This window comes from Oncorhynchus mykiss, chromosome 20 (assembly GCF_013265735.2).
Source record: "Oncorhynchus mykiss isolate Arlee chromosome 20, USDA_OmykA_1.1, whole genome shotgun sequence".
NCBI lineage: Eukaryota > Metazoa > Chordata > Actinopteri > Salmoniformes > Salmonidae > Oncorhynchus > Oncorhynchus mykiss.
In genome coordinates, this window is record NC_048584.1 from 33055501 (window position 1) to 33199679 (window position 144179).

Consider the following 144179-nt stretch of genomic DNA (forward strand, 5'->3'; position numbering starts at 1 on the left):
ATTAACCTGCTGTAGAAGAGAGAGAGAGAGACATTAACCTGCTGTAGTAGAGAGAGAGAGAGACATTAACCTGCTGTAGTAGAGAGAGAGAGACATTAACCTGCTGTAGTAGAGAGAGAGACATTCACCTGCTGTAGTAGAGAGAGAGACATTAACCTGCAGTAGTAGAGAGAGAGAGAGACATTAACCTGCTGTAGTAGAGAGAGAGACATTAACCTGCTGTAGTAGAGAGAGAGAGAGACATTAACCTGCTGTAGTAGAGAGAGAGACATTAACCTGCTGTAGTAGAGAGAGAGAGAGACATTAACCTGCTGTAGTAGAGAGAGAGAGACATTAACCTGCTGTAGTAGAGAGAGAGACATTAACCTGCTGTAGTAGAGAGAGAGACATTAACCTGCTGTAGTAGAGAGAGAGACATTAACCTGCTGTAGTAGAGAGAGAGACATTAACCTGCTGTAGTAGAGAGAGAGAGAGACATTAACCTGCTCTAGTAGAGAGAGAGACATTAACCTGCTGTAGTAGAGAGAGAGACATTAACCTCCTGTAGTAGAGAGAGAGTCATTAACCTGCTGTAGTAGAGAGAGAGACATTAACCTGCTGTAGTAGAGAGAGAGACATTAACCTGCTGTAGTAGAGAGAGAGAGACATTAACCTGCTGTTGTAGAGAGAGAGACATTAACCTGCTGTAGTAGAGAGAGACACATTAACCTGCTGTAGTAGAGAGAGAGAGACATTAACCTGCTGTAGTAGAGAGAGAGACATTAACCTGCTGTAGTAGAGAGAGAGACATTAACCTGATGTAGTAGAGAGAGAGACATTAACCTGCTGTAGTAGAGAGAGAGAGACATTAACCTGCTGTAGTAGAGAGAGAGAGAGAGACATTAACCTGCTGTAGTAGAGAGAGAGAGACATTAACCTGCTGTAGTAGAGAGAGAGAGAGACATTAACCTGCTGTAGTAGAGAGAGAGACATTAACCTGCTGTAGTAGAGAGAGAGAGACATTAACCTGCTGTAGTAGAGAGAGAGAGAGACATTAACCTGCTGTAGTAGAGAGAGAGAGACATTAACCTGCTGTAGTAGAGAGAGAGAGAGACATGAACCTGCTGTAGTAGAGAGAGAGACATTAACCTTCTGTTGTAGAGAGAGAGAGAGAGAGAGAGAGAGACATTAACCTGCTGTAGTAGAGAGAGAGAGAGACATTAACCTGCTGTAGTAGAGAGAGAGAGAGAGACATTAACCTGCTGTTGTAGAGAGAGAGACATTAATCTGCTGGTGTGGAGAGAGAGAGACATTAACCTGCTGGTGTGGAGAGAGAGAGACATTAACCTGCTGTAGTAGAGAGAGAGAGACATTAACCTGCTGTTGTGGAGAGAGAGAGACATTAACCTGCTGTAGTAGAGAGAGAGAGACATTAACCTGCTGTAGTAGAGAGAGAGAGAGACATTAACCTGCTGTAGTAGAGAGAGAGAGACATTAACCTGCTGTAGTAGAGAGAGAGAGAGACATTAACCTGCTGTAGTAGAGAGAGAGAGACATTAACCTGCTGTAGTAGAGAGAGAGAGAGACATTAACCTGCTGTAGTAGAGAGAGAGACATTAACCTGCTGTAGTAGAGAGAGAGAGACATTAACCTGCTGTAGTAGAGAGAGAGACATTAACCTGCTGTAGTAGAGAGAGAGAGACATTAACCTGCTGTAGTAGAGAGAGAGAGACATTAACCTGCTGTAGTAGAGAGAGAGAGACATTAACCTGCTGTAGTAGAGAGAGAGACATTAACCTGCTGTAGTAGAGAGAGAGAGACATTAACCTGCTGTAGTAGAGAGAGAGAGACATTAACCTGCTGTAGTAGAGAGAGAGAGAGAGACATTAACCTTCTGTTGTAGAGAGAGAGAGAGAGAGAGAGAGACATTAACCTGCTGTAGTAGAGAGAGAGAGAGAGACATTAACCTGCTGTAGTAGAGAGAGAGAGACATTAACCTGCTGTAGTAGAGAGAGAGAGACATTAACCTGCTGTAGTAGAGAGAGAGACATCAACCTGCTGTAGTAGAGAGAGAGACATTAACCTGCTGTTGTAGAGAGAGAGACATTAATCTGCTGTTGTGGAGAGAGAGAGACATTAACCTGCTGTAGTAGAGAGAGAGACATTAACCTGCTGTTGTGGAGAGAGAGAGACATTAACCTGCTGTTGTGGAGAGAGAGAGACATTAACCTGCTGTAGTAGAGAGAGAGAGACATTAACCTGCTGTTGTGGAGAGAGAGAGACATTAACCTGCTGTAGTAGAGAGAGAGAGACATTAACCTGCTGTTGTGGAGAGAGAGAGACATTAACCTGCTGTAGTAGAGAGAGAGAGACATTAACCTGCTGTAGTAGAGAGAGAGAGACATTAACCTGCTGTTGTGGAGAGAGAGACATTAACCTGCTGTAGTAGAGAGAGAGAGAGACATTAATCTGCTGTTGTAGAGAGATAAAGTATTTGTCTAATTTATTGTGCTTCTGCTCCTCTTGCTTTGCACTATCCTGGAGCGTGTTGCGTGTAGCTTGTTATTTGCCATAAGTCATAAGTCTTCAAAGCGGCATTAGGCTATAGAGCCTCAGTGTGTTGTAAAAGTTAGGAGACATCTAATCAGTATAAAATGAAATTAAATTCAGGGAATTATAATTTAAAGGAGAAGGATAGGCTTCAACAACCAATAGCCTACAGGTAAGCTGCTACTTAATATTCTGAATGGAGTTGTTGTTTGTAACTGTAGGATCAGAAAGCGCATGCACTGAAGTCTCAGTTAGCCTAGCTAGCTAATATTAGCTAGCTTAGCTAGCTTCTCTTCACAGTATGATGCATGCAGTCCAAGACAGGTTCTTCCTAATTAGATTTGATGATAAATAACCTACCTAAGGCAGCTATTAGTCTACTATAGCTTGAGTCTCTCACTCCTCCCTGCTCCCCATGTCACTGGCACACAGTACTGCCCCGCCTCTCTCCCTCCTCTCTCCCTCCTCTCTCCCTCCTCTCTCCCTCCTCTCCCGTTTTATCTGCTCCGGTTAATAAAATATCTTTAAAAAGTAATTTTCTGCTGCTTCCCTTACTCGGATCTGATTGGACCGGGTCTGGATCCGACCAGGTGTATACGGAACGGGTCTAGTTGTCTCTATATTTAAAATATATATTTATTAATTTCGGGTCCTGGTGGGAGAGTCGCAGGTCCATTTCGGAAAAGGGTGCAACTTTTTGGCGAGGGCATTCCTTCACCATGTGTGGACAGAGCAATGCAATTTTACAAATATAAAACACAGCCTTTTGGACAACATCAAGTTCATAACTATGTTTAGAGATTGGTTGGTTTTTCTGGACGCTTCAGTCCAGATCTTCTTTATAGCCATATCTGCTCAGCAGGCTGTCATTCAACTATGCCCCTCACCTGCTCTTCATCAGCAGGCTGGGATGTCCATCAGTACACGTCACCACACACACGCACACACACACGCACGCGCACACACACACGCACGCGCGCACACACACACACACACACACACACACACACACACACACACACACACACACACACACACACAAACGCACGCACGCACGCACGCACACACACACACACACGCGCATGCACGCACCCACGCACACACGCACACACGCACACACACACACACACACACACACACACACACACACACACACACTCCCATGGGCGTTTTACAGGCCTGATCAGAAGTATGCTTGGATTTATCAGCCAGTTAAATGTCAAACGTTCAATTAGTCTAGAGAAGAGAAAAGATACTGGTGAGGTGGACTGTAGTATTGTAGTAACATAGTATTGTAGTATTGTAGTACCATAGCACCGTAGTATTGCAGTAACATAGCACTGTAGTATTGTAGTAACATATTACTGTAGTATCGCAGTAACATAGCACTGTAGTATTGTAGTAACATAGTATTGTAGTATTGTAGTACCATAGCACTGTAGTATTGCAGTAACATAGCACTGTAGTATTGTAGTAACATATTACTGTAGTATCGCAGTAACATAGCACTGTAGTATTGTAGTAACATAGTACTGCAGTATTGCAGTAACATAGTACTGTAGTATTGTAGTAGCATAGTACTGTAGTATTGAAGCAACATAGTACTGTAGTATTGCAGTAACATAGCACCGTAGTATTGTAGTAACATAGTACTGTAGTATTGTAGTACCATAGCACCGTAGTATTGCAGTAACATAGCACTGTAGTATTGTAGTAACATATTGTTGTGGTATTGCAGTAACATAGTACTGTAGTATTGTAGTAACATATTATTGTGGTATTGCAGTAACATAGTACTGTAGTATTGTAGTAACATAGTACTGTAGCATTGCAGTAACACAGTACCGTAGTATTGTAGTAGCATAGTACTGTAGCATTGTAGTAATGTAGTACTGTGGTATTGTTGTAACATAGTACTGTAGTATTGCAGTAACACAGCACTGTAGTATTGCAGTAACACAGTACTGTAGTATTGCAGTAACATAGTACCATAGTATTGTAGTAACATACTATTGTAGTATTGCAGTAACATAGTACTGTGGTATTGTAGTAACATAGCACCGTAGTATTGTAGTAGCATAGTACTGTAATATCGCAGTAACATGGTACTGTAGTTTTGCAGTAACATAGTAACGTAGTATTGTAGTAACATATTAGCATAGTACTGTAGTACCATAGTACTGTAGAATTGTAGTAACATAGTACTGTAGTAGCATAGTACTGTTATAGTGTAGTAACATAGTACTGTAGTATTGTAGTAACATAGCATTGTAGTATTGCCGCACCATAGTACCGTAGAATTGCAGTAACATAGTATTGAAATATTGAAGTACCATATTACTGCAGTACCATATTGTAGTATTGTAGTAATATAGCACTGTAATAATGTAGTAACATTGTACTGCAGTATTGTAGTACCATAGTACTCTAGTATTGTAGCACCATAGTACGGTGGTATTGTAGTACCATATTACTGTAGTATTATAGTGCCATATTAATGTAGTATTGTAGCAACGTATTCCCATTTTACTGTAGTATTGTTGCACCATAGTACTGTAGTATTGTAGTACCATAGTAATGTAGTATTGTAGTAACACAGTACTGTAGTGACATAGTACTGTTGTATTGCAGTAACATAGTACTGTAGTATTGTAGCACCATAGTACCGTGGTATTGTAGTAACATAGTACTGTAGTATTGTAGTAACATTGTACTGTAGTAACATAGTACTGTAGTATTGTAGTAACATAGTCCCATTGTACTGTGGTACTGCGGTACCATAGTACTGTAGTAACATAATACCATTGTACTGTAGTATTGTAGTAACATAGTTCTGTAGTAACGTGGTACTGTAGTATTGTAGTAGCATTGTCCCATTGTACTGTAGTACTGTAGTACCATATGACTGTAGTAACATAGTGCCTTAGTACTGTAGTATTGTAGTAACATAGTCCCATTGTACTGTGGTACTGCGGTACCATAGTACTGTAGTAACATAATACCATTGTACTGTAGTATTGTAGTAACATAGTTCTGTAGTAACGTGGTACTGTAGTATTGTAGTAGCATTGTCCCATTGTACTGTAGTACTGTAGTACCATAGGACTGTAGTAACATAGTGCCTTAGTACTGTAGTATTGTAGTAATATAGTCCCATAGTACTGTAGTACTGTTGTACCATACTACCGTAGTAACATAATACCATAGTACTGTAGTATTGTAGTAATATAGTACTGTAGCAACATAGTCCCATTGTACTGTAGTGATGCATTACCATATCACTGTAGTAACATAGTACCATAGTGCTGTAGTATTGTAGTAGCAGTACCATAGTACTGTAGTATTGTAGTAACGTCGTGCTGTAGTAGAGTTGAATCGTAGTGCTGTTGTATTGCAGTACTATAGTACTTTAGTAACATAGTACCATAGTACTGTAGTATTATAGTACCTTGGTACTGTAGTAACATAGTACAGTAGTACTGTAGTATTGTATTACAATAGTAATGTAGTAAGATAGTACCATAGTACTGTAGTATTGTGGTACCATAGTACTGTAGTGATATAGTGCCGTTGTACTGTAGTATTGCAGTACTATAGTACAGTAGTAGCATGTTACTGTAGTATTTTAGTACCATAGTACTGTAGTACCATAGTACCATAGTACTGTAGTTTTGTAGTACCATAGTACTGTATTACCATAGTACTTTAGTACCATAGTACTGTAGTACTGTAGTATTGTAGTACCATAGTGCAGTATGTTTTGTAGTACTATAGTAATGTAGTAACATATTACTGTAGTACGTTAGTATTGTAGTACCATTTTACTGTAGTAAAACAGTAACATGGTACTGTTGTACTGTAGTAATGGTATTGTATTACCATAGTAAGACAGTACTGTAGTACTGTAGTAACACAATACTGTGGCATTGTAGTACCATAGTAACATAGTACTGTGGTACTGTAGTACCATAGTAACATAGTACTGTAATATTGTAGTACCCCAGTCGCATAGTACTGTAGTACCATAGTAACATAGTACTGTAGTATTGTAATACCATAGTAACATAGTGTTGTTGTACTGTAGTAAATAGTAACATAGTAATGTAGTGCCATAGTAACTTAGTACTGTGGTATCATATTACCAAAGTACTGTAGTATTGTAGGACTGTAGTATTGTAGTAGTTTAGTTCCATATTACTGTAGTATTGTAGGACCATACTATTGTAGTATTGTAGCATCACAGTAACATAGTACTGTAGTATAATATAAACTAAGTACTGTAGTATGGAGTGTGCAAAGCTGTCATCAAGGCAAAGGTGGCTATGAAACATCTCAAATATAAAATTGTTATTGATTTGTTAAACACTTTTTTGGTTACTACATGATTCCATATGCGCTATTTCATAGTTTTGATGTCTTCACTATTATTCTACAATGTAGAAAATAGTACAAATGAAGAAAAACCCTTGAATGAGTAGGTGTGTCCAGACTTTAGACATGTACTGTAGCTATGTTATCCTTACTCATCGTGTTATTATTTCAAAATATTTTTTATATTTTCTCTCTGCATTGTAAGTAAGCGTTTCACTTTTAGTCTACACTTGTTGTTTACGAAGCTTGTGACGAATAGAATTTGATTTGATTGATTTGAGACAATGAGTGAGGCTTAGATTGACAAGGTTAGAGGTTAGAACTAGGAACAGGAATTTTTCTGGACGGGTCACTTAGTTTTGATAAATAATTAAATCTGTGATAGGTTTGTACCTACATGTATTTCCATAGTCCAAAATCTATCTAGCCATCTAATGTGGAGTTCCCACCACGTTGGTTAATATCCTATAATATTAGGGGTTAAGTGTAGATTTTAGAAAGGGCACAGTTGTTTTAGACAGGCCTCAGACATACTTAGCATACTGGAATATAAATGTCCCAAATGTGTTTTCAATGTTTAGAAATCATTATTTGTTGTATAGTTATCCCGGCCACAGTATGACTGAATGCTACCTTGAATATTTTGAGAAGAAACAAAGTTACAACTGCGTCTGGTTTGCTCCCAGCCAGGTCTCTAGACAAACTGTACAACTTTGCCGAGTGTGCTGGTCTGCATCTGGTCCTGGGGTTCAACGCCCTGCAGAGAAATCCTGACTCCTCCTGGAACTCCTCCTCAGCCTTCAGCTTACTCAAATACAGCGCCGGGAAGAAATACAACATCTCCTGGGAACTGGGCAACGGTCAGTATCTACTACACCACACTATATACTGCATTTAAAATATTGTACAATGTATGGTATTTAATACAGCAGAATTCTTGGACAACACTGTACCTACAGGGGTCTACAGGGGTATACGGGGGTATAAAGGGGTATACAGGGGTATACAGGGGTATAAAGGGGTATACAGGGGTATAAAGGGGTATAAAGGGGTATACAGGGGTATAAAGGGGTATAAAGGGGTATACAGGGGTATAAAGGGGTATGCATCTTCTGCGGCGTCGTTGTTTTGGGTCGGCTTCTGGGATTAGATCCATTGTTCTGGGTGGTGGTCCGAACAGAGGATCCGCTTCGGGAAAGTTGTATTCCTGTTCGTATTGTTGGTAAGTTAACGTCGCTCTTACATCCAATAGTTCTTCCCAGCTGTATGTAATAAGACTTAAGATTTCCTGGGGTAACAATGTAAGAAATAATATATAAAATAGTAAATACTGCAAAGTTTCCTAAGAACTCGAAGTGAGGCAAAGATCTCTGTCGGCGCCATATTATTATTATTATATATAGATATTTTTCCAAATCCAAGTGTAACCCTAAGAGCACATGTTTTTGGCCTGTAAACAAGCGGTAGGCCAACCCTGTTTTTGGAGAGCTAAAACCTACAAGAAGGTAGCTCTCCAGGAACAGGGTTGGGCAGCCCTGCTGTAGGCCATTTGAATGGTGCTCCTGGCCAGAGCTCCCTCGAGTTCAGGTATTCTGTTAACTTCAGATCCGCCTTCTCTTGGATGTTGTCACAGAAAAAAATCCTAATTGAAGAAGATAACACTGATTATTCTCAGCGGCATCCTGCAAAATTGAAAGTTCAAGGCTACGAAACACTCAGTACACAAAGTCCCCAACCGCTGACTCTGTGCTGCTGCCAGCCTGTTATGTGAATAGTGAAGTGGCAGTAATAATACACATTTCCATTGTACAATAGATTCCTAAAGATCTGTTTGAGGGTACTTTTATTTGGAAAAATCCTTATAAATGATGTTGAATACATGTGTTATGAAGAATAGAACTACAATAAAATTATATTTCTATATTATGAAGCTATATTGTGATGAATGATACTGCAACACTGATAAAGGTGTTATGACTGGTTTCATAAAGGTGTTATGACTGGTTTCATAAAGGTGTTATGACTGGTTTCATAAAGGTGTAATGACTGGTTTCATAAAGGTGTTATGACTGCTTTCATAAAGGTGTTATGACTGGTTTCATAAAGGTGTTATGAATGCCTTATGTATAACTCCTAGTGGCTATACACTATACAATATGATAGTAGCAATTATATGATATATACAGCACATAAATTACAGTATAATAGACTTCCCAGTACATTGCTTACTTCTAGCTGCTCTGGTAAAGAAGTTGATATCATTGGCAGTGCTCATGATAACAAAACAAAATAAGTACTGGTGCTGGCCAAAGCCTTGAGAGGGCATGCAAATGTGTACGTTTTGACTCTGAGTCATGATTGAAAGGAAGCCTTTCAAAGAGTGAAGAGAGAGAGAGGTGAATATTTAGGCATGATGAAGGATGGAGTGGTTTTTAAAAGGAGAAGTTGACAGCTGATGACTTTCTATGTGGTGCAGTCGACCCCTGCCAAAATGACAGATACAAGCACTCTCGCCAGAAGGTAGAAGCTGTGAGGTCAATGTGGGATTCTCTCCAACACTCTTGTGTTGGACAGTGTTAGAATGACACGCTGTGTCTCGCTGTAATACCATCATGAGTTTAGTTCTGGAGGTAGACCTGAGAGATTTCCTTAGATAGACCAGCTGCAACATCAAAAAAAAAAGAGCTTTTTGGTTTTAATTTAAGGTTAGGGTTGGGAATTAAGGATAGCAGTGTGGTTAAGGTTAGGGTTGGGAATGAAGGATAGCAGTGTGGTTAAGGTTTGGGTTAGGCATTAGGGATAGCAGTGTGGTTAAGGTTAGGGTTGGGAATTAAGGATAGCAGTGTGGTTAAGGTTTGGGTTAGGCATTAAGGATAGCAGTGTGGTTAAGGTTAGGGTTAGGCATTAGGGATAGCAGTGTGGTTAAGGTTAGGGTTAGGCATTAGGGATAGCAGTGTGGTTAAGGTTAGGGTTGGGAATTAAGGATAGCAGTGTGGTTAAGGTTTGGGTTAGGCATTAGGGATAGCAGTGTGGTTAAGGTTAGGGTTGGGAATTAAGGATAGCAGTGTGGTGAAGGTTAGGGTTAGGCATTAGGGATAGCAGTGTGGTTAAGGTTAGGGTTGGGAATTAAGGATAGCAGTGTGGTTAAGGTTTGGGTTAGGCATTAAGGATAGCAGTGTGGTTAAGGTTCGGGTTAGGCATTAGGGATAGCAGTGTGGTTAAGGTTAGGGTTAGGCATTAGGGATAGCAGTGTGGTTAAGGTTAGGGTTGGGAATTAAGGATAGCAGTGTGGTTAAGGTTTGGGTTAGGCATTAAGGATAGCAGTGTGGTTAAGGTTAGGGTTAGGCATTAGGGATAGCAGTGTGGTTAAGGTTAGGGTTAGGCATTAGGGATAGCAGTGTGGTTAAGGTTAGGGTTGGGAATTAAGAATAGCAGTGTGGTTAAGGTTTGGGTTAGGCATTAGGGATAGCAGTGTGGTTAAGGTTAGGGTTAGGCATTAGGGATAGCAGTGTGGTTAAGGTTAGGGTTAGGCATTAGGGATAGCAGTGTGGTTAAGGTTAGGGTTAGGCATTAGGGATAGCAGTGTGGTTAAGGTTAGGGTTAGGCATTAGGGATAGCAGTGTGGTTAAGGTTAGGGTTAGGCATTAGGCATTAGGGAAAGCAGTGTGGTTAAGGTTAGGGTTAGGCATTAGGCATTAGGGATAGCAGTGTGGTTAAGGTTAGGGTTAGGCATTAGGGATAGCAGTGTGGTTAAGGTTAGGGTTAGGCATTAGGGATAGCAGTGTGGTTAAGGTTAGGGTTAGGCATTAGGTTAGGGTTAAGGCCAGGGTTAGTTTAACATCAGATTTTATGACTTTTTCTATTGCTTTAATTTCCTTCCTCTCTCCATCTCTCTCCAGAGCCTAATGGCTACCGAAGCATGGTGGGTCAGACCGTTAACAGTACCCAGCTAGCCAAGGACTACACCATGCTGAGAACACTACTGCAATCTGTACGCTACTACAGCCGAGCACACCTCTACGGCCCTAACACTGGGCCACCACGCAAGAACGCCATTCTGCTGCTCGACGGGTGAGTCGCCTCACTGACGCCGTTTCAATTATAGATGCATTATGGATTGTCAATATAGTCAACAAAGTCCTAAACTATAGTATAGAACCATCTTTTGGAAATATGGTTTAAACAGTACACACACACAGACACACACAGGCACACACACACACACACACACACACACACACACACACACACACACACACACACACACACACAGACACACACACACACACACACACACACACACACACACACAGGCACACACACAGGCACACACAGACACACACAGACACACAAACACACAGACACACACACACAGGCCCAGTGTTTATGTAGAGGTCTCCAGTCTGGTGGTCCCAGGTCCTGGTCAAGTTAAATAGGCTGTCAGCTGAATAGAGTGTCAGTGGATTGATAAGGTGGCCGAGTGATTTCCCACCTGTCCTCTCCTCTCTCTTCTCTCCTCTTTCTCCTCTCTTCTCTCCTCTCTCTTCTCTCCTCTTTCTCCTCTCTTCTCTCCTCTCTCTTCTCTCCTCTTTTTCCTCTCTTCTCTCCTCTCTCTTCTCTCCTCTTTTTCCTCTCTTCTCTCCTCTCTCTTCTCTCCTCGTTTTCCTCTCTTCTCTCCTCTCTGTTCTCTCCTCTCTCTTCTCTCCTCTTTTTCCTCTCTTCTCTCCTCTCTCTTCTCTCCTCTTTCTCCTCTCTTCTCTCCTCTCTCTCTCAGACCAGAGGATCTTTGTCTAGATCTCTATCTTAGATCCACTATTGGGACTTGCTATAAACAGGGGATTTGTTATATATTACATGGGGAATTTTTTCCACTGCTCAAAGATTGGATTTGTTAGACCAGCATTCTAGAGCAGAGGTCCCCCCCCAAACTGTTCACACCCCTCTTGTTTGTGGAGGGAATGTTGCAGGTTTAAAGTTTATTTCCTGCAATTATTCTAATTTTATCATTGGGTGCAAAGAAAATGTTGCATTTAAAAAATATAAATTCTTGCAATTTTATATATTTTATATGTCTCAATGTAATCAAGGTATGAAAATGATTGTTATTTTGAAATATAGTCTATTTTGGGAGTTTGATGAGTTTGATTTTCAGAAAGATTTAGCCAAAACATTGTGCTCTGGAACAGTGGTTCCCAGACTGTGGGACACACAGGGTTGGCAAAGGGTTTTTTGTGACCCCCGTGCCCTTCCTGCCAACCCTGCGTGCCCCACAGTTTGGAGGGCAGCTAAAATAGATCTGTTTGATGTAAATGTTTTGGCCAAATCTTTATCTGTATAAACACATCAACAGAGTATATAACAGTAATGTTAGCAATCCTCTCACTATAGCATGTAACAGCTGAGAGGATGGTTTAGAGAACGTCTTCATAGGAATTAGTAGGAAGATACTGTAGGACAAAACATCCTGTGTGAAATGGTCTTCCAAGACTTTCTGAAAATCAAACTCATCAACTAAACCCCAAAATAGACTGTATTTCAAAATAACAATCATTTCATACCTTGATTACATTGAGACACGATCATCAAAATGTTTTAATTTGTGGGAAAACTTGGGAACAGAATTCCTAAATTAAACTATTTGTTTGCTGAATTCCTGAATGTCTTTTGACAAAACATTGTTTAGTTTTTGCAGGAGGTCCAGGCAGGTCCTCCTTTATGGGCTCCTCTCCCTCCTCCTCCTCTCCCTCCTCCTCCTCTCCCTTCTCCTCCTCTCCCTTGTCCTCCTCTCCCTCCTCCTCTCCCTCCACCTCCTCTCCCTCCTCCTCTCCCTCCTCCTCCTCTCCCTTCTCCTCCTCTCCCTTGTCCTCCTCTCCCTTGTCCTCCTCTCCCTCCTCCTCTCCCTCCACCTCCTCTCCCTCCTCCTCTCCCTCCTCCTCCTCTCCCTTCTCCTCCTCTCCCTTGTCCTCCTCTCCCTCCTCCTCTCCCTCCACCTCCTCTCCCTCCTCCTCTCCCTCCTCCTCCTCTCCCTTCTCCTCCTCTCCCTTCTCCTCCTCTCCCTTGTCCTCCTCTCCCTCCTCCTCTCCCTCCTCCTCCTCTCCCTCCTCCTCTCCCTCTTCCTCCTCTCCCTTCTCCTCCTCTCCCTTCTCCTCCTCTCCCTTGTCCTCCTCTCCCTTCTCCTCCTCTCCCTTGTCCTCCTCTCCCTCCTCCTCTCCCTCCTCCTCTCCCTCCTCCTCTCCCTCCTCCTCCTCTCCCTTCTCCTCCTCTCCCTCCTCCTCCTCTCCCTCCTCTCCTTCCTCCTCTCCCTCCTCCTCCTCTCCCTTCTCCTTTCCCCCGTTTTTTCCTCTAGTCTGTCTCTGTCTCATGGTCAGGTGTGTGTGTGTCTCTCTCTCTCTCTCTGTGTGTGTGTGTGTGTGTTTGTGTGTGTGTGTCTGCCACACATGTTTGTTTAGAAACAGAGGCTAAGTGAACGGAGATAACATTAGTGTCAGATAAAAGATGTAACCAAGACTAAATATCTTTAACTGGTGAGAGTCGTCCTTTCTGACAAGCTGTTTAGATAGAAGGATCTAGACATGCCAGAAAGACTCTCAGACCCAAATAAGGAGAGTTTCAGGTTGAGATTAACCGGTCCACATGTCTTGTTTATGTTGTGACTCCTTGGCTCAAACCGTTAGAAATACACACACACACACACACACACACACACACACACACACACACACACACACACACACACACACACACACACACACACACAGCCTGGTTAGGAGGCACACATATGAGACTGAGACTTGTCAAAAGTAATTTTGTGTGTCATTCCAAAATGTTGTGCTGCTATTTCAGTGGTGTTTAAAACTGAATTAGCTGATCTCTCTTGTGTTTTCATTACCAGGTTCATGAAGAACGCTGGTTCTGTTGTGGACGCTGTAACGTGGCAACAGTAGGTATTTTACCCCCTTTTCTATCCTATATCTGCATACCTATATCACTTAGCTTCAAACACACATTCCCTATTTATTAATAACAACAACAACAATAATAATAACAACAATAATAGCGACAATAATAACAATAATAACATCAACAATACCAACAACAATAATAACAATAATAATAATAACAGCAATACTAATTATAATAATAATAACAATAATAACAACAACAATAATAACAACAATAACAATATTAACACGAATAATAATAATAATATTAACAGCAACAACAACAATAATAATAATAATAATAATAATAATACTAACAACAATAACAACAACACCATCAACAATAATAACAATAACAATAATAATAATAATAGTAATATGAACAACAGTAATATTTCTAATAATAATAACAATAACTATAACAATATTAATAATAATAATAATAATAATATAAAAAATTGTGATAACAATGATAATAAGAATAACAATAATAAAAATAATATTAATAATAACAACAACATCAACAATAATAATACTAATGACAACAACAACAACAATAAATCTAAGAATAACAATAATAACAACAACATTAATAATAATAATAATAATATTAATAGAAAAGTTGTCATTAGAATGGGTTCCAGTCAAGCTATTTTCAAGGTAGAATGTTTCAATGACTTTTACAAAATACAAGCAATAGTGAGAACCAACTGCTGAACGAATGATATGGGGACATCTCCCTATCCTCGACTCCTCCGTCCTCTCTCCTCCGTGACCCAGAAACTGATAAGTGGTCGAGTGGTCGAGGAGAGTGTCAATTAGTTAGTAGGCGAACGGAGGAATGTCCTCGCCTCCTTGATAGCCTCCTCGATAGCCTCCTCGATAGCCTCCTCCCGCTGATGAAACACAGAAGTATCCTAGCTGAGTACTTGCACAGAAGAGTTTCGAGATCTCCCACAGCATGACTAGCTAAATGTATTTTTTACTACATTACAGATTTCATTTGGGATTCCACCCCTTTAAACATCATTTGCATGATGACTCACAATGGAAGAGAGTCTCGTTAAACACAAGCGCATTTGTTTCCACATTGCCTCTCCTCCCCTTCTCTCCTTGGTTATCTTTGAAAGTGAAGAGAGGATGGAGGACAGAGGAGTTGAGCAAACCAATCTCCCATGGTTTTGGATTGGTATTTCTCTCTCTCTCTCTCTCTCTCTCTCTCTCTCTCTCTCTCTCTCTCTCTCTCTCTCTCTCTCTCTCTCTCTCTCTCTCTTTCTCTCTTTCTCTCTCTCTCTCTCTCTCTCTCTCTGTCTCTCTCTCTCTCTCTCTCTCTCTCTCTCTCTCTCTCTCTGTCAGAATTAAATAGTATGTGCTGTAGTTTCAAAATAAGGGAATACCGCTGTTTCGTGCAAGGTATTCACATATTTCTCTCATTATCACACACACACACACACACACACACACACACACACACACACACACACACACACACACACACACACACACACACACACACACACACACACCACACTGCAAGAGCAGGGCCTTGTTAAGGCCAAGGTCAGGCTAGTTAAGGGAAGGGGAAGGGGAAGGTTTAGTACAACACCACCCACACTGGTAAAGGCAAACCATATGCTTTCACACGCACACACACACACACACACACACAGCCTGGTCAAACCATATGCTTTCACACGCACACACACACACACACACACACACACACACACACACACACACACACACACACACACACACACACACACACTGCCAATTATCCTCTTTACACCACATGACTAGGTTTCTTCCACTGAGCTAAAGACTTAATTTGTTCCTGCCAGACAGACTGCTTGACAGGCTGACCTCTGTAAACCAACTTTAACCAATACAAGCCCTGAAAAGATGCCACCCTGAACAACAGTGCAATAGGCTTGCTTGATGGCTAAGACTTGAAGACTTGTTTTAGATGCTGAAGGGACACACACACACACACACACACACACACACACCTATACAGACCTACCTTCCCAAATTTATGCTAAATTACTCCTCTCTACAGTACATGTTCAATATTCTCTTTCTCCTGTTCCTCCACTACTGTTTTGTCTTCATCCTCATAGTGTGGTTGTGTTTTGTCTTCATCCTCACAGTGTGGTTGTGTTTTGTCTTCATCCTCACAGTGTGGTTGTGTTTTGTCTTCATCCTCACAGTGTGGTTGTGTTTTGTCTTCATCCTCATAGTGTGGTTGTGTTTTGTCTTCATCCTCATAGTGTGGTTGTGTTTTGTCTTCATCCTCAAATTGTGGTTGTGTTTTGTCTTCATCCTCATAGTGTGGTTATGTTCTGTCTTCATCCTCACAGTGTGGTTATGTTCTGTCTGAGTGGGAGTATTGCTCTATTAATAGGAGCATAAAGATTGTATAGAAGACTGGACACTCAGCGGGGGGACTGAGGTTATTTACAGCTAAATGGAGATAACAGAGAGCTGCGAGAGGAAAGAAAGAGCAGGAGGGTGATGGAGATTAGCGTTGCTCTCCACACTTTATTCACTGTCTCGCTGGACTCCTAAATCACAGGGGCCCATTTCCCTGAAGGGACACGTTTTATTCAGTGGTAGAGCTAAGATCCTCACAAGCACATGCCCGGCATGATCATACACACACACACACACACACACACACACACACACACACACACACACACACACACACACACACACACGAGCGCACTCTTTGTATCTTGTCTCCCTTTCTCTCTCCTTCTTTATCTCTCTCACTTGCCTCATTTTCTGTCTCTTTGTTCTCCCTCCCTTCTTATCTTGTAACTTTCTTTCTCTTCTCCCTGACATCTTAAAACCTCAAATCTGGTATTTATCTACATCTCAACTATTCCTCTACATAAATCCTACTCTGCTCTACTGCTATGAGACTGGCACGTCAGAGAGAGAACCAGTGTTCAGGGGAGACAGAGAGGGGGGGGGGGGGGAGAGGGGGGTGGAGAAAAAGTGAGAGAGATGGGGGAGAGCAAGGGGGGAGAAAGAGAGATAGAGGGGGAGAGAGAGAGGGGAAGAGATAGAGGGGAAGAGAGAGAGGGGAAGAGAGAGAGAGAGAGAGAGAGAGAGAGAGGGGAGAGATAGAGAGAGAGCCAGGGGAGAGAAAGAGGGGGAGAGAGAGAGAGGGGAGAGAGAGAGGGGGGGGGAGAAAGAGAGAGAGAGGGGGAGAGAGAGAGGGGAAGAGAGAGAGGGGAAGAGAGAGAGAGAGAGAGAGAGAGAGAGAGAGAGAGAGAGAGAGAGAGGGGAGAGATAGAGAGAGAGCCAGGGGAGAGAACGAGGGGGAGAGAGAGAGAGAGGGGAGAGAGAGAGAGGGGGGGAGAAAGAGAGAGAGAGGGGGGAGACAGATAAGGGGGGAGAAAGAGAGAGAGAGAGAGGGAGAGAGAGAGAGGGAGGAGAGAGAGGGAGGGAGAGGGAGAGAGAGAGAGAGAGAGAGAGAGAGAGAGAGAGAGAGAGAAAGAGAGAGAGAGAGAGAGAGAGAGAGAGATAGAGAGAGAGGGAGGGAGGGAGAGGGAGAGAGAGAGAGAGAGGGAGAGGGAGGAAACATGGATATGCCGTTAGGAGACATCCCAGAAGTAACCAGAATTGTTTAACTATTTTTTAGAATACAATAATGGTAAAATAATAAGCACACACAGGATGTTTAAGGAAATGTATTGATTGTATTCTAAAACAATTCAACTGTACATCAACAAGACATGGTACATCTGAGGCCAGGAAGCCCATTGTTGGGCCAGCAGAGAGAGGGGTTCGGCTGTAAAGGGTATTTAGTGAGGATGAAACATGGCTGAGGAAACAACCGAGACAGCTCGGTCTCAGGAAAGGCCCAAAATCTGTATCTTTAAACTCTGATGTAAGTTCAAAAAGGGGGAGGCTTGCAAGCCGAAGAACACCATCCCAACCGTGAAGCACGGCGGTGGCAGCATCATCTTGTGGGGGTACTTTGCTGCAGGAGGGACTGGTGCACTTCACAAAATAGATGGCATCATGAGGACGGAAAATTATGAGGTTATATTGAAGCAACATCTCAAGAAATCAGTCAGGAAGTTAAAGCTTGTTCGCAAATGGGTCTTCCAAATGGACAATGACACCAAGCATACTTCCAAAGTTGTGTCAAAATGGCTTAAGGACAACAAAGTCAAGGTATTGGAGTGTCCAGCACAAAGCTCTGACCTCAATCCTATTGAAAATGTGTGGGCAGAACCGAAGAAGTGTGTGCGAGTGCGAGCAAGGAGGCCTACAAACCGGACTCAGTTACACCAGCTCTGTCAGGAAGAATGGGCCAAAATTCACCCAACTTATTGTGGAAAGCTTGTGGAAGGCTACCTGAAATGTTTGACCCAAGTTAAACAATTTAAAGGCAATGCTAGCAAATACTAATTGAGTGTATGTAAACTTCTGACCCACTGGAAATGTGATGAAAGAAATAAAAGCTGAAAGAAATAATTATGTCTACTATTATTCCCACAATTCACATTCTTAAAATAAAGTGGTGATCCTAACTGACCTAAGACAGGGCATTTTTATTGGATTAAATGTCAGGAATTGTGAAAAACTAAGTTTAAATGTATTTGTCTAAGGTGTATGTAAACTTCAGACTTCAACTGTATATATTAATGTATTGAAACTGCACAGCAATATATTCATGCATTATCTAAACTGCACAGCTATATATTAATACAGTATCTAAACTGCACAGCTATATATTAATACAGTATCTAAACTGCACAGCTATACATTAATGCATTATCTAAACTGCACAGCTATATATTAATGCATTATCTAAACTGCACAGCTATATATGAATGCATTATCTAAACTGCACAGCTATATATTAATGCATTATCTAAACTGCACAGCTATATATTAATGCATTATCTAAACTGCACAGCTATATATTAATACATTATCTAAACTGCACAGCTATACATTAATGCATTATCTAAACTGCACAGCTATACATTAATGCATTATCTAAACTGCACAGCTATATATTAATGCATTATCTAAACTGCACAGCTATATATGAATGCATTATCTAAACTGCACAGCTATACATGAATGCATTATCTAAACTGCACAGCTATATATTAATGCATTATCTAAACTGCACAGCTATACATTAATGCATTATCTAAACGGCACAGCTATATATTAATGCATTATCTAAACTGCGTCCGTGAATCCACCATAGAAATAGAAAGAATATAAGCTCCAGTAATATGGCTCCTACATATTAAAGCAATGGGCCAGTTTGTGTTGCATGGCCCGGTGCCCCGGGTGGGTGGAGATTTTTCTTTAGGTCAATGGAATGGTCAAAAATAAGCAAACCCTGCACACCCGGGGAACCGGGCAATGCAATTTGCATAAAAGTTTAGTGGTCTAAACCATTCATCTTGTGGTGACAGTGGGAGTGGGTTTCTAAAATGCAATCACATCACGCAATTTGAACATTTATAAAATGGCCATATATAATTATAATGCAGACGAGCTAAAAAAAACATCCAAATTTGACAAATTATCCGAAGGATTATAATCATTTGCTGGTAAAATAAAAGAGCCAGTGCAAAAACATTAGTTTACACACCCTATTTTAATTGCTCCATGGTTCAGGCAGCCATGTGTAGGCAGCCATGTGTAGGCAGCCAAGTGTGTAGGCAGCCGTGTGTAGGCAGCCAAGTGTAGGCAGCCGTGTGTAGGCAGCCGTGTGTAGGCAGCCGTGTGTAGGCAGCCGTGTGTAGGCAGCCGTGTGTAGGCAGCCGTGTGTAGGCAGCCAAGTGTAGGCAGCCGTGTGTAGGCAGCCGTGTGTAGGCAGCCAAGTGTAGGCAGCCGTGTGTAGGCAGCCAAGTGTAGGCAGCCAAGTGTAGGCAGCCGTGTGTAGGCAGCCGTGTGTAGGCAGCCGTGTGTAGGCAGCCAAGTGTAGGCAGCCGTGTGTAGGCAGCCGTGTGTAGGCAGCCGTGTGTAGGCAGCCGTGTGTAGGCAGCCGTGTGTAGGCAGCCAAGTGTAGGCAGCCGCGTGTAGGCAGCCGCGTGTAGGCAGCCGCGTGTAGGCAGCCAAGTGTAGGCAGCCGTGTGTAGGCAGCCAAGTGTAGGCAGCCAAGTGTAGGCAGCCGTGTGTAGGCAGCCGTGTGTAGGCAGCCGTGCGTAGGCAGCCGTGTGTAGGCTTTGGCAAAAAACTGAAGCCAGAGACGGAAGAGGTAGAGCGACACCCCAGTCGCTGCTTTTTTTCTGGTTTCATCTAAGTCATTGAACTAACTGGAACAGACCCAGCTGCTATTACATTGGTGTCCAATTTGTTTCCTTCCTCTTCTGCTTCTGTCATTCGTTTCCTGCCTGAGTGAGCTGTCTTCCTTTATCCACCATCTTTGCTGTAAGCAAAGATTATCTATTATGTTGCTCAGCTCAGTAACGACTTGTGAACTTTGCAGGTGTTGCTGATTAATGCCATTCAAATCAAACCCTGAAATGAAACAAGGGGGAAATAATATACACATCATTTCATACGAAAAGACAAGTCATTGGCATGAATTTGCACAAAGCGGGCAGTTTGGTTTTGTCAAGCCCAAATATATCATACTTGACAAAAATGTTGACTTATTATAAACTGGGTGGATCGAGCCCTGAATGCTGATTGGCTGTCAGCTGTGGTATATTAGACTGAATAGCATGGGTATGACAAAACATTCATTTTTACTGCTCTAATTACATTGGTAACCAGTTTATAATAGCAATAGGGTACCTCGGGGGGTTTTGGTATATGGCCAATATACCATGGCTAAAGGCTGTGACCAGGAACTCCGCATTGCGTCGTGCTTATTAAAACAGCCCTTAGCTGTGGTATTGGCCATATACCACACCTCCTCTGGCCGTATTGCTTAATTGACTTACACCGTTGTGCTGAATCATGGGTAAGCTCTGGCCATTGTTTTTCAGCTCAAAGAAGTGGATTTCTACTGGTGTAGGCATTTAAATGTTATGCTGCACAAATATTTGTTTGTGGTGTTTGATGTATTGCTGGGTTATTGTCTTGCTGGAAGAGATCGACTTGCAGCCAAGTTTCAGCCTCCTGACAGAGGCAGCCAGGTTTTGGGCTAAAAGGTTGTGGTACTGACTGAAGTTCATTATGCCTTTAACCTTAATAAGGGCCCCAGGACCAGTGGAAGCAAAATAGCCCAATAATAGCCCAATAATAGCCCAATAATAGCCCAATAGCCCAATCAAAGATCCACCACCATATTTTACAGTAGGTATGGGGTTCTTTATTTTATTGTATTTTAAAAAAAAAACTTTTGTTTATTCAGGGGAGCCCAATTGAGACCAGGGTCTCATTCTCAATGTTGACCTGAGAACAAACAATTCACAAATCAACATGATAATTCAATATAACAGCAAGAAATATAGATGCAAAATACAACAGACTAATGTACATTTCAACATCACAAAATAATATTTCAATCCACCAAAACACCAGTGAATTCATTCATCATCAGCGTTCTAAACTGCTCTATTGATACCAAGAACTCAACATGTAAAATTAGATCAAATGTTATTTGTAACATTCGCCGAATACAACAGGTAGACCTTACAGTGAAATGCTTACCTACAAGCCCTTAACCAATAATGCAGTTTTAAGAAAAATACCGAAAGAAAAATAAGAAATAAAAGTAAATATTAATTAAAGAGCAGCAGTAAAATAACAGTTGCGAGGCTATATACGGGGAAATCGGTACAGAGTCAATGTGCGGGGGCACCGGTTAGTCGAGGTAATTGAGGTAATATAGTAGGTAGAGTTATTAAAGTGACTTATACATAGATAATAACAGAGGGTAGCAGCAGCGTAAAAGAGTAGGGGGGCAAATAGTCTGGGTAGTCTTTTGATTAGCTGTTCAGCAGTCTTATGGCTTGGGGGTAGAAACTGTTTAGAAGCCTTTGGGCCTAGACTTAGTGCTCCGGTACTGCATGCCGTGCGGTAGCAGAGAGAACAGTCTATGACTGGGGTGGCTGGAGTCTTTGACAATTTTTTGGGCTTTCCTCTAACACCACCTGGTATAGAGGTCCTGGATGGTAGGAAGCTTGGCCTCAGTGATGTACTGGGCCATACGCACCACCCTCTGTAGTTGCCATACCAGGCAGTGACGCAATCAGTCAGGATGCTCTCGATGGTGCAGCTGTAGAACCTTTTGAGGATCTGAGGACCCATGCCAAATCTTTTCAGTCTCCCGAGGGGGAATAGGTTTTGTCGTGCCCTCTTCACAACTGTCATGGTGTGCTTGGACCATGTTAGTTTGTTGGTGATGTGGACACCAAGGAACTTGAAGCTCTCAACCTGCTCCACTACAGCCCCGTCGAAGAGAATGGGGGCATCCTCGGTCCTCCTCGGTCCTCCAATCATCTCCTTAGTCTTGATCACGTTGAGCGAGAGGTTGTTGTCCTGGCACCACACTGCCAGGTCTCTGACCTCCTCCCTATATGCTGTCTCATCGTTGTTGGTGATCAGGCCTACCACTGTTGTGTCATCGGCAAACTTAATGATGGTGTTGGAGTCGTGCCTGACCATGCTGTCATGAGTGAACAGTGAATACAGGAGGGGACTGAGCACGCACCCCAGAGGGGCCCTCTTGTTCAGGATCAGCATGGCGTAAGGAGGATTGTAAATTATTCCAAACATGGGGGGGGCATTAAAACTAAAGGCTGGTTTACCTAGGTTGGTAGAGACACGAGGGACCTTAAGAGTTAACCCCGTGAGGTGGTTTGGTGCGTCGTATTTTTATACTTTAACAGAAAAGTGAAATATGTTGGAAGCTTGTGCAGCGGAGATTTGTAAACAAAAATTGAGAAATGAAGTGATCTACAGGAATTAAGAGAGTTCCAGTCAACCTTCTGATAAAGGATCCAGGGATGAGTATTAAACCTGTCACCTGTGATAAAGCAAATCGCTCTATGGTACACAGTATCCAAGGGTTTTAGAGTAGTGGCTGCTGCATTCTGATAAATGGTTTCACCATAATCAAGAGATGGCAGGACAGTTGCCTGTACAACCTGCTTCCTGCTGTTAATAGAGATCTATTTCTATAAAATAACCCTACTTTACATCTCAGCTTCTTAGCTAGCTCATCCGTATGCTTTTCAAACATACATTTCTTGTCAATCCATAAGCCCAGATATTTATAGGCTAGAACCTGCACAATCAGATAACTCATCCAATGCATAAATATGTAAACCCCCTGAAATATTTGTACAAGAATTAGATAACAACATACGTTTAGTTTTTCTAGCGTTAAGTACCAATTTTAAATCAACAAGGGCTTTCTGCAAGGCAGCACAATCAGATTTCAGCTCCAACATAGCCTGGTCAGCTGTAGGGGTATTAGCATACATAAAAGTGTCCTCTGCATACAAATGAACTTTACAGGTTTTTGCAGATAGACCAATATTATTTATATAAGTAGTAAAAAGGACAGGTCCCAAAATCGACCCCTGCGAGACACCTTTAGTAATATTGAAATAACTTGACTTGACACCATTAGAACGCACACATTGTGTCCTGTTTGACAGATACAGTAGTTCCCAAACCACATGCAACACGCCTGGTCGATGCCCATTTCAGACAACCTTTGAAGGAATAAGGGATGGTCGAAAGCATCAAAGGCCTTGGATCTATAAATATGTCAGCACAGTGATTCTTATGATCTAAGTCATAAAGTTATATAAGTCAGTTCTAGGTCAGTTTATCTAGGTCAGAAGGATCCCCGCCTTTGTGAAGGGGGAGGACATCCATCGCCTTCCAGATCTTAGAGATAGCACCAGAAGCAATTGTTTAGAAAATGAAAAATGTGTGTGAAAGGTTCTACAATCAAGAGGGCAGGAAGCTGCAGTAAAAAGGGATCAACGAAATAAGCGCCTGTGGATTTTTTTAGTAGATCAGGTACTTAGTACATCATTAACATAAGTCTCTAAGCCCTGTCTCAGGAGGAGGGGAGGGTTCTACTAAGCTACATGGAATTGTCTGAAGTATTTACAGTACCAGTCAAAAGTTTGGACACACCAACTCATTCAAGGGTATGTCTTTATTTTTACTATTTTCTACACTGTAGAATAATAGTGAAGACATCAAAACTATGAAATAACACACATGGAATCATGTACTGTAGTAACCAAAAAAGTCCAAATATCAAAATGTATATTTAGATTATAAATTCTTCATAGTAGCCACCCTGACAGCTTTGCACACTCTTGGCATTCTCTCAACCAGCTTCACGAGGAATGCTTTTCCAACAGTCTTGAAGGAGTTCCCACATATGCTGAGCACTTCATGGCTGCTTTTCTTTCACTCTGTGGTCCAACTCATCCCAAACCATCTCAATTGGGTTGAGGTCGAGTGATTGTGGAGGCCAGGTCAGCTGATGCACCACAATCACTCTCCTTCTTGCACAGCCTTGAGGTGTGTTTTTGGTCATTTTCCTATTGAAAAACAAATTATAGTCCCACTAAGAGCAAATCAGATGGGATGGCGTGTTGCTGCAGAATGCTGTGGTGGCCATGCTGGTTAAGTGTGCCTTGAATTCTAAATAAATCACTGACAGTGTCACCAGCAAAGCACCCCCACACCATCACACCTCCTCCTCCATGCTTCACGGTGGGAACAATACACGCGGAGATAATCCGTTCACTTACTCCGCGTCTCACAAAGACACGGCCTTCTCAAATAGCCAAGGATCCGTTAGCTATTTGATTTAGAATTTTAGGACCCGTTTAGGTATCCAAGAAATATATTACAAATATATTTGATGAAACATTGTATTTTGTCTTTATTGCTATTAGCCCATAGAAACACACTGAATAACAGACATACATCATACATCAAACATACATCAAAAGGAAGTGTCTGTCCTCTATCTGAGAGATAGAAGAAAGATCAGGACATTATGATGTTATTTATTTACCAAATGTAACCCTTTTTTTATTCCCACTAAACTACTTCCATATACTTCCATTTGTTTTTTAAACTGGCACAGAGCTACCTTCAGATGAGTCTTGTAAGGCTTCAGACATTTTGTGAGGAGACTGATTTTCAGGATGTCTAATGTTCTGACAAACACAGTCTGGCCACATCTGAAGGCTGATGTGGTGGATTGAGACGCAAATCAGGCAAAACGTTGTTAATTCAGCTGGGGGACATTATAAATGATCTTAGGAATCATTAAAAAAGTCTATATAATTTGTGGGAATAACTATCTACATAGCTTACTAACATAGTAAATGTTAAATGTTAATATTAAATAATTGTGAGAATTGTGAGAATGAGGAGAATATACTTTCTGATAAGTGTAAACTCTGTTTAATGTGCAAAGTGTAGTAATGTAGTGAGGGCGTTTAGCATCAGATGAAAAAAAGTATAATGTATACAACCTAACCATGATGTCACAAAAGACGCCCTGCGCATTTATCAGAAGTCACCTGTATTCTGTGTTTGTTTTTGTTGTGTCTGTAGTTACTACACGGATAGCAGAGTGACCAAAGTAGAGGACTTTCTGAAGACTCGCCTGCTGGACACCCTGACCGAACAGATCACTAAAGTACTCAAGGTGAGAGAAAGGCAAGGGTTGAAACAAGGTCTCAGGCAATGTCACTCATCATGTAGGAGTGGTTCAACAAATCACCTCTGTTACACGTGCCTCCGCCAATCACCCGCCCTGCTTCTCCCCTGCTCCCCTGTTGTCTGCTACCTCCCTCCATAGGCCTTACCTCTGTAAGGACACAGTTCTATGGGTCTCAACTGTCAGCTCTAGAGCAGTAACTTCCCTCAGAGAGAAAAAAAAGTCCATAAGAACCTGTCTGTCTGTCTGTCTGTCTGTCTGTCTGTCTGTCTGTCTGTCTGTCTGTCTTTGTAGGATGGGACAGTCTGCCTGTCTGTCTGTCTCTGTAGGGTGGGACGGTCTGTCTGTCTGTCTCTGTAGGGTGGGATGGTCTGTCTGTCTATCTGTCTGTCTGTCTCTGTAGGGTAGGACGGTCGTGTTGTCTGTCTGTCTGTCTGTCTCTGTAGGGTGGGACGGTCGTGCTGTCTGTCTGTCTGTCTCTGTAGGGTGGGACGGTCGTGCTGTCTGTCTGTCTGTCTGTCTGTCTCTGTAGGGTGGGACGGTCTGTCTGTCTGTCTCTGTAGGGTGGGACGGTCTGTCTGTCTGTCTGTCTCTGTAGGGTGGGTCGGTCTGTCTGTCTGTCTCTGTAGGGTGGGACGGTCTGTCTGTCTGTCTGTCTCTGTAGGGTGGGACGGTCTGTCTGTCTGTCTCTGTAGGGTGGGACGGTCTGTCTGTCTGTCTCTGTAGGGTGGGACGGTCTGTCTGTCTGTCTCTGTAGGGTGGGACGGTCTGTCTGTCTGTCTCTGTAGGGTGGGACGGTCTGTCTGTCTGTCTCTGTAGGGTGGGACGGTCTGTCTGTCTGTCTCTGTAGGGTGGGACGGTCTGTCTGTCTGTCTCTGTAGGGTGGGACGGTCTGTCTGTCTGTCTCTGTAGGGTGGGTCGGTCTGTCTGTCTGTCTCTGTAGGGTGGGACGGTCTGTCTGTCTGTCTGTCTCTGTAGGGTGGGACGGTCTGTCTGTCTGTCTCTGTAGCGTGGGACGGTCTGTCTGTCTGTCTGTCTGTCTGTCTCTGTAGGGTGGGACGGTCTGTCTGTCTGTCTCTGTAGGGTGGGACGGTCGTGCTCACAATTAATTAAAACTTCTTAGGGCCAGGTGTCCAACGGCACAGGTTTCATACATTCACGTATAACGATTAAATATTCACGTACTTTTTGAAAATCTTCCTCTGATTTCTCATCCAAACAACCCCAGCTATAACATGTAGTGTTGATTTGTTAGATAAAATCCTTCTTTATATCCCAAAAAGTCTGTTTAGTGGGCACCATCGATTTGAGTAATCCACTCGTTCAACATGCAGGGAAAGGAAACCCGAAAATCTACCCCTAAACTTTGTTTCAACAAGTCAAAATACATTTCTATTTACTCCTCAGATACCCTAAAATGTAATCAGACTATAATATTTATTTCTGAAAGAAGTATGTTCATTTGGAAACCGATTTTAGCAGGTGCGCAATGTCTTCATGGCGCGCGCAAACACACATTTTCAAGACATTGCCCCTCTACTAAAACTGATATTTCTTATTCGTTTTTGAAGTTTCAAGCGTGAAACCTTGAACATAGACTGCTGACACTCTGTGGAAGCCATAGGAATTACATCCAGGGAGCTAATTGTCAATATGACATTTCTCTTGCATTTCTAAGAGGATGGTCTCTCAACAACAACAAAAAATCTGGTTGGTTTTTCTTTGGATTTTCTCCTACCATATCTATTGTGTTATATTATCTGACATTATTTTAACGTTTCTACAAACTTAAAATGTTTTCTTTCCAATGGTACCAATTATATGCATATCCTGGCTTCAGGGCCTGAGCAACAGGCAGTTTACTTTGGGCACGTCATTCAGACGGGACGTGGAGAAAAAAGGGGCCTAGCCCTGAGAAGATCTAGTCACAGTCTCTGAGCTGGTAGAAAATACCCAACTCTTCTCCATTGTAAAAGAGAGGGAAGGACCCCCTAAAGCCCATTAAATCAATCAAAGAATGATGTGTGCCCCCTATTGTGTGTGAGTGTGTGCGTACGTGCATCAAAGGTTAATGAAATAGATCATCCAGAATAGAATAAGGAAGAGGACTGAATAAATACTAGGTCAGATCAAATAAAAAAACACGAAAAATAGAAACAAACTAGAATGTATGTTATAGTATATGTTATGTAGAGTATGTATATGTTATAGAGAGTATGGATATGTATATGTTATATAGAGTATGTATATATGTATATGTTATATAGAGTATGTATATGTTATATAAAGTATGTATATATGTATATGTTATATAGAGTATGTATATGTTATAGAGAGTATGTATATATGTATATGTTATATAGAGTATGTATATATGTATATGTTATATAGAGTATGTATATATGTATATGTTATATAGAGTATGTATATGTTATATAGAGTATGTATATGTTATATAGAGTATGTATATATGTATATGTTATATAGAGTATGTATATGTTATATAAAGTATGTATATATGTATATGTTATATAGAGTATGTATATATGTATATGTTATATAGAGTATGTATATGTTATATAGAGTATGTATATGTTATATAAAGTATGTATATATGTATATGTTATATAGAGTATGTATATGTTATATAGAGTATGTATATGTTATATAGAGTATGTATATGTTATATGGAGTATGTATATGTTATATAGAGTATGTATATATGTATATGTTATATAGAGTATGTATATATGTATATGTTATATAGAGTATGTATATGTTATATAGAGTATGTATATATGTATATGTTATATAGAGTATGTATATGTTATATAGAGTATGTATATATGTATATGTTATATAGAGTATGTATATGTTATATAAAGTATGTATATATGTATATGTTATATAGAGTATGTATATGTTATATAAAGTATGTATATATGTATATGTTATATAGAGTATGTATATGTTATATAGAGTATGTATATGTTATATAGAGTATGTATATGTTATATAGAGTATGTATATATGTATATGTTATATAGAGTATGTATATGTTATATAAAGTATGTATATATGTATATGTTATATAGAGTATGTATATGTTATATAAAGTATGTATATATGTATATGTTATATAGAGTATGTATATGTTATATAAAGTATGTATATATGTATATGTTATATAGAGTATGTATATGTTATATAGAGTATGTATATGTTATATAGAGTATGTATATGTTATATAGAGTATGTATATATGTATATGTTATATAGAGTATGTATATGTTATATAAAGTATGTATATATGTATATGTTATATAGAGTATGTATATGCTATATAGAGTATGTCTATGTTATATAGAGTATGTATATGTTATATAAAGTATGTATATATGTATATGTTATATAGAGTATGTATATGGTATATAGAGTATGTATATGTTATATAAAGTATGTATATATGTATATGTTATATAGAGTATGTATATATGTATATGTTATATAGAGTATGTATATATGTATATGTTATATAGAGTATGTATATGGTATATAGAGTATGTATATGTTATATAAAGTATGTATATATGTATATGTTATATAGAGTATGTATATATGTATATGTTATATAGAGTATGTATATATGTATATGTTATATAGAGTATGTATATGTTATATAAAGTATGTATATATGTATATGTTATATAGAGTATGTATATATGTATATGCTATATAGAGTATGTCTATGTGTATATGTTATATAGAGTATGTATATGTTATATAAAGTATGTATATATGTATATGTTATATAGAGTATGTATATGCTATATAGAGTATTTATATGTTATATAGAGTATGTATATGTTATATAGAGTATGTATATATGTATATGTTATATAGAGTATGTATATATGTATATGTTACATAGAGTATGTATATGTTATATGGAGTATGTATATGTTATAGAGAGTATGTATATATGTATATGTTATATAGAGTATGTATATATGTATATGTTATATAGAGTATGTATATATGTATATGTTATATAGAGTATGTATATGTTATATAGAGTATGTATATATGTATATGTTATATAGAGTATGTATATGTTATATAAAGTATGTATATATGTATATGTTATATAGAGTATGTATATGCTATATAGAGTATGTATATATGTATATGCTATATAGAGTATGTATATATGTATATGTTATATAGAGTATGTATATGCTATATAGAGTATGTATATGTTATATAGAGTATGTATATGTTATATAAAGTATGTCTATGTGTATATGTTATATAGAGTATGTATATGTTATATAGAGTATGTATATATGTATATGGTATATAGAGTATGTATATGTTATATAAAGTATGTATATATGTATATGTTATATAGAGTATGTATATGGTATATAGAGTATGTATATGTTATATAGAGTATGTATATGTTATATAGAGTATGTATATGTTATATAGAGTATGTATATATGTATATGTTATATAGAGTATGTATATGGTATATAGAGTATGTATATGTTATATAGAGTATGTATATATGTATATGTTATATAGAGTATGTATATGTTATACAGAGTATGTATATGTTATATAGAGTATGTATATGTTATATAGAGTATGTATATGTTATAGAGAGTATGTATATGTTATAGAGAGTATGTATATGTTATAGAGAGTATGTATATGTTATAGAGAGTATGTATATGTTATATAGAGTATGTATATGTTATATAGAGTATGTATATATGTATATGTTATATAGAGTATGTATATGTTATATAGAGTATGTATATGTTATAGAGAGTATGTATATGTTATAGAGAGTATGTATATGTTATATAGAGTATGTATATGCTATATGTGTGTGAGCATGTATGTAAACGTGTGTGAGCAGGCTTGTGGTGTACGTGCTTGTGTGTGTGTGTGCGTGTGTGTCCATTTGCTGCCAGTAGTAATGGTTTGCAGACATGCTAGAGCAGAGAGAACAGGTCCTCGGGACAGATATCCATTTACCAGGGTTAGCTGCTGTATCTGGCTCCGGGCCAGCAGGATGGGACTAGTTGGATGAGATCGACTGTCCAGTTCAGCTCAGTTCAGAGGTTCTATTCGTTTTCTTTTTTTTTACTAAATGAAATGTTCTGACCTCATGTTGCTGTCATTGAACAAAGGAGATTCTCATTCCAAATTTTTTTCTCTCTCTTTCTTTGATCTCATCCCTGTTTTTCTGTTGTTTCTCCCCATCACTCTCTCTCTCTTTTCTCCATCTCCCCCTCTCTCGCTCTCTTTCCTCTCTCGCTCTCTTTCCTCTCTCTCTCTTTCCTCTCTCTCTCTCTTCTCTCTCTCTCTCTCTCTCTCTCTCTCTCTCTCTCTCTCTCTCTCTCTCTCTCTCCCCCTCTCTCACACACTCTCTCTTTCTCACTATCTCTGTGTCTCTCAGGTAGTGAATAGCCATGCTCCTGGTAAGAAGGTGTGGTTGGGTGGAGTGGGTCCGGCGTGGGCTGGAGGAACCAACAACCTCTCTGATACCTACGCTGCTGGCTTTCTGTAAGTACAATCAATCTATCTATAAATGAATCAATCAAAAACTCTATACATCAATCAAAGTATCATCTCACTCTGGCATTATTCTCACTTTTGTGTGTTTGTATGTTTGTGTGTTTGTGTGTGTGTCAGTGGAGGCATCTTCAGAGGAGGAAGGGGAGAACCAGTGAATTTCATAAAAATAAACATTGTAAAATATTGAAAAAGTAATTATTTTTAGATAAAACTATTCTAAATATATTCACATGTCACCAAATAATTGATTAAAACACACTGTTTTGGTGTAGCTGGAGGACAGCTAGTGTCTGTCCTCCTCTTGGTACATTGACTTCAATACAAAACCTAGGAGGCTCTTGATTCTCACCCCCTTCCATAGACTTACATAGTAATTATGACATTTTCCAGAGGCTGTCCTCCAACATATCAGACCTCCTTGCAGCATGAACTGACATGTTGTCCACCCAATCAAAGGATCAGAGAATGAATCAAGTACTGAAAGCATTTTTGCCTGGTCACGTACAGCTGATGTGTTGTTCATTGAAGTTCAAAAGGTGTGAGGAAGAGAGTGCATATATGCAAGAAGGAATACAACGTGGCTGCTATTAAAGTGAACTGTGTTTATGCGTGATCAGAGGTGTATTCATTCCGCTGATTCTGTTGAAAAAGTTTCTTAATTAAACGTGAACAAACAAAACCGGTATAAAAATACCTGAATTTGTCCAATAGGAACTCTTATTTGCAACTGTTGGACTATTGATTACACCCTAAATAAGCTAGATGCAGGCAAGAGTGTGCAAGGCGATATTGAAAATGTCACTGTCTGTCCATGTGTTACTGTCTGTCCATGTGTTACTGTCTGTCATCTCAAATGTTTCTCTCGACCTGTGTGCACGTAAGGTTACATTGTAAACTTTCATTCATAGGCTAGGTTGTAGCAACCTCATGATGGGTATAGGGAACATTAGAGTATCATGTAGCAGCCTAAACCTATCACTGTTACATTGAACTGGTGAATGGAATAAGAATGACAGTCATCCAACATGCTGTAATAGAAATAAGACAAAGCTCATGAAAAATAAAAATGGTACTCCCTCATCATAAACACCACTGACCGCCACTGGGGTGTGTGTGTGTGTGTGTGTGTGTGTGTGTGTGTGTGTGTGTGTGCGTGTGTGTGTGTGTGTGTGTGTGTGTGTGTGTGTGTGTGTGTGTGTGTGTGTGTGTGTGTGTGTGTGTGTGTGTGTGTGTGTGTGTGTGTGTGTTTCAGGTGGCTGAACACTCTGGGTATGGCAGCGATGCATGGGATTGACGTGGTCCTGAGATACTCGTTCTTCGACTATGGATACACACACCTCGTAGACCAGCACTTCAACCCACTGCCGGTTAGTCTCACACTCTGCTCTCCTTATCATCGTCAAGCAGCGCAGGACAAATCCTTCCTTTATATTCTCAATGTATAGCAAGGGAAAGTCCATTGGAGGTATTGCCACTCTGGTTAGTTACTCTTAGTCCGGTCTTCAGTGTGGCTTTGGGTAGCTACTGTAGGCTCATCTCAGTCCTCTGTGACACCTCGCGTTCTTTCTCCAGCGTTCTTTCTCCAGCGTTCTTTCTCCAGCGTTCTTTCTCCAGCGTTCTTTCTCCAGCGTTTTTTCTCCAGCGTTTCTCCACCCCCCCCCCCCATCACACAATGTGTCACACAATGTGTGCAGTGCTGGGCTGGTGACAGATCTGCACAACCTGAGCTGTAGATACACAAAAGGCTGCTACCCCCGTCCCCCCTCTGGCACGGTCTGCAATGGCATAGTCCAGTCCTGGCTCTCATCACTGCCTTCTGCGGTTGGGATTGTACCACGCAGGATCAGGGGTACAGGACTATGCTCAGGGCAAGCTTTATGCACAACTAATCATTGGCTAGATGACAAGTTGATTCGTTGAATAAGGGGTTTTAGTGCTGGGATGGGAAAAAAAGCCTGCACACCCTGTGGGTCACCAGAACCAGGACTGAAGGAGTGGTTACTTTTTGAAGGGGTTTGCCAGAGATTATGACATCCAAGACTCTTTGATCCAAACAGAGTCAGCGATACAATGCTACTGCGGCGCCAAGTTCATAAAAATGATTTATCAACAACTGGTGGATGCCTAAAGAAGATGTGGAGAACATCTTACTACATTTATCTGCTGCAGGGATGGGTGGTGTTCATTAGGGAGATGTCTCTATTCAATGCTCCAAAGCTAGAGGATATAAATAATACATCATTAAGAATAATTCAGATTTTTTCAACCTGGGACCATTACTGGTGTCTGTACCTGGTGCAAAGCATGAAACATTTACTGTGTAGACCTGCCATTGGGAGGTCTTGGCAGTGGCTTTCAACACAATTTTACAATGAATTATACACTTTAAAAAATCTTTTTTAAACACTTATTCTGCTTCTACCTCACCTCAAAGTTAATTCTAAAGCTAGACAACAGTACCAACCACACTAACGATTCAATGCTCAGATACTCAGACACCAACCCATCCTACAAAAGTCAATGACACCGTTCCATTAATTTATCTCCCTTCAGCTCCTTCTGGATCTAGTCTTCATGTATCCTCCAGCTGCAATATCACAGAGCTACCTGCTTGATGGACATTAGAAAATAATCAGGAAGCAGACAATTATTTTCCACACCGCTCTGGTCTCTGTACATTTTCTGGGAAGGATGCTCCCCCCACAATCACAATGGAACATATTTTTGGTAGCTCAGATTGTTCTGGCAATTGTCACATACAAACTTAAATGGGAAGCAAGACGATCAACATACTTTTTACATTTGTATCACAAACCATTTTTTTTTTAAATCATGATGAAAGTGTCAATTTTAGCCCCTTTTTAGATATTTACATGCCTCCTGTAAGACCCTATGAACTATGACCTATGAACTGTACATGATACAGACAACATCTTGGTGTCATTATACTACTTATATTGTGTATGTCTTCATCCTGAATTTTTTTTCTTCACATTAATTTATTCAACATTAAAACATAGAAATATGAATATCTGAAAATGATACTTTCTGATTTTGCTCATTTTAAAACATATTGTTTGGAATGATATACTCCACATACAGAGCCTTCGGAAAGTATTCAGACCCCTTTGACTTTTCCACGTGTTGTTACATTACAGGCGTATTAATAAATATATAATAATCTTCAGCAATCTACACACAATAACACATAATAACAAAGACAAAAAAGGTTTTTAGATTTGTTTTTTTGCAAATTTATACACATTTTGAAATACTTTATTTACATTGGTATTCAGAACCTTTGCTATGAGACTCGAAATTGAGCTCAGGTGCATCCTGTTTCCATTGATCATCCTTGAGATGTTTCTACAACTTGATTGGAGTCCATCTGTTGTAAATTAAATTGATTGGATATGATTTAAAAAGGCACAGACCTGTCTATATAAGGTCCCACAGTTGACAGTGCATGTCAGAGCAAAAATCAAGCCACGAGGTCAAAGGAATTGTCTGTAGAGCTCCGAGACAATATTGTGTCGATGCAAAGATCTTGGGAAGGGTACAAAAACATTTCTGCAGCATTGAAGGTCCCCAAGAACACAGTGGCCTCCATCATAAATGGAAGGTTTTGGAAGACTTTTCCTAGATCTGGCCACCCGGCCAAACTGAGCAATCGGGGGAGAAGGCCCTTGGTCTGGGAGGTGACTGATGGTAACTCTGACAGAGCTCTAGAGTTCCTCTGTGGAGATGGGAGAACCTTCCAGAAGGACAACCATCTCTGCAGCATTCCACCAATCAGGCCTTTATGGCCAGAAGGAAGCCACTCCTCAGTAAAAGGCACATGACAGCCTGCTTGGACTTTGCCAAAAGGCACCTTAAAAACAATATTCTCTGGTCTGATGAAACCAAGATTGAACTCTTTGGCCTGAATGGCAATCGTCACATCTTTCGGAAACCTGGCACCATCCCTATGGTGAAGCATGATGAACGGAGCAGAGATCCTTGATGAAAACCTGCTCCAGAGTGCTCAGTTTGTCAGACTGGTTTACCTTCCAACAAGACATAGACCCTAAACACACAGCCAAGACAACGCAGGAGTGACTTCGGGACAAGTCTTTGAATGTCCTTAAGTGGCCCAGCCAGAGCCTGGACTTGAACCCATCTCTGGGGAGACCTAAAATTAGCTGTGCAGCAACACTCCCCATCCAACCTGACAGAGCTTGAGAGGATCTGCAGAGAAGAATGGGAGAAACCCTCCAAATACAGGTGTGCCAAGTTTGTAGCATCATACCCAAGAAGAATCAAGGCTGTAATTGCTGCCAAAGGTGCTTCAACAAAGTACTGAGTATGTAAATGTAATATTTTCCGTTTTTATTTCTAATAAATTTGCTAAAAGTTTTAGCTTTGTCATTATGGGTAATGAATAAGGCTGTAACGTAACAACATGTGTAAAAAGTCAAGGTGTATGAATACTTTCCGAATGCACTGTTAATAACATTTACAGAGTGTGCTCCCATTGCTGCAGGTGTCCTTGGGAAGTCTATTTCCTGCTGTGAAGGCGAGAACAGACAGTTTTTGTGACTGCTCAGGGTAGACAGCATGAACAGTGAGGCGGCAGATAGCCTAGTGGTTAGAGCGTTGGACTAGTAACTGAAAGGTTGCAAGATCGAATTCCCGAGCCGACAAGGTAAAGAAAGATATGTTGTTCTGAACAAGGCAGATAACCCTAGGCTGTCATTGAAAATAAGAATTTGTTCCTAACTGACTTAGCTAGTAAAATAATTTAACAGTCTGTTGTTTCTGATATATATTACAGAGATGAGCATTTCTAAATGGTCCAGGCACTAGACAGAAAATAATAATTTCCAGAACTCTGATATACACTGATCAAAAAAATTATGCAACATGTAAAGTGTTGGTCCCAAGTTTCATGAGCTGAAATAAAATATCCCGGAAATGTTCTGTACTCACAAAAAGCTTATTTCTCTCAGATTTTGGGCACAATTTTGTTTACATCCCTGTTAGTGAGCATGTCTCCTTCGCCAAGATAATTCATCCACCAGACAGGTGTGGCAAGAAGCTGATTAAACAGAATGATCATTACACAGGTGCACCTTGTGCTGGGGACAATAAAAAGCCACTTTAAAATGTGTAGTTTTGTCACACAACACAATGCCACAGATGTCTTAAGTTTTGAGGGAGCATGCGATTTGCATGCTGACAGCAGGAATGCCTCCAGAGTTGTTGCCAGAGAATTGAATGTTCATTTCTCTACCATAAGCTGCCTCCAACGTTGATTTAGAGAATTTGGCAGTACGTCCAACTGGCCTCACAACCACAGACACGTTTAACCACGCCAGCCCAGGACCTCCACATCTGGCTTCTCCACCTGCGGGATCGTCTGAGACCAGCCAGCTGGACAGCTGATGAAACTGAGGAGAATTTCTGTCTGTAAAAAAGCCCTTTTGTGGGCAAAACCTAATTCTGATTGGCTGGGCCTGGCTCCCCAGTGGGTGGGCCTGGCTGCCAAGTAGGTGGGCCTATGCCCTCCAACTCCCATCCATGGCTGCACCCCTGCCCAGTCAATTGAAATCTATAGATTAGGGCCTAACGAATTTATTGAAATTGACTGATTTCCTTAAATGAACTGTACCTTGAAATTGTTGCATGCGTTTATATCTTTGTAGGATATAGGATCTTAATTTGATCACCCTGTTCACCCTGCAGGAAATGTAAAATGTGTTTTTGGCCCAGCACATGTGAAGATGTTTGGGATGTGACCTCAGCTTAGTATATTAACCTGCTTCCTGGGTGGTTTGTCTGTTAAACTGATATGGGCCTCCCTCGGCTCTCCTCCTCTTTTCTCCCTGTTTATAGCACCTGGTATGCCTCTCTTTTCATTATTTTATTGCTCTCACCCTCCCTTTTCATCTCTCTCTCTCTCTCTATCTCTATCGCGCTCTCTCTCTCCAGCATTTAAAGACACAGAGGGCTGTTGAAAAGATCTTGCTCATGTTTTCTGGTTGATTAAATGGTTATGTTGCTGTGTGTTACTATTTACTGCAGGTTTAAGTTTTTTTTATTTTTTATTACAGGGACAGTGCACATTTACACTTTTGCCATGTTTTTTGTGAAGGTGCAGTGTGTCTGATAGCAGACCCGCCCCTAATTAAAACGGACTGCACATTGTTAACCCCTCTCCTAATTAGAAACATTCCAACTAGGGGTGAAACGGTATGTGTATTCAGGTGTTAGAATGGCCAAGTCAAAGTCCAGACCTGAATCCAATCGAGAATCTGTGGAAAGAACTGAAAACTGCTGTTCACAAATGCTCTCCATCCAACCTCACTGAGCTCGAGCTGTTTTGCAAGGAGGAATGGGAAAAAATGTCTCTCGATGTGCAAAACTGATAGAGACATACCCCAAGCGACTTACAGCTGTAACCGCAGCAAAAGGTGGCGCTACAAAGTATTAACTTAAGGGGGCTGAATAATTTTGCACGCCCAATTTTTCAGTTTTTGATTTGTTAAAAAAGTTTGAAATATCCAATAAATGTCGTTCCACTTCATGATTGTGTCCCACTTGTTGTTGATTCTTCACAAAAAAATACAGTTTTATATCTTTATGTTTGAAGCCTGAAATGTGGCAAAAGGTCGCAAAGTTCAAGGGGGCCGAATACTTTCGCAAGGCACTGTATTATAGCTAGGGGGAAAAAAAAAAAAAAATATATATATATATATATATATATAAAGTCAACTTACTGAATGGAAACTTCTGACCCACTGGAATTGTGATACAGTGAATTGTAAGTAAAAGAATCTGTATGTAAACAATTGTTGGAAAAATGTATTATATCATGCACAAAGTAGATGTCCTAACCGACTTGCCAAAACTATAGTTTGTTAACAAGAAATTTGTGGAGTGGTTGAAAAACGAGTTTTAATGACTCCAACCTAAGTGTATGTAAACTTCCGACTTCAACTGTATATTGTAAAAATAATATTATTGCATAATCCAATGGCGTATAAATTAACGTGGGAAAAATACGTTGTTTATCCTTTCTAGGGCAGGTGTTCCACTAGCGGAACCCCTTCCACTAGCGGAACCCCTTGACAACATTCCTCTGAAAAGGCAGCGCACGAAATTCAAAAATATTTTTTAGAAATATGTAACTTTCACACATGAACAAGTCCAATACAGCAAATGAAAGATCAACGTCTTGTTAATCTACCCATCATGTCCAATTTCAAACATTCTTTACAGTGAAAGCACAACATATGATTATGTTAGATCACCGCCAAGTAAAAAAAACACAGCCATTTTTCCAGCCAAAGATAGGAGTCACGATCGTCGTATTGAGGAGACCAAAGCGCAGGGTGGTGTGAATGCATGCTTTAATGAAAGACGGAAAAAACACTAAAACAAACTAACCAGACGACCGTGACCGCTATAGCAACAGAGCGCTAACATGCAACATCACATAGACAATAACCCACGAAATACCCAAAGAAGATGGCTGCCTAAATATGGTTCCCAATCAGAGACAACGATAAACAGCTGCCTCTAATTGAAAACCAATCTAGGCAACCATAGACATACACAAACACCTAGATGGTAAACTACCCCATGAACCTACAAAACCCCTAGACAGTACAAAAACACATACATCACCCATGTCACACCCTGACCTAACCAAAATATATAAAGAAAACAAAGAATACTCAGGTCAGGGCGTGACAATAGGAGTCACAAAAAGCAGAAATATAGATAAAATGAATCACTAACCTTTGATGATCTTCATCAGATGACACTCATAGGACATGATGTTACACAATACATGTATGTTTTGTTCGATAATATGCATATTTATATCCAAACATCTCAGTTTACATTGGCACGTTACGTGCAGTAATGTTTTGATTCCAAAACATCCGGTGATTTTGCAGAAATACTCATAATAAACATTGATAAAAGATACAAGTGTTATTCACAGAATTAAAGATAGACTTCTCCTTAATGCAACCGCTGAGTCAGATTTCAAAAAAACTTTACGGAAAAAGCATAATCTGAAAACGGCGCTCAGAGCCCAAAACAGCCAGAGAAATATCTGCCATTTTGGAGTCAACAGAAGTTAGAAATAACACCTTAAATATTCACTTACCTTTGATGATCTTCATTTGTTCCATAAAGTTCCATAATGTCCATCATTTATGTCCAAATAGCCACTTGTTGTTAGCGTGTTCAGCCCAGAAATCCATCTTCATGAAGTGCGAGCACTTCGTCCAGACAAAAACTCAAAGTTCTGTTTGTTACAGGTCGTAGAAACAAGTCAAACAATGTATGGAATCTTTAGCATGTTTTTAACATAAATCATCAATAAGGTTCCAACCGGAGAATTCCTGTCTGAAGAAAAGCACTGGAACGAGAGCTAACTCTCTTGTGACCGCGTGTCATGAGACCAAGGCAGTCTGCCAGACCACTGACTCAAACAGGTCTCATGAGCCCCTCTTTTATAGTAGAATTCTCAAACAAGTTTCTAAAGACGGTTTGACATCTAGTGGAAGCCGTAGGAAGTGCAACTTTACTCCATAGACACTGTGAATTCGGTAGGCCATGCTTTGAAAAACTACAAACCTCAGATTTCCCACTTCCTGGTTGGATTTTTCTCTGATTTTTGCCTGCCATATGAGTTCTGTTATACTCAGACATCATTCAAACAGTTTTAGAAACTGAGTGTTTTCTATCCAATACTAATAATAATATGCATATATTAGCATCTGGGACAGAGTAGGAGGCAGTTCACTCTGGGCACGCTATTCATCCAAAAGTGAAAATGCTGCCCCCTATCTCAAAAATGATTTATAGTTGTCTGCAGTTCCACTCATTAGTTATTTTACTCCAGCGAGAACAGAGCGCAGATACCGTCGTACCAGTAAAATTCATAGCGGCAGATGTTTAAAGTGGTCGAGCCGCGCCTCACTATTCTTTCCCGTACACATTTTGCCCAGACGTTAATTCCTGCCTTATACAAAAAAAACAAAATAACAACTTGAGAGCGAGTTGTCAGAAATGCGGTCTGTTGCTCTAACAACAGACAGTTGGACGTCTAGAGCTACTACCTACAGAGCTACTACCTACAGAGCTACTACCTACAGAGCTACTACCTTACTGTAACGGCTCATTCCATTACGGCAGAGTGGGAGATTAAAAGCCATGTCCTTCAAACACGTCCATTTGACAGGAGTCACACCAGTGTAAACTTGGGGGAGGAGCTAAGGGAAGTAGTTGCAGTGTGGAAGTTGGAGAGGGATAATGTAACGATTACTGTGACCACTGATAACGCTGGATATATTGTAAATGCAGTTGCACTAGCTGGATTGGGGCCACAGATAGGATGCTTTGCTCACGTTACCAATCTAGCATCTCAAAAAGCAATGTCAGTGAATCCAATCTCTCGCCTCCTAGCAAAGATCAGGAAGGTGGTATCCTTCTTTTATAAAAGCACAACTGCTGCACATGTTTCCAAGACAAAACAGGAGATGCTGGAGCTGCCAAACCACAAACTAATTCAAGATGTCCCTACTAGATGGAATTCAAGCCATGAAATAGTTGAGAGATACCTTGAGCAGAATGTTGTGGTGTATTCTACACTGACTGATCTAGCTGTGAGGAAGAATGTTAAAGATATTGTGAGTTTGTCTGAAAATGACACTAGCAGAGGAAGTTATCAAAGTGTGGAAACCTCTCAAAACAGTCACAACACTGATCTGCACTGAGAGCATTTCATCAGTTTCCATGGTCCTGCCTATGAAAACAATGATCCTGAAATCAATGGTGGCATCTGATGAAGATGAATCCGTAGTAAGGGATGTCAAGACTGCTATCAGAGTTAACCTGGAGCCTAGATATGCTAACCCTGGTGTCCAAGACTTCTTATACTAGAGCACCGCTTCGGACCCCCGGTTCAAGTCCCTGCTGCACCTGGATGCTGCTGCTCGTCTGAGAGTCTACACTGAACTCACAGCAGAGATGGTGACCAATATACAACAGGTATTGCTTTTATTTTGTTCGTGTGACATGTATTATTTTATTAATTTGTGATTTAACAATTAATTATACAGTAATAATTGTAATTGTCATAATAGTGTCTGATATATATTTCTAACAATAAATCATATTTTCAAAGACACTTTAAAGCCACTTCATTTTCATCTTATTTAATTGTGCAGGGTCAAGCCACAGACAACACAGGAGCTAACCCCTCTCCAGAGACGGCAGAGGACAGACGTTCTCTTCCAGAAAATAAGTCTGCCATGGCTGAGCTTTTTGGGGAGTTGTTCACGACCCAGGAGCAGGGAACCAAGTCAAAGGTCAAGGAGGAGGTGACCTCATACAGGGAAGTGGACTGTATTCCCCTGGATACTGATCCACTTCCATGGTGGAAGACCAACGAGTTAATATACCCTCATGACCCCTGTCCCTAGCGAGAGGGTATTCTCCACAGCGGCTCACATTGTCACAGCTACCTGGTTGTGCTTGGGAGCTCTGTTCCTAGTGAGAGGGTATTCTCCACAGCGGCTCACATTGTCACAGCTACCTGGCTGTGCTTGGGACCTCTGTCCCCAGCGAGAGGGTATTCTCCACAGCGGCTCACATTGTCACAGCTACCTGGTTGTGCTTGGGACCTCTGTCCCCAGCGAGAGGGTATTCTCCACAGCGGCTCACATTGTCACAGCTACCTGGCTGTGCTTGGGACCTCTGTTCCTAGTGAGAGGGTATTCTCCACAGCGGCTCACATTGTCACAGCTACCTGGCTGTGCTTGGGACCTCTGTCCCTAGCGAGAGGTTATTCTCCACAGCGGCTCACATTGTCACAGTAAGCCGATCTGTGCTCACTGCAGATAATGTGGATAGACAGCATCAGTGCGATTTGAACCTATCATTTTCTATTCACTATACGTGGAATTAGTCCATTGCGCCCCCAGGATCGAGTTAGCATGGTATGTGTTTTTACGCATACAAAGCTGTTCTTTTTATTTTATTCAAACAGACCCCATTTCAAATGAAAGAAGTACTCATTCAGATCAGGTGTGGCCAATTAGTGGGAACGCTAACACACCTGAACACACTTAACAAGATAGAGGATATAGAGAATTTTGTTGATGCTGAGAATGGAATGTATATGTTTTTAAATAATATTCTTAGAATGTTCTCTGAATGTTACAAAAGTTTTCCTCTGCTTTTTTAAAGGAAAGTTTTCTTACTTTCTCTGAACAATTTGAGAACATGACTTTAAATAGAACCAGGACGAAACCTGTAGGAAACGTTATGCTGAAGTATTGAAATTCCCACAGCAGAATGTTGTTTCTAATGTTCTTGGAACAATTTGAGAACATGACTTTAAATAGAACCAGGACGAAACCTGTAGGAAACGTTATGCTGAAGTATTTAAATTCCCACAGCAGAATGTTGTTTCTAATGTTCTTGGAACAATTTGAGAACATGACTTTAAATAGAACCATGATGAAACCGGTAGAAAACGTTATGCTGAAGTATTGAAATTCCCACAGCAGAATGTTGTTTCTAATGTTCTTGGAACAATTTGAGAACATGACTTTAAATAGAACCAGGACGAAACCGGTAGAAAACGTTATGCTGAAGTATTGAAATTCCCACAGCAGAATGTTGTTTCTAATGTTCTTGGAACAATTTGAGAACATGACTTTAAATAGAACCATGACGAAACCGGTAGAAAACGTTATGCTGAAGTATTGAAATTCCCACAGCAGAATGTTGTTTCTAATGTTCTTGGAACAATTTGAGAACATGACTTTAAATAGAACCATGACGAAACCTGTAGGAAAAGTTACTCTGAAGTACATTGTTTCTTGGTGTTTTCTGAGAACGTTCCCAATGTCAAACCAGTTGGAGAACATTCCTCGAACATGACCAAATTAGTATTTTAATAACATTTAACCACGTCTGAACTTTAAGGAAACGTTCTGTTAAAGTAATGAAATACGAAGAAAATAATGTTTTTTCCGTCAAGTTCCTTAAATAAGCTGAAAATGTTCCAAAGCCAAGCGACTGTACTGCACCATTCCCAGGAAGTTGTGGGAAGGTAGTATGAAAAATAACCACAGGACAACCATGCTCTCACCAGGCTCTAAGAAACATGGGTCTCAGAACGCTATGTTCTAGCTAGGAACTTATAAACTGATCTCTTCAGACTATACCACATTCTCAGGGTGGACTATACACTCTTCATCCCTGGGTGTATTCTCTCCCTGCTCTCCAGATGTATAACTGGGCCCGTAGATTTCTCATTCACATCTCCATCTCTCTCTGTTAGTAAATCAGATACACAGAATTGCCTGGTTGAACCTGCTCGTTAATCATAGTTCTGACTGATCACACCTCTGTGGAGGTCAGGAAGTTTAACTGACCCCATGGGTTATGTCTCTTGGAAACCAGGTTAGGCCAATCTATACAGACTGATAGACTTATAGAACACGAGGCTCTAACGTAGACAGACACAGTGTAAAAGGATAATAAAGTAGTTTCCCCGGTGTTTGATATTATCTCTCTTTCCAGCTGGCTAGAGAGAGGCACTTGTAATTACAGTCTATTCTCCAAGGCTCTCACTCCAAGAACCACAGTCTACTCTCCAAGGCTCTCACGCCAAGAACCACAGTCCACTCTCCAAGGCTCTCACTCCAAGAACCACAGTCTACTCTCCAAGGCTCTCACGCCAAGAACCACAGTCTACTCTCCAAGGCTCTTACCTGAAGAACCACAGTCTACACTCCAAGGCTCTTACCTGAAGAACCACAGTCTACTCTCCAAGGCTCTCACTCCAAGAACCACAGTCTACTCTCCAAGGCTCTCACACCAAGAACCACAGTCTACACTCCAAGGCTCTTACCTGAAGAACCACAGTCTATAGGCCTGTCTATAGGCCTGTCTATAGCCCTGTCTGTAGGCCTGTCTATAGGTCTGTCTATAGGCCTGTGTATAGCCCTGTCAGTAGGCCTGTCTGTGGGCCTGTCTATATGCCTGTCTATAGCCCAAATTGTACACTTCTGTTCTGTACTCTTACAGTACTCTGGGCTCTCCCAATAGCGGAGCAGCAAATTAAGTTAAAACCTGGCCTGGAAAAAAAAAGCGCTTAAATGTTGCCATATGCAGGATTGCATGGGAACTTCCTGACACACACATGTTGTTCAGAACCTCTGGTGAGGTGTTGAGTCTAGGGAAAGAGGAGAGGGGCATGACAGGGGAGAGAGCAGAGAAGACAGGGGCATAACAGAGAAGAGGAGAGAAGACAGGGGCATAACAGAGGAGAGGAGAGAAGACAGGGGCATAACAGAGGAGAGGAGAGAAGACAGGGGCATAACAGAGGAGAGGAGAGAAGACAGGGGCATAACAGAGGAGAGGAGAGAAGACAGGGGGCATAACAGAGGAGAGCAGAGAAGACAGGAGCATAACAGAGGAGAGCAGAGAAGACAGGAGCATAACAGAGGAGAGCAGAGAAGACAGGGGCATAACAGAGGAGAGGAGAGAAGACAGGGGCATAACAGAGGAGAGCAGAGAAGACAGGGGCATAACAGAGGAGAGCAGAGAAGACAGGGGCATAACAGAGGAGAGCAGAGAATACAGGGGGCATAACAGAGGAGAGGAGAGAAGACAGGGGGCATAACAGAGGAGAGCAGAGAAGACAGGGGCATAACAGAGGAGAGGAGAGAAGACAGGGGCATAACAGAGGAGAGGAGAGAAGACAGGGGCATAACAGAGGAGAGGAGAGAAGACAGGGGGCATAACAGAGGAGAGCAGAGAAGACAGGAGCATAACAGAGGAGAGCAGAGAAGACAGGAGCATAACAGAGGAGAGCAGAGAAGACAGGGGCATAACAGAGGAGAGGAGAGAAGACAGGGGCATAACAGAGGAGAGCAGAGAAGACAGGGGCATAACAGAGGAGAGCAGAGAAGACAGGGGCATAACAGAGGAGAGCAGAGAATACAGGGGGCATAACAGAGGAGAGGAGAGAAGACAGGGGGCATAACAGAGGAGAGCAGAGAAGACAGGGGCATAACAGAGGAGAGGAGAGAAGACAGGGGCATAACAGAGGAGAGCAGAGAAGACAGGGGCATAACAGAGGAGAGCAGAGAAGACAGGGGCATAACAGAGGAGAGGAGAGGAGAGATGACAGGGGCATAACAGAGGAGAGGAGAGGAGAGAAGACAGGGGCATAACAGAGGAGAGGAGAGAAGACAGGGGCATAACAGAGGAGAGGAGAGATGACAGGGGCATAACAGAGGAGAGGAGAGATGACAGGGGCATAACAGAGGAGAGGAGAGAAGACAGGGGCATAACAGAGGACAGGAGAGAAGACAGGAGCATAACAGAGGAGAGCAGAGAAGACAGGGGCATAACAGAGGAGAGCAGAGAAGACAGGGGCATAACAGAGGAGAGGAGAGATGACAGGGGCATAACAGAGGAGAGGAGAGAAGACAGGGGCATAACAGAGGACAGGAGAGAAGACATGGGCATAACAGAGGAGAGGAGAGAAGACAGGGGCATAACAGAGGAGAGAAGACAGGGGCATAACAGAGGAGAGCAGAGAAGACAGGGGCATAACAGAGGAGAGGAGAGAAGACAGGGGCATAACAGAGGACAGGAGAGAAGACATGGGCATAACAGAGGAGAGGAGAGAAGACAGGGGCATAACAGAGGAGAGAAGACAGGGGCATAACAGAGGAGAGCAGAGAAGACAGGGGCATAACAGAGGAGAGGAGAGAAGACAGGGGCATAACAGAGGAGAGCAGAGAAGACAGGGGCATAACAGAGGAGAGGAGACAAGACAGGGGCATAACAGAGGACAGGAGAGAAGACAGGGGCATGACAGAGGAGAGGAGAGAAGACAGGGGCATAACAGAGGAGAGAAGACAGGGGCATAACAGAGGAGAGAAGACAGGGGCATAACAGAGGAGAGGAGGGTAGAAAAAAAGAGGAGAGGTGCTGAGACCACTGTAAAGTTGTGTGCTTTGCTCTGCCAGGGGGTTGACATGTGAATAAATGGCCAAGGCTCCCATGTCTTTGCTGAGAGGGCAGTGTGGTATTCTATTGTATTTTTCATTTCAGTATTTCAACCAGGTTTTTTCCCAGGCATATTTCCCACAACAGTTACATTTTTGACTTTCATTTTATTTGACGTTCACATTGATCCTGCAGCTAAATAAACATAACAAAGACTAGTAATAGCTCCTCACTGTGGGATCCAATAGTATATATTATATTGTCTCTTTCAATAAAGACTGAAGCATCGGTATCCAACTTCTAACCCTGGTCTGGACATCATTGTAACTAGGCACCAGTACAGCCTCTCTGGTCTGGACATCATTGTAACTAGGCACCAGTACAGCCTCTCTGGTCTGGACATCATTGTAACTAGGCACCAGTACAGCCTCTCTGGTCTGGACATCATTGTAACTAGGCACCAGTACAGCCTCTCTGGTCTGGACATCATTGTAACTAGGCACCAGTACAGCCTCTCTGGTCTGGACATCATTGTAACTAGGCACCAGTACAGCCTCTCTGGTCTGGACATCATTGTAACTAGGCACCAGTACAGCCTCTCTGGTCTGGACATCATCGTAACTAGGCACCAGTACAGCCTCTCTGGTCTGGACATCATCGTAACTAGGCACCAGTACAGCCTCTCTGCTTTTCCCACGTGTTCTTTTACTGCTTTTAATTGAGGTGAATACTGTTATAATTTTGGATTTGCATTGAACTGTTATCTTATATTCTGTTTCTGTTCTGTACAACTGTTAGATGTAGGGGAGTGTTTTGCCACCTCTGCATCTCTACAAACCCCTGTTCTGACATACACATCTCCAGGATGTGATCATTTAGCCTCTTATAGTCTAAGACCTGTCTAAGTCCGTTCTACTAAGCTGTATAGAATGGTTTAAGAATGTCATACCAAGGACGGTTTAGCTATTTTATTTTGAATTTTAAAACCCCTGGAAGTATCCACCCAAAATTTTTGGAGGCCTTATTGCTATTAGGCCATACAAACACATCGAATAACAGATTCACTACATGGAAAAACATTCCCAAAATATCAAAAAGAAGTTTGTTCTGAAGTGTCTGTCCTAGAGATAAAAGAAAGATCAGGAAACACACATTTTTTTTTGGCACTAAACAGTCTCCATATATACATGAATTAAAATGGTACCAGGAGACCTTCAGATGACCTCTTGTGAGGCCTGTGGGTGTCCTAGAGCAACTCAACTGACATGTTCGAGTATAGGGTCATAATAGTTTGTAGGCCAAACCATTCAGGTGCTACAGACGATTTTGTGAGAAGGTCTGACAATCACTGCTCTAGCTCTGTCACCTTTCACCCCAGATGTCTTCTGGTCTGACAAACACTGCTCTAGCTCTGTCACCATTCACCCCAGATGTGTGTGTGTGTGTGTGTGTGTGTGTGTGTGTGTGTGTGTGTGTGTGTGTGTGTGTGTGTGTGTTCCAGGACTATTGGTTCTCACTGGTGTTCAAGCGTCTGGTGGGCCCCAGGGTGTTGGCGGTGCGGGTAGCAGGCTTACAGAGGAAACCACAGCCAGGGAGGGTCATCCGAGACAAACTACGCATTTACGCCCATTGTACCAGCTTCCACAAGTAAGTGCTGCAGCCCTGTACCAGCTTCCACAACTAAAAACCAGAGCCATATACTGTACCAGCTTCCACAACTAAAAACCAGAGCCATATACTGTACCAGCTTTCACAACTAAAAACCAGAGCCATACCCTGTACCAGCTTTCACAAGTAAAAACCAGAGCCATATACTGTACCAGCTTCCACAACTAAAAACTAGAGCCATACACTGTACCAGCTTCCACAACTAAAAACCAGAGCCATACCCTGTACCAGCTTTCACAAGTAAAAACCAGAGCCATATACTGTACCAGCTTTCACAACTAAAAACCAGAGCCATACCCTGTACCAGCTTTCACAAGTAAAAACCAGAGCCATATACTGTACCAGCTTCCACAACTAAAAACCAGAGCCATATACTGTACCAGCTTCCACAACTAAAAACCAGAGCCATATACTGTACCAGCTTCCACAACTAAAAACCAGAGCCATACCCTGTACCAGCTTCCACAACTAAAAACCAGAGCCATACCCTGTACCAGCTTCCACAACTAAAAACCAGAGCCATATACTGTACCAGCTTCCACAAGTAAAAACCAGAGCCATACCCTGTACCAGCTTCCACAACTAAAAACCAGAGCCATATACTGTACCAGCTTCCACAAGTAAAAACCAGAGCCATACCCTGTACCAGCTTCCACAACTAAAAACCAGAGCCATATACTGTACCAGCTTCCACAACTAAAAACCAGAGCCATATACTGTACCAGCTTTCACAACTAAAACCAGAGCCATATAGTGTACCAGCTTCCACAAGTAAAAACCAGAGCCATACCCTGTACCAGCTTTCACAACTAAAAACCAGAGCCATATACTGTACCAGCTTTCACAACTAAAAACCAGAGCCATATACTGTACCAGCTTCCACAACTAAAAGCCAGAGCCATACCCTGTACCAGCTTCCACAAGTAAAAACCAGAGCCAAATACTGTACCAGCTTCCACAAGTAAAAACCAGAGCCATATACTGTACCAGCTTTCACAACTAAAAACCAGAGCCATACCCTGTACCAGCTTCCACAAGTAAAAACCAGAGCCATATACTGTACCAGCTTCCACAAGTAAAAACCAGAGCCATACCCTGTACCAGCTTCCACAAGTAAAAACCAGAGCCATATACTGTACCAGCTTCCACAAGTAAAAACCAGAGCCATATACTGTACCAGCTTCCACAACTAAAAACCAGAGCCATACCCTGTACCAGCTTTCACAAGTAAAAACCAGAGCCATATACTGTACCAGCTTCCACAACTAAAAACCAGAGCCATATACTGTACCAGCTTCCACAACTAAAAACCAGAGCCATACCCTGTACCAGCTTCCACAACTAAAAACCAGAGCCATACCCTGTACCAGCTTCCACAACTAAAAACCAGAGCCATATACTGTACCAGCTTCCACAAGTAAAAACCAGAGCCATACCCTGTACCAGCTTCCACAACTAAAAACCAGAGCCATATACTGTACCAGCTTCCACAAGTAAAAACCAGAGCCATACCCTGTACCAGCTTCCACAACTAAAAACCAGAGCCATATACTGTACCAGCTTCCACAACTAAAAACCAGAGCCATATACTGTACCAGCTTTCACAACTAAAACCAGAGCCATATACTGTACCAGCTTCCACAAGTAAAAACCAGAGCCATACCCTGTACCAGCTTTCACAACTAAAAACCAGAGCCATATACTGTACCAGCTTTCACAACTAAAAACCAGAGCCATATACTGTACCAGCTTCCACAACTAAAAGCCAGAGCCATACCCTGTACCAGCTTCCACAAGTAAAAACCAGAGCCAAATACTGTACCAGCTTCCACAAGTAAAAACCAGAGCCATATACTGTACCAGCTTTCACAACTAAAAACCAGAGCCATACCCTGTACCAGCTTCCACAAGTAAAAACCAGAGCCATATACTGTACCAGCTTCCACAAGTAAAAACCAGAGCCATACCCTGTACCAGCTTCCACAAGTAAAAACCAGAGCCATATACTGTACCAGCTTCCACAAGTAAAAACCAGAGCCATATACTGTACCAGCTTCCACAACTAAAAACCAGAGCCATACCTGTACCAGCTTTCACAAGTAAAAACCAGAGCCATATACTGTACCAGCTTCCACAACTAAAAACCAGAGCCATGTACTGTACCAGCTTTCACAACTAAAACCAGAGCCATATACTGTACCAGCTTCCACAAGTAAAAACCAGAGCCATACCCTGTACCAGCTTTCACAACTAAAAACCAGAGCCATATACTGTACCAGCTTTCACAACTAAAAACCAGAGCCATATACTGTACCAGCTTCCACAACTAAAAGCCAGAGCCATACCCTGTACCAGCTTCCACAAGTAAAAACCAGAGCCAAATACTGTACCAGCTTCCACAAGTAAAAACCAGAGCCATATACTGTACCAGCTTTCACAACTAAAAACCAGAGCCATACCCTGTACCAGCTTCCACAAGTAAAAACCAGAGCCATATACTGTACCAGCTTCCACAAGTAAAAACCAGAGCCATATACTGTACCAGCTTCCACAAGTAAAAACCAGAGCCATATACTGTACCAGCTTCCACAACTAAAAACCAGAGCCATACCCTGTACCAGCTTTCACAAGTAAAAACCAGAGCCATATACTGTACCAGCTTCCACAAGTAAAAACCAGAGCCATATACTGTACCAGCTTCCACAAGTAAAAACCAGAGCCATATACTGTACCAGCTTCCACAACTAAAAACCAGAGCCATATACTGTACCAGCTTCCACAACTAAAAACCAGAGCCATATACTGTACCAGCTTCCACAACTAAAAACCAGAGCCGTATACTGTACCAGCTTTCACAACTAAAAACCAGAGCCATACCCTGTACCAGCTTCCACAACTAAAAACCAGAGCCATATACTGTACCAGCTTCCACAACTAAAAACCAGAGCCATACCCTGTACCAGCTTCCACAACTAAAAACCAGAGCCATATACTGTACCAGCTTCCACAAGTAAAAACCAGAGCCATACCCTGTACCAGCTTCCACAACTAAAAACCAGAGCCATATACTGTACCAGCTTCCACAAGTAAAAACCAGAGCCATATACTGTACCAGCTTCCACAACTAAAAACCAGAGCCATACCCTGTACCAGCTTTCACAAGTAAAAACCAGAGCCATATACTGTACCAGCTTCCACAAGTAAAAACCAGAGCCATATACTGTACCAGCTTCCACAACTAAAAACCAGAGCCATATACTGTACCAGCTTCCACAACTAAAAACCAGAGCCATATACTGTACCAGCTTCCACAAGTAAAAACCAGAGCCATATACTGTACCAGCTTCCACAAGTAAAAACCAGAGCCATATACTGTACCAGCTTCCACAACTAAAAACCAGAGCCATATACTGTACCAGCTTCCACAACTAAAAACCAGAGCCATATACTGTACCAGCTTCCACAACTAAAAACCAGAGCCGTATACTGTACCAGCTTTCACAACTAAAAACCAGAGCCATACCCTGTACCAGCTTCCACAACTAAAAACCAGAGCCATATACTGTACCAGCTTCCACAACTAAAAACCAGAGCCATACCCTGTACCAGCTTCCACAACTAAAAACCAGAGCCATATACTGTACCAGCTTCCACAACTAAAAACCAGAGCCATACCCTGTACCAGCTTCCACAACTAAAAACCAGAGCCATACCCTGTACCAGATTCCACAACTAAAAACCAGAGCCATATACTGTACCAGCTTTCACAAGTAAAAACCAGAGCCGTATACTGTACCAGCTTCCACAAGTAAAAACCAGAGCCATATACTGTACCAGCTTCCACAACTAAAAACCAGAGCCGTATACTGTACCAGCTTTCACAACTAAAAACCAGAGCCATATACTGTACCAGCTTCCACAACTAAAAACCAGAGCCATATACTGTACCAGCTTCCACAACTAAAAACCAGAGCCATATACTGTACCAGCTTCCACAAGTAAAAACCAGAGCCATACCCTGTACCAGCTTCCACAAGTAAAGATTACAGCCATACACTCTATCAGATTCCACATGTAAAGATTACAGCCATTCACTGTACCAGATTCCACAAGTAAAGATTACAGCCATACACTGTAAGTACAATTTTGGCCTAAGGACAAAGATTAGTTTGGTGGCTAAAAAGCACTCAAAACTCAGACTTCTATGGCTTGTCCCATTTTCCCTACCTTGGTGTTACATTCTTAATAGATTCACAGACACCTGAGGCACGGTGTCTAGTCACTGTGTCTAGTCTCTCCTGCACTATAGCCCATTAATAAGCCACTCTAGCCATGATAAATCACATTAATTACCCAGCCTGCCACAATTCTGCCTGGTCAGCTCATAAATAACCCTCATCCAGACTACTCAGTCTTTCAGAGCGGCCAGGCCATAAAACATAACAGGTATCACTTATCAGGTGTGTGAGGGACTCTTCTCTTTGTCAAAGAGGCGGCAACAGGCCTTTATCTCAGCTCGGATTGGTTGGAGGGGGTTTTGGGGGAGTGTGAGGGGAGATGGAGGTACAAAGGGTACGTCTGTCCCAGAATAGATAAAGAGCAGCACCATCCCCCTGTTCCCCCTGTTCAAGGTTATCATTTAACCCAGCCGTATGTGATGTGTAACAGGTCAGCAGCAGAGATTTCAGCACCAGGCTAGACTTACTGCCCTCCGTCCCATCTATACACACACGGCTCAGTTACATCTGTTCACCTGGCTCCGCACACCACATTATCTATATGTAATAACTATGTTCTATATTTTTTATTGAATATACAATAAACACCTATAAGTGTTTATCAGTCTTCCATCTTTGCTGGTGAACATTTTCTTTGATCTTTCTCCTCAGGTCCAGGCCGTTGGATGTGTCCCTGTTCTATTCCATCTCAGTTGCAGGTGTGGTGTAGAGAGCAGTAGCGTAATGATACACTCTAGGGACTCGGGATCTACTGATACAGACGACACACCTCACATCTGATCTGTTACCCACGGTGTGGCCTGTTGACAGATCTGCAGAGATTTGAAATAGTTGTCATCCAATGCTTTCCATCTGGCATCTGGAAGGATAGGACGCCTTTTATGATGGGAGCCTTTTGCCCCTGGCATGGCACTTATATCTGGATCTCAACAGTCATCCTCCTTTAACCAGTTAGCAGTTTCAGTACGCTTTTGCTATCAAGGGTATTGTATTCTTCTCGCCAGTTAGCAGGTTAAGTACTCTGTTGCTACCAAGGGTATTGTATTATTCTAGCCAGTTAGCCAGTTAACCAGTTAGCCCGTTATTGGTTTCAGTACTCTTTTGCTATCAAGGGTATTGTATTATTCTAGCCAGTTAGCCAGTTAACCAGTTAGCCCGTTATTGGTTTCAGTACTCTGTTGCTACCAAGGGTATTGTATTATTCTAGCCAGTTAGCCAGTTAACCAGTTAGCCCGTTATTGGTTTCAGTACTCTTTTGCTATCAAGGGTATTGTATTATTCTAGCCAGTTAGCCAGTTCGCCAGTTAGCGGTTTCAGTACTCTTTTGCTATCAAGGGTATTGTATTCTTCTAGCCAGTTAGCCAGTTAGCCCATTATTGGTTTCAGTACTCTTTTGCTATCAAGGGTATTGTATTCTTTAGCCAGTTAGCCAGTTAACGGTTTCAGTTCTATTTTGGGTATTGTATTCTTCTAGCCAGTTAGCCAGTTAACGGTTTCAGTTCTATTTTGGGTATTGTATTCTTCTAGCCAGTCAGCAGTTTCTAGCTTTCCAGACATTTAGTGGTTAGCGTGGTCTGTTTCACTCTAAACCAATTCTTCAGCATCAAACAACGTGAAAGGTTGTTTACTTTCCTGCTTCTAATGCCTCAGAACCTCATCTTTTTGAACTCCTGGGCTGTCTTTATCCCTCTCTCCATCTCTTCCTCTAATCTATGGGTATCTAACACTCCATCTCTTTCTGACTGATACATCCCAGCCCTAAGCAATGTTTGGCATAAGGCTTCAATAGTTGAGCAGAAGAAATACTCTAGGGCTGACTGATTACACTGTCTGACACAAAGACAGACAGACGTTGCTTTCTGTTTACAGACGTGACCAACCCTGATTCTAATCTGTTCTCTTTCCATGTGTCTATGTTTGCATTTTTCAAGTCACTTGAATCGTCTCTCTGTGGGTCTGCTCAGCATTTCCTTGTTGTACGATGAGGTGTAGAAACAGAGAGTGAACAAAAACCTGAAGCCGTGAGAGCTGGAGAATGAGAGAGATGGAGAGATTGCTAATCAGAGGAGGATCGCTAATCGACCGATCTGACAAAGCCCAACGCTGACCCTTAACAATGTGGTCCTCTGAAACCTATGGTGCACACACACACACACACACACACACACACACACACACACACACACACACCCTGAAACATATGGGACCACTCCAGTTGTGTTGATCTAGCCTTCACATTATGCATTTTATTATGTTTTTCTTATCTTTGGCCAATATTCCCTAAATCCTCTCCCCAGCACTCTGAACACATGCAGTGTTGTCTGTTTAATTCTAGGAGGTCAGTCCCACACTTTCACACCCTCCAATTGATCCCTAATGTGATGTGAGTAGAGACTACAGGTCTTAGGTCTTGAGCATATCAAAACATATTAGATCCCTTCAATCTGGGCATATACCACAGTATTATGAAATGTAATGTAAATATCTAGAAAAAGGGCTAAGAGGGCAATGGAAGAATAACACAAAATACAGTTTTATCTGGACTTATAAACTAAACATAAATAATAGGTTCAGGATTGTTATAAAGATAATATATTACAGTGAGTTTATGGAATGCTTGGAACACATTTGATTTTGATTTCACGAGAGTTTTGATCCTGTTATTAAATTGTCTGGTAGAGCCTTTACTCTGTTTTTAACGTGTTTGTCCTGTTCAGTTACTGAAGTTTCTATTGTACTTAGCAGATGAAGACACTATAGAGCACCTTACAGATCTAGATAGACATAGTGAGACAAGGGGAGTGAGAAAGCAACAAAAGGTAGTCTCTGCAGTGGGGGGGGGGGGGGGGGGGGGTGTGCTTAGTGTTTTGGGACTGATTCATGCGATTAGAAGAAGAACAAGAAGACCATTAAAACGAATATTTGTGTTTACCATTCATTTAGAATGCTTCTCTTCCTTCCAGTCATAACTACGTGAAAGGGTCCATAACGATCTATATCATCAACCTGCATCGGTCCAGGAAGAAAATCAAGCTGGCGGGAACCTTACGTAACAAGACTGTCCATCAGTACCTGCTGCAGCCCTACGGGGCAGACGGACTACACGCCAGGTCAGTAGTGCATAGCAGGGGTCTGATACACACTCACACATACGCACTTGCTCTCTCTTTCTCTCTCTCACTCCTTTCTCCTTACTCTCTCTCTCCCTTTCTCTCCTCCTCTCTCCTTCCATTTATATTTATTTATCTCTATATCTCTCGCTGTCTCAGGGATCATGTGTAGCTACGGCCAATATTTAGGTGTTTCCCCCAAGAAATGTTTCTATAGAAAAGAAGCTCATTTACTGCATTTCTATACAATACAAAACTATTTCAAATGCTATTTGGAGAACAGCAAAAACAAGCTAAAAAGACCCCAGCCATTATCACCTTGGCTTCATTCACCTCAGTCCATCTACAAAGAACACACAGCCTGTTAGCTATACAATTGTAATGTTATGCCCCGCCACAAGTTTGGGAACCACAGTACTGACCTCTGTCTCCTCTGCTTCCTCCTGCATGCATTGCAGCCTGCCCCAGCCTCACCACTGAGTGCCACATCACTGTCTGTTTCAGTAGCCTACTCTGTGTAAAGTTATTTTGAGTATTTTTTGCTAATGCATTTTTTAAAAAAAAGAAGATTTTATTTAACCTTTATTTAACTAGGCAAGTCAATCTTTTGTCTGGCATCTCGCCAACACACTACCAGCAGCATCTCCAGACTAATTGCCTATTGAGCCGACTGTGAGATGGGGTAGTTCGTTTCATATCTCAGGTGCTCAGCCTGTGCCGTGAGAGTGCGGAGTTAGCTGTTCGAGAGTTTGTTGAATGTTCTGTGCATCGGCCGGACAGAACAGCTATGTCCGGTAAGACGAGAGGTGGTGGTGTGTGTCTAATTGTCAATAACAACTGGTGAGCAATGTCTTATATTAAGGAAGTCTCTAGGTATTGCTCGCTTGAGGTAGAGCACCTCATGAAAAACAATAGACAACATTTTCTACCAAAACATTTTTCATCTATATTTGTTCAAAGCCAACTATTTACCACCACAAACCAATGCTGGCACTACGACCACATTTAACGAGCTGTATAATTTGAACAAGGCTAATCTGAAAACAAGGCTCCCTAAATTTTTATCAGCATATCGAAAGCACGACCCGGGCTGGCAAAATTCTGGATCAATTGTTACACTAACTTCCGCGATGCATACAAAGCCCTCCCTCGCCCTCCTTTCGGCAAATCTGACCACGAATCCATTTTGTTGCTTCCAGCCTATAAACAGAAACTAAAACAGGAAACGCCTGTGCTCAGGTCTGTTCAATGCTGGTCCGACCAATCTGATTCCAGACTTCTAGATTGCTTCGATCACGTGGACTGGGATACGTTCCGGATAGCGTCGAACAACAACATTGATGTATACGCTGATTCGGTGAGTGAGTTCATTAGCAAGTGCATCGGTGATGTTGTACCCATGGCGACTATTTAACCTTCCCCAACCAGAAACCGTGGATTGATGGCAGCATTCACGCAAAACTGAAAGCCGAACCACTGCTTTTAATTAGGGCAAGGTGACCGGAAACATGACAGAATACAAACAGTGTAGCTATTCCCTCCGTAAGGCAATCAAACAAGCTAAGCGTCAGTATAGAGACAAAGTAGATTCGCAATTCAATGGCTCAGACACAAGACGTATGTCGCAGGGTCTACAGTCAATAACAGACTACAAAAAGAGCACCAGTCCCGTCGCAGACCCCGATGTCTTGCTCCCAGACAAACTAAACAACTTCTTTGCTCTCTTTGAGGACAATACAGTGCCACCGATGCGGCCTGTCACCAAAACCTGCGGGCTCTCCTTCACCGCAGCCAACGTGAGTAAAACATTTAACCCTCGCAAGGCTGCCGGCCCAGACGGCATCCATAGCAGTGTCCTCAGAGCATGCGCAGACCAGCTGGCTGGTGTGTTTACGGACATATTCAATCAATCCCTATCCCAGTCTGCTGTTCCCTCATGCTTCAAGAGGACCACCATTGTTCCTGTTCCCAAGTAAGCTAAGGTAACTGAGCTAAACGACTATCGCCCCGTAGCACTCACTTCTGTCATCATGAAGTGCTTTGAGAGACTCTACTCTAATTTGCTTACTGCCCCAATAGGTCCACAGACGACGCAATCACACTGCACACTGCCCTATCCCATCTGGACAAGAGGAATACAAATGTAAGAATGCTGTTCATCGACTACAGCTCAGCATTTAACACCATAGTACCCTCCAAACTCACCATTAAGTTCGAAACCCTGGGTCTCGACCCCGCCCTTTGCAACTGGGTCCTGGACTTTCTGATGGGACGCCCCCAGGTGGTGAGGGTAGGAAACAACATCTCCACCCTGATGATCCTCAACACTGGGGCCCCACAAGGGTGCGTTCTGAGCCCTCTCCTGTACTCCCTGTTCACCTATGACTGCGTGGCCACGCACGCCTCCAACTCAATCATCAAGTTAGCCGACAACACAACAGTGGAATGGATTGATTACCAAAAGCGACGAGATGGCCTAGAGGGAGGAGGTGAGGGCCCTCGGAGTGTGGTGTCAGGAAAATAACCTCACACTTGACGTCAACAAAACTAAGGAGATGATTGTGGACTTCAGGAAACAGCAGAGGGAACACCCCCATATCCACATCAATGGAACAGTAGTGGAGAGGGTAGCAAGTTTTAAGTTCCTCGGCGTACACATCCCAGACAAACTGAATTGGTCCACCCACACAGACAGCATCGTGAAGAAGGCGCAGCAGCGCCTCTTTAACCTCAGGAGGTTGAAGAAATTCAGCTTGTCACCAAAAGCACTCACAAACTTCTACAGATGCACAATCGAGAGCATCCTGTCGGGCTGTATCACCGCCTGATACGGCAACTGCTCCGCCCACAACCGTAAGGCTCTCCAGAGGGTAGTGAGGTCTGCACAACGCATCACCGGGGGCAAACTACCTGCCCTCCAGGACACCTACACCACCCGATGTCACAGGAAGGCCATAAAATCATCAAGGACAACAACCACCCGAGCCACTGCCTGTTCACCCCGCTATCATCCAGAAGGCGAGGTCAGTACAGGTGCATCAAAGCTGGGACCGAGAGACTGAAAAACAGCTTCTATCTCAAGGCCATCAGACTGTTAAAACCTGATGACGGGTTCGGGTTCCCCTTTGGGAATGACCCCTCCCACGTTCAGCTGGAACGTGGCGCATGGAACGCAAAAATATTCTTAGAAATATTTAACCTCCACACATTAACAAGTCCAATACCTCAAATGAAAGATAAACACCTTGTTCATCTACCCAGCATGTCAGATTTTTTAAATGTTTTACGGCGAAAACACACCACATATTTATATTAGACCACCACCGAAACGAAGACAAGAGGCAGCCATTTTATCCCAGAAAATATAAAATTATAAAAGCAGGATTAAAAAATAAATCATTCACTAACCTTTTGAAAATCTTCATCAGATGACAGTAATAGGACATGTTACACAGTACATTTTTTTTTTCAATAATATGCCATTTATATCCATAAATGTCCATTTACATTGAATTCATGTTCAGAAAATACTCAAAAATGTCCGCAGAAAATATAGGTAGCGCCGCAAGATAACGTAAATAGACATCATAAACTTTGACTAAATATACATGTTCTACATATAGTTAGAAAGATACACTGCTTCTTAATGCAATCGCTTTGTTACATTTCTTTTTAACGTTACAGAAATCGCTCACTATTCAATATTCTGAGACAGCGCTCAGATATAAGCTATATTTCTCCGCTATGTTGGAGTCAACAGAAACACAGATTTCAGCATAAATATTCCCTTACCTTTGATGGTCTTCGTTCAGAATGTACTGGAAGGGTTCATACTTACCCAAAACATTGCTTGGTTTCAAGTCTTGTGTCTTTGTATTAGCTACTGCTAACAATATCAGCTGAAATGCACCCAAAATGTCCTCTGGTCCGGAAAAGTTGCGCATCAAAACTTCAAAATTACATATTATATGTCGACTAAACAGGTCAAACTAAGTGCAGAATCAAGCTTTAGGATGTTGTAAACATACAAAACAATTTTCTATTCAACCGGTCATTGTTAGCTCTCCCCCGGAGTGCTGGAACAAAGGAATGGCTGGGACCAATTCGCGCCCCAACGCACAGGTATTTTCTCGCGGCACTCACTCAATTCACTCCCATAGCGGGATTTGAACGATTAAACGCTCTACTGAATGAGGACATCTAGTGGAAGACATAGAAAGTGTCCCCAGATCCATAGCTGGTTGGGAAGGGTGGGGGCGATGACGTCAAAGTTGCCCCAACTTTCATGACCACAAAACTAGTTTGGAAGAATGCCTGCCCTGTGAGTTCTGCTATACTTACAGACATAATTCCAACGGTTTTAGAAGCTTTAGAGTGTTTTCTATCCAATAATAATTATTATATGCATATATTAGCATATAATTTTTGACAGATTTGTTTTCAGTTTACTATGGGCACGCAATTCCTCCAAAGGGGGCAGTATTCTGCCTAGCCACAGCCACCACTAACATTGAGTGGCTGCTGCCAACACACTGACTCAACTCCAGCCACTTTAATAATGGGAATTGATGGGAATTTATGTAAAATATATCACTAGCCACTTTAAACAATGCTACTTAATATAATGTTTACATTATTTATCTCATATGTATACGTATATACTGTACTCTATATCATATACTGCATCTTTATGTATTTATGTAATACATGTATCACTAGCCACTTTAAACTATGCCACTTTGTTTACATACTCATCTCATATGTATATACTGTATCATCTAATGCATCTTGCCTATGCCGCTCTGTACCATCACTCATTCATATATCTTTATGTACATATTCTTTATCCCTTTACACTTGTGTGTATAAGGTAGTAGTTTTGGAATTGTTAGCTAGATTACTCGTTGGTTATTACTGCATTGTCGGAACTAGAAGCACAAGCATTTCGCTACACTCGCATTAACATCTGCTAACCATGTGTATGTGACAAAGAAAATTTGATTTGATTTGATTTAAATCATTGGGGCCAAGCTTCGTGCCATCCAGGACCTACAGTGGGGAGAACAAGTATTTGATACACTACCGATTTGGCAGGTTTTCCTACTTACAAAGCATGTAGAGGTCTGTAATTTGTATCATAGGTACAATTCAACTGTGAGAGATGGAATCTAAAACAAAAATCCAGAAAATCACATTGTATAATTTTTAAGTAATTAATTTGCATTTTATTGCATGACATAAGCATTTGATCACCTACCAACTAGTACGAACTCTGTCTCTCACAGACCTGTTAGTTTTTCTTTAAGAAGCCCTCCTGTTCTCCACTGATTACCTGTATTAACTGCACCTGTTTGAACTTGTTACCTGTATAAAAGACACCTGTCCACACACTCAATCAAACAGACTCCAACCTCTCCACAATGGCCAAGACGAAAGAGCTGTGTAAGGACATCAGGGGTAAAATTGTAGACCTGCACAAGGCTGGGATGGGCTACAGGACAATAGGCAAGCAGCTTGGTGAGAAGGCAACAACTGTTGGCGCAATTATTAGAAAATGGAAGAAGTTCAAGATGATGGTCAATCACCCTCGGTCTGGGGCTCCATGCAAGATCTCACCACGTGGGGCATCAATGATCATGAGGAAGGTGAGAGATCAGCCCAGAACTACACCTGGTCAATGACCTGAAGAGAGCTGGGACCACAGTCTCAAAGAAAACCATTAGTAACTCACTACGCCGTCATGGATTAAAATCCTGCAGCGCACGCAAGGTCCCCCTGCTCAAGCCAGCGCATGTCCAGGCCCGTCTGAAGTTTGCCAATGACCATATGGATGATCCAGAGGAGGAATGGGAGAAGGTCATGTGGTCTGATGAGACAAAAATAGAGCTTTTTGGTATAAACTCCACTCGCCGTGTTTGGAGGAAGAAGAAGGATGAGTACAACCCCAAGAACACCATATATATACTACGCGGTGTCAGAGGAAGACCCAAATAATTGTCAGACTCCAGTCACCCAAGTCGTAGACTGCTTCTCTCTGCTACCGCACGCCAATCATTATCGGAGCACGAAGTCTAGGTCCAAATGGCTCCTTAACAGCTTCTACCCCAAGTCATAAGACTGCTGAACAATTAATCAAATGGCCACTGGACTGTTTACATTGTCCCCCCCCCCCCCCCCCCCCCCATTGGTTTTGTATACTGCTGCTACTCGCTGTTTATTATCTATGCATCGTCACTTTACACCTACCTACATGTACATATTACCTTGACTAACATGTCCCCCTGTACATTGACTCAGTAACGGAACCCCCTGTATATAGCGTCATTATTGTTATTTTATTGTGTTACTTATTTTGCGTTTTTTTTTACATTCGTTTATATATTAAATATAACTATATTTCTTGAACTGCATTGTTGGTTAAGGGCTTGTAAGTAAGCATTTCAAGGTAAGGTCTGCACTTGATTGTGACAAATACAATTAGATTTTATTTGGTTTAAAAAATATAGAGGTTCTGAGCTTTGATCAAAGCTGGGAGCAATATTTAGATGTTGACCCGTCATTTATAGTTTTTTCTTTGTACAATAGGCCCTATACTGTATATATTGTTCTTTGTACAATAGGCCCTATACGGTATATATTGTTCTTTGTACAATAGGCCCTATACTGTATATATTTTTATTATAAACTTTTTTTTCAAATTAGAAAACATTATCGAGGTCCAGACCTCGGCGTCTTAATACGTAGTTGCACACACATGCACGCACGCATACACACCGTGACCCACTGACCTGGCAATTCCAACATACAGGAGAGAGCCAGAGAGACCTAGGTTACCATAACACAGCTGTCCCTCTAGCTAACCTCTCTGTGGGAAACAGGGTGGGGGGGTTGTCCTTTAATAGGGAAGATTGGAAGATAGGATTGGGGATCTCTGTCAGGGAAACGTACATCTCTACTGAAGCATTTTTGGTTCCACTGTAAATAAACCACATCTTTAAAGGCTCAAGCCTTCATAAACCCTTTATAAGGTCTCCATACTATAGATACTTAGTGCTGGAATGAAGCAAAAACCTGCATAACCCTACAGCCCTCCAGGACCATAGTTGTCTAGATACTACACAGCAAAGTTGCCCATATAATTATTATTATAAACATTTTAGAATTGTCATTGTTGGACATAAAAGACTATAAAAACATAGTCAGCTACAAGGGATTTTCATTTTGGAAAACTGGTCCCAGGTATTCCCACGCATAATAGATTGTATACAAATGTAAGCAAGATTTGAAATTAATGTGTTTTAGTCAAATATTATATCTGTTTGGGTTACTTGCAGTCAATTTGCGGTCTACAAATGATTTGTAATTATGTCTCTGCTCAAGAAACAAGTCGTCCCGCTGCTGAATCTAGTTGATGATCCCTGCTCTACAGTATAGTGGATGGTAAGAAGACTTGAGGGTCTTTTTAGCCAGGTTATAAAGATTAATATTTGATTATTTCCAAGAAAAATATTAAAAGGTCTCAAAAGGTAGAATTTTTCTCCAAATGGTGAGATTTTTGACAGGCTATAGTATTTCTACAGAGGGAATATGATGTTTACCGTTGGATGTATTTATAGTAGGAGAAAATGTTCATGAGAGGGAAGCAGTCAGTCATGACGCACACACACACACACAGCAAAGAGATATCAAACATCAAACATCCAAACCTCCATGGTTGAGAATTGGCAATAGAATCCGATTAGCACAATAAGTTCATTGAAATTGAAAAGTGAACTGTGTGGGCCGTGATAAGAAACATATGCTGGTACCAAAGGCCTTCCTAGAGGGGATGGTTCTGGTCTGGATCTGGTTCTGGTTTGATCTGGTCTGCACCCCCAGAGCCCTCTGGGAAGATTAGCTGTTCTATCAGTACCAGTAGCCCAGCACAGCCCTACACTCCATCCACCCCGTTCCTCTGTCTTCTACCTCACTGTTACAATATCATACCAGTAGCCCTGCACAGCCCTACACTCCATCCACCCCGTTCCTCTGTCTTCTACCTCACTGTTACCATTCCATACCAGTAGCCCTGCACAGCCCTACAATCCATCCACCCCGTTCCTCTATCTTCTACCTCACTGTTAACATTCCATACCAGTAGCCCTGCACAGCCCTACACTCCATCCACCCCGTTCCTCTGTCTTCTACCTCACTGTTACCATTCCATACCAGTAGCCCTGCACAGCCCTACAATCCATCCACCCCGTTCCTCTGTCTTCTACCTCACTGTTACCATTCCATACCAGTAGCCCTGCACAGCCCTACAATCCATCCACCCCGTTCCTCTATCTTCTACCTCACTGTTAACATTCCATACCAGTAGCCCTGCTGCCTTCCCCCTTTTTCTCTTGCTCCTTTCTCTCTCTCCGTTCCTGACATCTCTACACATCCATCCTTCCTTTCTTCTCTCTTCTCCTTGTCTCCCCCTGTTTTCCAGGCAGTAAAACCCCCAGTCCTTTTCACTAACTCTGCTGCAATCGTTTCCCCACATTGCTCTCTCCTTCCCCTCCTCTCTGTCTGTCTGTCTGGCAGTAATCCATCCCTCTCTTGACCTCTCCAGCCTAAACTCAGCCTGTTATTCAGACACAAGGCTGATCCTGCAATAACGGCCTAATGAGTGTGTGTGTGTGTGTGCACGTTCACATGGGTGTACGGACCTGTGTGTGTGCATGTGTTTCCGTGTGCGCTGTAATAACAGGTTAATGATGAGGATGTGTTAGTGGTGTTACAAGGGATTATAGTGGTTGTTAATATAACTGTAAGCAGCGTAGGGGAACGGCGGCTCTGTTCTAGACTCCAACTGGTGGTCTTACTGCTTTCACTCAGCATAGGTAGAGCACTGGGGACTTTTATCGTTTGAGCAACTCCAGATGTCTATAAATGTGACTACAATGCAACAGCCAGCACTGTACATGTATACACAGGTCTGGCCACAGGAAATGGATGTAGGTCTTAGTTTGTTTAACGGCTTTGCATTCTATAGATTTAACATGTTGGTCATTTAGCAGACACTCTCAGTCTCAATAAATCTGCGAAATCAGCAAATGAGGTGCTCTCTAATTCTTCTTTCCACTTTGGGGCCTATGGTCTCAATCAGGTCATTATCACAGTATAATTCCATCCTCCTTTCTTATCTTGTATTACTTTATTTAGACAGTATGAAACAGGAAAGGTGGCCACAGGGTTGAAAACCCTGACGTATCGGGGTCTGGTGTGTGCTCATTGCCAGGAGTGATACCACTCAACTATACATGTGCATGAACAATTAAATGTTAGGTAAGGTTATACTAACTCCCGGGGCTAATCGAGAAGTGTAATGGAATGTCATACTGTTCCTGGTAGGACTGTATCTACAGGGTTTAATGCATCCTGGTAAATATAGCTGTTTCGCAAAACAACTCACATTTTGTATGGAATATGAAAGAATTGTTGTCAAGTTATATTGCAGTGAATTCACAGGGGAGCCCGAACTGGACTTGAATAAGGGTCTCTGGGATTGTTACTATAGTCCAGGGGTCTTCAACCTTTATTGCCCAGGGACCCCCTCCCAGGCAAACCGGCGACCTCCATCCTCCTTCATGTTAAGTCATGTCTTATTATCATGTGAATGGTAATGGCAAGGAGAAGTAATCAACATTTTAAAATGTATAGATTTGGTAGATAGTTTTTCATTATTTTGTCCTTCCCACATTATAATTGGAAGAAGAAGTGTAAACTCTAATGTAGCCTATTAGCTAGAAAAGGTAACTCCAAACACATTTTTGCTAAGCACCGAGCAGTTAAACAAAGGTTAACCATGTGTATGCAAAAATGTATGTCCATGTCAAGAAAGCTTACCAGCAGCCTGTAGCACATGCCGCACTGATAGCCTATTCGAGGATTATTCTGGCGTGGTTACACTTGGTCTGCGGTTGTGAGGCCGGTTGGACTTACTGACAAATTCTTTATAATGAAGTTGGAGGCGGCTTATGGTAGATAAATGAACATTAAATTCTCTGGCAACAGCTCTGGTGAACATTCCTGCAGTCAGTTGCCAGTTGCACGCCCCCTCCAAACGTAAGACATCTGTGGCATTGTGTTGTGTGACAAAACTGCACATTTTAGAGTGGCCTTTTATTGTCCCAAGCACAAGGTGCACCTGTGTAATGATCATACAGTTGAATCACCTTTTTGATATGCCACAACTGTCAGGTGTATGGATTATCTTGGCAAAAGATAAGTGTTCACTAACAGGGATGTAAACCAATTTGTGCACGACATTTGAGAGAAATAAGCTTTTTGTGCTATGGAACATTTCTGGGATCTTTTATTTCAGCTCATTAAAAATGGGAACAACACTTTACATGTTGTGCTTATTTTTTATTCCGTATACATTTCTGCGGCCCCTCTGCAACCGTTGAATACCATGATGTAATCTAACAGTGTTGGAGTGAAAGTTAGGTGAAACTTGTTGACTTGAAGGGTCACACACACACACACACACACACACACACACACACACACACACACACACACACACACACACACACACACACACACACACACACACACACACACACACACACACACACACACAGAGAGAGAGAGAGAGATACATCTGTAGCCAGGAGCTGCTGAAGGAACAGCAGATGGAAGTGTAATTTAATTGACATTATATAAAAAGGATATTTAGACTTTTCCCCTGTTTTCTTTCTTCCTGTCTCCTTCTACTCCCCCTTCCTGTCTCTCTCTTGCTCTCTGTTTTTCTCTCTTCATCTCTGTTTCTCTCTCATTCCACTTCCCTGCTCCCCAGTGCTTTGAACTGGCTAACATAAATCCTGTGAGAGGCGTTAGTGAAGCTCAACATTAGGGTTCTGAAGCCTGCTGTTTTACACACATTAGCACCCCAAGCCGAGACAGAGAGAGAGAGTTCACCCTTCAGCTCCTTGTATTTTCAAAAGAAAGCCAAGTTGGAGGTGTGGGTTGATAGTTAGGTGTTGCCTGAACCATATATACAGTACAAGTCAAAAGTTTGGACACACCTACACATTCAATCATTTTTCTTTATGTTTAATATATTCTACTTTGTAGAATAATAGTGAAGACATCAAAACTATGAAATAACACGTATGGAAACATGTAATAACCAAAAAAGTGTTAAACAAATCATTCAAGCAGCTTCGTGAGGAATGATTTTCCCACAGTCTTGAAGGAGTTCACACATACAGTTGAAGTCGGAAGTTTACATACACCTTAGCCAAATACATTTAAACTCAGTATTTCACAATTCCTGACATTTAATCCTAGTAAAAATTCCCTGTCTTAGGTTAGTTAGGATCAGCACTTTATTTTAAGAATGTGAAATGTCAGAATAATAGTAGAGAGAATTATTTATTTCAGCTTTTATTTATTTCACCATATTCCTAGTGGGTCAGAAGTTTTACATACACTCAATTAGTATTTGGTAGCATTGCCTTTAAATTGTTTAACTTGGGTCAAACAAATCAAATCAAATGTATTTATATAGCCCTTCGTACATCAACTGATATCTCAAAGTGCTGTACAGAAACCCAGCCTTAAAACCCCAAACAGCAAGCAATGCAGGTGTAGAAGCACTGTGGCTAGGAAAAACTCCCTAGAAAGGCCAAAACCTAGGAAGAAACCTAGAGAGGAACCAGGCTATGAGGGGTGGCCAGTCCTCTTCTGGCTGTGCCGGGTGGAGATTATTTATTTATTTTTCCATTATTTTACCAGGTAAGTTGACTGAGAACAAGTTCTCATTTGCAGCAACTACCTGGGGAATAGTTACAGGGGAGAGGAGGGGGATGAATGAGCCAATTGTAAACTGGGGATTATTAGGTGACCGTGATGGTTTGAGGGCCAGATTGTGAATTTAGCCAGGACACCGGGGTTAACACCCCTACTCTTACAATAAGTGCCATGGGATCTTTAATGACCTCAGAGAGTCAGGACACCCGTTTAACGTCCCATCCGAAAGACGGCAAAGAGGAAAGAGTGCCTCCTACTGGCCCTCCAACACCACTTCCAGCAGCATCTGGTCTCCCATCCAGGAACTGACCAGGACCCATCCAGGAACTGACCAGAAAGCCAGCAAGCCAGCAGTGGTATGCAGGGTGGTATGCTGCTGGCATTATAACAGAACATGGCCAAGATGTTCAAATGTTCATAAATGACCAGCATGGTCAAATAATAATAATCACAGGCAGAACAGTTGAAACTGGAGCAGTAGCACGGCCATGTGTACTGGGGACAGCAAGGAGTCATCATGCCAGGTAGTCCTGAGGCATGGTCCTAGGGCTCAGGTCCTCCGAGAGAGAGAAAGAAAGAGAGAAAGAGAGAATTAGAGAGAGCATACTTAAATTCACACAGGACACCGGATAAGACAGGAGAAGTACTCCAGATATAACAAACTGACCCTAGCCCCCCGACACATAAACTACTGCAGCATAAATACTGGAGGCTGAGACAGGAGGGGTCAGGAGACACTGTGACCCCATCCGATGATACACAGGGCCAAACAGGAAGGATATAACCCCACCCACTTTGCCAAAGCACAGCCCCCACACCACTAGAGGGATATCTTCAACCGCCAACTTACCATTCTGAGACAAGACAGAGTATAGCCCACAAAGATCTCTGCCACGGCACAACCCAAGGGGGGGCGCCAACCCAGACAGGAAGATCACATCAGTGACTCAACCCACTCAAGTGACGCACCCCTCCTAGGGACAGCATGAAAGAGCACCAGTAAGCCAGTGACTCGGCCCCTGTAGTAGGGTTAGAGGCAGAGAATCCCAGTGGAAAGAGGGGAACCGGCCAGGCAGAGACAGCAAGAGCGCTTCGCGTAGCCTTCCACAAGCTTCCCACAATAAGTTGGGTGAATTTTGGCCCGTTCCTCCTGAGAGCTGGTGTAACTGAGTCAGGTTTGTAGGCCTCCGTGCTCGCACACGCTTTTTCAGTTCTGCCAACAAATTGTCTATGGGATTCAGGTCAAGGCTTTGTGATGGCCACTCCAATACCTTGACTTTGTTGCCTATATGCCATTGTGCCACAACTTTGGAAGTATGCTTGGAGTCATTGTCCATTTGGAAGACACATTTGCAACCAAGCTTTAACTTCCTGACTGATGTCTGGAGATGTTGCTTCAATATTTCCACATACTTTTCTGTCTTCATGATGCCATCTATTTTGAGAAGTACAACAGTCCCTCCTGCCGCAAAGCACCCCCACAACATGATGCTGCCACCGCCGTGCTTCACGGTTGGGAAGGTGCTCTTCGGCTTGCAAGCCTCCTCCTTTTTCCTCCAAGCACAACGATGGTCATTATGGCCAAACAGTTATATTATTGTTTCATCAGACCAGAGGACATTTCCCCAAAAAGTATGATCTTTGTCCCCATGTGCAGTTGCAAACCATAGTCTAGCTTTTTTATGGAGGTTTTGGAGCAGTGGCTTCTTCCTTGCTGAGCGGCCTTTCAGGTTATGTCGATATCGGACTCGTTTTACTGTGGATATACATAGATACTTTTGAACCTGTTTCCTCCAGCATCTTCACAATTTCCATTGCTGTTGTTCTGTGATTGATTTGTATGTAAACTTCTGACCTACTGGAATTGTGATACAGTGAATTATAAGTGAAATAATAATATTGTTGGAAAAGTACTTCTGCCATGCACAAAGTAGATGTCCTAACCGACTTGCCAAAACTATAGTTTGTTAACAAGAAAATTGTAAGTGGTTGAAAAACGAGTTATACTGACTCCAACCTAAGTGTATGTAAACTTCCGAATTCAACTGTATGCTGAGCACTTGTTTGCTGCTTTTTCTTCACTCTGCGGCCCTACTCATCCCAAACCATCTCAATTAGGTTGAGGTTTAGGGGATTGGGGAGGCCAGGTCATCTGATGCAGCACTCCATCACTCTCCTTCTGGGTCAAATAACCCTTACACAGCCTGGAGGTGTGTTTTGGGTCATTGTCCTTGTTGAAAGACAAATGATAGTCCCGCTAAGCGCAAACCAGATGGAATGACATATCTCTGCAGAATGATGTTGTAGCCATGCTGGTTAAGTGTGCCTTGAATTCTAAATAAATCACAGACAGTGTCACCAGCAAAGCACCTCCACACCATCACACCTCCTCCTCCATGCTTCATGGTGGGAACCACACGTACAGAGATCATCCGTTCACCTGCTCTGCGTCTCACAAAGACATGGCGGTTAGAACCAAAAATCTCACATTTGTACTCTTCAGACTAAAGGAGAGATTTCCACCGGTATAATGTCCATTGCTTGTATTTCTTGGCCCAAGCAAGTCTCTTGTGTCCTTTAGTAGTGGTTTCTTTGCAGCAATTTGATCATGAAGGACTGATTCACACAGTCTCCTCTGAACAGTTGATGTTGAGATGTGTCTGTTACTTGAACTCTGTGAAGGGAACTCTGGGTCTTCCTTTCCTGTGGCGTTCCTCATGAGAGCCAGTTTCATCATAGCGCTTGATAGTTTTTACAACTGCACTTGAAGAAACTTCCAAAGGACTTGACATTTTCAGGATTGACTGACCTTCGTGTCTTAAAGTAATGATGGACTGTCATTTCTCTTTGCTTATTTGAGCTGTTCTTGCCAAAATATGAACTCAAACTATTACTGAACAGGGCTATCTTCTGTATACCACCCCTACCTTGTCACAACACAATTGACTGGTTCAAACGCATTAAGAAGGAAAGAAATTCTACAAATTAACTTTTAAAATCAAATAAAATGTTATTAGTCACCTACGCCGATTACAAAGGGTGTAGACCTTACAGTGAAATGCTTACTTACAAGCCCCTCAACAAAAATACAGTTTAAAAAAAATATGGATAAGAATAAGAAATAAAAGTAACAAGTAATTAAAGAGCAGCAGTACAATAACAATAGCGAGACTATATACAGAGGGGTACCATTACAGAGTCATTGTGCACCGGTTAGTTGAGGTAAAACGTATATGCAGGTAGAGTTGTTAAAGTGACTATGCATATATGATAAACAGAGAGTAGCAGCGGTGTAAAAGAGGGGGGGGGGGTAATGCAAATAGTCTGGGTAGCCATTTGGTTAGATGTTCAGAAGTCTTATGGCTTGGGGGTAGAAGCTGTTTAGAAGCGTTTTGGACCTAGACTCCGGTACCGCTTGCAGTGCGATATCAGAGAGAACAGTCTATGACTAAGGTGGCTGGAGTCGTTGACCATTTTTAGGGCCTTCCTCTGCCACCGCCTGGTATAGAGGTCCTGAATGGCAGGAAACTTGGCCCCAGTGATGTACTGGGCCGTTCGCACCACCCTCTGTACTGCCTTGAGGTCGGAGGCCGAGCAGTTGCCATACCAGGCAGTGATGCTCTCGATGGTGCAGCTGTAGAACCTTTTGAGGATCTGAGGACCCATGCCAAGTCTTTTCAGTCTCCTGATAGGGAGTAGGTTTTGTTATGCCCTCATCATGACTGTCTTGGTGTGCTTGAACCATGTTAGTTTTTTGGTGATGTGGACACCAAGGAACTTGAAGCTCTCAACCTGCTCCACTGCAGCCCCGTCGATGAGAATGGGGGCGTGCTCGGTCCTCTTTTTCATGTAGTCCACAATCATCTCCTTTGTCTTGATCACGTTGAGGGAGAGGTTGTTATCCTGGCATCACACTGCCAGGTCTCTGACCTCCTCCCTATAGGCTGTCTTGTCATTGTCGGTGATCAGGCCTACCACTGTTGTGTCATCGGCAAACTTAATGATGGTTTTGGAGTCGTGCCTGGCCGTGCAGTCATGAGTGAACAGGGAATACAGGAGGGGACTGACCTCGCTCCCCTGAGGGGCCCGTGTTGAAGATCAGCGTGGCGGATGTGTTGTTATCTACCCTTACCACCTGGGGGCGGCCCGTCAGGAAGTCCAGGATCCAGTTGCAGAGGGAGGAGTTTAGTCCCAGGGTCCTTAGCTTATTGATGAGCTTTGATGGCACTATGGTGTTGAACCCTGAGCTGTAGTCAATGAATATCATTCTCACATAGGTATTCCTTTTGTCCATTTGGGAAAAGGGCAGTGTGGAGTGCAATAGAGATTGCATCATCTGTGGATCTGTTGGGTGGTTGCAGTTTGGAGTGGGTCTAGGGCTTCTGGGAAAATGGTGTTGATGTGAGCCATGACCAGCCTTTCATATCACTTCATGGCTACAAACGTGAGTGCTTCGAGTTGGTAGTCATTTAGTGTTTTTGGGCACAGGCACTGTGGTGGTCTGCTTAAAACATGTTGTTATTACAGACGCGGACAGGGAGAGGATGGAAATGTCAGTGAAGACACTTGCCAGTTGGTTAGCGCATGCTCGCAGTACACGTCCTGGTAATCTGTCTGGCCGTGCATTCTTGTGAATGTTAACCTGTTTAAAGTTCTTACTCACATCGACTGCGGAGAGCGTGATCACACTGTCGTCCAGAATAGCTGGTGCTCTCTTGCATGTTTCAGTGTTATTTGCCTCGAAGCGAGCACATAAGTCATTTAGCTCGTCTGGAGGCTAGTGTCACTCGGCAGCTCTTGGCTGCACTTCCCTTTGTAGTCTGTAATGGTTTGCAAGCCTTGCCACATCTGACGACGTCAGAGCCGGTGTAGTGCGATTTGATCTTAGTCCTGTATTGATGCTTTGCCTGTTTGATGGTCCCTTGGAGGGCATAGTGGGATTTCTTCTAAGCTTCCGGGTTAGAGTCCCGCTCCTTGAAAGTGGAAGCTTTAGACTTTAGCTCAGTGCGGATGTTGGATAAAATCCATTGCTTCTTGATGGGGTATGTATATATGGTCACTGTGGGGATGACGTCATCAATGCACTTACACTGTATTGATGAAGCCAATGACTGATGTGGTGTACTCCTCAATGCCATCAGAGAAATCCGTAACATATTCCCGTCTGTGCTAGCAAAACAGTCCTGGAGCTTAGCATCTTAGCCCCTTGTCTTACCATGGAGAATAAGAACACCTCCTCCCAGCTGCCCACTGCACTGAAGATAGGAAAAACTGTCACCACCGATAAATCCACTATAATTGCGAATTTCAATAAGCATTTTTCTACGAATGGCCATGCTTTCCACCTGCCTACCCCTACCCCTGTCAACAGCACTGCACCCCCCACAGCAACTCGCCCAAGCCTTCCCCATTCCTCCTTCTCCCAAATCCAGTCAGCTGATGTTCTGAAAGAGCTGCAAAATCTGGACCCCTACAAATCAGCCGGGCTACACAATCTGGAACCTTTCTTTCTAAAATTATCTGCTGAAATTGTTGCCACCCATATTACTAGCCTGTTCAACCTCTCTTTTGTGTTGTCTGAGATTCCCAAAGATTGGAGATCAGCTGCGGTCACCCCACTCTTCATAGGGGGAGACACTCTTCACCGAAACTGCTACAGACCTATATCTATCCTACCCTGCCTTTCTAAGGTCTTCGAAAGCCAAGTCAACAAACAGATTACTGACCATTTCGAATCCCACCATACCTTCTCCGCTATGCAATCTGGTTTCAGAGCTGGTCATGGATGCACCTCAGCCACGCTCAACGTCCTAAACGATATCTTAACCGCCATCGATAAGAAACAATACTGTGCAGCCGTATTCATTGACCTGGCCAAGGCTTTCGACTTTGTCAATCACCACATCCTCATCGGCAGACTTGATATCCTTGGTTTCTCAAATGATTGCCTCGCCTGGTTCACCAACTACTGTGTGTGTCAAATCGGAGGGCCTGTTGTCCGGGCCTCTGGCAGTCTCTATGGGGGTGCCACAGGGTTCAATTCTTGGACCGACTCTCTTCTCTGTATACATCAATGATGTCGCTCTTGCTGCTGGTGAGTCTCTGATCCACCTCTACGCAGACGACACCATTCTGTATATTTCTGGCCCGTCTTTGGACACTGTGTTAACAACCCTCCAGGCGAGGTTCAATGCCATACAACTCTCCTTCCGTGGCCTCCAATTGCTCTTGAATACAAGTAAAACTAAATGCATGCTTTTCAACCGATCGCTGCCTGCACCTGCCCGCCCGTCCAGCATCACGGTTCTGACTTAGAATATGTGGACAACTACAAATACCTAGATGTCTGGTTAGACTGTAAACTCTCCTTCCAGACTCAAATCAAACATCTCCAATCCAAAGTTAAATCTAGAATTGGCTTCCTATTTCGCAACAAAGCATCCTTCACTCATGCTGCCAAACATACCCTTGTAAAACTGACCATCCTACCGATCCTCGACTTCGGCGATTTACAAAATAGCCTCCAATACCCTACTCAATAAATTGGATGCAGTCTATCACAGTGCCATCCTTTTTGTCACCAAAGCCTCATATACTACCCACCACTGCGACCTGTACGCTTTTGTTGGCTGGCCCTCGCTTCATACTCATCGCCAAACCCACTGGCTCCAGGTCATCTACAAGACCCTGCTAGGTAAAGTCCCCCCTTATCTCAGCTCGCTGGTCACCATAGCAGCACATGCCTGTAGCAAGCGCTCCAGCAGGTGTATCTCTCTGGTCACCCCCAAAACCAATTCTTCCTTTTGCCACCTCTCCTTCAAGTTCTCTGCTGCCAATGACTGTAACGAACTACAAAAATCTCTGAAACTGGAAACACTTATCTCCCTCACTAGCTTTAAGCACCAGCTGTCAGAACAGCTCACAGATTACTGCACCTGTACATAGCCCATCTATAATTTAGCCCAAACAACTACCTCTTTCCCTACTGTATTTATTTATTTTGCTCATTTGCACCCCATTATTTATATCTCTACTTTGCACATTCTTCCACTGCAAATCAACCATTCCAGTGTTTTACTTGCTATATTGTATTTACTTCGCCACCATGGCCTTTTTTTGCCTTTACCTCCCTTATCTCACCTCACTTGCGCATATTGTATATAGACTTTTTTCTACTGTATTATTGACTGTATGTTAGTTTTACTCCATGTGTAACTCTGTGTTGTTGTATGTGTTGAACTGCTTTGCTTTATCTTGGCCAGGTCGCAATTGTAAATGAGAACTTGTTCTTAACTTGCCTACCTGGTTAAATAAAGGTGAAATATATATATATTTTTTTAATGACCAGACGCCGATGTTCTATCCCGCCAGTACATCGTATAACCGGCCAGCTGTATGTTGATAGTGTCTTCGTTCAGCCACGACTCCGTGGAGCATAAGATATTACAGTTTATAATGTAATTTTCTGCGTAGGTCATCGATTTTATTCTCCAAAGATTGCACGTTTGCTGGAGTGAAGTGGGGGTTTATTCAATGGCCTACAAATTCTCAGAAGGCAGCCCACCCTTTGGCCCCTTTTTCTCCGCCTCCTCTTCACACCAATCATGGGGATCTTGGCCTGTTCCCGAGATAGTAGTATATCATTCGCGTCGGGCTCGTCAGACTCGTTAAAGGAAAACAAGGATTCTGGCAGTCCGTGGTGAGTAATCGCAGTCCTGATGACCAGAAGTTATTTTCGGTCATAAGAGACGTCAACATTATGTACAAAATAAGTTAAAAAACAAGTTACAAACAACGCAAGTAAACAAACAAACAAACAGAATCGGTTGGAGACACGTAAAACATCAGCCTTCTTCTCCGGCACACCTGTTAATTGACATGCATTCCAGGCGACTACTACCTCATGAAGCTGGTTGAGAGAATGTCAAGAGTGTGCAAAGCTGTCATCAAGTCAAAGGGTGGCTACTTTGAAGAAATAATTTGATTCCATATGTGTATCTCATAGTTTTTTGGCTACAACATGATTCTATAATTATATCATAGTTTTGATGTTTTCACTACTATTCTACTATGTTGAAAATAGTACAAATAAAGAAAAACCCTTTGTCAGGCCTGTGCGTACTCATGGTGAAGTCAGGTGCAGGAGAGCAGAGAATTGTGAACAGGAGCACACTTTATTACGACAGGAGAAAGATTACAGACGAACGTGTCAAAAACCTCCAGCCAACAAGGCAACATGTATAGCGGGCACAAATGTCACACAACATAAATGTATAGCAATACAAATAACAAACACATAGCCTAGTGCGTACAACACGTAACACACAAACAATTTCACACAAAGACATGAGGGGGAACAGAGGAATAAATACATGTAGTGTGATTGGGGAATGTAAACCAGGTGTGAATGGAACAAGACAAAACAAATGGATAATCGAAGAATGGAGCGGCGATGGCTAGAAAGCCGGTGACGTCAGAACAAGGAGAGGGGCCGACTTCGGCGGAAGTCGTGACACCCTTGAACGAATAGGTGTGTCCAAGTATTTGACTGGTCCTGTATATACGTCTCTGAGTCTTGCTTTTTTCCCCTGAGAAATTGTTACAAAATTGCCCTTTAATCTTTATAACCGTGTTAAACATTTGTGTTATTTCGTAGGGCTATTTATTTTATCCAGTGTAATCCCCACTTCCAAAGGGTTGAAACTACTCAGTGCACTCTGAGGCAGACTTTAATGAGTTTGTGATCAGTTCCTTGTCAGTTAGTTGTATTAGACTAGGAATCCACCCATGATAGTGCAGATCAATTCATGATTTGCCTGGAATTGAGAGAAAATAAACCACAACCTAGCCACTCTTCCATCTAGTTAAGAGGGATCACATCTGTCACAAAACCACCTGTCAGGACGGTGCCATTATGTAACTTTACCTCCCCCTAGTGTTCAGATGACTGTACATGTAGCCTCAGAAGGACTGCTGCTCCACCACTCCAGCTTTTCTCCCACACTTCCCTCTCTCGCCCTCTCTCAACTATCCTTCTCCTCTCTTCTATCTTTCATTCCACTCTCTTCATCTCTCCAACTCCACTCTCTCCTGTCTCCCCCAGGTCAGTCCAGTTGAACGGAGAAAGGTTGTTGATGGTGGACAACGAGACGTTCCCGGAATTGAAGCCTCAGACGCTGCGGGCAGGGAGGACGATAGCCATGCCCCCTATGACCATCGGCTTCTATGTCATCAAGAACATCAACGCTTATGCCTGCCGCAGATAATCCTCAGCATACTCCTCCTCACCCTTTACCCCTTACCCTTCACCTCCACACTCCTTACCCCTCACCCTCACCCTTCACCCCCACACTCCTTACCACTCACCACTCACCCCTCACCCACACACTCCTTACCCCTCACCCTCACCCTTCACCCCCATACTCCTCACCACTCACCCTTCAGCCTTCACCCCAACTCCTTACCACTCACCCCTCACCCCCACACTCCTTACCCCTCACCCTCACCCTTCACCCTCATACTCCTCACCACTCACCCTTCAGCCCTCACCCCAACTCCTTACCACTCATCCCTCATCCCCACACTCCTTACCACTCACCACTCACCCCTCACCCCCACACTCCTTACCACTCACCCCTCACCCTTCAGCCCTCACTCCAACTCCTTACCAATCACCCCTCACCCTTCACCCCCAACTCCTTACCACTCACCCCTCACCCCCACACTCCTTACCCTCACCCTTCACCATTTACCTCCACACTCCTCACCTTTTCCCCCCTACACTCCTCACCTCACACCCTAGCCATCACCCCTTACCCCCTCCTTCTCACCCCTCATTCTTTTGGTTCTTTATCACTAGTCCCTAGTCCCTGGTCTGACTCAGAAAGGCTTGCCCTTTGTCCCAGACAAGGGTTGCACTGAATACCTTTCAATAGCTCTTTACACCGTCTCCCCATGTGCTACAAGACGGACAGGGATGATTCTACTATTGGGATTTTGTATCGTTTTGTAAAAAGGTTATTGAGTTTTGTTATGACAGAACTGCTATTTCAGAAGGTTGTATCATCCTCCATTTCCAACTAGAATTGTTTTCCATGTCTTTGATCATCAGATCCACTAACAGACACTCCGATTTCTATCTGCCAACAACTCTTATTGTTTCCCCTGCAAACTCCTCTCAACTCTTTGTTGTTGATACTCTGAAGCTCCTGGCAGACGGAGAGACAGAAAGAAGAGAAAACCTGAAGAAAACAAAACCAGTCAACCCCAGGACGTGTGTCAGCCCCAGCAGCCATGTCTGCTGTCTGACTGAATCATCACTGGGTGTGGTGTGGTGTGATATGGTGTGGTGTGGTGAGGTATGGTGTGGTATGGTGTGGTAGGGTGAGGTATGGTGTGGTATGGTGTGGTGTGGTATGGTGTGGAGTGGTATAGTATGGTGTGGTGTGGTATGGTGTGGTATGGTGAGGTATGGTGTGGTATGGTGTGGTTTGGTGTGGTATGGTGTGGTGTGGTATGGTGTTGTATGGTGAGGTATGGTGTGGTAGGGTGAGGTATGGTGTGGTGTGGTATGGTATGGTGTGATATGGTCTGGTATGGTGTGGTATGGTATGGTGAGGTATGTGGGGTATGGTATGGTGTGGTATGGTGAGGTATGGTATGGTGTGGTGTGGTATGGTATGGTGTGGTGTGATATGGTATGGTGTGGTAGGGTGAGGTATGGTGTGGTGTGGTGTGGTATGGTATGGTATGGTGTGATATGGTAGGGTGTGGTAGGGTGAGGTATGGTGTGGTGTGATGTGTGCTGTGCTGTGGTATGGTGAGGTGTGGTGTGGTAGGGTGAGTTATGGTGGGGTATGGTATGGTATGGTGTGTGTGTGTGTGTGTGTGTGTGTGTGTGTGTGTGTGTGTGTGTGTGTGTGTGTGTGTGTGTGTGTGTGTGTGTGTGTGTGTGTGTGTGTGAATACCCCTGCTGATGAGCCTGTCCTTGTGTACCATGTCCCTCTGAGATTTGTTTTTTAAATCAGCTTGGCTTACAGCTATACATAAACTGTTCATTGGGAATCGCTTTGTGGTATTGTGGTGGGTTTGTTGTCTGAAGGACAGTTGAAGGCAGAGATGCACAGCAGAGTGTTCAGCTTCAGACAGAAATGAAAGGGAGAGTCGGTTACTGGTTCAATGTTTTTCTGTAACAGGAAAACAACAAATATTGCATTTACAGTATTTTGCTCTAGGTGCACAGAGCTGGGTCGCTATGAACACATGTTACTAAAACACTATTCTAGTCAATCAACCTCTCATTCAGATTCATCACTGCATATCCAGTCCCATGTACAGGTATATTATGCTGCTAGCCTTTATGATAAATATGAAGTATTACTATTAATAATATTAAATATGACTTATTAAGTTTGGATTGTTTTATTCCATTAGTCGGTGTATCATCATTCTATTTCAACATGTTAATGTACATAAAAGTGTGTTAATTACAGGAGATGCATGTTTTAAGTGTTTATTTACATATAATTGTATTTTAAATGTTAAAAAATGTATATTTGTATGTCATTTTTTTTTTTATATTGAGGGAAGCAAAATTGAACTGGTACCTTTTTGGGTGAGACTGAAACAGAACCCTAAGTCAATGGAAAATGTCAGTACAATGCATGGCATTGTGTGCTGTAGCTATTCTTCAGTGGAACCTGATGGTTATCATCTGACAAGAGATACTGCACCGTGTACGTACGGAGTTGGGAGACAGAGAACATTTTGTTTTTCACAACATTTCGACTGAATGTGTTAAATAATAATACGTATATTATTTCCTCGTGTGGAGTTGTTCATATTTCCTTTTTTTAAATAGCATTATTTTATTGTGTAAAGTGTGCGGTTGAGCATTATGTTTTGGTAAGGAAAATATATACAGCGATAATAAAATGATCACAATAACGTTGATTGTAATAGGTGTTTCTATTGTGATACTGCTTTACTTTTGTTGGGAGGTTTTGTTGCTATAACAAAGCACATACTGTGCACAGTAGAAGATTTGCAAAATCCTATTGGTTAAATCCTACCGCAGGTATAGGCTAAGTAAACCTACTTTGTCCTAGATTCAATTAGATCTAGCATTAACCGGCGATAGCCAACAGCTGCAAAGCTGGTGTTTTGCCGGTGTTGGAGGTGTAACAGAGTTGGAGCTGTCAAATCGGTGAGCAGCTGCTCTTGTGATCGTTGTCACAAAGCCACACCCGTCCCACTCGCGTTAGAAGAACAGAGTGAGTGAGTTTAGGCTATATAGAAATGATGGCGCTGAAATTGAAAATTATTAAACAAAATAATAAGGATTTATATCACCCTAATGGAGGTGTAGATGACATCTATCAGCCTAATGGAGGTGTAGATTACATCTATCAGCCTAATGGAGGTGTAGATGACATCTATCAGCCTAATGGAGGTGTAGATTACATCTATCAGCCTAATGGAGGTGTAGATGACATCTATCAGCCTAATGGAGGTGTAGATGACATATATCAGCGTAATGGAGGTGTAGATGACATCTATCATCCTAATGGAGGTGTAGATCACATCTATCAGCCTAATGGAGGTGTAGATTACATCTATCAGCCTAATGGAGGTGTAGATGACATCTATCAGCCTAATGGAGGTGTAGATGACATCTATCAGCCTAATGGAGGTATAGATCACATCTATCAGCCTAATGGAGGTGTGGATTACATCTATCAGCCTAATGGAGGTGTAGATGACATCTATCAGCCTAATGGAGGTGTAGATGACATCTATCAGCCTAATGGAGGTGTAGATTACATCTATCAGCCTAATGGAGGTGTAGATGACATCTATCAGCCTAATGGAGGTGTAGATGACATCTATCAGCCTAATGGAGGTGTAGATTACATCTATCAGCCAAATGGAGGTGTAGATGACATCTATCAGCCTAATGGAGGTGTAGATCAAATCTCACGTTCCAGTGTTCCAACTTGCAAGGCTGCATGGGATTTCTCTTAATACGACTCAGGGCAGCCAATGGTGATGTCCGATTTAGGTGCTTGTGGATTTGACAACCCTAACACACTTCCACCTCCGACACCATCACATTATCAGCTATGCGGATGTCAGCTAAAGCTGATCTGATTGAATCGGGACATTAACACGAATTGTATTGGCACACAACTGTACTTGTCTCACATACTGCTACTGTATGGCTTAAACTATGTGAAAGCAGATTGTGTAGTACTACTGAATAAATAAATAAAATGCCATAGAATAAATAAATATTCCGTGATCTCAGCAAGGAGACGTAGTGTAAATGATTGTGGAGAGAAGGGAGGAGAAGAGGAGAGGAGAGGAAAAAGGAGCACACAGGACCACATGTTGGTGAGGCAAAAGAGAGAGGATGAAAGGATCTATACGAGTTAGAATTAAAGCAGAGAGAGTACTCACAGTGACAGTAGGAAGCAATCAGAATGCACTGACACACACACACACACAAAGAGAGAGCTCACGAAGAGAGCCAGGGGTCACACACAGACACAGACACACACACAAATGCACACACTTACAAACAAACACACACACACACACACACACACACACACACACACACACACACACACACACACACACACACACACACACACACACACACACACACAGCCTCCAGCAGATGTAAAGGCAGCTGGAATCGGGCTTTGTTGTGGGGAAGGAGGGCCCTGCCTTGCTCTGTCCTGTCAGAGAGAGGTGGAGAGCGAGTGGTTGATGGGAAACATTTGCCATGCTAGGCTCGGCCCTGCCAGGCTCGGCCAGGCTCGGCCAGGCTAGGCTCGGTCCTGCCAGGCTGGGTCAGTCCCCAATGCTTCAGAACCAGGTTAGGTTAGTGTTTCGCTACTTTGGTCCTTGCACGTTTTTTGTTCCAGTCTTGTACCAGCACACCTGATACAACCACTCAACTAATTACCAAGCCCTTTATTAATGCAATCAGTTGTACTATTTGGCTGTGAGGGGGGGAGGAGGAGAATAGAGGAGGACAGGAGACGAGAAAGTTAGTATGGGCTGTGGTGGGCTAGCAGTGGACCATAAACCAGACACAGTAATGTTGAGAGTTTACGCTGCTGTGAAAATAATGTATATATTTTCTTCTAGGTGACTGGATTTCCACCAAGTCAAGATTGTCAGAGTTGGGTTTAAGTACAACAGCATGTGGCATTCATGTGATAGTACTGTCATTTTTCATTGAACATTTTAAGATATGTGTTGGCAGTCTTTCAAGAGTCATGAACCTGATCACTGAACTGCGGCATGCACAGAATTGTGAACCTCATTCAGGAAATTCAGATTCAATTCATTCAGATGTGGCATGTGTCCTGAGATCCTCAAAAGGTTCCACAGCTGCAACATTGAGAGCACTGGTTGCATCACTGCCTGGTACAGCAATTGCTCGGCCTCCGAACACAAGGCACTACAGAGGGTAGTACATCACTGTGGCAAAGCTGCTTGCCATCCAGGACCTCTACACCAGGCGGTGTCAGAGGAAGGCCCTAAAAATGTGTCATAGACTGTGCTCCCTACTACTGCATGGCAAGCGGTACCGGAGTGCCCAAGTCTAGGACAGAAAAGGCTTCTCAACAGTTTTTACCCCTAAGCCATAAGACTCCTGAACATCTAATCAAATGGCTACCCGGATTATTTGCATTGCTACTGCTACTCTCTGTTCATCATATATGCATAATCACTTTAACCATATCTACATGTACATACTACCTCATCAGCCTGACTAACCGATGTCTGTATGTAGCCTTGCTACTTTTATAGCCTCGCTACTGTATATAGCCTCGCTACTGTTTTTCACTGAGAGAGAGAGAGTTCTGTATTACTATCTAAGTCTGTACCCAAACAATTTGAGCTTCTACTTCTAAAAAGTCTCTCACTGTTGCCGCTTGCTATAGACCTCCCTCTGCCCCCAGCTGTGCCCTCGATATCATATGTGAACTGATTGGCCCCCATCTATCTTCTGTTTTTGTGCTACTAGGTGACCTAAACTGGGACATGCTTAACACCCCGGCCATCCTACAAACTAAGCTTGATGCCCTCAATCTCACACAAATGATCAATGAACATACCAGGTACAACCCCAAATCAGTAAACACGGGGACCCTCATAGATCTCATCCTAACTAATTCGCCCTCCAAATACAGCTGTTTTCAATCAAGATCTCAGCGATCACTGCTTCATTGCCTGCCTCCATAATGGGTCTGCGACCAAACGACCATCCCTCATCACTGTCAAACGCTCCCTGAAACACTTCTGCGAGCAGGCCTTTCTAATCAACCTGGCCGGGGTATCCTGGAATGACATTGACCTCATCCCATCAGTAGATGATGCCTGGCTATTCTTTAAAAGTGCCTTCCTCACCATCTTAAATAAGCATGCCCCTCTCATGCTTATATCTAGGAATAGATATAGTCCTTGGTTCATGCCAGACCTGTCTTCCCTTCACCAGCACAAAAACATCCTGTGGCGTTCTGCATTAGCATCGAATAGCCCCCGTGATATGCAACTTTTCAGGGAAGTTAGGAACAAATATACACAGGCAGTTAGAAAAGCTAAGGCAAGCTTTGCATCCTGTAGTACTAACTCAAAAAAGTTCTGGGACACTGTAAAGTCCATGGAGAATAAGAGCACCTCCTCCCAGCTGCCCACTGCTCTGAGGCTAGGAAACACTGTCACCACCGATAAATCCACTATAATTGAGAATTTCAATAAGCATTTCTCTACGGCTGGCCATGCTTTCCACATGGCACCCCTACCCCGGTCAACTGCCCGGCACCCTCCATAGCAACCCGCCAAAGCCCACACCATTTCTCCTTTACCCAAATCCAGATAGCTGATGTTCTGAAAGAGCTGCAAAATCTGGACCCCTACAAATCAGCCGGGCTAGATAATCTGGACCCTCTCTTTCTAAAATTATCTGCCGAAATTGTTGCAACCTCTATTACTAGCCTGTTCAACCTCTCTTTCATATCGTCTGAGATTCCCAAAGATTGGAAAGCTGCCGCGGTCATCCCCCTCTTCAATGGGGGTGACACTCTAGACCCAAACTGCTACAGACCTATATATATCCTACCCTGTCTTTCTAAGGTCTTCGAAAGCCTAGTTAACAAACAGATTACTGACCATTTCGAATCCCACCATACCTTCTCCGCTATGCAATCTGGTTTCAGAGCTGGTCATGGGTGCACCTCAGCCACGCTCAAGGTTCTAAACGACATCATAACCGCCATCGATAAGAGACATTACTGTGCAGCTGTATTCATTGACCTGGCCAAGGCTTTCGACTCTGTCAATCACAACATTCTTATTGGCAGACTCGACAGCCTTGGTTTCTCAAATGATTGCCTCGCCTGGTTTACCAACTACTTCTCTGATAGAGTTCAGTGTGTCAAATCGGAGGGACTGTTGTCCGTACCTCTGACAGTCTCTATGGGTGTGCCACAGGGTTAAATTCTCGGGCCGACTCTCTTTTTTGTATACATCAATGATGTTGCTCTTGCTGCTGGTGATTCTCTGATCCACCTCAACGCAGACGACACCATTCTGTATACTTCTGGCCCCTCCTTGGACACTGTGTTAACTAACCTTCAGACGAGCTTCAATGCCATACAACTCTCCTTCTGTGGCCTCCAACTGCTCTTAAACGCAAGTAAAACTAAATGCATGCTTTTCAATCGATCACTGCCCGCACCTGCTCCCCTGTCCAGCATCACTACTCTGGACGGCTCTGACTTAGAATACGTGGACAACTACAAATACCTGGGTGTCTGGTTAGACTGTAAACTCTCCTTCCAGACTCATATTAAACATCTCCAATCAAAAATTACATCTAGAATCGGCTTCCTATTTCGCAACAAAGCATCCTTCACTCATGCTGCCAAGCATACCCTCGTAAAACTGACCATCCTACCGATCCTCGACTTTGGCGATGTCATCTATAAAATAGCCTCCAACACTCTACTCAACAAACTGGATGCAGTCCATCACAGTGCCATCCGTTTTGTCACCCCCCATACACTACCCACCATTGCGACCTGTATGATCTCGTTGGTTGGTCCTCGCTTCATACTCGTCGCCAAACCCACTGGCTACAGGTTATCTACAAGTCTCTGCTAGGTAAAGCCCCGCCTTATCTCAGCTCACTGGTCACCATAGCGGCACCCACTCGTAGCACGCGCTCCAGCAGGTACAGTATATCTCACTGGTCACCCCCAAAGCCAATTCCTCCTTTGGTCGTCATTCCTTCCAGTTCTCTGCTGCCCATGACTGGAACTAATTCCAAAAATCTCTGAAGCTGGAGACTCACATCTCCCTCACTAGCTTTAAGCACCAGCTGTCAGAGCAGTTTACAGATCACTGCACCTGTACATAGCCTATCTGTAAACAGCCCATCTATCTACCTACCTCATCCCCATACTGGTATTCATTTATTTTGCTCCTTTGCAGTATCTCTACCTGCACATTCATATTCTACCGATCTACCATTCCAGTGTTTAATTTCTATATTGTAATTACTTCGTCACCATGGCATATTTATTGCCTTAACTCCCTTAACTTACCTCATTTGCACTCACTGTATATAGACTTTTTGTTTTCTTTTGTTCTACTGTATTATTGAATGTATGTTTTGCTTATTCCATGTGTAACTCTGTGTTGTTGTGTGTCGAATTGCTACGCTTTATCTTGGCCAGGTCGCAGTTGCAAATGAGAACTTGTTCTCAACTAGTCTACCTGGTTAAATAAAGGTGCAATTTAAAAATATATATATTTTTTAAACAGAGAGAGAGAGAGAGAGAGAGAGAGAGAGAGAGAGAGAGACATGCAAACACACACAAACAAGAGAAAAATAGCCAAGGTACACTGATCTCAGGACACATGTTCAAAGTGTAAACTGGACTGGCATTTGTCAGGAAACCAACATCAGAGGGATGCCACGGTTCATTTGATTACAACTCCCAAGACGTACATACACAGATGAACTGACACAAACTATTTCTGACGAGAACAGGACTTTTCAAAGTACTACAACTTGTATGTGTCATGGCTGAATTAGTTGGATAAATAAGGAAACAGAGTATTTCACAGAGTCAGATTACCTGTATTATGCTGAAGTGAACACTCAACCTATAGCTCATTGTGTTTCCACTATCCAGAGATGGTCCCTCTAACCCGCTCTTATCGGGCCATTGTGGGAAACTCTGTTTGGAAATCTCAACTTCTTCTAAACCAGTACGTTGTGATCATAACCTTTGCGCCCTTTGACCCAATCTAATGGTGACATGGTTTAGTACACTGCACCGGAGTCCTGAATACTTTTGCGTGACAGAGGCTCTTTAGCAGAGGTAGCTGTAACCAAACCCTGGCTAACTCTGTTTATACTCTGTGATCCATTTGGAAACATGCGAGGCTGTCTTTCTTCTGCAAGCCAACATGCAGGACTTTGCTGTGTTTACTCTGTCTAAACAGTTGTCAGCTTAAATAATACTTCCATGAATGTCCAGCCGCTGGAAATTGATGGTACAGATTAGGCTGTGCACTAACAACGTTGGAACCCCTGGCTGGCGTGGACAGTGTGACCAATGCAAGGCAGATAAAGCATAAATATTCATGTTAAAATGCAGCTAGAATCACTAAATGCTTTCCTTCTCTCTGGTTGGTAGACCCAGAGATATGAATGGTGTGCCAGATTCCAAACTCTGATTATTATAGAATGTCCCCAGCGATTTGTTCTAAGAAACAAGGAACATTCTGATATTCTACACAGCCTTAATTTGCATTTCTTTTGACTTTGCTCAAGGATAGTTGCATAATCAAGGTTACATTTGTATAACTCTGAACATCCTTTCATTGTCTCTTGACAATGAAACTAATGATTCTGCTCCATGTGTTGGCTAGGCTGCATCTCATGTGATTTAGTACCGTAGGCCTAATACTTGCACAAGGAAGTAAATTAATAACACATGGAATCTCTCCACACACACACACACACTAACACACACTAACACACACTAACACACACACACACACACACACACACACACACACACACACACACACACACACACACACACACACACACACACACACACACACACACACACACACACACACACACACACTAGCATAATGTATTCCAGGAATAGCAGATCATTGTAAAACTGTCAGAATCTTGTCCGTCTAGTCTTCAGCACATGACTTTAACTCGCCTCAATTACTACCCTAATGAAAGGATGACCCTTCAGCGTCTGGCAAACTACATCAACACAGTTTTATTTATTTCATTTTAGGTACTTTAACCTTTGAAACTCAATGTGTAGTGATTTTGTTATTTTATGCTTCATCAGAGAAATATATATGTGTAGTGATGTCCTACTGTATGTATTTTATGAATAGTAAAACATGTACCACAAACCCATGAGGTGCCTTATTGCAACTATAAACTGGTTACCAACATAATTAGAAGAGTGAAAATACATGATTTGTCATGCCCATGGTATGCAGTCTGATATAGCATGGTTTTCAGACAAGGAGCCAAAATACTAGCCTCCTACTCCAGGTAAACTACACGTTACTATATTAACACCAAACTATTAGCTTTCTACTCCAGGTAAACTACACATTACTATATTAACACCAAACTATTAGCTTTCTACTCCAGGTAAACTACACATTACTATATTAACACCAAACTACTAGCTTTCTACTCCAGGTAAACTACACGTTACTATATTAACACCAAACTATTAGCTTTCTACTCCAGGTAAACTACACATTACTATATTAACACCAAACTACTAGCTTTCTACTCCAGGTAAACTACACGTTACTATATTAACACCAAACTACTAGCTTTCTACTCCAGGTAAACTACACATTACTATATTAACACCAAACTACTAGCTTTCTACTCCAGGTAAACTACACGTTACTATATTAACACCAAACTAATAGCTTTCTACTCCAGGTAAACTACACGTTACTATATTAACACCAAACTACTAGCTTTCTACTCCAGGTAAACTACACGTTACTATATTAACACCAAACGAATAGCTTTCTACTCCAGGTAAACTACACGTTACTATATTAACACCAAACTACTAGCTTTCTACTCCAGGTAAACTACACGTTACTATATTAACACCAAACTAATAGATTTCTACTCCAGGTAAACTACACGTTACTATATTAACACCAAACTACTAGCTTTCTACTCCAGGTAAACTACACGTTACTATATTAACACCAAACTAATAGCTTTCTACTCCAGATACACTGGCCCCTGTATCTTCCCTTTTTCACACAATAAGGGACAGTTTGACACAATACAGTACGCCGTTGCACATACAGCAAATCACATATAGAGGAAGGTTACTCTGAATCAGGGTTGGTATCAATTGAAATTTAATTTGGTCAATTCAGGAAATAAACCGAACCCAATTAATTTTCAGAAAAAAATACATACATTTTCAACCCTTTCTGAATGAACTGATAAGGAGAAGCTATTTATTTCAACTGTTTTTACATGTTTCTATTTACATTTAAAATCACTTCCTGAAATTAGTAACTTCAATTCTAATTGACCTCAACCCTGCTCTGAATACCTTTCTATCCACCTCTCCTCTCCCCCACAGTCGTAATGCCAGTACCCTCACCTCGTCTGACCTGCTATCCACATCTCCTCTCCCCCACAGTCGTAATGCCAGTACCCTCACCTCGTCTGACCTGCTATCCACCTCTCCTCTCCCCCACAGTCGTAATGCCAGTACCCTCACCTCGTCTGACCTGCTATCCACCTCTCCTCTCCCCCACAGTCGTAATGCCAGTACCCTCACCTCGTCTGACCGTCATGGTGCAGAACAGGTATCTTAGCAACATCAACCTGTAGGATACAGTTTCCACGGTAGGAACACTGAGTGAAAGAAGAAGATCATTCTACTCTGTCTGAATGCTTCTGAACTTGAATAGCAACGTTGTGTGCGTTTAGGATGTGGAGAAAGTCTCAGCCTCTAATGTTTTTAAACTCCAGAGCCTTCCCTTGCTAATAGGGACTCAGGGAGTGACAGAGACGTTGTTAGTACAGGTGCAGTAGCAGTCTGTGTCATGCTCTGTCATCGATGTCTATGTTTGCATTTATTTTGATCTTTAGCACCTGCTCAAAGCTAAAGGATCTGCATGTTATTTGGATTCTGTATAACTTCTCATGAGATTAAATGCATATAAATGCCATTCTGTCTTCAGATGGCAGAGGACAGTGTCCGAACCCTGGAAGCTCCTCCCCCTGACCTCTCAACCCCTAGCAGAGGGCGGCAGTTAGCCTAGTGATTAGAGCTTTGGGCCAATAACCGGAAGGTTGCTAGATCGAATCCCCGAGCTGACTCAAATCAAATCAAGGCAGTTAACCTACTGTTCCCTGGGTGCCGAATACGTAGATGTTGATTATGTCAGCCCCCTTCACCTCTCTGATTCAGGGTTAAATGTGGAAGACACATTTCAGTTAAATATATTCAGTTGGACAACTGACTAGGTATCTAGCTTTTTTCCTATAGGTCACACTGAATATTGGCTGCCATCCCATGATGCCTCACTCTATTTAAAATGTCTGCCACTCTGGCCTGGAATCACTCTGGTGCTGCTCACTAAGGACTGTATAAACACACACACACATGGGTTAGAAAGTGGTGTGGTCTCCCGAGTGGTGCAGCAATCTAAGGCACTGCATCTCCATACAAGAGGTGCCACTACAGTCCCTGGTTTGAATCCAGGCTGTGATTGGGAGTCCCATAGGACGGCGCACAATTGGCCAAGCGTTGTCCGGGTATGGCCGGAGTAGGCCGTCATTGCAAAAAACTATTTGTTCTTAACTGACTTGCCTAGTTAAATAAAGGTTCAATTTAAATAAATAAAAATTACAAACAGTGCATTGATCTCACAACATGGGATGTTTTTTTTAGATCAAGCCAGAAGAGGGCAGTGATGTGTCACTATGAGAACTTCTCTCTCACTCTCTCCTCTCTCTCTCTCTCTCTCTAACAGTAAACTGGCCATTGGTCTATGTGTTCCTGGAGGCATTTGTTATGTTAGAGAAGCATCTGAGTGAAGGTCTGGTGGGCTCAGCAGCCCGAGGCCAGACCCCCATGCAGGACCTCTGCAACAAACTGGAGAAGTTCATACAGGTGTAGTGTATAAAGTCCTAGCTGTATAGAGAAGCTTCATGCCATTTACTTAAAAAAAAAAACATATCCTCCGAGTACCAGGTTTAAAATATTCAAAACATTGATAAAGTATTTATAAAGCATTTCTGTCTCCTCACCCTCAGTCATCCCATCTACAGAGTGTGTGGACAGAGTTTAAGGGCCAGGCGTTCACCAGAGGAGGACCTGGCTTCAGCAGGGAGTGAGTGTCTTGTCTAATGGTGCTTTTCCATCTAGACCCGCCCCTACACCAGTGTTTTATGTTCATGTATGATATGAGGCCTCTAACCCCTGCTCCCTATGTTCTACAGTAGATATGAGGCCTCTAACCCCTGCTCCCTATGTTCTACAGTAGATATGAGGCCCCTAGCCCCTGCTCCCTATGTTCTACAGTAGATATGAGGCCCCTAGTCCCTGCTCCCTATGTTCTACAGTAAATATGAGGCCCCTAGTCCCTGCTCCCTATGTTCTACAGTAGATATGAGGCCCCTAGTCCCTGCTCCCTATGTTCTACAGTAGATATGAGGCCCCTAGTCCCTGCTCCCTATGTTCTGCAGTAAATATGAGGCCCCTAGTCCCTGCTCCCTATGTTCTACAGTAGATATGAGGCCTCTAACCCCTGCTCCCTATGTTCTACAGTAGATATGAGGCCCCTAGTCCCTGCTCCCTATGTTCTACAGTAGATATGAGGCCCCTAGTCCCTGCTCCCTATGTTCTACAGTACATATGAGGCCCCTAGTCCCTGCTCCCTATGTTCTACAGTAGATATGAGGCCCCTAGCCCCTGCTCCCTATGTTCTACAGTAGATATGAGGCCCCTATACCCTGCTCCCAATGTTCTACAGTAGATATGAGGCCCCTAGCCCCTGCTCCCTATGTTCTACAGTAGATATGAGGCCCCTAGCCCCTGCCCCCTATGTTCTACAGTAGATATGAGGCCCCTAGCCCCTGCTCCCTATGTTCTACAGTAAATATGAGACCCCTAGCCCCTGCTCCCTATGTTCTACAGTAGATGTGAGGCCCCGAGCCCCTGCTCCCTATGTTCTACAGTAGATATGAGGCCCCTGGCCCCTGCTCCCTATGTTCTACAGTAGATATGAGGCCCCTAGCCCCTGCTCCCTATGTTCTACAGTAGATATGAGGCCCCTAGCCCCTGCTCCCTATGTTCTACAGTAGATATGAGGCCCCTAGCCCCTGCCCCCTATGTTCTACAGTAGATATGAGGCCCCTAGCCCCTGCTCCCTATGTTCTACAGTAGATATGAGGCCCCTAGCCCCTGCCCCCTATGTTCTACAGTAGATATGAGGCCCCTGGCCCCTGCTCCCTATGTTTTACAGTAGATATGAGGCCCCTAGCCCCTGCTCCCTATGTTCTACAGTAGATGTGAGGCCCCGAGCCCCTGCTCCCTATGTTCTACAGTAGATATGAGGCCCCTGGCCCCTGCTCCCTATGTTTTACAGTAGATATGAGGCCCCTAGCCCCTGCTCCCTATGTTCTATAGTAGATATGAGGCCCCTAGCCCCTGCTCCCTATGTTCTACAGTAGATATGAGGCCCCTAGTCCCTGCTCCCCATGTTCTAGTGTATACCTGAAAGGATTAGATAGGCTTAAGCTATACGGGGCTCCAGACAAACATTTTTCAGTTGGTGGCACCAGCCCATGATCCGTTTTGTTACCAAATCACCTTATACCACCCACCACTGCGACCTATACGCTCTAGTCGGCTGGCCCTCGCTACATATTCGTCGCCAGACCCACTGGCTCCAGGTCATCCATAAGTCTATACTAGGCAAAGCTCCGCTTTATCTCAGTTCACTGGTCACGATAACAACACCCACCCGTAGCACACGTTCCAGCAGGTATATCTCACTGATCATCCCCAAAGCCAACACCACATTTGGCCGCCTTTCCTTCCAGTTCTCTGCTGCCAGTGACTGGAACGAATTGCAAAAATCGCTGAAGTTGGACACTTTTATTTCCCTCACCAACTCTAAACATCAACTATCTGAGCAGCTAACCGATCGCTGCAGCTGTACATAGTCCATCTGTAAATAGCCCATCCAATCTACCTACCTCATTCCCATACTGTTTTTATTTTATTTATTTTTCTGCTCTTTTGCACACCAGTATCTCTACTTGCACATCATCATCTGCTCATTTATCACTCCAGTGTTAATCTGCTCAATTGTAACTATTCGCTCCTATGGCCTATTTATTGCCTACCTCCTCATGCCTTTAGACTTTATTTTTTCTACTGTGTCATTGATTTGTTTATTGTGTTATTGGCTTGTTTATTGTTTACTCCATGTGTAACTTTGTGTTGTCTGTGTCACACTGCTTTGCTTTATCTTGGCCAGGTCACAGTTGTAAATGAGAGCTTGTTCTCAACTAGCCTACCTGGTTAAATAAAGGTGTTCTCAACTAGCCTACCTGGTTAAATAAAGGTGTTCTCAACTAGCCTACCTGGTTAAATAAAGGTGAAATAAATACATAAAAACGGGCACTGGTTACAGTAAGAAGCTTCCTCTTGAGCTGACAGCTTGATGAAAACCTGTCAATATTCAGGTCCCCAAGAAAGTATACCTCTGTTTACATCACATACACTATCAAGCATTTCACACATATTATTTAGATAGACTGTTAGCACTTAGTGGCCTATAGCAACACCCCAAAATAAAATAATTTAGATGTGCCAAGTGAACCTGCAACCACAACACTTCAATAACACTTCAATAACACTTGACATAAGATCTTCTCTAAGCATTACAGGGATACGGCTCTGAATATATAAAGCAACACCTCCCCCATAAGCATGTATGTCTCTTCTATAGATGTTATATCCTTGTATTGCTACTGCTGTATCATCAAATTAATTATCTAAGTGAGTCTCAGAAATGGCTAATATATTAATGTTATCTGATGTTGCAAGTTATTGATTTCATGAACCTTATTTCTAAGTCTACATATAATAATATGGGTTATTTTCAGCCCTTTCCTGGGTAGCTTATCAGAGAAAGACATAATACTGAAAAGAGCAAACAAAGCAAGATAAAAATATATAGATTCAACAGTCCATTAATCAATTGGTGTGTGTGTGTGTGTGTGTGTGTGTGTGCTGTGGGGTTGAAGCTACGAACCCATAGGCTTGGCTCTCTCATCCCTTCCAGGCTTCTGGGAGGGAGGGTGGACAATGAGCCTGTCATAGCGGATGTAAGCAATGCCCCCATGCGCTCTGGCAGCTTTCATGGCTGGGATCAGTTCTTTCCTCTTCTGGCGCACAGCTTCAAGATAGTCCTCGTTGAGGAAGATATATGTTCCTCTCAAGCTACCTTGTCCTTGAACATCAGGAACTTGACCACTATCGGCCTGGGCCTGTCACCCGGGCCGGTGGTGGGTTTTCCAGTCCTGTGGGAGCGCTCCACCTCTAACTTCCTGTGGTCCATCTTCAATTTCTCAGAGATAATTTCCCTCACTTTGTCCTCAGACTCCGTCTACGTCTCATGTGGAGATTCTGCAATTCCGTCCACAACCATGTTGTTCCACCTTGATTGTCCCTGATTTAGCTGTCATTGTTATCTGTCATTGTTTGGGGAATTTCTTTTCACTTTTCTGTAGATCAGTGACAAAAGAACTCACTAAATTAAATACATTTCAATGCCACTTTGTAACGCAGAAAAATCATAGGCACTGTAGAGTACATAACCTTGTAATATGTAGGCAGGTTAAATGTAACTTGTGTAGAGGAGTGGGAAAATGTCAGCATGTATGTGTCAGTAGGGGTATATGTGTTGATATAGGGGCAGGTTGTGTAATGTACTACATGTTGAGGTAGGGGCAGGTTGTGTAAGGTACTACAATGTACTATAATGTGTTGAGGTAGGGGCAGGTTGTGTAAGGTACTATAATGTGTTGAGGTAGGGGCAGGTTGTGTAAGGTACTACAACGTGTTGTGGTAGGGGCAGGTTGTGTAATGTACTACAATGTATTATAATGTGTTGAGATAGGGGCATGTTGTGGAAGGTACTACAATGTACTATAATGTGTTGAGGTAGGGGCAGGTTGTGTAATGTACTACAATGTACTATAATGTGTTGAGGTAGGGGCAGGTTGTGGAAGGTACTACAATGTACTACAACATGTTGAGGTAGGGGCAGGTTGTGTAAGGTACTACAATGTACTACAACATGTTGAGGTAGGGGCAGGTTGTGTAATGTACTACAATGTACTACAACATGTTGAGGTAGGGGCAGGTTGTGTAAGGTACTACAACGTGTTGAGGTAGGGGCAGGTTGTGTAAGGTACTACAACGTGTTGAGGTAGGGGCAGGTTGTGTAATGTACTACAATGTACTATAATGTGTTGAGGTAGGGGCAGGTTGTGTAATGTACTACAATGTACTATAATGTGTTGAGGTAGGGGCAGGTTGTGTAAGGTACTACAACATGTTGAGGTAGGGGCAGGTTGTGTAAGGTACTACAACGTGTTGAGGTAGGGGCAGGTTGTGTAAGGTACTACAATGTGTTGAGGTAGGGGCAGGTTGTGGAAGGTACTGTACTACAACGTGTTGAGGTAGGGGCAGGTTGTGGAAGGTACTACAACGTGTTGAGGTAGGGGCAGGTTGTGTAAGGTACTACAACGTGTTGAGGTAGGGGCAGGTTGTGTAAGGTACTACAATGTACTACAACATGTTGAGGTAGGGGCAGGTTGTGTAAGGTACTACAATGTACTACAACATGTTGAGGTAGGGGCAGGTTGTGTAATGTACTACAATGTACTACAACATGTTGAGGTAGGGGCAGGTTGTGTAAGGTACTACAATGTACTATAATGTGTTGAGGTAGGGGCAGGTTGTGTAAGGTACTACAATGTACTACAACATGTTGAGGTAGGGGCAGGTTGTGGAAGGTACTACAATGTACTACAACATGTTGAGGTAGGGGCAGGTTGTGTAAGGTACTACAATGTACTACAACATGTTGAGGTAGGGGCAGGTTGTGTAATGTACTACAATGTACTACAACATGTTGAGGTAGGGGCAGGTTGTGTAAGGTACTACAACGTGTTGAGGTAGGGGCAGGTTGTGTAAGGTACTACAACATGTTGAGGTAGGGGCAGGTTGTGGAAGGTACTACAACGTGTTGAGGTTGGGGCAGGTTGTGTAAGGTACTACAACGTGTTGAGGTAGGGGCAGGTTGTGGAAGGTACTACAACGTGTTGAGGTTGGGGCAGGTTGTGGAAGGTACTACAACGTGTTGAGGTAGGGGCAGGTTGTGGAAGGTACTACAACGTGTTGAGGTAGGGGCAGGTTGTGGAAGGTACTGTACTACAACGTGTTGAGGTTGGGGCAGGTTGTGTAAGGTACTACAACGTGTTGAGGTAGGGGCAGGTTGTGGAAGGTACTACAACGTGTTGAGGATGGGGCAGGTTGTGGAAGGTAGAACAACGTGTTGAGGTAGGGGCAGGTTGTGTAAGGTACTACAACGTGTTGAGGTTGGGGCAGGTTGTGGAAGGTACTACAACATGTTGAGGTAGGGGCAGGTTGTGGAAGGTACTACAACGTGTTGAGGTTGGGGCAGGTTGTGTAAGGTACTACAACGTGTTGAGGTAGGGGCAGGTTGTGTAAGGTACTACAACATGTTGAGGTAGGGGCAGGTTGTGGAAGGTACTACAACGTGTTGAGGTTGGGGCAGGTTGTGGAAGGTACTACAACGTGTTGAGGTAGGGGCAGGTTGTGGAAGGTACTACAACGTGTTGAGGTTGGGGCAGGTTGTGTAAGGTACTACAACGTGTTGAGGTAGGGGCAGGTTGTGGAAGGTACTACAACGTGTTGAGGTTGGGGCAGGTTGTGTAAGGTACTACAACGTGTTGAGGTAGGGGCAGGTTGTGGAAGGTACTACAACGTGTTGAGGATGGGGCAGGTTGTGGAAGGTACTACAACGTGTTGAGGTAGGGGCAGGTTGTGTAAGGTACTACAACGTGTTGAGGTTGGGGCAGGTTGTGGAAGGTACTACAACATGTTGAGGTAGGGGCAGGTTGTGGAAGGTACTACAACGTGTTGAGGTTGGGGCAGGTTGTGTAAGGTACTACAACGTGTTGAGGTAGGGGCAGGTTGTGTAAGGTACTACAACATGTTGAGGTAGGGGCAGGTTGTGGAAGGTACTACAACGTGTTGAGGTTGGGGCAGGTTGTGGAAGGTACTACAACGTGTTGAGGTAGGGGCAGGTTGTGGAAGGTACTACAACGTGTTGAGGTTGGGGCAGGTTGTGTAAGGTACTACAACGTGTTGAGGTAGGGGCAGGTTGTGGAAGGTACTACAACGTGTTGAGGTTGGGGCAGGTTGTGTAAGGTACTACCACGTGTTGAGGTTGGGGCAGGTTGTGTAAGGTACTACAACGTGTTGAGGTAGGGGCAGGTTGTGTAAGGTACTACAACGTGTTGAGGTTGGGGCAGGTTGTGGAAGGTACTACAACGTGTTGAGGTTGGGGCATGTTGTGTAAGGTACTACAACGTGTTGAGGTAGGGGCAGGTTGTGTAAGGTACTACAACGTGTTGAGGTAGGGGCAGGTTGTGTAAAGTACTACAACGTGTTGAGGTAGGGGCAGGTTGTGTAAGGTACTACAACGTGTTGAGGTAGGGGCAGGTTGTGTAAGGTACTACAACGTGTTGAGGTAGGGGCAGGTTGTGTAAGGTACTACAACGTGTTGTGGTAGGGGCAGGTTGTGTAAGGTACTACAACGTGTTGAGGTAGGGGCAGGTTGTGTAAGGTACTACAACGTGTTGAGGTAGGGGCAGGTTGTGTAAGGTACTACAACGTGTTGAGGTAGGGGCAGGTTGTGTAAGGTACTACAACGTGTTGAGGTTGGGGCAGGTTGTGTAAGGTACTACAACGTGTTGAGGTAGGGGCAGGTTGTGGAAGGTACTACAACGTGTTGAGGTTGGGGCAGGTTGTGTAAGGTACTACAACATGTTGAGGTAGGGGCAGGTTGTGTAAGGTACTGTACTACAACGTGTTGAGGTTGGGGCAGGTTGTGTAAGGTACTACAACATGTTGAGGTAGGGGCAGGTTGTGGAAGGTACTACAACGTGTTGAGGTTGGGGCAGGTTGTGTAAGGTACTACAACGTGTTGAGGTAGGGGCAGGTTGTGGAAGGTACTACAACGTGTTGAGGTTGGGGCAGGTTGTGGAAGGTACTACAACGTGTTGAGGTAGGGGCAGGTTGTGGAAGGTACTACAACGTGTTGAGGTAGGGGCAGGTTGTGGAAGGTACTGTACTACAACGTGTTGAGGTTGGGGCAGGTTGTGTAAGGTACTACAACGTGTTGAGGTAGGGGCAGGTTGTGGAAGGTACTACAACGTGTTGAGGATGGGGCAGGTTGTGGAAGGTACTACAACGTGTTGAGGTAGGGGCAGGTTGTGTAAGGTACTACAACGTGTTGAGGTTGGGGCAGGTTGTGGAAGGTACTACAACATGTTGAGGTAGGGGCAGGTTGTGGAAGGTACTACAACGTGTTGAGGTTGGGGCAGGTTGTGTAAGGTACTACAACGTGTTGAGGTAGGGGCAGGTTGTGTAAGGTACTACAACATGTTGAGGTAGGGGCAGGTTGTGGAAGGTACTACAACGTGTTGAGGTTGGGGCAGGTTGTGGAAGGTACTACAACGTGTTGAGGTAGGGGCAGGTTGTGGAAGGTACTACAACGTGTTGAGGTTGGGGCAGGTTGTGTAAGGTACTACAACGTGTTGAGGTAGGGGCAGGTTGTGGAAGGTACTACAACGTGTTGAGGTTGGGGCAGGTTGTGTAAGGTACTACAACGTGTTGAGGTAGGGGCAGGTTGTGGAAGGTACTACAACGTGTTGAGGATGGGGCAGGTTGTGGAAGGTACTACAACGTGTTGAGGTAGGGGCAGGTTGTGTAAGGTACTACAACGTGTTGAGGTTGGGGCAGGTTGTGGAAGGTACTACAACATGTTGAGGTAGGGGCAGGTTGTGGAAGGTACTACAACGTGTTGAGGTTGGGGCAGGTTGTGTAAGGTACTACAACGTGTTGAGGTAGGGGCAGGTTGTGTAAGGTACTACAACATGTTGAGGTAGGGGCAGGTTGTGGAAGGTACTACAACGTGTTGAGGTTGGGGCAGGTTGTGGAAGGTACTACAACGTGTTGAGGTAGGGGCAGGTTGTGGAAGGTACTACAACGTGTTGAGGTTGGGGCAGGTTGTGTAAGGTACTACAACGTGTTGAGGTAGGGGCAGGTTGTGGAAGGTACTACAACGTGTTGAGGTTGGGGCAGGTTGTGTAAGGTACTACCACGTGTTGAGGTTGGGGCAGGTTGTGTAAGGTACTACAACGTGTTGAGGTAGGGGCAGGTTGTGTAAGGTACTACAACGTGTTGAGGTTGGGGCAGGTTGTGGAAGGTACTACAACGTGTTGAGGTTGGGGCATGTTGTGTAAGGTACTACAACGTGTTGAGGTAGGGGCAGGTTGTGTAAGGTACTACAACGTGTTGAGGTAGGGGCAGGTTGTGTAAAGTACTACAACGTGTTGAGGTAGGGGCAGGTTGTGTAAGGTACTACAACGTGTTGAGGTAGGGGCAGGTTGTGTAAGGTACTACAACGTGTTGAGGTAGGGGCAGGTTGTGTAAGGTACTACAACGTGTTGTGGTAGGGGCAGGTTGTGTAAGGTACTACAACGTGTTGAGGTAGGGGCAGGTTGTGTAAGGTACTACAACGTGTTGAGGTAGGGGCAGGTTGTGTAAGGTACTACAACGTGTTGAGGTAGGGGCAGGTTGTGTAAGGTACTACAACGTGTTGAGGTTGGGGCAGGTTGTGTAAGGTACTACAACGTGTTGAGGTAGGGGCAGGTTGTGGAAGGTACTACAACGTGTTGAGGTTGGGGCAGGTTGTGTAAGGTACTACAACATGTTGAGGTAGGGGCAGGTTGTGTAAGGTACTGTACTACAACGTGTTGAGGTTGGGGCAGGTTGTGTAAGGTACTACAACGTGTTGAGGTAGGTGCAGGTTGTGCAAGGTACTACAACGTGTTGAGGTTGGGGCAGGTTGTGTAAGGTACTACAACATGTTGAGGTAGGGGCAGGTTGTGGAAGGTACTGTACTACAACGTGTTGAGGTTGGGGCAGGTTGTGGAAGGTACTACAACGTGTTGAGGTTGGGGCAGGTTGTGTAAGGTACTACAACGTGTTGAGGTAGGGGCAGGTTGTGTAAGGTACTACAACGTGTTGAGGTAGGGGCAGGTTGTGGAAGGTACTACAACGTGTTGAGGTAGGGGCAGGTTGTGTAAGGTACTACAACGTGTTGAGGTTGGGGCAGGTTGTGGAATGTACTACAACGTGTTGAGGTTGGGGCAGGTTGTGTAAGGTACTACAATGTGTTGAGGTTGGGGCAGGTTGTGGAAGGTACTACAACGTGTTGAGGTAGGGGCAGGTTGTGTAAGGTACTACAACGTGTTGAGGTTGGGGCAGGTTGTGTAAGGTACTACAACGTGTTGAGGTTGGGGCAGGTTGTGGAAGGTACTACAACGTGTTGAGGTAGGGGCAGGTTGTGGAAGGTACTACAACGTGTTGAGGTAGGGGCAGGTTGTGGAAGGTACTACAACGTGTTGAGGTAGGGGCAGGTTGTGGAAGGTACTACAACGTGTTGAGGTAGGGGCAGGTTGTGTAAGGTACTACAACGTGTTGAGGTTGGGGCAGGTTGTGTAAGGTACTACAACGTGTTGAGGTAGGGGCAGGTTGTGGAAGGTACTACAACGTGTTGAGGTTGGGGCAGGTTGTGTAAGGTACTGTACTACAACGTGTTGAGGTAGGGGCAGGTTGTGTAAGGTACTGTACTACAACGTGTTGAGGTTGGGGCAGGTTGTGGAAGGTACTACAATGTGTTGAGGTTGGGGCAGGTTGTGTAAGGTACTACAACGTGTTGAGGTAGGGGCAGGTTGTGGAAGGTACTACAACGTGTTGAGGTTGGGGCAGGTTGTGTAAGGTACTACAACGTGTTGAGGTTGGGGCAGGTTGTGGAAGGTACTACAACGTGTTGAGGTAGGGGCAGGTTGTGGAAGGTACTACAACGTGTTGAGGTTGGGGCAGGTTGTGTAATGTACTACAACGTGTTGAGGTAGGGGCAGGTTGTGGAAGGTACTGTACTACAACGTGTTGAGGTAGGGGCAGGTTGTGGAAGGTACTACAACGTGTTGAGGTAGGGGCAGGTTGTGGAAGGTACTACAACGTGTTGAGGTAGGGGCAGGTTGTGGAAGGTACTGTACTACAACGTGTTGAGGTTGGGGCAGGTTGTGGAAGGTACTACAACGTGTTGAGGTAGGGGCAGGTTGTGGAAGGTACTGTACTACAACGTGTTGAGGTTGGGGCAGGTTGTGGAAGGTACTACAACGTGTTGAGGTAGGGGCAGGTTGTGTAAGGTACTACAACGTGTTGTGGTAGGGGCAGGTTGTGTAAGGTACTACAACGTGTTGAGGTAGGGGCAGGTTGTGTAAGGTACTACAACGTGTTGAGGTAGGGGCAGGTTGTGTAAGGTACTACAACGTGTTGAGGTAGGGGCAGGTTGTGTAAGGTACTACAACGTGTTGAGATTGGGGCAGGTTGTGTAAGGTACTACAACATGTTGAGGTAGGGGCAGGTTGTGGAAGGTACTACAACGTGTTGAGGTTGGGGCAGGTTGTGTAAGGTACTACAACATGTTGAGGTAGGGGCAGGTTGTGTAAGGTACTGTACTACAACGTGTTGAGGTTGGGGCAGGTTGTGTAAGGTACTACAACGTGTTGAGGTAGGTGCAGGTTGTGCAAGGTACTACAACGTGTTGAGGTTGGGGCAGGTTGTGTAAGGTACTACAACATGTTGAGGTAGGGGCAGGTTGTGGAAGGTACTGTACTACAACGTGTTGAGGTTGGGGCAGGTTGTGGAAGGTACTACAACGTGTTGAGGTTGGGGCAGGTTGTGTAAGGTACTACAACGTGTTGAGGTAGGGGCAGGTTGTGGAAGGTACTACAACGTGTTGAGGTAGGGGCAGGTTGTGGAAGGTACTACAACGTGTTGAGGTAGGGGCAGGTTGTGTAAGGTACTACAACGTGTTGAGGTTGGGGCAGGTTGTGGAAGGTACTACAACGTGTTGAGGTTGGGGCAGGTTGTGTAAGGTACTACAATGTGTTGAGGTTGGGGCAGGTTGTGGAAGGTACTACAACGTGTTGAGGTAGGGGCAGGTTGTGTAAGGTACTACAACGTGTTGAGGTTGGGGCAGGTTGTGTAAGGTACTACAACGTGTTGAGGTTGGGGCAGGTTGTGGAAGGTACTACAACGTGTTGAGGTTGGGGCAGGTTGTGGAAGGTACTACAACGTGTTGAGGTAGGGGCAGGTTGTGGAAGGTACTACAACGTGTTGAGGTAGGGGCAGGTTGTGGAAGGTACTACAACGTGTTGAGGTAGGGGCAGGTTGTGTAAGGTACTACAACGTGTTGAGGTTGGGGCAGGTTGTGTAAGGTACTACAACGTGTTGAGGTAGGGGCAGGTTGTGTAAGGTACTGTACTACAACGTGTTGAGGTTGGGGCAGGTTGTGGAAGGTACTACAACGTGTTGAGGTTGGGGCAGGTTGTGTAAGGTACTACAACGTGTTGAGGTAGGGGCAGGTTGTGGAAGGTACTACAACGTGTTGAGGTTGGGGCAGGTTGTGTAAGGTACTACAACGTGTTGAGGTTGGGGCAGGTTGTGTAAGGTACTACAACGTGTTGAGGTAGGGGCAGGTTGTGGAAGGTACTACAACGTGTTGAGGTTGGGGCAGGTTGTGTAATGTACTACAACGTGTTGAGGTAGGGGCAGGTTGTGGAAGGTACTGTACTACAACGTGTTGAGGTAGGGGCAGGTTGTGGAAGGTACTACAACGTGTTGAGGTAGGGGCAGGTTGTGGAAGGTACTACAACGTGTTGAGGTAGGGGCAGGTTGTGGAAGGTACTGTACTACAACGTGTTGAGGTTGGGGCAGGTTGTGGAAGGTACTACAACGTGTTGAGGTAGGGGCAGGTTGTGGAAGGTACTGTACTACAACGTGTTGAGGTTGGGGCAGGTTGTGGAAGGTACTACAACGTGTTGAGGTAGGGGCAGGTTGTGTAAGGTACTACAACGTGTTGAGGTTGGGGCAGGTTGTGTAAGGTACTACAACGTGTTGAGGTAGGGGCAGGTTGTGTAAGGTACTGTACTACAACGTGTTGAGGTTGGGGCAGGTTGTGGAAGGTACTACAACGTGTTGAGGTTGGGGCAGGTTGTGTAAGGTACTACAACGTGTTGAGGTAGGGGCAGGTTGTGGAAGGTACTACAACGTGTTGATGTTGGGGCAGGTTGTGTAAGGTACTACAACGTGTTGAGGTTGGGGCAGGTTGTGTAAGGTACTACAACGTGTTGAGGTAGGGGCAGGTTGTGGAAGGTACTACAACGTGTTGAGGTTGGGGCAGGTTGTGTAATGTACTACAACGTGTTGAGGTAGGGGCAGGTTGTGGAAGGTACTGTACTACAACGTGTTGAGGTAGGGGCAGGTTGTGGAAGGTACTACAACGTGTTGAGGTAGGGGCAGGTTGTGGAAGGTACTACAACGTGTTGAGGTAGGGGCAGGTTGTGGAAGGTACTGTACTACAACGTGTTGAGGTTGGGGCAGGTTGTGGAAGGTACTACAACGTGTTGAGGTAGGGGCAGGTTGTGGAAGGTACTGTACTACAACGTGTTGAGGTTGGGGCAGGTTGTGGAAGGTACTACAACGTGTTGAGGTAGGGGCAGGTTGTGTAAGGTACTACAACGTGTTGAGGTTGGGGCAGGTTGTGGAAGGTACTACAACATGTTGAGGTAGGGGCAGGTTGTGGAAGGTACTACAACGTGTTGAGGTTGGGGCAGGTTGTGTAAGGTACTACAACGTGTTGAGGTAGGGGCAGGTTGTGTAAGGTACTACAACATGTTGAGGTAGGGGCAGGTTGTGGAAGGTACTACAACGTGTTGAGGTTGGGGCAGGTTGTGGAAGGTACTACAACGTGTTGAGGTAGGGGCAGGTTGTGGAAGGTACTACAACGTGTTGAGGTTGGGGCAGGTTGTGTAAGGTACTACAACGTGTTGAGGTAGGGGCAGGTTGTGGAAGGTACTACAACGTGTTGAGGTTGGGGCAGGTTGTGTAAGGTACTACAACGTGTTGAGGTAGGGGCAGGTTGTGTAAGGTACTGTACTACAACGTGTTGAGGTTGGGGCAGGTTGTGGAAGGTACTACAACGTGTTGAGGTTGGGGCAGGTTGTGTAAGGTACTACAACGTGTTGAGGTAGGGGCAGGTTGTGGAAGGTACTACAACGTGTTGAGGTTGGGGCAGGTTGTGTAAGGTACTACAACGTGTTGAGGTTGGGGCAGGTTGTGTAAGGTACTACAACGTGTTGAGGTAGGGGCAGGTTGTGGAAGGTACTACAACGTGTTGAGGTTGGGGCAGGTTGTGTAATGTACTACAACGTGTTGAGGTAGGGGCAGGTTGTGGAAGGTACTGTACTACAACGTGTTGAGGTAGGGGCAGGTTGTGGAAGGTACTACAACGTGTTGAGGTAGGGGCAGGTTGTGGAAGGTACTACAACGTGTTGAGGTAGGGGCAGGTTGTGGAAGGTACTGTACTACAACGTGTTGAGGTTGGGGCAGGTTGTGGAAGGTACTACAACGTGTTGAGGTAGGGGCAGGTTGTGGAAGGTACTGTACTACAACGTGTTGAGGTTGGGGCAGGTTGTGGAAGGTACTACAACGTGTTGAGGTAGGGGCAGGTTGTGTAAGGTACTACAACGTGTTGAGGTTGGGGCAGGTTGTGGAAGGTACTACAACATGTTGAGGTAGGGGCAGGTTGTGGAAGGTACTACAACGTGTTGAGGTTGGGGCAGGTTGTGTAAGGTACTACAACGTGTTGAGGTAGGGGCAGGTTGTGTAAGGTACTACAACATGTTGAGGTAGGGGCAGGTTGTGGAAGGTACTACAACGTGTTGAGGTTGGGGCAGGTTGTGGAAGGTACTACAACGTGTTGAGGTAGGGGCAGGTTGTGGAAGGTACTACAACGTGTTGAGGTTGGGGCAGGTTGTGTAAGGTACTACAACGTGTTGAGGTAGGGGCAGGTTGTGGAAGGTACTACAACGTGTTGAGGTTGGGGCAGGTTGTGTAAGGTACTACAACGTGTTGAGGTAGGGGCAGGTTGTGGAAGGTACTACAACGTGTTGAGGATGGGGCAGGTTGTGGAAGGTACTACAACGTGTTGAGGTAGGGGCAGGTTGTGTAAGGTACTACAACGTGTTGAGGTTGGGGCAGGTTGTGGAAGGTACTACAACATGTTGAGGTAGGGGCAGGTTGTGGAAGGTACTACAACGTGTTGAGGTTGGGGCAGGTTGTGTAAGGTACTACAACGTGTTGAGGTAGGGGCAGGTTGTGTAAGGTACTACAACATGTTGAGGTAGGGGCAGGTTGTGGAAGGTACTACAACGTGTTGAGGTTGGGGCAGGTTGTGGAAGGTACTACAACGTGTTGAGGTAGGGGCAGGTTGTGGAAGGTACTACAACGTGTTGAGGTTGGGGCAGGTTGTGTAAGGTACTACAACGTGTTGAGGTAGGGGCAGGTTGTGGAAGGTACTACAACGTGTTGAGGTTGGGGCAGGTTGTGTAAGGTACTACCACGTGTTGAGGTTGGGGCAGGTTGTGTAAGGTACTACAACGTGTTGAGGTAGGGGCAGGTTGTGTAAGGTACTACAACGTGTTGAGGTTGGGGCAGGTTGTGGAAGGTACTACAACGTGTTGAGGTTGGGGCATGTTGTGTAAGGTACTACAACGTGTTGAGGTAGGGGCAGGTTGTGTAAGGTACTACAACGTGTTGAGGTAGGGGCAGGTTGTGTAAGGTACTACAACGTGTTGAGGTAGGGGCAGGTTGTGTAAGGTACTACAACGTGTTGAGGTAGGGGCAGGTTGTGTAAGGTACTACAACGTGTTGAGGTAGGGGCAGGTTGTGTAAGGTACTACAACGTGTTGTGGTAGGGGCAGGTTGTGTAAGGTACTACAACGTGTTGAGGTAGGGGCAGGTTGTGTAAGGTACTACAACGTGTTGAGGTAGGGGCAGGTTGTGTAAGGTACTACAACGTGTTGAGGTAGGGGCAGGTTGTGTAAGGTACTACAACGTGTTGAGGTTGGGGCAGGTTGTGTAAGGTACTACAACGTGTTGAGGTAGGGGCAGGTTGTGGAAGGTACTACAACGTGTTGAGGTTGGGGCAGGTTGTGTAAGGTACTACAACATGTTGAGGTAGGGGCAGGTTGTGTAAGGTACTGTACTACAACGTGTTGAGGTTGGGGCAGGTTGTGTAAGGTACTACAACGTGTTGAGGTAGGTGCAGGTTGTGCAAGGTACTACAACGTGTTGAGGTTGGGGCAGGTTGTGTAAGGTACTACAACATGTTGAGGTAGGGGCAGGTTGTGGAAGGTACTGTACTACAACGTGTTGAGGTTGGGGCAGGTTGTGGAAGGTACTACAACGTGTTGAGGTTGGGGCAGGTTGTGTAAGGTACTACAACGTGTTGAGGTAGGGGCAGGTTGTGTAAGGTACTACAACGTGTTGAGGTAGGGGCAGGTTGTGGAAGGTACTACAACGTGTTGAGGTAGGGGCAGGTTGTGTAAGGTACTACAACGTGTTGAGGTTGGGGCAGGTTGTGGAAGGTACTACAACGTGTTGAGGTTGGGGCAGGTTGTGTAAGGTACTACAATGTGTTGAGGTTGGGGCAGGTTGTGGAAGGTACTACAACGTGTTGAGGTAGGGGCAGGTTGTGTAAGGTACTACAACGTGTTGAGGTTGGGGCAGGTTGTGTAAGGTACTACAACGTGTTGAGGTTGGGGCAGGTTGTGGAAGGTACTACAACGTGTTGAGGTTGGGGCAGGTTGTGGAAGGTACTACAACGTGTTGAGGTAGGGGCAGGTTGTGGAAGGTACTACAACGTGTTGAGGTAGGGGCAGGTTGTGGAAGGTACTACAACGTGTTGAGGTAGGGGCAGGTTGTGTAAGGTACTACAACGTGTTGAGGTTGGGGCAGGTTGTGTAAGGTACTACAACGTGTTGAGGTAGGGGCAGGTTGTGGAAGGTACTACAACGTGTTGAGGTTGGGGCAGGTTGTGTAAGGTACTGTACTACAACGTGTTGAGGTAGGGGCAGGTTGTGTAAGGTACTGTACTACAACGTGTTGAGGTTGGGGCAGGTTGTGGAAGGTACTACAACGTGTTGAGGTTGGGGCAGGTTGTGTAAGGTACTACAACGTGTTGAGGTAGGGGCAGGTTGTGGAAGGTACTACAACGTGTTGAGGTTGGGGCAGGTTGTGTAAGGTACTACAACGTGTTGAGGTTGGGGCAGGTTGTGGAAGGTACTACAACGTGTTGAGGTAGGGGCAGGTTGTGGAAGGTACTACAACGTGTTGAGGTTGGGGCAGGTTGTGTAATGTACTACAACGTGTTGAGGTAGGGGCAGGTTGTGGAAGGTACTGTACTACAACGTGTTGAGGTAGGGGCAGGTTGTGGAAGGTACTACAACGTGTTGAGGTAGGGGCAGGTTGTGGAAGGTACTACAACGTGTTGAGGTAGGGGCAGGTTGTGGAAGGTACTGTACTACAACGTGTTGAGGTTGGGGCAGGTTGTGGAAGGTACTACAACGTGTTGAGGTAGGGGCAGGTTGTGGAAGGTACTGTACTACAACGTGTTGAGGTTGGGGCAGGTTGTGGAAGGTACTACAACGTGTTGAGGTAGGGGCAGGTTGTGTAAGGTACTACAACGTGTTGTGGTAGGGGCAGGTTGTGTAAGGTACTACAACGTGTTGAGGTAGGGGCAGGTTGTGTAAGGTACTACAACGTGTTGAGGTAGGGGCAGGTTGTGTAAGGTACTACAACGTGTTGAGGTAGGGGCAGGTTGTGTAAGGTACTACAACGTGTTGAGGTTGGGGCAGGTTGTGTAAGGTACTACAACGTGTTGAGGTAGGGGCAGGTTGTGGAAGGTACTACAACGTGTTGAGGTTGGGGCAGGTTGTGTAAGGTACTACAACATGTTGAGGTAGGGGCAGGTTGTGTAAGGTACTGTACTACAACGTGTTGAGGTTGGGGCAGGTTGTGTAAGGTACTACAACGTGTTGAGGTAGGTGCAGGTTGTGCAAGGTACTACAACGTGTTGAGGTTGGGGCAGGTTGTGTAAGGTACTACAACATGTTGAGGTAGGGGCAGGTTGTGGAAGGTACTGTACTACAACGTGTTGAGGTTGGGGCAGGTTGTGGAAGGTACTACAACGTGTTGAGGTTGGGGCAGGTTGTGTAAGGTACTACAACGTGTTGAGGTAGGGGCAGGTTGTGGAAGGTACTACAACGTGTTGAGGTAGGGGCAGGTTGTGGAAGGTACTACAACGTGTTGAGGTAGGGGCAGGTTGTGTAAGGTACTACAACGTGTTGAGGTTGGGGCAGGTTGTGGAAGGTACTACAACGTGTTGAGGTTGGGGCAGGTTGTGTAAGGTACTACAATGTGTTGAGGTTGGGGCAGGTTGTGGAAGGTACTACAACGTGTTGAGGTAGGGGCAGGTTGTGTAAGGTACTACAACGTGTTGAGGTTGGGGCAGGTTGTGTAAGGTACTACAACGTGTTGAGGTTGGGGCAGGTTGTGGAAGGTACTACAACGTGTTGAGGTTGGGGCAGGTTGTGGAAGGTACTACAACGTGTTGAGGTAGGGGCAGGTTGTGGAAGGTACTACAACGTGTTGAGGTAGGGGCAGGTTGTGGAAGGTACTACAACGTGTTGAGGTAGGGGCAGGTTGTGTAAGGTACTACAACGTGTTGAGGTTGGGGCAGGTTGTGTAAGGTACTACAACGTGTTGAGGTAGGGGCAGGTTGTGTAAGGTACTGTACTACAACGTGTTGAGGTTGGGGCAGGTTGTGGAAGGTACTACAACGTGTTGAGGTTGGGGCAGGTTGTGTAAGGTACTACAACGTGTTGAGGTAGGGGCAGGTTGTGGAAGGTACTACAACGTGTTGAGGTTGGGGCAGGTTGTGTAAGGTACTACAACGTGTTGAGGTTGGGGCAGGTTGTGTAAGGTACTACAACGTGTTGAGGTAGGGGCAGGTTGTGGAAGGTACTACAACGTGTTGAGGTTGGGGCAGGTTGTGTAATGTACTACAACGTGTTGAGGTAGGGGCAGGTTGTGGAAGGTACTGTACTACAACGTGTTGAGGTAGGGGCAGGTTGTGGAAGGTACTACAACGTGTTGAGGTAGGGGCAGGTTGTGGAAGGTACTACAACGTGTTGAGGTAGGGGCAGGTTGTGGAAGGTACTGTACTACAACGTGTTGAGGTTGGGGCAGGTTGTGGAAGGTACTACAACGTGTTGAGGTAGGGGCAGGTTGTGGAAGGTACTGTACTACAACGTGTTGAGGTTGGGGCAGGTTGTGGAAGGTACTACAACGTGTTGAGGTAGGGGCAGGTTGTGTAAGGTACTACAACGTGTTGAGGTTGGGGCAGGTTGTGTAAGGTACTACAACGTGTTGAGGTTGGGGCAGGTTGTGGAAGGTACTACAACGTGTTGAGGTTGGGGCAGGTTGTGGTAAGTCGTGCAGAGGTGGTCAATCTTTTGTTCTTAAAGGCCCAGTGTAGTCAAAATTCTGTTTTCCCAGGGTTTTGTATCATTTTGCTGATTAATCTAACACTGTAAAAGTGTACAAATGAGTTCATTGTTATTTCCTGATAGTTGTTGGTTGAAAATACAATCTATACATGACCTTCTAATGAGCAGGTTTGCACGGGAGGGTGTTTCTGCTTTCCATGGTGGCGTCCCCATGCAGTAAATTATTTAATAGACCAATAACAAAGAGAGTTCCAAACCTCTTCCAATAACAGATAGTTTTCAGTTTTCCCTCCCCACTCAGACCACTCCCAGACAGTCCTAGCTAAATTCTTACTTGAGAAATATTTTTTGGCACATTTGTATTTAAATCTATCACAGTAAGGTACTTAACTGTTACCCAGAAATGATTTGATATCGATATACAAACGGCTGCTTTGGGCATTTAATATATAATAATTACATATGACATTTAGCAGACACCTTTATCCAAAGCGACTTACAGTAATGGGTGCATACATTTTTATAGTGCATAATATAGTATATAATAATAGTACATATTTCAACTAAGCCTTGATTGGTTGAATCATCATGCTAGGAAAAGGAACCAGGGGTTGTTAAGAAAGGTCGCTGGTTCGAATCCCCGAGCCGGCAAGGTGGAAAAATCTGCCGTTCTGTCCTTGAGCAAGGCAGTTAACCTCCAACCACAACTGGTAGAACAGGGTCCATCCCTGGTACTGTCTCTTTGTCACAGCGCCCCTGTGAGGTCAGTCAAGACTCCTGCAGCCACTAGCTCTCTGAGGAAGAGCTTCTCAGCGTTCACATCATGTACTACCTGGACAAAGACAATCAATACAGGAAGATACTTAAGAGACTTTCATTTGAAAAATATTTATAATTCAAAAGTGCTTCTCTGACCTGGACCTTACGAGTAGCACAAGCTAACAAATGTTTTGATGGGAGCAGCAAACAATCAGTGTTTGTCATTCTCTCTCCACTGCTCTTATATACTGTAGTGTACCTGGGCCTTGATGGCGTCCATACTTAGACTCTCATAGTAGTGTAGTCTGGCACCGGGATGCTGCAGGTCATAACCAAACCCTGCCAGGCTCACCTCATCACACAGCTGTAGGGCCATCACCACCGCACTGGCACCTAACGTAGGAACTAACTGGAGAGAAGAGAGGATGGTAATTAAGTGTTTATTAAGGCTAACTCGTGTTCAGACTACATCAATCTAACAAGAAACACTTCCACCCAAATGTTAAAGCAAACCATGTGGAGAGAGCCATTCAATGATTGCAACATTCATCCATTGGGTATGCATTTATACTGTACATGTACATGAAACTGACAAAATAAAGGAAACACCAACATAGTGTCTTAGTAGGGCATTGTGCCACCACAAGCCATAACAGCTTCAATGCACCTGGGCATACATTCTACAAGTGTCTGGAACTCTTTTGGAGGGATAAGACACAGAAATTCGTTCATTTGTTGATGGTGGTGGAAAACACTGTCTATGGTGCCGCTGCAGAATCTCCCATAAGTGTTCAGTTGGGTTGAGATCTGATGACTAAGATGGCCATGGCATATGGTTTACATCGTTTTCATGCTCATCAAACCATTCATTGTCATCTTATAGGGGCATAGCCATGGTAGCCAAAATAATGGAAAAAAACAATGGCCTGCACAGCGTTTTTATACATGACCCTAAGCATGATGGGATGCTAATTGCTTATTTAACTCAGGAACCACACCTGTGTGGAAGCACCTGCTTTCAATATACTTTGTATCCCTCATTTACTCAGGTGTTTCCATTATTTTGGCAGTTACCTGTATGTCCTTTAAAATGATTCTGTTGCTGTGTGTATCAGTAGTAGTAACCTTCCTCTGTTGCTGTGTGTATCAGTAGTAGTAACCTTCCTCTGTTGCTGTGTGTATCAGTAGTAGTAACCTTCCTCTGTTGCTGTGTGTATCAGTAGTAGTAACCTTCCTCTGTTGCTGTGTGTATCAGTAGTAGTAACCTTCCTCTGTTGCTGTGTGTATCAGTAGTAGTAACCTTCCTCTGTTGCTGTGTGTATCAGTAGTAGTAACCTTCTCTGTTGCTGTGTGTATCAGTAGTAGTAACCTTCCTCTGTTGCTGTGTGTATCAGTAGTAGTAACCTTCCTCTGTTGCTGTGTGTATCAGTACTAACCTTCCTCTGTTGCTGTGTTTATCAGTAGTAGTAACCTTCCTCTGTTGCTGTGTGTATCAGTAGTAGTAACCTTCCTCTGTTGCTGTGTGTATCAGTAGTAGTAACCTTCCTCTGTTGCTGTGTGTATCAGTACTAACCTTCCTCTGTTGCTGTGTTTATCAGTAGTAGTAACCTTCCTCTGTTGCTGTGTGTATCAGTACTAACCTTCCTCTGTTGCTGTGTGTATCTCTGCAGTGCTATGCCTGTCTTGTGCATGATCTCTGGGTTGAGTATCTGGATGTTCTCCGGCTTCAGAGGAATGTTCTCCACTATGTCTCTCCAGAACCACAGCTTGGACCACCAGCTCTAGACAACACAACCACAGGAAGCAGAACCAGTTCAGAAACAGCTCTAGAACACAAACAGACAGGTTTGGGGAGTAATCAGTTGCATGTAATCTGATTAGAAAAAAACTAACTGTAATTAGTTACGTTATATGCAAAAATATTGTCACAATCGTTATAATGATTGGACCAAGTTGCAGCGTGGTACGTCTACATATTCATTTAATAAATGAAGACCAAACAAAAACAACTACCAAACGAAACTTGAAGCTACTGCTGTGCACACAGGCAACTAACTGTAAGATCCCACAAATACCAAATGAGGAAATGGCTACCCAATCAGAGACAACGATAAACAGCTGCCTCTGATTGGGAACCATATCAGGCCACCATAGAAATACAAATTCAACTAGATGACACGTCCAAGTCACTACTATCACGCCCCAACCAACAGAGAGAATAAACAGCTTACTATGATCAGGGCGTTACAGTACCCCCCCCCCCCCCCCCCCCCCCCCCAAAGGTGCAGACTCTGACTGCAAAACCTGACTCAATAGGGGAGGGTCCGGGTGGGCATCTATGATGAATGACACAGGGCGTCGGCGGCGGCTCCGGTGCGGGGCAAAGTACCCACTCCGCTCGCAGATACGTCTTCCACCATGGCGGCTCTGGTGCAGAGATCATCGCCCGAGGCTCCGGACCGTAGATCGTCGTAGGAGGCTCTGGACTGAGAACCCCTGCTGAAGGCTCTGGACTGAGAACCCCTGCTGAAGGCTCTGCACCGCCGACCGTCGCTTTAGGCTCTGGACCGCCAACCTTCGCTGGTGGTTCCGGACTGTGGACCGTCGTTGGAGGTTCCGGACTGTGGACCGTCGTTGGAGGTTCCGGACTGGAAACTGTCGCCGGAAGCTCTGGACTGGAAACTGTCGCCGGAAGTTCTGGACTGGAAACTGTCGCCGGAAGCTCTGGACTGTGGAGGCGCACTGGAGGCCTGATGCGTGGTGCCGGCACAAGAGGTACCGGGCTGGTGACACGTACCTCAGGGCAAGTGTCGGGAGGAAGCACAGGACGTACTGGACTGTGGAGGCGCACTGGAGGCCTGATGCACAGGACCGGTACAGGTGGCACCGGGCTGGTGACACGCACCTCAGGGCGAGTGCGAGGAGCAGGAACAGGACACACCTGACTGGGAAAGCGCACTTGAGGGAGAGTGCGAGGAGTTGGCACGGGACGCACTGTGTTAGAAAGGTACACTGGAGACCTGGTGTGTATAGCCGGCATCAATTGTTTCGGAACTTTAACACATGTTGCAGGACAAGTACGGGGAGCTGACTCAGGTGGCACCAAACTGACAACACGTTCCTTTATTCCAAATCTGTGCATCCGCCACCAACTCAACAACTCTCCCATTTCTCTCTCCTCCGAATACTCCTTCTTCTCCCAGACTGGCTCTGGTTCACCCCCCCCCCCCCCCAAATTTGTGGCCTACCTCCCCGACTTAACTCCTCGTATCGTCGCCGTTCCTCTCTCGCTGCCTCCATCTGCTCCCTTGGACGGCGATACTCTCCGGCCTTCGTCCAGGGTCCTTCTCCATCAGGATGTCCTCCCATGTCCACTCCTCCTGGCCACGCTGCTTGGTCCTTTTTTGGTGGGATCTTCTGTCACGATCGTTATAATGATTGGACCAAGGTACAGTGTGGTAGGCGTACATATTCCTTTAATAAATTAACACCGAACAAAAACAACAAACTACCAAACGAAACATGAAGCTACTGGATTGCACAAAGGCAACTAACTGTAGACAAGATCCCACAAATACCATATGAGGAAATGGCTACCTAAATATGATCCCCAATCAGAGACAACGATAAACAGCTGCCTCTGATTGGGAACCATATCAGGCCACCATAGAATTACAAATTCCCCTAGATGACCCACGCAAGTCACTATCACGCCCCAACCAACACAGAGAATAAACAGCTTACTATGGTCAGGGCATTACAAATATTGTAATCTGATTACAGATACTTTTGAAAAACTAGGTTATTACTTCTTGGATTACTTTTAAATTCAGAAAGGATGTTTATGAAAATTGAGTGCAAAGTGCAAATAGGATAATTTTGGTCATAAAGTCAGTCTCGTCTAAAACGGAGTTTAGAGTCTGAATGTGTCACAACGAGAAAATGAAGGTTAGTTTACAATTATGTCAAAAATTCATACCCCCGTTTGCCTATTAACACGTGGAGGCACCGTGTTTTCTGGGAAAAGACTGGGCTAGTTCGCTTTGCCCTGGTGGTAACCTAGTTGGCGGAAAATAAAGAAAACAAATAACGGGAGAGGAAGATTTGATCCCTGCTAGCTAACGTTAGCTAACGTTAGCTAGCTAGCTCATAATCAAGCAAACCTGACATGTTTGATGCATTTCGCCAGCTTTCTTTCAATAATGTTTAAACTCAAACTGGCTAGCTACTGTCCTTGTAGGTTTTGATTGAATGGCAAAGACAGACCCATGAAACACCCACATCAAACCACACCCCCAACACAACTCTCGTTTGCCTTCGCTCATGGCCGCTAGCATTTCTTAATGGACATTGATGAAAAACAAGGCCAAATCAGGAAGTGCAATTGACCTTTAAGTTTATTCCACCTGAGTGAATCTGACAACAAGTCAGAGACCACTATGACAGCATACCAAATGCAGTAACTGAAAGTGCAGATTATGTTAGGGTAATCCAAAAGTTACGTGACTGATAGAAATCTTGGACAGGTAAGTAGTAATGTAACGTAAAGTAAGCTACCCAAGCCTGTCCATGGACAGCAGAACGTATAGAAGCTACTTTAGAAGTCCTTTTCTGTCTGCAAATCTGCACTAAAATTCCTCAAGCCACTGTGTCTCTGACAGGGAAACAAACAGGTAAACAGGGAAACAAACAGGTAAACAGGGAAACAAACAGGTAAACAGGGAAACAAACAGGTAAACAGGGAAACAAACAGGTAGTAAACACTTTCCCACCAGAGGCTGCTTGGTGATGACAGAGGTGAGCCAGTCCAGGTCCAGGCACTTGTAGACCACCAGGGTAACCAGGGAGGTGTGTCTGTACTCGCTGGGGGAAAGGGGAGCTCCCTCTGGGTACATCAAACGGACAGTGGTCCTGGAGCCTGCGTCCCTCTCAAACCCTGACACTGGGGCATTGTTCATCCTGAGAGGACAAAGAAGAGTGTGAAGGGGAAGGAGAAAGAGGAGGGGAAGGAGGCGAGAGAGGAGAAGATGGATACCACAGCTTCAGAAAATACAAATCTAATCCAGTATATCCCCTTAGTGACCAGGAGTGGTAGAGGTTAGTTTGGTTCCTGAGATGTATTTATTTTAGCAGTCTGGAAAACTAAAGACGGGATTGGTTATAATATCAGAAACAGATTGTCACTTAGGAGGTACAGTAAGGGGGCATGGAAAATATTATCTGATTTTAAAAGATTGTGCTTCTTTTACAATTACAGTGCCTTGCGAAAGTATTCGGCCCCCTTGAACTTTGCGACCTTTTGCCACATTTCAGGCTTCAAACATAAAGATATAAAACTGTATTTTTTTGTGAAGAATCAACAACAAGTGGGACACAATCATGAAGTTGAACGACATTTATTGGATATTTCAAACTTTTTTAACAAATCAAAAACTGAAAAATTGGGCGTGCAAAATTATTCAGCCCCCTTAAGTTAATACTTTGTAGCACCACCTTTTGCTGTGATTACAGCTGTAAGTCGCTTGGGGTATGTGTCTATCAGTTTTGCACATCGAGAGACTGAAATTTTTTCCCATTCCTCCTTGCAAAACAGCTCGAGCTCAGTGAGGTTGGATGGAGAGCATTTGTGAACAGCAGTTTTCAGTTCTTTCCACAGATTCTCGATTGGATTCAGGTCTGGACTTTGACTTGGCCATTCTAACACCAGGATATGTTTATTTTTGAACCATTCCATTGTAGATTTTGCTTTATGTTTTGGATCATTGTCTTGTTGGAAGACAAATCTCCGTCCCAGTCTCAGGTCTTTTGCAGACTCCATCAGGTTTTCTTCCAGAATGGTCCTGTATTTGGCTCCATCCATCTTCCCATCAATTTTAACCATCTTCCCTGTCCCTGCTGAAGAAAAGCAGACCCAAACCATGATGCTGCCACCCCCATGTTTGACAGTGGGGATGGTGTGTTCAGCTGTGTTGCTTTTACGCCAAACATAACGTTTTGCATTGTTGCCAAAAAGTTCAATTTTGGTTTCATCTGACCAGAGCACCTTCTTCCACATGTTTGGTGTGTCTCCCAGGTGGCTTGTGGCAAACTTTAAACAACACTTTTTATGGATATCTTTAAGAAATGGCTTTCTTCTTGCCACTCTTCCATAAAGGCCAGATTTGTGCAATATACGACTGATTGTTGTCCTATGGACAGAGTCTCCCACCTCAGCTGTAGATCTCTGCAGTTCATCCAGTGATCATGGGCCTCTTGGCTGCATCTCTGATCAGTCTTCTCCTTGTATGAGCTGAAAGTTTAGAGGGACGGCCAGGTCTTGGTAGATTTGCAGTGGTCTGATACTCCTTCCATTTCAATATTATCGCTTGCACAGTGCTCCTTGGGATGTTTAAAGCTTGGGAAATATTTTTGTATCCGAATCCGGCTTTAAACTTCTTCACAACAGTATTTCGGACCTGCCTGGTGTGTTCCTTGTTCTTCATGATGCTCTCTGCGCTTTTAACGGACCTCTGAGACTATCACAGTGCAGGTGCATTTATACGGAGACTTGATTACACACAGGTGGATTGTATTTATCATCATTAGTCATTTAGGTCAACATTGGAATATTCAGAGATCCTCACTGAACTTCTGGAGAGAGTTTGCTGCACTGAAAGTAAAGGGGCTGAATAATTTTGCACGCCCAATTTTTCAGTTTTTGATTTGTTAAAAAAGTTTGAAATATCCAATAAATGTCGTTCCACTTCATGATTGTGTCCCACTTGTTGTTGATTCTTCACAAAAAAATACAGTTTTATATCTTTATGTTTGAAGCCTGAAATGTGGCAAAAGGTCGCAAAGTTCAAGGGGGCCGAATACTTTCGCAAGGCACTGTACATTGATTGTATGTTTGATTGGTCATTCACCTGATGATGACATCATACTGGTCAATATGGGATCCCAGGTGGCTGCCATGTAGCACCCCTCCACTGCCCACCACCACACACCTCCTACAGCCCCCACCCCTACCTCTCCCCCCCAGGGATGGGGGCAGGCCTGGATGAGTTAGAGAGGCCAGGGCCCTAGCCACCCTCTCGTCACAGCCCTGGAGGCCCAGGGGAGGAGCCAAGTCCCAGGGAATAGGCCTGTCTGCTGCAATCCCCGACTGGAGGAACACAGGGATGTTCTGAAGGTCTGAGGAGGAGTCCAGGGAGAGGAGACGAGACACACACCAGCCCGGATGGCAGGGCTGCACAAGCAGGGAGGCAGAGCGGTTTAGTAATACCTGGAGGAGAGAGGAGAGGTGAGAGGGGAGAGGGACGGGAGTTTAGTAAGACCTGGAGGAGAGAGGAGAGGTGAGAGGGGAGAGGGGAGAGGGGAGAGGGACGGTGAGTTTAGTATGACCTGGAGGAGAGGGGAGAGGGGAGAGGGGAGAGGGGAGAGGGACGGTGAGTTTAGTATGACCTGGAGGAGAGAGGAGAGGTGAGAGGGAAGAGGGGAGAGGGACGGTGAGTTTAGTATGACCTGGAGGAGAGAGGAGAGGTGAGAGGGAAGAGGGGAGAGGGACGGTGAGTTTAGTATGACCTGGAGGAGAGAGGAGAGGGGAGAGGGGAGAGGGGAGAGGGACGGTGAGTTTAGTATGACCTGGAGGAGAGAGGAGAGGTGAGAGGGAAGAGGGGAGAGGGGAGAGGGACGGTGAGTTTAGTATGACCTGGAGGAGAGAGGAGAGGTGAGAGGGAAGAGGGGAGAGGGACGGTGAGTTTAGTATGACCTGGAGGAGAGAGGAGAGGTGAGAGGGGAGAGGGGAGAGGGTCCGGGAGTTTAGTATGACCTGGAGGAGAGGGGAGAGGGGAGAAGGGAGAGGGACAGGGAGTTTAGTATGACCTGAAAGAGAGGGGAGAGGGGAGAGAGTCAGGGAATTTAGTAAGACGTGTAGGAGAGAGGAGAGGGGAGAGGGAGTGGGAGTTCAATAAGTCCTACAGCACAGACTAGAGTAAGAGAAATCAGTTCATCACAAGAAAGAAGTTTAATACACATAACACGCACCCAAATATATAGTTGAAGTCGGAAGTTTACATACACTTAGGTTGGAGTCATTAAAACTCGTTTTTCAACCACTCCACAAATTTCTTGTTAACAAACTATAGTTTTGGCAAGTCGGTTAGGACATCTACTTTATGCATGACACAAGTAATTCTTCCAACAATTGTTTAGAGAAAGATTATTTCACTTATAATTCACTTAATCCCAATTCCAGTGGGTCAGAAGTTTACATACACTAAGTGACTGTGCCTTTAAACAGCTTGGAAAATTCCAGAAAATTATGTCATGGCATTAGAAGCTTCTGATAGGCTAATTGACATCATTTGAGTCAATTGGAGGTGTACCTGTATTTCAAGGCCTACCTTCAAACTCAGTGCCTCTTTGACATCATGGGAAAATCAAAAGAAATCAGCCAAAACAACTGTAGACCTCCACAAGTCTGGTTTATCCTTGGGAACAATTTCCAAATGCCTGAAGGTACCACGTTAATCTGTACAAACAATAGTACACAAGTATAAACAGCATGGAAACACACAGCCGTCATACAGCTCAGGAAGGAGACGCATTTTGTCTCTTAGAGATGAACGTACTTTGGTGCAAAAAGTGAAAATCAATCCCAGAACAACAGCAAAGGACCTTGTGAAGATGCTGGAGGAAACAGGTACAAAAGTATCTATATCCACAGTAAAACAAGTCCTATATCGACATAACCTAAAAGGCCACTCAGCAAGGAAGAAGCCACTGCTCCACAACCGCCATAAAAAAGCCAGACTACGGTTTGCAACTGCACATGGGGACAAAGATCATACTTTTTGGAGAAATGTTCTCTGGTCTGATGAAACAAAAATAGAACTGTGTGACCATAATAGCCATCGTTATGTTTGGAGGAAAAAGGGGGAGGCATGCAAGCCGAAGAACACCATCCCATCCGGGAAGCAAGGGAGTGGCAGCATCATGTTGTGTGGGTGCTGCAGGAGGAACTGGTGCACTTCACAAAATAGATGGCATCATGAGGACGGAAAATTATGTGGACATATTGAAGCAACATCTCAAGACATCAGTCAGGAAGATAAAGCTTGGTTGCAAATGGGTCTTCCAAATAGACAATGACCCCAAGCATACTTCCAAATTTATGGCAAAAAAATTTAAGGACTTAAGGACAACAAAGTCAAGGTATTGGAGTGACCATCACAAAGTCCTGACCTCAATACTATAGAAAATAGGCAGAACTGAAAAAGCATGTGCGTGCAAGGAGGCCTACAAACCTGACTCAGTTACAGCAGCTCTGTGAGGAGAAATGGACCAAAATTCCCCAACTTATTGTGGGAAGCTTGTGGAAGGCTACCCAAACATTTGTCCCACATTAAGCAATTTAATGGCAATGCTACCGAATACTAATTTGAGTGTATGTAAACTTCTGACCCACTGGGAATGTGATGAAAGAAATAAAAGCTGCAATAAATCACTCTCTCTACTATAATTCTGACATTTCACATTCTAAAAATAAAGTGTTGATCCTAAATGACCTAAAACAGGGAATTTTTACTAGGACTAAATGTCAGGAATGGTGACAAACTGAGTTAAAATTAATTTGGCTAAGGTGTATGTAAACGTCCAACTTCAACTGTATTCATGTATTCATGTGCTTTTGTGTGTGTTCAGTACCATGTCAGTGTGTTGGTTGTCGTTAGCCCCTGACAGAGGGTCTGAAGGTATAAGAGCAGGGACCAGGATAGCAGAGTAGCATCCCACCAGCAGTACTAGACTCAAGGCTAGGTTGTTAGTCCTGGAATAGAAAGGATATACGTGAATGACACACACACACACACACACACACACACACACACACACACACACACACACACACACACACACACACACACACACACACACACACACACACACACACACACACACACACACACACACACACACACACACACACACACACACACAGAGCCATACCTGCTGAGTAGCATCTCCCTGGTGTCAGGTGTAGGTCTCCTGTGTGTAACTGTAACAGCTGTTATCTCAGTGAAGTCAGCATCAGGCACCGGAGGAGAGCTGTAGTCATCTGGATCCTCCACACTAAGGTGTTTCAGAGTCACCATGCTAACCTGGGGTCAGACCAGGGAAAGGTAGGATCACGATTGTGGTTGTGGCTAGGGTTAGGGTTCAGCCAGATTGTGGCCATTCAGCAGGGGAGGCAGGTAGCCTTGAGGTTAAAGCGTTGGGCCAGTAACCGCAAGTTTTTGGTTCGAGTCCTGGTGCTGACATTGTGAAAAAAGCTGTTGCTGTGCTCTTGTCACCAACTGCTCCAGGGCTGCTGGACGATGATGTTTCTGTCTGTGTCCCCATTCCCAGCGGGTGTCTCAGTGAGAGTTGGGCTATTCAATACATGCATTTCCATTACAGTGCAAAAATAAACACCCTTCAAATTATTATAGGGTTAGTGTCACACCAGGAAAGGTTAGGGATGAGATCCTATTTTTCTGTGCTTGTCCTGAAATCCATTAAAACTGTCCCCACCAAGACATTGACAATATTTACTGAAGGGTGCTGTTGCTAGCTAACTCCACACAGCCACTAGTAAACTCAACAACGACATATCTCAGTGACAAACTTGTCTAAATTAAGGTTGAACAATTCAAAATATTTCATATAAGAAAAACTAAGCAAAAATACCTACCTAAAGACTAGGGGCTCAGAGATGTTAGAGAAAGTCTGTAGACAGCAGTCGTCTGTGGTGTTCTTCTTCTGTCCTCCATGCTCTGGGGACGAACAAGAAGGCAAATTACTATAATCAGCTAAAATGGCTGCCACACTAAACTGAAGATGTCCCTAACCGCTGATCTAAGGTCAGTTTTGCGTTTGTACTACTTGTGGTAAACGTTTAGATTAAGGTGAGGGTGAGCTGATTCTACATCTGTGTCAGAGAGCGTGTAATGCTGTTTATGCACCAGTGAACTCTGCCTCCTCCTTCCTAACTGAAAATTAATAATTGACCTACTGTTACACAGTAAGACGGTCAGGCTCACAGGAACAACAGCCAGTGTGTGTTGGAAAATTGAGGATGTGCACCTGTGTGTGTGTGTGTGTGTGTGTGTGTGTGTGTGTGTGTGTGTGTGTGTGTGTGTGTGTGTGTGTGTGTGTGTGTGTGTGTGTGTGTGTGTGTGTGTGTGTGTGTGTGTGTGTGTGTGTGTTTGTGTGTGTGTGTGTATGCTAACGTACACTACCGTTCAAACGTTTGGGGTCACTTAGAAATGTCCTTGTTTTTTAAAGAAAAGCACATTTTTTGTCTGTTAAAATAACATAAAATTGCTCAGAAATACAGTGTAGACATTATTAATGTTGTAAATTACTAGTGTATCTAGAAACGGCTGATTTTTTATGGAATATCTACAGAGGCCCATTATCAGCAACCATCACTCCTGTGTTCCAATGGCACGTTGTGTTAGCTTATCATTTTAAAAGACAAATTGATCATTAGAAAAAACTTTTGCAATAATGTTAGCACAGCTGAAAACTGTTGTTCTAAATAAAGAAGCAATAAAACTGGCCTTCTTTAGACTAGTTGAGTATCTAGCTTCATTAAATAGTACCCACAAAACACCAGTCTCAACGTCAACAGTGAAGAGGCGACTCCGGGATGCTGACCTTCTAGGCAGAGTTCCTCTGTCCAGTGTCTGTGTTCTTCTGCCCATCTTAATCATCTCTTTTTTTGGCCAGTCTGAGATATGGCTTTTTCTTTGCAACTCTGCCTAGAAGGCCAGCATCCCGGAGTCGCCTCTTCACTGTTGACGTTGAGACTGGTGTTTTGCAGGTACTATTTAATGAAGCTGCCAGTTGAGGATTTGTGAGGCATCTGTTTCTCAAACTAGACAGTGTAATGTACTTGTCCTCTTGCTCAGTTGTGCACCGGGACCTCCCACTCCTCTTTCTATTCTGGTTAGGGCCCGTTTGCGCTGTGCTTTTCTTTAAAAAACAAGGACATTTGTAAGTGACCCCAAACTTTTGAATGGTAGTGTATGCAGAGAAATACGGGACCATCTGTACAAATGTAATAACTTTAGTGTATGCCTTTTTACATTGATCTGTCTGAGCACTCATATTGAGGCTTGTTCTGTGCACTGCTCTCGGTCCAAGTGTTCTGGTGATGTCTCACACACACACAGCCTAAGTAATAACTATATTTATTTACTGCTCTCTAATGTCCTCTTAACCTGAGATTTATATCAATCACCATGACTCATCCTGCTGGATCACACATTTATTACAGCTCAGATAAGTAGCATGCTCTGGTGGTGGGCTGCTCAGTATGTTAGCCTGACCTTTGCTATCAACTGCTTTTCAATCGTGTGCATGTGAAAGGGTGGTGTGCTGTGTGTGTGTGTGTGTGTGTGTGTGTGTGTGTGTGTGTGTGTGTGTGTGTGTGTGTGTGTGTGTGTGTGTGTGTGTGTGTGTTTGTGTGTGTGTGTGTGTGTGTGTGTGTGTGTGTGTGTGTGTGTGTGTGTGTGTGTGTGTGTGTGTGTGTGTGTGTGTGTGTGTGTGTGTGTGTGTGTGCGTGTGGGAGGGGGGTGGGCTGTGAACAACATTTGTAACATACAAGGTCTTTTGTTACAGACTGATAAACCGACTGATAATTGTGTCAAACTGTATCCTTAAAGGACGGTCCTCGACGCCGGTCTCTGATTGGTTGCTTCACGGTATGAGCCTTGCCGATATTTACAAGGTATCACTTGACGCACTTATAAATAACGTAATCGTCCAAAACTGTGAGTTTACAGGCCTGGAGTCTGGAGGCCTTGTAAAACGACAGCTAACAGGGCTGGCACAGGGCAGGGTAAAACTAAGAACTTGTGGAACGAATGCACCCTGTGCTCATGACTCTAGAGTGTGTGTGTGTGTGTATGTGTGTGTGTGTGTGTGTGTGTGTGTGTGTAAGGGGGGGGGGGGGGGTCACACACTTGCACACACACACACGCTCCAGGTCTACAGTAGTAGACCTGTCTACTAGGGTTTCACAATGCCCCTGGTGAGCCTGACATTCCAATCAGGAAGTATAAGATCATCTGGACTGCCACATCCCAGCTGGTAACCAACCGGTCCCCTGAGCAGGTTATACTGACGTTTAGACAGACAATCTGTTTGCTATTCAGCTGTTAGAACTGTTATATGTAAATTGGAAGTGAGAATTGTGAAGTTGTGTTTCTGTCGTTTTGTTTCCATTTCAACCCTGAACGGACATCCCAGTATGGAGGAGGATGTGCAGTGGGCTACCAATGTGACAGCAGAACAGGACCTCAAGAAGTCTGAGGTAGGGGGAAATGAGCACTTATTTAGCACGTTTTAAACTCAAGATGCATTCTAGTAGTAAATAGGTAACACGTCATTGCGTTATCATAAACAACAACGGTGTATTAAAAAACCCATTCCTTACCCCAGAACACTTCAACGGGTGACTATCCATGAAGATAAATGAAAGGGAACTCTATTGAGATGGCTAGTGGGACACTAACCTGCGAGGCTGCATACTTTCTGTGCCTCACACCTTTTCCTCACCAAGGCTCTAATGAAGATGGATGGGAGCATCAGGGCTGAATCCAATTCATGACATAATAGACAAATGTTTTACATTGGGAAAGTTGCCTGAGAGCTCAAATAATGCCATCATATTTAGCCACAGATGAGTATTTAAAGGTCCAATGCAGCCTTTTTTTAAATCTCAATATCAAATCATTTCTGGGTAACAGTTTGTTTTCATTTAAAATGGTTAAAAATAAACAAAAAAGCAAATTCGAAGCAAATTTCTCAAGAAAGAATTATGTTAGAACTGAGTAAGGAGGGGAAAACTGGAAACGATCTGTTATTGGCAGAGAGGTTTGGAACTCTCTTTCTAATTGGTCTATTAACTAATATACAGCTTGGTGCTGTTACCATGGAAGGTCAAAACTCCATCCCACCAAAACAGGCTGAAATTTCAGGAGATCTTTTCAAACAGCTCTTACACTAAAAGTGCATTGTCATCATTTTCACAATTTCACAGTATTTTTTCAACCTCATAGTGTGGAAATTATATAAAACACAGGAAAATATCTGGGCCTTCAGAACAATGACGTATCCTACTGTACATTTTAACATAGACACAAACATGTGTACAAACACCCACACATACAGTACATGCACTTGCATTAGCTGGTGTGAACTGTGTGTGAGGCTGAGTGACCTGAGCTAGCCTTTGCTGTGACTGTGTGACTATGTGTGACCCATTGACTGTATAAGAATGGACAAAGTCATCAATGACATCACACCATTTAAAGCTCAGGAAGTCGGTTTTAGCTTGCTAAGATGCCGTTTCTTGGAAGTGGGGAGAATGGCGACCACTTCAGGAAGTGGGGAGAATGGCGACCACTTCAGGAAGTGGGGAGGACGACTGCCCACTCTCATTGAGTATTTCAAGTTTAAGTTCGACCGGGGACTGCAGGCTGCCGGTAGAAACAAATGTATCCTTTTAACTTGTTCTTTGTGAGATTTGTTTATAATTCGTTCAAGGACATACTGTACATCTGATGTAATAGAAGCAATTATTGATACTGTGACTGTCTTCTGATTTTAATTTCATTCACACAAATATTGACCACGAAGATTGCCATTTTCCCATTCAGTACATAGGGGGATATTGCTTTCTGAAAACAACAGCCTGCAGTTCTCTGGTCGGCCATGAACTTCATGGCTTCAATGAGAGGGGGCAGTTCTCCCCCTGGTGTGACCTATAGTTATCTGAGGTATCTGTAACCACATGACCCGTTGCTGCTTCTGAAATAGTTTACAGCTTATTAACTTAACAGCCTGACCTCTGACCTACAGTAGGCTATCTATAATACATTGCTACATCTTTACAACTAATACATGAAATCAAGTAATTACTGAAATATAAATAAAGTAATGTCCTTGATTAGACATTTATTTTGTTTCATAGACACTTTCATAGACATTTGAATGTCATGGTGTCTGCAAGGATTTTACTTCAGGATTTTTGTTTATATTTGTTCATGTTTTTACCCTTCTAATATCATCATTTCAGTTTGCAATGATTCCTTTGACTAGTCCGTGCAAAAATACATGATATTGCATGGACAAGTGTTCTTGTAGATTCCTCTATGATCCATGCCTCTCAACAGATTGTTTGATACTGCCTCCAGGGAGAGAGCAGAGTTCCATATCACCTTCCTCTACAAGCAGACAGATTTGGGATTCACAGATTTGAATGAATGACTTCATTTATACTTTCTTACACCCGCAGTTCAGCACTAGAGGGAAATTAGCGTGTTGGTTATACATTATATTTACCACTAATCTCATGTTACACTTTTGTTCATCTCTTTAGTGTAATATTTAGTGCAAGTATGTGGTTCATTTTCACAACTCTTAGTACAAAATGAAAACAGATCATCAAACAGGCAGTTGTTCCAAAAGTTTAAGCACATTTTCAATTGACAATTCAACACACAAAATCCTAAGTCACTTTTTCACAAACCGTAATCAGTGTTTTATCTAGAAATAAATGTTTCACATGACAATACATGTTCATATAAAGCAATTGCCTTTCATAATGCAACGCTCACATTACTTTTGATATGATTATTTTCTCATAATCTAAAATAAATTTTACTATTACTTAATCCAACTGCTCTTAATCGATAATCACTTAACTGTCTGGTAAACCTCTAGATTTTACACTGGCTTGTCTACTACAGATTTAGAGAACTACATCATTCAAATGTATGTCTGAAAATAAGAAACATAAAAGGTATTATATATATTTTAATTATTATAATTTCATAAATTTAACTAGGCAAGTCAGTTAAGAACAAATTATTATTTACAATGACAGCCTACACCTGCCAAACCCGGACGACGCTGGGCAAATTGTGCGCTGCCCTACCGTATGGGACTCCCAATCATGGCCAGTTGTGATACAGCGTGGAATCGAACCAGGCTGTCTGTAGTGACACTGAAGTGATGCCTCAAACACTGAGATGCAGTGCCTTAGACCGCTGCACCACTCTTGAATGTACTACTATGACGATGACTATTATGATTTTACTTCACAGTAAATAAAATAAAAATATGTTATTGACAAGATCAGATATATACCGTATGTAACGAATCAAAGTTTACTGGTCACTGTCACGACTTCCACCGAAGGTGGTTCCTCTCCCTGTTCGGGCGGTGCTCGGCAGTCGTCAGCGCCGGCCTACTAGAAGGTGGTTCCTCTCCCTGTTCGGGCGGTGCTCGGCAGTCGTCAGCGCCGGCCTACTAGAAGGTGGTTCCTCTCCCTGTTCGGGCGGTGCTCGGCAGTCGTCAGCGCCGGCCTACTAGAAGGTGGCTCCTCTCCCTGTTCGGGCTGTGCTCGGCAGTCGTCAGCGCCGGCCTACTAGAAGGTGGTTCCTCTCCCTGTTCGGGCGGTGCTCGGCAGTCGGCATCGCTAGCCTACTAGAAGGTGGCTCCTCTCCCTGTTCGGGCGGCGCTCGGCAGTCGTCAGCACCGGCCTACTAGAAGGTGGCTCCTCTCCCTGTTCGGGCGGCGCTCGGCAGTCGTCAGCACCGGCCTACTAGAAGGTGGCTCCTCTCCCTGTTCGGGCGATGCTCAGCAGTCGTCAGCGCCGGCCTACTAGAAGGTGGCTCCTCTCCCTGTTCGGGCGGTGCTCGGAGGTCGTCAGCGCCGGCCTACTAGAAGGTGACTCCTCTCCCTGTTCGGGCGGTGCTCGAGGGTCGTCAGCGCCGGCCTACTAGAAGGTGGCTCCTCTCCCTGTTCAGGCGGTGCTCGGCAGTCGTCAGCGCCGGCCTACTAGAAGGTGACTCCTCTCCCTGTTCGGGCGGTGCTCGGGGGTCGTCAGCGCCGGCCTACTAGAAGGTGGCTCCTCTCCCTGTTCGGGCGGTGCTCGGGGGTCATCAGCGCCGGCCTACTAGAAGGTGGCTCCTCTCCCTGTTCGGGCGGTGCTCGGCAGTCGTCAGCGCCGGCCTACTAGAAGGTGACTCCTCTCCCTATTCGGGCGGTGCTCGGGGGTCGTCAGCGCCGGCCTACTAGAAGGTGGCTCCTCTCCCTGTTCGGGCGGTGCTCGGCAGTCGTCGTCGCCGGCCTACTAGAAGGTGGCTCCTCTCCCTGTTCGGGCGGTGCTCGGCAGTCGTCAGCGCCGGCCTACTAGAAGGTGGTTCCTCTCCCTGTTCGGGCGGTTCTCGGCAGTCGTCAGCACCGGCCTACTAGAAGGTGGCTCCTCTCCCTGTTCGGGCGGGGCTCGGCAGTCGTCAGCGCCGGCATACTAGCTGCCACCGATCCATTTTTCCTTTTCGTTTGTGTCTGTCTGTTTTGTTTACACCAGTGTCATATTAGTTCATTACGGTGGGTTTATTAACCTCCGCTGCCTGCTAGTCTTTGTGAGGGATTATTCATTTTTTGTTTCTCACGGTCGTTGTACCGTTGGTACTGTATTAGGAGTAGAGGTTTCTCCTTCGTGTGTTTCGTGATTTTCCCTAAGTGTGGCGACTTCGTTGGGGTGTGTTTCGTGATTTTCCCTAGGTGTGGCGACTTCGTTGGGGTGAGTTTCGTGATTTTCTCTAAGTGTGGCGACTTCGTTGGGGTGTGTTTCGTGATTTTCCCTAGGTGTGGCGACTTCGTTGGGGTGAGTTTCGTGATTTTGTCTAGGTGTGGCGACTTCGTTGGGGTGTGTTTCGTGATTTTCCCTAGGTGTGGCGACTTCGTTGGGGTGAGTTTCGTGATTTTCCCTAGGTGTGGCGACTTCGTTGGGGTGTGTTTCCCCACCTGTTGTTGTTGGGCTGGGACTTTATAATAAACGACTGTGCCACTGGCAATTCCTTGCTCTCCTGCACCTACCTCTTCTTAGGAGGCACCTAACAGTCGCGTACACCGATTAATAGATGTTACAGCAGGCGCAATGAAATGCTTGTATTTTTTAGCTCCTGCAGTGCAGAAATAAATACAATACCAACAAGAAAATAATACAGAAATTCCAAAACAAGAAAGAAATACATCCTCTATACAGTAAACATGTATGCAAAATGACATTTCTGAGGTCTTTTTGATCAGGAGATTTCATACTGCTTTACTAAAATATAATTGGCCAATACAGTACTTTAATACAGGCTAATACAGCACTGTAATACAGTAATATATGTCATTTACGTAGCATTCGTAGTGACAACATTCCACATATTTTGGCATGTGAACCCAGTGGGAATCAAACCCACAACTCTGGTCTTGCTGGTGCCCATGCTCTTACTAACTGAGTCACGTACAGGACCTCTACAATAGATAAGTACAATGCTGTACAATACAATACACGATTACAATGCAGGTGGAAGATGTATATTTCCACTACCCTCCTTTGGGCCATGGATGAGGCATGCAATGGCATCAGGCCAGACCTATGTCAGGCTTGGATTCACCATGCCAAAAGGTTTTTCCCCAGCTGCATGAACAATTAACATATTTACTGTTAATTCTTTCTATGGGCGAAATGCTCAAACAGGCTTGATGCATACTAGTGCTGCTAAACATTGTTTCCTTAATTTCTTTCATTTGAATACATTGTGAAAGATGTTTCCAATGATCACACCTTTGATAACACATGGGATAGAAATGATGGAAATTTTATGTTTAGTCAATTTTAATGGGTAGCGCAAGTGTTGCCTAATGTAAAACAGAGTGTAATGTATTGCACTTTACAGTACTGTTGGATTAGCTGGTTGTTCAAATAACTAAATTGAGAAGATATCATTATGTTGTGTTTTGGTGATTAAACCAATGTACTCATTATATTTCACAGTAAACTTAGATTTTGGATCAATGGTTGTGTGGTGAAAGATGTCTGCAAACAAAATGAATGCGTAATGAACGGTTTTGATTGTAAAATGGCTGCTTAACGAGTGTTGTCAGTTTGGAGTTTTGTACTAACAGTTTTTAAAATTCATCACGTACCAAAGCTTTTATTTTATTTTTAAACTGTAAACATAAGTACTCTTACTGCAGGCACAGAAGGGTTACGCCGGTTTTCTACAAATGGAAAATAATGTTTTGCTTGTCTTTCTATTTTTGCATGTCTGTTAATTGTAAAGTACATTAAGGTGTGTTTTTCACTTTAGATAGAGTTATGATTTGAATATTATTTCTCTGTTATTTACCAGCGTAGCAGAGCGCGAGCGGTGAAGCTGGGACGTATGAAGTGGGACACACCTGAACAGGAAGAACCAGGCTGTGAACCCACCAATCACAACGTTGAAAGCATCCAGATAAAGGAAAAGGAAGTAAACTTCTGATACATTTGGTTATATATTCACCCTCAGTTACATTACAGTCTGTGAATCCCACATTGTAAATCCAGCAACAGTTTACTGTCAATACATTCTACTTAGCTCTCTTTTACCAGGCTTGTTATTGAGACAATATTTGATTCTATTCACCTGTATTTTATGAAGAACACACAACCTATTCACCTATATCTATATTCACCTATATCTACCTCAAGAGGCTGTTTATATTTCCCCAAGGTTGGTTACTGCCAACAACATTGTTCTATTACCAGATATTTTGTTGAGAACATGTTCTCATTTACAAGCTATGAGGTTACCATGCTATGAATGTATCTGGCCATTAGCCACTTCAACATGTGCCCCTGGCATCTCTGCTTTTACAGGCACTGACCTGACCCTCTCACACCAACTCCCCTTCTATCCCCGGTAGTAAATCAGGTGGAGGCTAGCTACTGTTCAGACAGCTGTTGGTTTACACTAGACACAGAACAAAGGAAGGGAGGCCAGTCACTCATACCAGGGCTGGTGTATGAAGAATGAGCCTATAGTAATACTTTTAATAGTTAAGACAATAGTAGATATAATTACACGATGAATGTGATCTATCTCGTGTCGTGTTTTGGCAGTCGTATTCTTTATTGTTGTTATTATGTTAAGGTAGAGAGAGAGGGGGGGGGGGGGGGGGGTACCAATTCTGAGTCAGTCTGTATGAGAGGAGAATCTAATCTTCTGACCACCATCTTGTCTCCCCTAGCCAGAGGAGAGAGAGAGGAATTCATTTTCAGAGGGGAAGATAGTTGATCAGGGAGGACCAGAGAGCATAAAGGAGATCTGCCGGAGGAGGAAGTTGAAGAAGTCAGGGTCCTCATCCAAGGTGGCCATGGACATACCCGTGGTGAGGCAACATTTATATCACATTTAGCAATATTTATTTTTGATGACTGGAACAATGCAGGATATACTCTTGTTTGTCATTTTGAAGAGTGGGACCAAGGTTTGCTGATTCTGGATCAGTTGCAAGTCCCAGAGAGTAACACAAACACGTTTTTTTATGGGTCTCTGTGTTTGTCAGTTAGGACCTGTAGACACTTTTGACTTCATGAAGGCAGCGACTCAGGGTAAACTCAAAGTGGTGGAGAAATACCTGGAAGATGGAGGAGACCCCAATTTCAGTGATGAGGAAAGTAGTAGTCTGTATGGTATATGGTCAGCTTATCATGTCACATGATCTGAATTTCAACCTTTATTAAGCTTCTTTCACCGAACGATCACTTTTTCTTTTAATGTCAGAAGGTCCAGCACCCTCCTCAGACAATTGCTTTCATTTCTGGTCAAATTCCCATTTCTGGAAAAGGCTTAAAACAAAGGTTAAAATACAGTCATGTGACTTCACTTCACAAAATATACGTATTTACTTGTTGAAAGATCTGGCCTCAATAGTTCAAAGTTCAACTGTATTGTCCAAGAGGTAAATTGAAATGATTGTGGCCTAGCGATTTTATTTATTTATTTATTTTACCTTTATTTAACCAGGCAAGTCAGTTAAGAACAAATTCTTATTTTCAATGACGGCCTGGGAACAGTGGGTTAACTGCCTGTTCAGGGGCAGAACGACAGATTTGTACCTTGTCAGGTCGGGGGTTTGAACTCGCAACCTTCCGGTTACTAGTCCAACGCTCTAACCACTAGGCTACCCTGCCGCCCCAGCGATCTGCAATGGCCCTACTGTAGCAATAGCACAAAATATTTTTTTGAAAACTCAATTGTACCTTTTACCTGAGACAGATATCATTTTAACAGTTCAACATCTTACATAACTAAATATTTTTCCAGTTAAGGAGGACAGCACTGCACTTTGCCTCCATCGAGGGACACTCTACCGTCATCCAGAAGCTTCTAGAGAAAGGAGCTAACATCAATTCTAAAGACCGGGTGAGAGACTCTTGCCATTAACACAGTATGTTCTATAGTCAATGTAAGTTGCTGTGATAAAAGCTATGAAATTACATAGTTGACATAATTGTGTTTTTAACTCCAATACTAGGGAACAAACGGACAACTTTTAATCATATATACAGTATGTAACCTATATAACCTCAAGTATTGTGCTGATAACTGGATAATTGATAAGGTTAGGGCTGTGGAATGGAAAGCTGGTGATGAGTCAGTGGTTAAGTCTCAGACATTGTGCAGTGAAGGTGGCCATGTGTGTGTTCCAGCTGGAGTCCAGAGCTGTTCACTGGGCCTGTAGAGGAGGAAGCCTGGCTGTGATCGAGGTCCTCCAGAAACATGGAGCAGACCTCAACATCAGGGACAAGGTGAGGCGTGGGTGTGTGTGTTCCAGCTGGAGTCCAGAGCTGTTCACTGGGCCTGTAGAGGAGGAAGCCTGGCTGTGATCGAGGTCCTCCAGAAACATGGAGCAGACCTCAACATCAGGGACAAGGTGAGACGTGGGTGTGTGTGTTCCAGCTGGAGTCCAGAGCTGTTCACTGGGCCTGTAGAGGAGGAAGCCTGGCTGTGATCGAGGTCCTCCAGAAACATGGAGCAGACCTCAACATCAGGGACAAGGTGAGACGTGGGTGTGTGTGTTCCAGCTGGAGTCCAGAGCTGTTCACTGGGCCTGTAGAGGAGGAAGCCTGGCTGTGATCGAGGTCCTCCAGAAACATGGAGCAGACCTCAACATCAGGGACAAGGTGAGACGTGGGTGTGTGTGTTCCAGCTGGAGTCCAGAGCTGTTCACTGGGCCTGTAGAGGAGGAAGCCTGGCTGTGATCGAGGTCCTCCAGAAACATGGAGCAGACCTCAACATCAGGGACAAGGTGAGACGTGGGTGTGTGTGTTCCAGCTGGAGTCCAGAGCTGTTCACTGGGCCTGTAGAGGAGGAAGCCTGGCTGTGATCGAGGTCCTCCAGAAACATGGAGCAGACCTCAACATCAGGGACAAGGTGAGACGTGGGTGTGTGTGTTCCAGCTGGAGTCCAGAGCTGTTCACTGGGCCTGTAGAGGAGGAAGCCTGGCTGTGATCGAGGTCCTCCAGAAACATGGAGCAGACCTCAACATCAGGGACAAGGTGAGACGTGGGTGTGTGTGTCATGATGCTTTTGTGCGACTATAGCTACTGACATTTCATTCATTATGGAGTTAGCCAGCTAACAGAATGGCCATCTACCCACGGCCTTATCATTTCACCAGTCCAGGTTTGTCCTCAGTGGGGTTAAGATACACTGCTCAAAAAAATAAAGGGAACACTAAAATAACACATCCTAGATCTGAATTAATGAAATGAAATTCTTATTAAATACTTTTTTCTTTACAGAGTTGAATGTGCTGACAACAAAGTCACACAAAAATTATCAATGGAAATCAAAGTTATCAACCCATGGAGGTCTGGATTTGGAGTCACACTCTAAATTAAAGTGGAAAACCACACTACACGCTGATCCAACTTTGATGTAATGTCCTTAAAACAAGTCAAAATTAGGCTCAGTAGTGTGTGTGGCCTCCACGTGCCTGTATGACCTCCCTACAATGCCTGGGCATGCTCCTGATGAGGTAGCGGATGATCTCCTGAGGGATCTCCTCCCAGACCTGGACTAAAGCATCCGCCAACTCCTGGACAGTCTGTGGTGAAACGTGGCGTTGGTGGATGGGGCGAGACATGATGTCCCAGATGTGCTCAATTGGATTCAGGTCTGGGGAACGGGCAGGCCAGTCCATAGCATCAATGCTTTCCTCTTGCAGGAACTGCTGACACACTTCCGCCACATGAGGTCTAGCATTGTCTTGCATTAGGAGGAACCCAGGGCCAACCGCACCAGCATATGGTCTCACAAGGGGTCTGAGGATCTCATCTCGGTACCTAATAGCAGTCAGGCTACCTCTGGCGAGCACATGGAGGGCTGTGCAGCCCCCCAAAGAAATGCCACCCCACACCATGACTGATCCACCGCCAAACCAGTTATGCTGGAGGATGTTGCAGGCAGCAGAACGTTCTCCACGGCATCTCCAGACTGTCACGTCTGTCACGTGCTCAGTGTGAACCTGCTTTCATCTGTGAAGAGCACAGGGCGCCAGTGGCGAATTTGCCAATCTTGGTTTTCTCTGGCAAATGAAAAACGTCCTGCACGGTGTTGGGCTGTAAGCACAACCCCCACCTGTGGATGTCGGGCCCTCATACCACCCTCATGGAGTCTGTTTCTGACCGTTTGAGCAGACACATGCACATTTGTGGCCTACTGGAGGTCATTTTGCAGGGCTTTGGCAGTGCTCCTCCTGCTCCTCCTTGTACAAAGGCGGAGGTAGCGGTCCTGCTGCTGGGTTGTTGCCCTCCTACGGCCTCCTCCATGTCTCCTGATGTACTGGCCTGTCTCCTGGTAGCGCCTCCGTGCTCTGGACACTACGCTGACAGACACAGCAAACCTTCTTGCCACAGCTCGCATTGATGTGCCATCCTGGATGAGCTGCACTACCTGAGCCACTTGTGTAGGTTGTGGACTCCGTCTCATGCTATCACTAGAGTGAAAGCACCGCCAGCATTCAAAAGTGACCAACACATCAGCCAGGAAGCATAGGAACTGAGAAGTGGTCTGTGGTCCCCACCTGCAGAACCACTCCTTTATTGCCTTGCTAATTGCCTATAATTTCCACCTGTTGTCTATTCCATTTGCACAACAGCATGTGAAATGTATTGTCAATCAGTGTTGCTTCCTAAGTGGACAGTTTGATTTCACAGAAGTGTGATTGACTTGGAGTTACATTGTGTTGTTTAAGTGTTCCCTTTATTTTTTTGAGCAGTGTATATTAAGAATATACATGTTTCTTTGTCCTTTGACATGTAGAATTGGGAAGATTTCAGCTACAAGGAATTGTTATCTGCAGCATCTTTCACAATGTATTTCACATCAATCCCGGTGAAGAGGAGGAAATGAGTAGAAATGCGCCCATGTTGGCTGTAACTCTCTCTCTCTCTCTCTCTCTCTCTCTCTCTCTCTCTCTCTCTCTCTCTCTCGCGCTCTCTCTCTCTCTTTCTCTCTCCCATCCCTAGCTGATGGCCAGCCCTCTCCATGTGGCCACCAGGACAGGCCATTCTGATGTAGTGGGACACCTGCTGAACAGTGGAGCCAAAATCAACGCCAGAGACAGGGTAGGACGTCATGCTTTCTCACTGCATCATACCTGGTCTAATATGATTTTGTAAGCCAGTTTTGTGTGGTATTGGTGCTTAAAAAGCCTTTTATCATTCCTTTCCTCTTGAAATACAATAAACAAACATCATCATTGTAGCAATGTGGCTCATCATCTTGGTTGTCCTCATTGTCATCATTATCTTGGTTGTCTTTGTTGTCATCATTATCTTGGTTGTCTTAGTTGTCATCATTATCTTGGTTGTCTTTGTTGTCATCATTATCTTGGTTGTCCTCGATGTCATCATGATCTTGGTTGTCTTTGTTGTCATCATCATCTTGGTTGTCCTCGTTGTCATCATTATCTTGGTTGTCCTCGTTGTCATCATTATCTTGGTTGTCCAGAAGAAGTATTTTGTTGACACAGCATCTAAAATGGAGTAGTACATCAAGCATTTCATTAACTGCAAAACCCCTCATGTCATCTATAGATTGGAATGTCCACAGTGCAAGGTGTTCTACATTGGACGGACAAAGAGACGCCTTCAAGACCGCTTAGCGGAACACAAGTACGCCATACGGGTAGGCAATGGAGACTACCCCATGGCAAGGCACTACAAGTCCCTACACCATGGCAAGGCACTACAAGTCCCTACCCCATGGCAAGGCACTACAAGTCCCTACACCATGGCAAGGCACTACAAGTCCCTACACCATGGCAAGGCACTACAAGTCCCTACACCATGGCAAGGCACTACAAGTCCTTACACCATGGCAAGGCACTACAAGTCCTAACACCATGGCAAGGCACTACAAGTCCCTACACCATGGCAACCCTGCCTCCCTACAAGCTATGTGTATTGATCATATTCCGGCCTCTATTAGAAAAGTGGACCGTCTTAAACAGTTAAACCAAAGGGAAAGTTTTGGGATTTACAAACTACATGCCACTAAGTACCCTGGTTTAAATGAAGATATGGATTTACAAACTACAGACCGCTAAGTACCCTGGTTTAAATGAAGATATGGATTTACAAAGTACAGGCCACTAAGTACCCTGGTTTAAATTAAGATATGGATTTACCAACTACATGCCACTAAGTACCCTAGTTTAAATGAAGATATGGATTTACAAACTACAGGCCACTAAGTACCCTGGTTTAAATGAAGATATGGATTTACAAACTACAGGCCACTAAGTACCCTGGTTTAAATGAAGATATGGATTTACAAACTACAGGCCACTAAGTACCCTGGTTTAAATGAAGATATGGACTTACAAACTACATGCCACTAAGTACCCTGGTTTAAATGAAGATATGGATTTCTCACCCTTCCTGTAGGGTCGTGATGGGTCCATTTGCTGTCATCTAGTGGACATTTTGCTCAATTGCCCTCAGCTATGTTTAGACTGTTGTTCATGTTTTGCTGTGTTCTAGTGTACTAGGGAATATATTGCTTTCTTATTCTTGACACTTCTCCCAGTCATATTTAAGGTTAGAACTACCTTTCTAGGCGTTCTGATATGTCTAGCTTGAAGTTGATTTTTTTTTATAAAGTAGTTACAGTATTTCACTTTTTAATGTGTATGGTGTTGCTTACTAGGTGTGTGCAATCAATTTTGTAACTATGCCCTCTTCAAATTAGGGCTAATTGAAAAAGCTGTTCAAAAGAGGACATTGTATTATTTCTTTGTCCTCCCTGACAAAGGCCATGCAGCCAAAACGCTTCTGATTTTTAAAAATGTTGTTTCTATTGAACATGTCATACAAATACAGGCATTTTAATTAATTATATGAAGAGTGCCTTGGTCCTCCTTTCTTTTGATGACCAATTCACCCCTTTTACCAAAGAGCACCTTCTGTCTACCAAAATGTACTATTGTGTACCTTAGTAGCGCTTCCCTTCCTCCTCTTTCTACCAGTTTTGTGTGGTATTGGTGCTTAAAAAGCCTTTTATCATTCCTTTCCTCTTGAAATACAATAAACAAACATCATCATTGTAACAATGTGGCTCATCATCTTGGTTGTCCTCGTTGTCATTATCTTGGTTGTCTTTGTTGTCATCATTATCTTGGTTGTCTTTGTGTCATTATCTTGGTTGTCCTCGTTGTCATCATTATCTTGGTTGTCCTCGTTGTCATCATTATCTTGGTTGTCCTCGTTGTCATCATTATCTTGGTTGTCCTAGTTGTCATCATTATCTTGGTTGTCTTTGTTGTCATTATCTTGGTTGTCTTTGTTGTCATCATTATCTTGGTTGTCCTCGTTGTCATCATTATCTTGGTTGTCCTCGTTGTCATCATTATCTTGGTTGTCTTTGTTGTCATTATCTTGGTTGTCTTTGTTGTCATCATTATCTTGGTTGTCCTCGTTGTCATCATTATCTTGGTTGTCCTCGTTGTCATCATTATCTTCGTTGTCTTCATAGTGTAGTATTGTAATTTTGTATTCCAGGAGGGGGACACTCCTCTGCATGATGCTGTGCGTCTGGGCAGATATAAGATACTCAAGCTGCTCATTGTTGGAGGGGCTGATACAAGGCTCAAAAACCATGTGAGTATCACATCTTCTCAAATAAAACCTGAGGTTGGCATAGACATTTTCTATTCAAATGTGTCTTTTTGCTTCCGTGTGTAACTGTTTGTACAATCACGTGTCTGTGTGTTTCAGGAGGGCTTTACAGCAGTGGAGCAGGTGAAAGAGTGGCAGTTTGACACCAAGGAGACTCTGGAGAAACTGGACCAGCTGAGGGAGGTGGGTCTGGTACCCCCACTGTTACCTAACTTACCAGACCACCAAATCTGCCTTCAGCCCTAAACCTACACATCCCACTGGTACATACCTAACCAGACCACCAAATCAGCCTTCATCGCGAAACCTCTACATCCCACTGCTACATACCTAACCAGAGTCACCAAATCAGCCTTCAGCCCTAAACCTCCACATCCCAATGGTACCTAACTTACCAGACCACCAAATCAGCCTTCAGTCCTAAACCTCCACATCCCACTGGTACATACCTAACCAGACCACCAAATCAGCCTTCAGTCCTAAACCTCCACATCCCACTCTTACCTAACTTACCAGACCACCAAATCAGCCTTCAGCCCTAAACCTCCACATCCCACTGTTACCTAACTTACCAGACCACCAAATCAGCCTTCAGCTCTAAACCTCCTATCCCACTGGTACATACCTAACCAGATCACCAAATCTGCCTTCAGCCCTAAACATCCACATCCCACTGGTACATACCTAACCAGACCACCAAATCAGCCTTCAGCCCTAAACCTCCACATCCCACTGGTACATACCTAACCAGATCACCAAATCAGCCTTCAGCCCTAAACCTCCACATCCCACTGGTACATACCTAACCAGACAACCAAATCAGCCTTCAGCCCTAAACCTCCACATCCCACTGGTACATACCTAACCAGACCACCAAATCAGCCCTAAACCTCCACATCCCACTGGTACATACCTAACCAGACCACCAAATCAGCCTTCAGCCCTAAACCTCCACATCCCACTGGTACATACCTAACCAGACCACCAAATCAGCCCTAAACCTCCACATCCCACTGGTACATACGTAACCAGATCACCAAATCAGCTTTCAGCCCTAAACCTCCACATCCCACTGGTACATACCTAACCAGACCACCAAATCAGCCCTACACCTCCACATCCCACTGGTACATACCTAACCAGATCACCAAATCAGCCTTCAGCCCTAAACCTCCTATCCCACATCCCACTGGTACATACCTAACCAGACCACCAAATTAGCCCTAAACCGCCACATCCCACTGGTACATACCTAACCAGACCACCAAATCAGCCCTAAACCCCCACATCCCACTGGTACATACCTAACCAGACCACCAAATTAGCCCTAAACCGCCACATCCCACTGGTACATACCTAACCAGACCACCAAATCAGCCCTAAACCCCCACATCCCACTGGTACATACCTAACCAGACCACCAAATTAGCCCTAAACCGCCACATCCCACTGGTACATACCTAACCAGACCACCAATCAGCCCTAAACCTCCTATCCCACTGGTACATACCTAACCAGACCACCAAATCAGCCCTAAACCTCCACATCCCACTGGTACATACCTAACCAGACTACCAAATCAGCCCTAAACCTCCTATCCCACTGGTACATACCTTACCAGACACCACCATTTCAGCCCCTGACTGGGTGCATAGGGCTTAACTTCAACTCCCATCCTGGACAGGCACAGCGTGTGCAGGCTTTTGAGTCCTCTTAGAAAAAATAGTGCTATCTTGAACCTAAAAAGGTTATTTGGCTGTCCCCATATCCTATTTGGTTCCAGGTAGAACCCTTTCCACAGAGGGCTGTACATGGAACCCAAAAGATTTCAATCTGGAACCAAAAACGGTTCTCCAATGGGGACATTTTGTAACCCTTTTTTCTACAAGTGTAAATCAAAACTAGACGATGAAGTGAGGTTTGTGCCCAGTGGGCTACTGCATATTTGATCAAGTCATTTCAATGCAGACCTACAGTCATGGCAAACTCTCATCATCTTGTTTTCTGGTTATATTTGATGTAACAGGATCGTACTGTTACAGTAGTGGCCTGATAATATATGCTCTACTCTCCTAGTGTGTGTCTGCATGGCTCTCAGGAACATAAACCAAGCACTTTTACTTGTTATAAGCACGTTTACTGTATTTGTTATATATTTCCTGCATACTCACACCCCTCATGTACATGGTATTTGATTCATGTGTTATCTGCAGTGTGTCCTTCTAGGACACAACAGGCTGAAGTTCAAAGATTAGTTCTGTGTGCCGTTATACCGGTGAGGTTGAGACTGCTGCTTTCATGTCATCTGCTTTTGCTGAAAATACATTTTTAGAAAAGTCCTTTCAGCTGAGCAGTGTGGTGCTGGTGACTGGACTTATTAAAGCAACTCATTGGCGATTCTCTTCTGAAGAGCTTTAAAACCCCTGAAAAGCTGTGTTCTTGCATTAGAATCATTAGACGTTGAAGTCTGTGCCTAGTGGGGACACTATCTTGCCATGTAGGCTTGTCACCATATATTCAATATAAATTGCAGATAATCCATATGAGAATCCAAGATTCCCAGTACATTCACTGCTGGCGTTGCTCTCCAACATTACACCATCCATGGTGATATTAAATCAACAAATGATTTACTAATGTATGTCGAAGTGCATTTTTGTTCTTGTTGTTAAAAGTCTTTAAGAGCAGTACTTTGTGAGCAGATTTAAAATACGACCAATGCAGTAGGCCCATGTGTTGATTGCATCACCATAGCTTTATATCAGCATTAGGTTCTGATTTGAAACTGCATTTGGTTTATCCTCCACCATTATTACAGTAATTAACAAATGACTGTCCATCAGCAGTTGTTCCACGTTTAAAGGTCACTGGAAAACTGTTCATTTTACAGAGGCTAGAGTCACAGACAATGTTTAGTTAAAACTGGCTCTATTGTCTCTGTGGTGCCCCGGGGGTGGATGGGATGGTTGGGGTGGCTGTTTTTCCTTTGTTAAACACCTCGGATTGGGTTAGAAATGTGTGGACATACTTCCGTGGGTCCAGTGGAAATATTTTCCTGTTGTCATCATAGGTACAGTCCTGCCTGAGGGGAAATGATCTCTGGCTCAGGGATAAACCTGTCAGAATGTATTTTGGTTTGACTACACATGTACACTGTATCGCTGAATATATCGCTGAATAGTGGAAGGACTTAAAGCAGTAGTAACAATAGTATAAGCCCTGTGAATGTGAGTTCACTGTACCTATGCCAAGAGGTCTGGATAACTGTGGGGTTGCTGGTTCAAGCCCCACTCCATAGGTTCTCCATAAATCACTACAATGGTATTGATTTGAGTGCAATGTCTAAAAAGCACCTGAAAGATAAAGCTATTAATATTAGTAGCAATCCTCACTTTACAGAACATGTTCCTGCCTAGTTAAATAAAGGTAAACAAAAATAAATAAAAAATATATAAAACTGGTTCAACTTTGACTTCTGAGTCATCGGGGGACATTGTTGCCATAGTGACAGTATGTTGTGTATTGTACAGAAAAGGTGCATCCAAGCGTGTTGGTTTTGAACAGAGAATGTATGTGTATGCCAATGTTATTTATATTAGCTTAGAAAACCTATAATCAACTGCATATTTCTGTATATAATTTACCATGTAGTGTCCTGCTGACATCCACACATAAAGCTCATTCCAAATCAAATAAACAGCAGATTTCAGTAGGATATCCAGTAAGCCTCCCTTTGTCGTAGTGGGATCTCGATGTTACCTCCTCTCCTTGGTAGAGCAACATGCTCAATGCCTGTGTATTTGAGGGAGGAGATAGGATGGTTAGCTTCAACAAAGTGAGCTGCTACTGGATAGTCAATGTTCGTATCGTATACCTGATTGAGTTGCGGTGTTCAGCTATGTGTTGTTTTAATTGTATTTTCGTTTGTCCTACGTAGGCTTTTCCACATGAACAGGTGATGAGATAGATTACTCCCTTGGTCTTGCATGAGATGATACCCCTAACAGGGATTTTTCAACCTGTATAGTTCTCAATCAGTAAACATCAACTTTACAAAACCCACACTAAAACTATGACACTTGATACTACATATCCACAGTTGTTTCCTGTCGCCTTCTCTTCTCACATCTGCTCTGACATGAAAGAACAGCATTGGCACAGATCAAAACTATTTCCAATTAGGTCTCCACCATATTTCTCTCTTCTACACTGTATTTACAGTTAGTGAAATTTGAGAGGAGAAGAGACCACTATAGACTATTGAGATGCAGGAGAGGAGACCACTATAGACTATTGAGATGCAGGAGAGGAGACCACTATAGACTATTGAGATGCAGGAGAGGAGACCACTATAGACTATTGAGATGTAGGAGAGGAAACCACTATAGACTATTGAGATGCAGGAGAGGAGACCACTATAGACTATTGAGATGCAGGAGAGGAGACCACTATAGACTATTGAGATGTAGGAGAGGAAACCACTATAGACTATTGAGATGCAGGAGAGGAGACCACTATAGACTATTGAAATTCAGGAGAGGAGACCACTATAGACTATTGAGATGCAGGAGAGGAGACCACTATAGACTATTGAGATGCAGGAGAGGAGACCACTATAGACTATTGAGATGCAGGGGAGGAGACCACTATAGACTATTGAAATTCAGGAGAGGAGACCACTATAGACTATTGAGATGCAGGAGAGGAGACCACTATAGACTATTGAGATGCAGGAGAGGAGACCACTATAGACTATTGAGATGCAGAAGAGGAGACCACTATAGACTATTGAAATTCAGGAGAGGAGACCACTATAGACTATTGAGATGCAGGAGAGGAGACCACTATAGACTATTGAGATGCAGGAGAGGAGACCACTATAGACTATTGAGATGCAGGAGAGGAGACCACTATAGACTATTGAGATGCAGGACAGGAGACCACTATAGACTATTGAAATGAAGGAGAGGAGACCACTATAGACTATTGAGATGCAGGAGAGGAGACCACTATAGACTATTGAGATGCAGGAGAGGAGACCACTATAGACTATTGAGATGCAGGAGAGGAGACCACTATAGACTATTGAGATGCAGGACAGGAGACCACTATAGACTATTGAGATGCAGGACAGGAGACCACTATAGACTATTGAAATGAAGGAGAGGAGACCACTATAGACTATTGAGATGCAGGAGAGGAGACCACTATAGACTATTGAGATGCAGGAGAGGAGACCACTATAGACTATTGAGATGCAGGAGAGGAGACCACTATAGACTATTGAAATGAAGGAGAGGAGACCACTATAGACTATTGAAATTCAGGAGAGGAGACCACTATAGACTATTGAGATGCAGGACAGGAGACCACTATAGACTATTGAAATTCAGGAGAGGAGACCACTATAGACTATTGAGATGCAGGACAGGAGACCACTATAGACTATTGAAATGAAGGAGAGGAGACCACTATAGACTATTGAGATGCAGGAGAGGAGACCACTATAGACTATTGAGATGCAGGACAGGAGACCACTATAGACTATTGAGATGCAGGAGAGGAGACCACTATAGACTATTGAGATGCAGGAGAGGAGACCACTATAGACTATTGAAATGAAGGAGAGGAGACCAATATTGACTATTGAGATACAGTCCTGGAGTAGAGTAGTATGAAGAGGGGGAGGGGAAGGAAAGGAGATCCCACCTGCAGCAGTCCACCAGACTTACTATTAAACGGTTATAACAACAGTGCTGTCTTCAACTGCCACCGGGTTTATGTCAACCTCTTTAGTCTACAGAACCTGCAGAATTCTCTGTTGTGAAAAGTTTTGTTTGTCATGATGAGTATGATTATTTTGTTTCTGGTTATTTTTATAGACTGCCCGACAGGAAACCTTGCTCAAGTACACCACAGTGGGCAAAATATATGAGCCGTTTATCTTCCATTTTGATTTATTTCTTGTTGCCATAGAATCCCATTGACACTCTCAAATATCTTCCTGCCTGGCGTAGTGAAAAGACTCCATTCAGAAACTTCAGATGAATGTCATGACAACCAAGGCTGACTCATTACTGTCTCATTACTGTCTCACTATGAATGAGGATGTCTGGAGAGATAATATAGGACGGAAACCCTAATGAAGAGTATGCTTTAAAGACACAACAGAGAGACATATATGAAGGTTTAACTAATGCATCTAAAATGCCATACAAACAAAACATCTTTGCCTGTAGGCCTCCATACTAGGCTCTGCATGTATAACACAAGCTTCCTAAAATGAGTCCGACGTACCAGACATGGCAGACTTATACATGATGTTCCAAATGCCTCATATCAGTTCACTTCATTTATTCAAGGACTTCCCTATTAGAAAATCTCAGTTGTGGTACAAATTTCCAAAGATTTTCTTTGCAAAATCATCTGCAAGAGACAAACCTTTGCAGACAATGCATGGTAGTTGTATCTGTCTAAATCAGTCTTATTATGATGGCTTGTGGGTGGATCATTTACAGTGTGAGCTTCTCAACAGCTCTTGGGTTGGGGCCCCCACCTCACAACCTTTTCACAATCAGATTTTTGGAGGACCCTGTCACACCCTGACCATTAGAGAGCAGTTTATTCTCTGTTGGTTGGGGCGTGATAGTGACTAGGGGGGTCATCTCGGTGATTAATGGTTTATGTTGGCCTGGTTTGGTTCCCAATCAGAGACAGCTGTTTATCGTTGTCTCTGATTGGGGATCATATTTAGGCAGCCATTTCCTCATTGTGCTTTGTGGGATCTTGTCTACAGATAGTGGCCTGTGTGCACACCAGTAGCTTCACGTTTCGTTTGTGCTTTGTTGGTTTTGTTCGAGTTTCGATTGATTAAAAATATGTGGAACTCTACGCACACTGCGCCTTGATCCAATCATTATGACGCGCGTGACAGACTCCAAAAAGGGCTCGAAGGAGCGTTAGTTCTGTATGTGGTGGAACATCGCACCCACATCTATTCATCCCCTTAGCTTCGAGAGGACCGTGTTAAAGACAGCAAACTGCAGGATCAAATGGGTTCCAGCGACAGCAGAATTCACATTATTGACAGAATTTCTATTTATTTCTGATGACATTCACTTTGTGGTATAGGCAGCTCTTTGTCTCTCTACAAGGAAATATTCAGGATACCCAGTGAAAGAGAACTCTCCTTTATTTTGATGAATACATATGTGGGTAAACCTTTATCGTCGTAAGAAACACTCTATCAAATAAAAATGTTAAATTAATTAAATGATTATTTTTAACATTCTCTAGTCTGTGTTGCCTATCGAACAAAGAGATCTCAACAAAGGTACAGATTTATTAGAAGGTACTTTTTATTGTCAAATTAGCAGCCAGAATGTCAACAATAAGACGTCTCCTGTCAATCCCTTTGTCTTTGTTATTAGCATAAATCCCTAAGGGACAAGTCTTTACCATATAGCATTGATCTCCATGTCATTCTACCCTCTGGGGAATAACGGAGTATATCTTGATAATGATGGTCTCACTACACACACGTCTGCTTCCCAAATCCTCTGTATGTCTAATCATTCCATTGTCTTTAGTAAAGGCTCTAGTTGTCCACCGACAAAACCATATATTTACTCAGTCAGAGTAAACTGTTAAAGTACAATGGATTCATTTGGGTTTCATCACACTATAGCCATGATCAATTCTAGTAGAATACAATTCAACCCCACAGAATACAGATACCAACCGTCCTATGACTAATAATGACAACTAACATAGGTGTGTAATTAATGGTTAATAAAGTGTCCCTAGCCTATAAAGTGTCACTTGTCCCCTAACAGAGATATACTGTAAGACACACATGTAATGCTATACACACACACCATAGAGAATAAACAGCCTGCTATCGGATCAACCGTGTCTTTCCCTCATGTCTTGACAAAGGGAAGGATATGTGACAGAAATGTTGCATTTGTTATATGTTGGTTTTTAGAAGTATCCGGACTGTGCAAGACTTTGACCATTTCCCTCTATTCGTTCTGTTAAAGCTGGAGTCTTTAATTGGATCAATAACAAAGCATATTCCCCACCCGTTTCGCTAAAAAGCAACGGGAGGGTCTGGAGAAATGTAACCACTCTCAAATTCAAAGACAGAGCTATGGATTCAAGGACTGAACATCAAATGTATAATTTTAGCCATGTTTTGAGACTGTACAGTGTTTGTTTAAATGTACGAACCTCTTAAGGATCCGCCCCCTTTTTTCAATTTTTGCCTAAAATGACATACCCAAATCTAACTGCCTGTAGCTCAGGACCGGAAGCAAGGATATGCATATTCTTGATACCATTTGAAAGGAAACACTTGGATGTTTGTGGAATTGTGAAATGAATGTAGGAGAATATAACACATTAGATCTGGTCAAAGATAAAAAAAAGAAAAAACAAAAAAAAAATTGTATTTGTTTGTACCATCATCTTTGAAATGGAAGAGAAAGGCCATAATGTATTATTCCATCCCAGGCACAATTTCGATTTTGGCCACTAGATGGCAGCAGTTTATGCACAACGTTTTAGACTGATCCAAT

At 43.7% G+C, this 144179-nt stretch overlaps 2 protein-coding genes and 1 long non-coding RNA gene across 3 annotated transcripts; 2 read left to right on the top strand and 1 right to left on the bottom strand.

Moving 5' to 3' along the window:
- Positions 1 to 7534: 7534 nt before the first annotated feature.
- LOC110499532 (heparanase 2) lies at positions 7535 to 77325 on the top strand (the record flags this gene model as incomplete). Its single annotated transcript, XM_036956206.1, has 9 exons — positions 7535 to 7760; positions 10800 to 10971; positions 13793 to 13840; positions 25380 to 25473; positions 30956 to 31062; positions 32327 to 32441; positions 47609 to 47754; positions 54977 to 55123; positions 76014 to 77325. Coding segments are annotated over 9 exons (1218 nt in total), but the record flags the coding sequence as incomplete, so codon positions are not given.
- Positions 77326 to 108194: 30869 nt separating this feature from the next.
- On the bottom strand, positions 108195 to 119505 carry st3gal7 (ST3 beta-galactoside alpha-2,3-sialyltransferase 7). The gene is made up of 8 exons (XM_036956207.1): positions 119266 to 119505; positions 118542 to 118693; positions 118242 to 118362; positions 115460 to 115818; positions 113327 to 113513; positions 110195 to 110335; positions 108814 to 108963; positions 108195 to 108627 (listed from the first exon to the last, which is right to left on the bottom strand). The coding sequence occupies exons 2-8, from the start codon at positions 118685 to 118687 to the stop codon at positions 108541 to 108543; spliced, it is 1191 nt and encodes a 396-aa protein (XP_036812102.1). The 5' UTR covers positions 118688 to 118693; positions 119266 to 119505; the 3' UTR covers positions 108195 to 108540.
- A 10058-nt stretch (positions 119506 to 129563) lies between these two features.
- LOC118942060 lies at positions 129564 to 140667 on the top strand. The gene is made up of 5 exons (XR_005037982.1): positions 129564 to 129838; positions 130126 to 130974; positions 132949 to 133047; positions 135484 to 135582; positions 135700 to 140667. It is a non-coding gene; the product is annotated as an uncharacterized LOC118942060 (long non-coding RNA).
- Positions 140668 to 144179: the final 3512 nt, after the last annotated feature.

Bases quoted from the DNA above. Each gene is read 5' to 3' on its own strand.
- st3gal7 (XM_036956207.1), bottom strand. From the start codon at position 118,687: ATGGTGACTCTGAAACACCTTAGTGTGGAGGATCCAGATGACTACAGC. The intron at 113,514-115,459 runs GTGAATGACCAA...TTGTCCTCTCAG, and splicing joins CAGTATGATGTCATCATCAG to GATGAACAATGCCCCAGTGT. The intron at 108,964-110,194 runs GTTAGTACTGAT...TCTTCTCTCCAG, and splicing joins ACACACAGCAACAGAGGAAG to TTAGTTCCTACGTTAGGTGC.